Genomic DNA, 144,179 nt, shown 5'->3' with positions numbered 1-144,179 from the left:
GAGGTCCACAGACCACACTTTTGAGAAATTTTGATCTATTAACTTAAAATCATTTACTGTGAGCACAGATTCATTTATTAAATCAGTACTATTCAAATTAAAATTATTTCACATTTATGCTTTCAAATATGAAATATGTTGAATCAATGGTATTTTTCATCATAATTTTAAAAAATGGAAATGATAAATGTTGAATAAATGTACATTATGAACTATAGATGCTAAAAATAGCACAACCAAACATAAAATTATAACAAAATGTTCATAATATTTGCAAACTCTGAATATTCACTAATTATCATAAAAGCTTAAAAAAAGAGGAAAAATAATTTCTAATTTCCTATTACTGCAAGTGTGTTTTCATAAATTTGGAAAATCTCTCTGGGTCATATTTTATAACAATATGCTACAATAGAAAAAGTATAGATTTAGATGACATATACCACGTATATATCAGGTGTGTGTGTGTGTGTGTGTGTGTGTGTGTGTATTTATTTATTTATTTATTTATTTATTTATTTATTTATTTCCCAGTCCTACCCTAGAAGAATTTAATTCCAGGGAAATCAGATTTTTTTAAAGTCTATATTAAAACTTATTGCAAAATAACAGTACTTCAATTGACTTTTACTCCCTCGATTATCCCTTCTAAGCTCTAGGAATTTTTTTTTAATGTGCAAAATTAGTGGAAGTTTGTGTTTCTTAGGTAGCTCTTTTTACTTATGATGTCAAAACTTTTGATATACCTATTTTATCTCTCAAGATCAGAGTCAGATGATATTTTCCTTTGGAAGCTTATCTATCTCATGTCATTTTATGGCTTTTTTAAAAATATATTTTATTTTTTTATTCATGAGAGACAGAGAGAGGTAGAGACATAGGCAGAGAGAGAAGCAGGCTCCTGCAAGGAGCCTGATGAGGGACAATCCCAGGACCCCAGAACCACGACCTGAGCCAAAGGCAGACACACTCAACCACTGAGCCACCCAGGCATCCCATTTTATGGCTTTTTAAATCAAAATATTTTACCTGTTACTGTTGATGAGTGTCTTCATTAATTCTACCAATGGCTGAAAAATTATTGAGAATGTTATATGTGTCAGGCATGATCTAGGAAGAAGTCTTAGAGATCTAATGGCAAATAGTTCATCATGGTCTCTATGCCCACAAAGTTTACAGTCTAGTGTCAGAGATAGTCAAGTAATGGGTAACTCTTTAGGGTACATTTGAAATACTTTCAGGGGCACCAGGGTGGCTCAGTTGGTTAAGCATCTGCCTTTAGCTCAGACCATGATCCCAAGGTCCTGGGATCGAGCCCCAGGTTGGGCTCTATGCTTAGCAGGAAATCTGCTTCTCCCTCTCCCGCTGTCTGCTGCTCCACCTGCTTGTGCTCCTGTCTGTCAAATAAATAAAATCTTTAAAAAAGTAAAATACTTCCAAAAATTCTTTGATCTTCCTCGCTTTAAGAAGTGGAGCCAAATTCACCTCTGCCTTGAGTTTGTACTCCTCTGTACTCATGTTTCAAGAATAGAATAGTGATGGTGTGAGATTGGAGATTAGGTGGTAAAAGGTCGAGCAGCTTCATTCTTGCTCTCTCTCTGGGTTTGCTCACTCTATTGGAAGCTAAAAGTCCTGTCAAGAAAACACTCCAGCAACTCCATTAAGAAATCCATGTAGTCAGGACCTGAGGCTGTCTGCCAATGGCTATGTGAATCAACCATTTTGGAAGTTGATCATCTAGCCCCAGGCAAACTTTCACAAGATGACAGCTACATTTTCTCTAAGTCAGAAGTCAGCTAAACTATTCCCAAATTTCTGACCCATTGAATCTGAGAGAGAATATTTTTTTGTTGTGTTAAGCTACTAACGTTTGATTTTTTTGTTATACAGAAATAGATAACTAGTACACTGTTGTAGAGTGGATAAGTCTGGCTGGAGAGGTCAGCCTAGGATTCAATGAGACCTTGGAGATGCAGCATCTACACCAGTCTGATGATTTTGACTGTAAATAATGTCTAAGCTAGACTTGGTGAAAGAACAGGAGTTAAACAATGTTACTGATTTATTTTTCCCTTTTATCTCAGTTCCTGTGTGGTCTAGTTGATCTTGTCCCTATTCAAAATTCTGATATATATTTCATCATAGATTTTTTCCACTGATTTTGGTTGTTAGAAATATATCATTAGAATGTTATTTGTCTCAGGTTTTTTTGAACTCCCTTGACTTTTGCACCTGGGCAAGTGCCTAACTAGTCTCATTCTTGTCTCAGCCCCTCTGAGAGAAGAGTAACATTTCAGGCATTGGAAAGTGCATGTGCCAAAATTGGGAAACGATTTTATACTATTTTCATGAAATATTTCAAAGGATGCCCTAAGTACTAGCCACCTTCTTTTAGCTCTGTTATAATAGCTGGAATTATTGTGATGTAGTCAAAAGAAAAAACTATATAAATCCTAGGTTTGCTATTCCTGAATTTATGATCTTTGACAAGTCACTTAAGCTCTTTGAGCCCCAGTTTTTTGAAAGGTGAGAACCATAATGCTCGTGTCACAGGTTGTTATCAAGTGAAGTAGGATAATGAACATGACACCACCTCGTTCATTATAGGTAGGTCAGCATTTAATTAACAATAGTTCAGTTAGTGACTGTTGGGTTGACTCTTTGGGCTATTATAATTGAGAGCTGAGTACAGTATCTTTGTGTTTGAAAACATTTTGGTTCTTCTGTTGCCAATTATTTTCCAAACCCTGGCCCATATATTTTTGCCTGTACAGACAATGTGATAAAGCTCTCCTGTGACTTTTTCTATTTTAGTACCTTATATGGTGTTAAAAAACAAAACAAAACAAAATCTTGAATAATATCATGAAAGGTATAAAGGTAGCATTAATGTGTGCTCCTTGCATGCCAAGTACAGTGCGTAGCATATTAAAGACACTTTGTTTCATTCACAAGAAAGATATTGTTATTACCCTATTTCATAGCTGTGAAAACTGAGGTCTTGAGAGTTTGATAGATGACCCAGGATTGTGCAGCGCAGCTAGTTCATGCCAGAACTTGGATTTCCATGCAGGTGTTCCGAGTGGAGAGACTCGACTCCACCATTTTAAGTTCACCGCTTCCCAACATTTACCTGTGCACCCACTTTTTCATTTGATTTAGAAAGCTCTTGATAGACTGATTTTATTTAGGAAGTGCCTGATTTTGTTTACTTTCTAAAGTCAATTCTCTCATCATCTCAGATTTTCCGCTGTGATTAATTCTATGTTAACTCACATTTTAAGAAGTCTTTTGGAAGTAACCTTATCAAAGGATTTAAAGTTTCTAAATATATGAAATTTAGTGGTTCATTTAATTCACTTACCTCAAAGAAATTGATTGGATTTACAAGGTATGTTTGCCGGTTTCAAGGAAGAATAAGTGCCTTTTAGGTACTTGTGAAAATAGACAATACAGGACAGCACACAGTCTGTTGAGGGATTTGTTCAGCTATTCTCTGTGGTGGTGGACTGATCTGTGATATTCTGGCCATTTGTAATAAAAATAAGTTGAGTAAAATTTTATTATAGTATCAAATAGAGTTTAGGTATCTTGTACTTTAAGATAACTCTCTTTGTATCATCTCTGCTTTCCTTTGGTCTACTTCTATTGTTAGGAATATAAATATATGTAGACGTACAAAAATATATAAATACATGGATGTACATAAACATTTATGTAATACACATGTATATACAGATATTTGCATATTTCTGTGGATGTACATAAACATTTATACATACACGTATATATACACAGATATTTACATATTTCTGTAGATATATCTTTTCTTTATTCAAAAATTTTAAATTACAGTCTTATGTTTAGAATTTCTGCTTAAATTAACAAAAATGCATTAATTTTTCTTTATGTATGATGTTGAAACCATATAATGATTTATATATTGTACTGAAATACTGTCAAAGGAATATATCTTTCGTTTACAACATAGTGTAACTATTGACCTGGGCTATATTCAGCTAGGATTGATGTGCTTCACATGTTGTTACCAGAATAATCACAAATATGTGAACATAAAGACATTTTAGAGAAATTGGCATCCTCTTAATGATCAAGGGGACTTGCTGTTATCACTGTTACAAATATTTGCAGGGGGACTTTCCTAACTAAAATTAACATTTACTCTTACATTTTTTAGAAATTGTCTTTCCTTACACTTCGATTTCAGTTATAGTGAATACATTTTAAACCCTTCAAAGGTATCCATAGTAACCATGTTTTCTTTTTCTTTATTTTTTAAAAATTTTCATTTGATATCTACAAGCAATTTTATTAATCAGGCAGTTTCAAAATTTCCTATGTTCCTATAAAAATTTAACTTTGTTATGTCTGTAACTAACTTTCTTAACAGACCTTATCAATTTTTGTTGCAATACATTGCATTTTCCCTAGAGCAGTAATGCGCTTTAGTGGAGTAGTAGCTAGTACTGTACTATGGAGAATGAGGAAAACTGATTAATTGCTTTTAGAATAGTAAATGAAGCCTTTTAATTTAATGAATATTTCAACAGAATCAATTCACTTTGTCTCTCTAAAGGCAAAATCCCATAGGGAGAATTTCTTTGGGGTGACCTAGAGAGCAAATTGGAACCTCTAGTGAGGTTGGCGTACAATAATAAGTTTTCACAAGCACTTAGATTTTCTGAATATCTCTAATATATTACCCCTAACCTAAAATGCATTCAGTTTCAAGAGTTTAGATTTACAAATTATCCTTGACTATTGTGAGTTGTGAGGCCAGGGCATGGGTTCTCTCTATCTGAGATCTGTCTATTCTAAGTAAACCACTGAAGTTGAATCTCTTAAAAGGCTGGAGAGTATAATGGATAGGTTGGTAGACTCAGAGCATGTCTATGTGTGGTAAAGGGAATGAACTGCATCTTAAATCCTGTGAGCATGACACAATACAACTCATTTATATGACATAGCCATTTGGATCTTTGAACTAGCTTGATCTTATAATCATAGTCTAAGATTATAAGCCAAAAATCAAGGCAATTTCTTTCTACTTGCTTAACCATTACATGTTTCTTTTACTTCCTCTGTTGGACCTCACCTCATTTTTCTATTCATTTGAAAATGTAGTAACCACATCAATTATTAAGTAGCTTTCTCTGAACATTCTTTTTCTCTGATGGAAAATTGCAGAATAATTGTTGATAATTTTTTATTTAATTTGAATAAACTATTATCATGTCTTTATTAATGTATATACATAAATATGTATTCAGGAAAATTTAAGACATTAAAATATTACCCTCAGAAGTAGGGTCAGTATTTATTAAAAGCAGATGCACAGTTTGATCTTTATGATGCTCTTGGCAATTTAATTTTGCTGATTTTTACAGAAATTTCAGACACATACTTCATGACTGTTTAATGCAAATGTACCAAGGATAACATAAGACAATTTAAATATACGATAATGTATGCTATCATTGTACCACTCAATAAAAAGCCATTTTATATCCATAGCATGTTAAAATATATTGCAATTTCTTTATTTGCATCTATTTATTTTATTCTTTATGTACTTATGATTATGTCTCTCCTTTGGCTGTCTGGTTTGAATGTAACTGGTACTTTTATTCTTCAGTCCAATAAGAGGTTCTAAATATATTCAGTAAATTCAAATTAATAGAGATTTATAAAATGTAGTGAGGTACAAAAATTTAAAGGTCTAGCCAAGAGGGCATAAATTTGAATGATACAATAAAGTAGAAAAAGAAATTACAAAAGCTGTCTTCAGATGTCTTGTTTTTACATCAAGTCAATCCACAAAGATGTGAAAACTAGAAAGACATCAGAAACATCTGATTAGTTATTTGATTTCTTATATATTAGCATCAACAAAATTGGAAAATAATAAACTTTATTCTTAATTTTTAGATATTTAAAAATTAGGAATTCAGGTAAATATTTGTTTGATGATAAACATAGTATTTTTCAAAAAGTTTTGACCTAGAACTTATATTTAGAAATAACCTTATAATGCATCTCAGAATAGTGCATAAATAGATAAAACTGGATTTCCTGTTTAAACCTGAAGTGGAGTATCTGAGCCTGTCTGCTTCTGTTCCCTTTCTCTTCACTCTTTTTCCTCAACAATCTTCGGGAGGTTTCTGAGGTCATTAGATCAGTTGAGAATACCTGAGAAAATTTTTGAATAGAATCAGAAAAATTGAAAATATCTAGTTAATTGTGTTCCCCACATCAAGTTTATTTTCACAATAAGATCACGTTAGGAAATTTTTATTCACCACTGAGCTGTTTTACGTTTGACTTCATCTCAAAAATCTCTCTATATTCTTTCCAGTCACTTTCAAACACTCATTTTACAACAGTCATTATTATCCATGAACTGTTTGAAGTTGGACAACTCATATTTTCTCTTTGGAAGGTAATTTGAACAGCTTGGAATAGAAGATTTATGGAGGACATGAATATACGAAGATCCTGAAGAAGACTAATGCACCACATTTATGTAGTCTGAAGTTTATAGCTGCCCTCATTAAACAGCTGGCCAGAACTAAGCTGCAAGAGTTTTTGTTACTGCTGTGAAAATGTGTTTGACCCCTTATGGTCGCTCCCAAAACTGGTTAGGAAGCATCATTCTATGTCACTGTTTTTCATATTTAATAATGCACAGGACTCATTTAAAAATGAATAGCTTCGGCAGTGTTGAATATCTTAGGGCTGCTATAACAAAATATCGCAAAGTAGGTAGTTTATAAACAACAGGGCCTTTTCTGTCATTTCTTCGTTTAGTATAATTACAAGTATATTAATTTTGTTGATGTTTTCAAATAAACACCTTTAAGTTTTACTGATTTTATTTCTTACCTTTTCTATTTAATTGAGATTCACTCTATGTTTTCTTTCCCCATACTTATTTTGATCTTAAAGTGTTCTTCTTTTTCTATACTCCTGAGGTGTAAGCGTAGAGTTTTGGTTTTGGACTACTTTTCCTTTCTAATAAGAGCATTTAAAATTGTGACTTACCCCCTAATAATTGCTTCAGTTTTATACCACAAATTTGGATATGTTCAGAGTTTTTATTATCATTCAAGATATTGTTTAATTTTCCTTTTTATTTTTTATTTGACTCATGAGTTGTTTGGAAATATCCTGTTTAATTTCCAACTATTTAGAACTCTTCAAATTCCTAATTTCAAACTTAATCCTGCTTGGAAAAAAAAAAATCCTGTTTGGCTCAGGGAACATACTCCATATGATTTTGATCCTTTTAAATTGATTAAAGCTTATTTATGGACTAAAATATGATATATATTGGTTAATATCTCATATCACCTCAAAAGAGTGTATATCATCCAATTCATGTGGCGATTAGTTGAAGGTGGTTTATATATTACTATAGATTTTTTTTTGGTCTAGTTTTTTTTTTTTAACAGTTACTGAACCAAGTGCATTAAAATTTCTGATTATAATTATGTTTATGTTCTTTTAGTTTTGTTGGTGTTTATTTTGTGTATTTTAAAGCTCAGTTACAATGTATATCTATGTTTATAATTATTATATCTTTAGGAAATATATTAATTTATCATGATGAAGTGTTCTGCATTATTGTCTCTAGTAATATTCCTTGTTTTTAAGTTTTATTTTTCTGATATCAATTTACTCCAATTTTTGTTAGGCTTTCTTTTTTTTAAGGTATGTTTTTCATTTTTACATTCAACTCACTTAAGTTCATATATTTGAACTGTTTATTCTGTAGACAGCTTAGATTGTCCTTGTTTGTTCAGCATAGATTGTCCTTGTTTGTTGTTTGTTGTCATGGTGGTTGTGTTACTTACGGACTAAAATATGATTTATGTTGGTTAATATCCCATATCACCTATAAAAAGTGTATATTTTTCAATTTTGGTGGCAATTATTTGAAGATGGTTTGCACATTACTGCAGATTATTTTTGGTCTAGTTTTTTTTTTTTTTATCTAATTGTGGTTGTCTTTACCTCATCTCAGCCTTTTGATTTTAATCTGAGCATTTTGACTGGAATGTCTGGTGAACTTACATTTAATGTAATCATAATATGGTTGTATTTATTTTAAACTCTGATAGTTTGGTACTTGTTTTCCCTTTTGCCTTCAGTTCGTTTGTTTTTTTGTTTTTTTGTTTTTTTTTTTCGTTTGCTTTTTTGTTTTTGTTTTTGTTTTTGCTTTTGTTTTTGCTTCTCTATCTTTTCTTTCTTAACTTATATTGTGTTAGTCAAAAACTGTAATATTCTTTTTTAATTCCTTGCTGACATTCTACCTGAATCTATTATGTTAGTTTTTATGATTGTTTGGGAATTAAAATATACTTCTTTAACTTATTGCAATCTTTTTACAGTTATTATTGAATTATTTTTGATAAGATATTGGAAGTGTACTTGCAATGACTTTATTTCCTTTTATACCTTTAGTCTATTGATAATGTTTTCATATTCATTATATCCATGGGTGGTGATGATATAATGCTACAATTTTGTTTTTAACAGGTCACAGTTCCAGGGGGAAAAAGATGAAAGTGTGTGTGTGTGTGTGTGTGTGTGTGTATTTTCCCACATACTTACCAGTTCCAGCATTTCAGTACTTTTCATTCATATGCATCTTGCCATCTAGGGTGATTTTCTACAACTTAAAGAACTTCAGCAATTCCTATAGTGCAGGTCTGCTGGTGATTAATTCCTTTAAGTTTTGGTTTATATGAACATGTCTTTGTATAATTTCATTAAAAAATAAATTTGCTGGATAAACAAATTTTGGTTGGCAGGTTATTTTTTTAATATGTAGGATATCATGTTGTGTTATAATTGTAATGAGAATCAGCCATTACTTATATCGTTTTCTCCTATAGTAAAGGGTTTTTTGTTGTTTCTGAAGTGTTTATTTCTACCTGCTTTCAAGATGTTCTCTTTATAACTCCCCTTCAGCTATACTGAAGAGTGATTTTTTCCTGTTTTACTTTTACTTAGAGAAACTTTATGTCATTATTTTTTCAATTTTATTTCTGCCTCCTTTTCTGTCTCCTCTCACTCTGAGATTCAAATTTCACTTATTTTTTACTACCTGATATTTTCCTATGTGTCTCCAAGACTCATTTTTAGTTTTCTTAAATCTATTCCCTCTGTTTTCCAGATTGAATAATTTCTTTTGATCTGTCTGCAGAATACCAATTCTTTCTTCTGCCATTTTTAGTCTCTGTCAAAACAATCTGATAAGTATTTTATTTCAGTTATTGTATTGATCAGCTTTAGCATTTCCATTTTTTATAGTATTCTGTCTCTTTTAAAATCATCTGTCCTCTCTAGGCTTTTCTTTTCCTTTGATTATTTGAATATACTTGTAAAACCTGTTTTGATAGTTTCATTTGCTATGTCCACCATCTGTGCTGACTGATTTGAATCAGTTTCTATAGGCTAATTTTTATTCTATTAGATCTTATTTCAATTTATTTGCATGACTATAAAATATGGGTTAAAAATGATCATTGTAGATAAGATGTAACAGTGACTCCAATTCTGTTATCCTTTTCAAAGGATTCTCAATTTTTGTTTAGTTCTGCTGCTTATTTTAACCTACTCCCTTTTTACTCTATCTTCCAGAGTATTCTTCTGCAGTAGCATAATTTGGTGGTCAGTCAAGTAAGTATTTGGGTATGATTTATACATAGACTTTGTGTTCACACTTTTTGATTCTATGAAATGCCTAATAAATTTCTAGCTATTTGCCTGTCTTGGTGTCTGTCTTCTCAGACCTCAAAGAATTAAGTTTTAGCTTCCTGCTGCCCAAGCTGTGCAGAGATAGGAAATACACTCAGTTGAAAGCAGTAACAATGACAAACAAAAATCTCACCAAGTCAAGCTTTGTCTCTAAAGAGTACATTCTTCTCTGATCTCTGCTATGAAGTAGGGCCTTCATAGTTTATAATGAAAATCTTTCAAACCTACAGTTCCATAGCAAGGTGGTCTATTAAATGTAAGGTTAGCAAAATAACATTTCAGACATGCAAAATCTCAAAAAATGTACATCTCATGCACCCAATAACATGAGAGTTTATCTAGGAAAAAGAGGGTCTATCTAAGAAAATGGGAAAGTAAGCCCCCAGAGCAATAATGAAGGAAGCATCTGTATTTATGTTATGTGTCCAAAATGGTAGAGAAGAAACATTTCTAAGTATTTCTAAGTGATGAAATACTTAATGAATACTTAAGATATGTGAGGGAACTATAAGAAGATTTAGGCTATTAAGAAAAGTTTGCCTATATGCTAGGTGTAAAATCTACACAAATTAAGAATTTAAGAGGAAAATTTCAGAGAAAACAGAAGGTTGTGCAAGAAAGGTTATAATCATCACAGCAAATATAATAGCTTATCTATGACTAGTTTACAGGATCACAGTTATGTCCCCAATGAATGATGCCCTCATCAAATGCTTACATAATAATGTTGAAAGATTGAAGAGGAGTAGGGGTGGCAAATAAAATACAGGATGATCGCTTAAATTTTAATTTCAGGTAAACAATTTTTTGTATAAGTAAACAGGATTTAAAATATTTCATGCTAAAATATGTTCAGCTTTTGTACCTTATTTTACCTTAAATTCAAATTTAGCTGGCTATCCTATATTTTATTTAATATATCTGACAACTCAAAGAATGAGAATTAATGAGGTGGGAGTATACTAAAGAGCTGAATTCTTACCTTATGTAGTAGAAGGTAATAGAGAAAAATTAAAATTTGAAAGAAAAAATAGACAATATACATATATTTTTATAGACATGGAGGAAAATACCAAAAAAATAGCTCTGATAGTTGAAATTAGTTGGCTCTAAGAGGTAGAAAATATGTGGGAGTTGACAAAAAATTATTTTTTCTTTAGAAGTATTATGGAACCATATACATAAAAATGTAATGAAAATAGAAACAAAATAATTTACATGCAATCAAAAGTACAGAATAATACAAATTAGAAAAAAATAAAATTAAGGTAATGAAAAATAAGTATTTGGGGTTCAAGTTAAAACCTCATTCAAACTATGAATATGGTGTGACTTCCATGTTGTCATGCCCATGTTTGGCACGCCCATACTGATGTGTTCCATGTGTTCACTCTAAATGAATCATTTTACCACTTCTATTTTAACTATTACAGAACTTTATTGTAGTGGATCAATAGATCACTTTACTTTCATTTAATAATGAGTTTATATTTTTGTATTAAATATTCCTGTCATTTTCTCATTAACAAACAACATGAAAAATATTGTGATATGGGGCTAATGAGATCATGAACATAAAGACAGGAATGCTAAAATTATTTACTAATGCTTAGATTTCAGTGATTGTGAACAATGTTTTAATGCTAACATTAATTTTTAGTTTAATATTTAAATGGAAACATGAAAGTCAAATATTCATATGGAAATCTCAAGTATCCCTGAGATGACTTTTATGATACCTAAAATTCATATATACCACTTTGGGAAACGGTCGCTACCTTGCTTATTTTCTTCCCTTCATCCCTCCCTTCTTCCCTCCGTCTTTCTCTTCCTCCCTCCCTTCTTTCCTTCCTTCCTTTTCTTTCTTTTTTTCTTTCCTAGATTAAAGGGAGAGAGAGAAATTAAGACATTCAAGTTGTACCCCTAAACGCTCACTGAATTATTAATTGAAATGAAAATATAAATAGTTGCATAATTGAAATTTTCATATATATTAAATATAAGAAATGCCTTTTAGATTCATAGAAATTCTCACGCAAACTCTATTTGTTGGTTTGTTTGTTTGTTTGTTTTTAGAGAGACAGAGAAAGAGAGAGAGTGAACAAGCAGGAAGGGGCAGAGGGAGAGAATCTTAAGCAGGCTCCATACCCAGCACAGAGCCAGACACAGGCCTCGGTCTCACGACCCTGAGATCGTGACCTGAGCTGAAATTAAGAATCAGATGCTTAACCAACTGAGCCATCACATGCCCCAGAAATCCTATTAAATAGATTTCATTTTGCTCCATTTAACAGACAGGAAAACAGAGCCAGAGAATTTAAGTATCATGTAGTTAAATCTACAGAGTTCAAACATCCAGTCAGAGATAGGTAGTTATACCCCAAATGCCTAACTTCATTTTCTTCTCTTATCTGGGCTGCTCCCTCTTATCTATTAAAAGGTGGTTGCCTTCAACTTAACTGCACAACTCTAATCACTTTAGAGCAAAAGCCTATCCTTGCCCATCTTCTTTCGTTCAATGTCAGTATTGTTAATTTCAGTGCATTGGGTATCATTTTTAATAAAATTTCATTCTAGGATATTCATAAAAATAAAATATTATCATAAAATATATATAGTGAACATATGTTTAATGTTCAGTGTCTAGTGACATCATTATTATAAATTCAAGTACCTTGTTAGAGTACAAAGTTTGAGGCCAATCTCTACCAATTATGTTTGTTTTGCATCTATTATGATTCTTAAAACTGTGTCTTAAAGATGACTTTTGCATATTTCCATTTAAATTTCTGAGGCTTGTAGATTGCATAGGAGAGATCGTAGGAAGGTTAAACATTTACCGCATAAGCATTTATCATTTAAAAAAAAATCAAGTACTGAAAAAGACACATAGTGAAGCACCAGCTTCTGCATACCATGAGATTATGCACTTCCAGGATGAGGACCAGCGTTGTATGTTTGGTTTACATCTGCCTTTTATGTATTAGGAAATACTTACTTCTCCCAACCACTCCTATTTACTTCATCTTTTCAGATGGGAAAACACTTTTCTCTGAATTGATGACTACTTATTTTTCAGCTAAAGTAAATACAGGTCTATATCTCTTTTCATTTGTGTGAGAAGCTGACACATTCTGTCACAACATCTCTTGAGTAAATGGAAAAGTGACAGCTTCCTGGCAAAATTTTAAAGAGATAAACATCTATTTTTGTTTAAACAGCCACTAAAAAAATCAGATAGAAGCTTTCCAGGTTGAAAGGATAAAGAATGCATGAGTGGTGCAAATTGGTAAATGAATGCATGTTCGAAAACTTCTGATGTTTGCCTGTGTGATTTTAAACCAGAGCTCAGTGGTTTTTTTGGGATAAAATAATAAGTCTTCGAAGAATAAATTCTATCAGTTTAATCTACATTATCAAAATGTAGATTAACAGGACTTTTAAAAATTACAAAATAATATCCTTAGGAAAAAACATATCCTTAGAAACAATTCTATATTGAAATATCAAATATTTGCTTTTCCCAGCTTTTGAAATTTGTTTGTTTGAAATACTGTATTCCTAGAAATTATATTGCTGGTTTGAAAATGGCTCTAAGAAAATTACTGTTACATAGTCTTTATATATTGTAATATGTAAAGTAATTATATATATATAATATCTAATATTATAATATATTACAATAATATATTTTTGTACTGTTTTCCCTTTGTAGCTATTTTACTGTTATAGAATAAGCATTACTCTTTTTACTCCAGCTTCTCTTGGAATCTACTCACATAAGGAGGTAAAATTTTTATCATCTCAAGTAGCTATGTTACTTACAAAACTTGTGTTTTTTCTTCTTTTTTGCAATTGAGTCTTTAAAACAGAATTTTATAATTCACACTATCAGTTTAAATAATATAGGGTGAGTGAACACTATATTAAATTTAGTATAAAGAATTTATTAAATAAGAGGTATTAATTCTTGAGACATAAGATCACATGAATGGCAGTCAGAGGTAGGTATTAAATACATCGTTGTTGGATTTTATGGCTCTCCCATTTATAATTTCTATTGATAGTAACCCTCTTTATATCACTAAATGATGCTTTTTCAGAATTTCCTGGAGCAAGTAAACTGATGTTTAATCTTGCGGATTCTATGCTGTTCCGTTAACACTCAGTGAGCCTTTCATTGAAACAACCATAGTGTATTTCTGTATTCCTGTCTCATCTCATTCCACACCTCTTCAGCCAAATCACAATTCTTGGAAGATGAGAACAGCAGAAGATTTTAATTTTCTTTTCAGTTACAAAACCGAGGTTGAGAGTACTAAACTTTACTTCTATGTACTGTTACTGATTAAGTAGGATCATATACTGGTAACTGATGAGTTATATGATTAACACAATGATTGGCAAATAAATCAAACAAGAATAGTGCTCAGACTACTTTGACACTTAAGTAAAATGGATTTTTTTGTAGAAGATAATAGAAGAAGAGTCATAGACTATGACTCATAGAGCCCCTCATCTGAGGGTCCCAAACAAACCAAATGCCACCACTTGTTGCTGAAAAATCTAAAAGTAGAGAGACAGTGGTAGTGAAATGAGAAAGGAATATATTTCAGTGAGGTCGACATCAGCAAGACAGTGGACTAATGTCCCAAAGCCTATCTCTAAAGTGCTCAAAATACATCTAGGTTACACAAGGACAATGTAGGACAATGGTCAGTGGGTTCACGTGGGGAACAGTAAAGGTCAGGTCAATCATTGTCTTGGGGTCTAATCATATAAGGTCTTGCTGATACCAGGGCAGTCATTATAGCTTGAGGTGGTAGTTTCGGTTCCCATCACGAGATGCTTTGCCCCCTGGGTCTTTTGGCTGAGTTAAAACAGAAGCTGGAAAGAAGATCTTAATCAGTTACAAAGTACAGATGATCCAGATGAAGGTAGTTAAAGCTCCCTATCATAGTTAACTTTATCTAAAAGTTTTTTACTGCACTATCATGTAAATTTGAAATGCTTTATTCCTGTCTTTATAAAAACTCTAAAATATTCACTAATTTCCTTTAAATATTCTTGTTTTGAAACTTTTGGAACATATACTGTTAAGGTTTATATGTGAGAAAAAATTTACTCATCTACATATTCGTAGAGGCATCTCATCCTGAACTCCATCATGGACTTTATCATTTGCCTCTTCTGACAGTCTTTCTGAGTTACACACATAGGGAGACCTTGAGATTGCAGTCAAGATGTTCAGGAAAAAGCAGAAGTGGGACAGCCAAAATAATGTTGACTCTGTGATGACCAGGATCTCCATTTTTCCGACCTTAGTATCGAACTACTCTGAGGCAAGAAGTAAGATGGGCTGGGATTTAAATAAACAGCACATTCATTTTTACATTGAAGTCTCTTGATTAACAGTAGAAGACATCACTCCTGAAAGCATCTGCAGTGTCAGTAATTCCATTAACAAAGAAGCCACTTTATTATCAACATACTGTAGATTCATTTTAATGTGTCATTTGCACTTCAAAGTCACATAACTTTTATTATGGTAAATCAATTAAAACTATTTCTCATGATAATTTATCTTCTGCAGAGTTTATCATCTCAGAGAATGCAATATTTCCCAATTTAACTTCCAAGACAAAAGTGATGTAATTTGAATGCCTTTTACTGAGCTTATTAAGCATAAAGATCACAGAAATTTCAAACCCTGAAAGATAACTGTTTCATCTATGTGATAAAATGGAAGCCACATTTTTTTGTAGTGTACTATAGGTAGTGGAGACAATATGCTAATTAGTAATATAACCTCATTTACTGATTTTCTATGTCTCCCATTTTAAAAGATAATCTAGTAAAAGCAGATAGTTTCTCTGATATTAATTTTAAAGAGAACGTAAAGATTTATATAAAAACATTTTATTGGAGATTTGCAAATGAACTGCATTTGAGGGTGATAGAGTCACCTGTTTTGTTACTTTTAATGACTTCATAAGAGCATGCTTCAGAGATTTAATCCTTATCTTATCTTTGAAAATACCAGTATTTTTCAGCCATTGTTGAATATTTCTAAAATTGGCAGTTTTAATATCCACTTGCTGCCTAAATAATGTTTGTGTGAAATGAGGAATTATGCCTTTCTAAGTTTAGTAAACTTAAAGGATATATTCAAACATTGATCACATTTTTGCTTTAGGTTTATTGCTCAATGGAATTTAGCTCAAAAATTCTGTTCAATACAGATAGAAGATAAAATCCTCATAATTTTTTATGAGTGCCAATCAGAATATGTTAGGTAAGTACTGTATAAAAAGTCCAGGGTACCTATACTTATTAATGCAATTTTATTCAGGTTCTATTTATTTTATGCTAAAAATAAGCAACTTAAATGGCATTTTTTCTTCTGAGATATTTATATTTCTTGAAAAACCTCATTAGATATGGATGCGTTAATCATTTTCTTATCATTGTCTCTAAGTTCTCATTTTGTTCCTAAATATTAGGAAATTCATGCCTAACACATATCTTTGGACCCATTCATTTAATTTCTGCAAGAAGATTGTAGCATCTATAGAAGTAGCACTTAGAAAAATTAAGCTACTATACACCATCAGAAACAGATAGTGTCCTTAATTTCAGAATTTGTAATGGGAAAATTAGAATCTAATATAGAGGAGGATTTTGCTTGTAAAAATGACTGGAGAGTAAAATTATGTTAATTATAATAAACTTCCTGCCTCCCATCATCATAACAGTGCCTAAAGGATTTCCTGAACACCCTTAAGTCTTTGCAAAATAATTTGGGCGCTACTGACATTGTTGAAAATCATGAGGATTGAAACTGGAGAGACCTAGTCTAAAACCTGATATATGTCATGTGTTTGTTTTACATTAGACATTTTACAGTATCCCATACCTGTTTTGTTGTTATTGATGGTGGTGGTGGTAACAGCGAAAGGATATTAATGTCAATTGTTTTAAGGATACTAGTGTAAAGCATATGGAATCCAGTTGTGTGCAAATCAAAGGAAATACTTTGTTATAATTCTGATCCCCTACCCAGTCTTTGCCTCTAACCTAGAGACTTACAACATCCCTGAACCTCATGGCTATGTATTCCAAATGGTAATTAGGTTTCCACACCTAAGTGATCTTGAATTTAATCAGTTCACCCATCTTTTTCTCTCACTTCTGTACAATGTGACTACAAAAATAGATATATCAACAAGAGGAGGATTTGCAAAGAAACTAAGTTTGAAGATGGTGCAGTTACCTTTCCTTTCTTTCTTTCTTTCTTTCTCTTTCTTTCGTCGTCTTCTTCTTCTTCTTCTTCTTCTTCTTCTTCTTCTTCTTCTTCTTCCTCTTCTTCTTCTTCTTCTTCATCTTCTTCAGTTACCTTTTCTGATAGTTTTAATGACTTTGTAAGAAATTACTTTGAGGACTTACATCCGTTTTCTATCTTTGGAAACTCCCAGGATTTTTTTCCTCTTTCACTATTGAATTTTTCTCAAATAAGTTTTAATATCCATTTGCAGCCTGAAAATGTTTGTGTGGAAATAAGAACTTTTATGCTTTTGTAAATTGAGTCCAAATATTCTGAAGTGGTAGCCACATTTTTATATTACATACTTCTATTACATTATATATATGTATATATATATATTTATTGATGTATAGAGCATATCTATGAACTTTTAAACTAACGTATTATATATTTAGAAAATATTAATTAGTAAGATGCCTTCCTAATAATAGTGGCTTAATATTTTCAATAACTAATGTCCCAAGGGAAAATATATATACTTGAGACAAGGCTATTGATAGCTAAGGGTGTAAATCTACTTTTCAACCCACTTTTCAATTTCAAATCCTGATAACTTTGAGTTATTTTGAACAACTTCTTGTTAGATGTAGTTATGTCAAAAGTGTGTTGCCTCTGAATGAGGTAGATGAAGAGAGCTTTGAGCAATAAACTACCAACCCTCCTATAACCTTGTTGCCCTCCTGTACTTAAACACTGGGACTATCATCAGTGCATATTTTGTAGACATCTGGTTTAACTCACTTGTCCATTTTTGATGGGTTAGTTTAGTTAAAAATGGATGATTAAATAACAAATCTATTTAATTATGGAAATATATATGAACTATTCAGCAGTACACCAAACCCATGAGGATAGCTCCTTCATTGTGGAAATCCTACTCTTCAAACCTTCCCTTATAAATACAATGAAATGAAATGGGACCTGAGAAAGCTCTCCATGTCAATTAATGCATTAAAGACTTAAACACCTTAAAGGATACAATTTTTACAATGAAAATTAAAGATAAATAGAAATTGTAACAATTTCTTCATATAACTACGTGGTTTGTCTTGTACAACTCCTGGAGTGTTTTAATTCTGTTTTATAGCTAATGCATCAGATGCTGCTATTTGAGAGCTGTGATTCACTTTTCTTCCTCCAGATACCAGCACACACATTATAGGAAATCTTTCCCCTGGAGGAATGATCTTACTTCTCGTTGTTAAACCTGGGTCATAGTCAAGATTTCAGCTCTGTGTTTGGCTTCGTCTGTTTCCACTACAAGCATCTTCCAGAGAGGCTCTCAACCAAAGAAGTCCTAAGGTAGAATTGGCTACTATTTGAAACCTTAAAAATTTCCTTTCTGCCTTTGGGAGCCACACCCAAGTATTTGGCAAATTTTACTTTAAAACCAGGGAAAGCAAAGGGTCTTTCATCTTCAGTTCCACACTCATCCAGGACCCTAAAAAGACTCATTAAACCACTAGAGTTAAGCAATCCATGTTCCCCATGAGTTCTCCACTTCCCTCCTCAAGATATGTCATTTTATAAATTCAGTGTTTACTTATTGTTGTCATTATTTTAAGGAAGATCTCGTAAATGATTCCAAGTTGCTAAGTCTATTCTACGTGAAAGTAGAGTGAAGAATCCCTGGTAATGCTAAGGCCTTCTATATTGCTCTCCTGAGGGAGAAATGCCCTCAGTGAGTAAAAAATTACATGCAGCATATCTTTAATAAAGAAGTATAAGTGCAATTTCTAGAGAGAGGATGCCAAGCCAAAACAAATAACAAAAAGCTATTTCAACACTTCTAATCCTTTTAGTTATTATCTCTTCTCCCCATTGTAAAAATTCTTGAAAAAATTGCTTTCTTTCTTATTGACATATTCCTAAATTCTATATTCATATGCATGTAATCATCATGTAAAAACAGTTCTTTGGAATGTCATCACTGGCTTCTCTTCCTTGGAAAATGAAACCAGTCATATCTAATAACATTAAGGACCAGGAGAATGCCTTCATTTACATGACTTTAATATTCAACTGTCTCCATTAATATAATTATTGATATGGTATTGATATGAGTCTGACAGGAAACATGAATAAAAATATAAAGTCACAGATAACTTTATTGTTTCAGGAACTTCCTAAGGACCTATTTATCTGATAATACCACTAGTCCTCTTCAAGGACCCTTCTCATAACAACAGATTATTCAAAGGAGTTCAAAAGACTGTGTACTCTTCAAGAGTTCTCTAAAATACTTCCTCAAAACTCCCTTACTTCAGTCAGTGCATCAGTTCCACCTTATCTAAAAAATATTTCTCAATCTTGATCAAACCCTTACATAAAAAGACCTACCTTAAATCAGACTCCAAACAGCCTGCCTTTGTCTTCCATCAACCAAAGAAACAAAATAGCAAGTTATTTTATAACTAACTTTATAACTGGAATTGCAGTTTGGGATAGGCAAACAATGGCAAAGTTTAAATGAGTCCAAAGAAACAAAGGGAAGGTCCACTTTCCTTCAGTGTCAGGAGGAGATGGAGGAGGATAGCTTTAAGCAAAAAGTTCATTGGAGAAAAACAAGAGTTTGAGGCTGTTGATGTTTCTCACTGGTTGTGAGGGGTGGCTAGTGCCTCATGAGGCAGGGAGTGATCTTCCTTTTCACTGCTAATTAAGCAGGCTGTCATGAGTGGTACGTGTATGTGCATGAGAGCTCCCCCTTCAGGGCTTTCCTTCATTTTAAAAAGTTTGCCTTCATTTTCGTACTTCCAACTTCCAAAAGGCCCTCAGACCCTAAAGTAGCACCTTCCCTTCCTTTATTTTAGGAATCAGTAACCTCAAATTTGCTTTTTTTAACTAGTTATTTGGTGTTTTGGTTTATTTGTTGTTTGTTTTTAGGGACTTAGATATTTCACATGCTCATTTGTTCACTTGTGATATTTTAAAAACAAGTGTGTATATAATGTATATGTACATTCTAAATAATAATGTTAATAATTCCATGTACTTCTGCTTTCTAATTATCTGTAGTACTATTATGGCAGCCCAATGTTCTGCTGCAAACAATTTAAAAGATCATTATGCATTACACAAATTTTAAAACCATCATAGATATGAGACAATGAAAACTAGATGGACTAACATTCCAAAGAGGGGGGAGATTCATTCCAAAGTGAGGTCACAGTTGCCTCTTGTGCTCTGAGAGAAGAATTGATCTCTGCTGGTACAGCCTGAATTTCTGTAGGGGAAAGAGAAACCAACAAAATTTTCAACAATCAGATGGGGGTAGAGGAGAAAATAGAGAACTGAGTGTCCTCAAATATATGATCTTTTGCTCCCCGAGACATTTTATGTATTCTGAGGTTCTGCAGAAGGTTAAAGTACTATGTAGAAAGTTTCTGAAAAACAGAGCAAAATCTTTCTTTTTTTTTTTTTAAGATTATTTATTTATTTATTCATGAGAGACATGGCAGGGGGGTGGGGTGGGCAGAGGGAGAAGCAGGTTCCATGCAGGGAGCCCACTCGATTCCGGGTCTCCAGGATCACACCCTGTGCTGAAGGCAGTGCTAAACTGCTGAGCCACCCAGGCTGCCCAATAGAGCAAAATCTTATAAGGTTCACCAGTCTTTAGAAAACAGAGATCTATGGTGAGGGGTGTGGTAGGGGTGGGTGGAGTCTTTCAACAAAAAAGAAATTAAAGTCCTAGGAGAGTTGAATGGATTTCCTACATTTCCTCTGTAGTCACTTCCTGAATGTGGGCCTAGGTGTCGACCAAGAATCTAGACTTGATCTCTAACAGAAGGTTGTTGTGGAGGGGCAGGCAATCAGCAGAGATTTTGCATTCTCTGAGTGATAAAATTGGTAACTAAATGGGCCCGAAATTCATGGTATTTTTATATATCAAGATGTTTGCTGAGGTCTGAAGCTGTGTAGTGCTGAAAGATAAGGAGCTAAACCAAAAACTTCTGAATGACACAACTGAGTCATCTATTGCCTTTCCAGGCAATGGAAGCAAATGGTCATGTCCTAGAAACAACGATAAATTAATGACTGACTGACCACCAAAACTACAATCTAGTGCCAGCCTAACAAAATTTTTGACTTGATTGAGGATATCAATTAGAATTAAAAAAAATAAAATGTCTTAGCCCCCAAGAGTAAGTGATGGACTGAATACATCTTTGCTGATATTAGCCTACTGCCTGAGCCAGATGAGAGGTTGAATTGGAGACCTGTTCCAAAATAGCTCAATAGCTGAAATAGAAGAGAAAAACCCCAAAACACCTGTATTGATTAGAGGTCATTGGAGATATTTGCCAATTTCACCCTTGGGTATAGGTGGACATTTTTAGAAAAAATCTTTGACTACTAAATAAGTAAGGAGTAGTTAAATAGCTTCACCAAAAATATCCATTTATCACCTCTATTAGAGACTATTTTTTGTTTACATATGTGAAATTTCTTTTTTTTTTTAGATTTTATTTATTTATTCATGATAGACATAGAGAGAGAGAGAGAGGCAGAGACACAGGTAGAGGGAGAAGCAGGCTCCATGCCAGGAGCCTGACGCAGGACTGGATCCCGGGACTCCAGGATCCCGCCCTGGGACAAAGGCAGGCCCTGAACCACTGAGCCACCCAGGGATCCCCCCATATGTGAAATTTCAACATGAGGTTTTTTACTTTCTGCTTAAATTTAGTCTGCTTTGGACTTTCCATATTCCCTTACTATATTTCTTTCTTGGATTCTATTTTTAACTCTCATTCTTAATATTTTTCCTGAGTATAAAATTCCAAGTTTATAATTAATATCTCTAAGTTTTTAGGCTTATTCAATTGGTATCTTTTAAGAATTTTGAAAAATGATCATCCCATTATCTCTAGATACTATTATTTTCCCTATTCTATTGATGATTTGGGGTTTTATATGGACCTAGTGATGTGGTGCCAAATATTTAATATTGACTTTTCAAAATAACAAGATCTGATAATAGCATTTTCAAATTTCTGTGGTGTGAATAGTCCCATCATGGTCAGTTTCAAGCTGCCAAAGGTAATGATGTTCCTAAATAGACTTTGAAAGAGATAGTGTACAAGCAGCTCTTGCAAACCCATCAGAGCTGGTTCTAGCAAATTATTGTATAGACTTAGATTATTCTCTCTGTATATATACTCTGTGTTCCATGTTACATACTTTAGTTGTTCCTCCAGGATTCTCACATTCCTCTTAGGTATGATTAAGCTGCTAATGAGAACCTTGCATTTTGAATTTCAGTTTAATTTTTTTTCATTTGGGGTTATTTGAGTAATTTTTAAATATGGTAGTTTTCTGCTCTTATTTTCAAGACTTCTTAGATTTGTTTCAACAAACACATATTATGCATATAAAATTTTATTTTCTGCTTAATCATTTCAAAATTGTTTTTGGAAATTTTGTCTGTTTTTGTTGGTTTTTGACTCAGAGAGCCTTGTTTTCTCTCATGTGTTGTGATTTTTGACTGTGAACTACTCATTGCCACTGAAAAATTATTTTTGGAAACTTGAGCTAAAGTTGAATTTCGCAAAAAGGGTATGTGTTTTCTTATACCAGTGACTTTTTAAAAATTCTCTCTCAAGCTTTTAGAATCTAAACCATAATTTCCTAAACAAATCTGTATGAAAACAAACCACCCTGTAGTTACAGATTTTCCAGAGATTTGTCCATTTCCACCTCATTCTGGTATTGAAAAATGGCGTGTTGTCTTCCTGTTATTTTCAGCAAAATAGTTTTTATCTCTCATTATTTGTTAATCAGAGGACACAATCCTTTGAGGTTTTGGTTTTATGTGGATTTCTCCTATTTGAGTTTCCATGTTATATGGTCTAGAGATTTATTTCTTATCCTCTGTGATTTTTAAAATAGCCTTCCCCACAGAAGCTCAGGGTCTCCAGCATTTAGTAGATACCCTCAGGGTAAATCTTCAAGATAAAAACTGGATTTGGTTCTCATCTGACTTTGGGGTTCTGGATTTCCCAATTTGGGGGCTGGGAATTGACCTTCCCATTTTCTGTTTTTGTGTGTTTTGGTCGGTGTCAACTTAGCAGTGAATTTTATTTACATTTATCTACCATTTTACTACTTTTTCAGAATGTTACTTCTTTCACTATGGAAAGTAACATGAAATAGCTAATCTCTCAAGTTACGTATCAAAACCTAAGGCCAGGATTTTTATTTTCTTAAACCAGAATTTTAATCTAATGAAAATCCAAAGCACAGAATATAGCAGACTACATCAACACAGAGAGCCCAAAGTTGTGCTTTTAATCTTAATCAATGCATGTTTTATCTTTTCACCTAATCCTTTTTTAAGGAGCATTTTCAATTTCTTATAATAATTTAAATTTAGAACTTTTTCAGATTGTTAAATCAGATTCAATTTGCCTAATTAAATTGACTCACCTCACTTGTTTTACACAAAGGTTTTTCTAAGTATATAATGTAACAAGCTAGTCTAGTTCTCATGAACCACAGACAACTACATTTAACATGCATTAATCACGTCAAAATAACTTCTGAAACTGAATTGTACGCTTTAGTTGGGGTACTTAAGTAGCATCTGTTTTGGAGTTCATTCTCTGGTGTTTAAATTTTCTGTGATTTGTGGGAAATCAAGGTATTTCTCTACTTATTCAAAATTATTGTCTTCACTCTTTTGATAGATATGGTTGTAGTACCCTTAACATTGAAGGATTACATTTTAATATTATACCTTTATTGTGTTTCCAAAAGTATCTAACAACAAACTGGTAATTTTTTTCTTTGAGTACAGATATTAGGAATCAAACCAGGACTGTTAGTTATTAATAACATACAACTGTTGGAGAAGGGCATCAAAAAAACATGACCTCTGGTTGACCTGGGAGCTGGACCCAGGCACTGGGAGGGTTCTCACCCCCTGCCTTGTCCTTGGTATGTACCTTCCACTTGCTTTTCCTACTCACAGACTTAGGGATCAAATTGCATAGCAAACAAATGCTTTCAGCATTTTGGGTTGTGGTAGACGGAATAATAGGTCCCCGAAAATGTCCAGATCCAATTCCCTGGAACTTCTAAAACTTGAAATGGCCAACTAAAACTTGTTAGGTTATATGGCCAGGGGGAATTAAGGTAACATGCAATTAGTTTTGTTAATCCGTTGACTGTAAAATAAACTGGGTTACTCAGGTGGGCCCAATGTAATCACAAGCATTCTTAAAAGCAGAAGAGGGAGGCAAGAGAGAACCAAAGAGAGTCCTGACCAAGGAAGTGTGGTCAGAGAGCTGCAATGCTGGCTTTGAAGATGGAGGAAGAGGTCCTCCTTTCAAGAAATGCAGTTGGTTACTGGAAGCTGGAAAAGGAGAAGAATGGAATCTCCCCTAGAAAGAAAAGCATTCCTGTATAAGTTGAGTTTAGGCTGGTGATACCTGAGATGAACTCTCCCTCTCTCCCTCTCTCCCTCTCCCCCTCCCTCTCCCCCTCCCTGTCCCCTCCCTCTCCCCTCCCTCTCCCCTCCCTCTCCCCTCCCCTCCCTCTCCTCTCCCTCTCCTCTCCTCTCCCCTCCCCCCTTTTTTCTTTTCTTCTTTTTTTAAAAGATTTTCTTATATGAGAGAGAGAGCAAGAGAGAAAGAGCAGTAACACAAGCAGGGAAAGTGGCAGAGAGGGAGAAGCAGGCTCGCTGCTGAGCAGGGAGCCTGATATGGAGCTGGATCCCAGGATTATGACCTGAGCCAAAGGCAGATGCTTAACCCACTGAGCCACCCAAGTGATCCCCTGAGATGAACTTCTGACCTGTAGAAAGGTAAGGTAATACAAATTGGTAATAGTTTAAGCCACTTATTTTGTGGGGATTTGCATATATATATATTATTTCTAGCTTTATTGAGATAAAACTGGCATATAACTCTGTGTAAGTTTAAGATCTATAGCAGAATTGGGACGCCTGGGTGGCTCAAAGGTTGAGCATCCGCCTTTGGCTCAGGGCATGATCCCAGAACCCTCAATCGAGTCCTGAACCGGGCTCCCTGCGAGTAGCCTGCTTCTCCCTCTGCCTATGTCTCTGCCTCTCTCTCTCTATCTCTCATGAATAAATAAATAAAATCTTTAAAAAAATCGATTGCAGAGTGATTTGATACACATAACAGCTACAAAATGGTTAACATTTGTGGTCACTTGTCATAGAGAAAACTAATGCAGAGGTATCTGTTAAATCTGTACTTTCCATACTTAATATATCCCATCCTCATTATCCAGAAATCTATCAATAAACATAGTGCAACTATTTGATACTATTTTCAAAACACTTTGCTATAAATTAAAGTTACAATAGTAAACAAGACAAATTCTACCTGTATTCAGAGAATACATAATAATATAGAATTTCCAGTATATTAACTTTATTATTAACCGTAAAAGCAAGCTCATTGGATATAATATTCTACATAAAAGGATGAAAGCCGTGTCCTCAAAATGTCATTTAATTTTGAAAATTTTGTTGGTGTAGAGGAAGATTTACTGGAGCAAATCTGAGGGTGTTGGGTGGAAAAATCTCTCCGTCATACTAAATTTCAATTGCAAAATTGGCCTATTTGCATATCTTTCACCACATTACTGTGCTCTTGCTGTGCTCTATCCAGGTTCTAGAAATAAAGGATGGTCTTTTGTAACTGTCTGAGTCTTTGCATATACTGTTCCTTTTGTTTAACCTGCTTTTTCTGATGCTTTTCACTTGGCAAACCCATGCATTACTTCTTTTTCATTTCCCCTCAGGTTTTACTTCTAGGAAGCATCCATGATCCTCTTACTAGCCTAGGTTATTTTGTCATGTTTATGTTTCCACAGTTTTTCGTGTTCATCACTATCCTATTTTAAAAGAATATTGAAAGGAAAACTGTTATGTGACTATAATAGAAAACAGGTGCAAAAATAAGTGAGCCTGAAACCAATTCAGAACATACAAAGGAAATATCTGAGAACTAGTTCATAACTAAGCTATAAATAACATAGAAAAACATTTCCTAACATAAAGTATATTGGTATGACAAAAGGTGCCTAATGAGAGAACAGAATTTCCTTGGGAGAACTTTGCCATTTTCTCTGATGCTGAGAGCATGCATGCCTCACACCTGGGCAGAAGGATGGAAGTTACTTACTATCTTCCAAGCTCAAGAATAGTGCAAGGTTGTCTCTCAAGAGACCAATCAGGGAGCTTGACTGGCATCTCCTGAAGTGGAGGCACTCGGCAAACTGGTGCCTGTTTCATGCCTAAGCAAGCCTGCACGCCTGTGTTACGGCTGGATAAGCAAATGGATACTAGTGATACTACACTACATTCCTAACAAATGATGAGGCAAGGGATGTTAATGTTCCCCATGGGTCAAGAGAGTTGCTCGGGAGTCATCAGATTCTTTCCATAGTGACAGAGTATTTGACTCCACATTTTAATGCTCACTTGATTATAGAATCCTATAAATATTACGCATTTATACCTCTAATACATGGCCAGTGCATTGTTAGTATACAGTAAATTGGATGTTGAATGATGAATGATGTATGCTAAGTGGATAGGTGACTTTTTCTGAATCTTTCTGGATATTTTTCTGGATATTAAGCTAATCCAAAATAGATGGCCTTTTAAAAAAAGGCAAAGAGATTTGCAAAACAAGAACACTTTTCCCTCTAATTTTCTTAATATTTATCTCCAGTAGATAAGACCTAGTATTCTTTCAGATTAGGTAACCAGCTCAGGAAGAAGTTAATAAGAACAGACTTTGTTTTTCTAATTCTTTTCCTCTTTCGTTGCATCATGTTGATTTAAAATGTCAATTGAATTAAAATGATGAAAGGGTCCCTATTTTGTGTACATGGAAACATTAGATGAACTATTTGAAAATTGTCACATTATTATTGTCATGACTATCATGATAATACGAAATTTATTGGTTGAAAGTTGAGATGAGTAGAAAACTGAGTAGTTGATGTACCAGTCATACTATCACAGAGGTATACATGGATGCTAAAATATCCCATTGCAAGTAGTTTTACTTTTTTTTTTTATTAATAACGTTGCTAATTTAATAGCCACACCTTGACCATGCAGCTTTTTTATAGAATCCACTTTCATTACTAGTCACAGTTTTGCCAAGTAAGCTTCAGGGGGAAGTAATTAAATTTAATAGAAGCCACCTTCATTTTGAATCTGCCGTCAATTTAAAGCCATGGGGAAAGGTAATTACATTTAATAGACACCACAGTTTCTAGACGAAGATGTACGGTATGTGACGTTAATCATTAGCTCAACAGTCTGAAAAGTAAAATCTCACTTAGAACAAACTCCCTGTAAGTAAACTAGATCTTCCTTTTTCCTTTTCAACTTAATAGAAGTAAAAAATGATGCCTATTTGGCTCTTAAATATGTTATTGAAATTTTACTCAGAAGATTCAGTTCATTGATTTCAAACAGTGAAATGAAGGTAGATGGCATTTATGAATCCCACTGCAGTATTATTAACTCTTAAGGAAATATATATTGATAATATTTTTATTAAATATTCCTTAGACTCAATAACATCTTTCTCTTTCCTAATTGCTGAGGCTGGCACAATAAGCTACTGTTTGTTGTTGTTGTTGTTTTAATCCATTTTTAGTTTTTTATGCTGTGGTTTATGTAAATTAGAGATGTTTACTGAGTTTCAGTATATAAGAGTTTTAAATCGGTGAAAGATCATAATAAATATGAAAGCAGAACATTCCTTATTGGTAAACACATCTACAAGCCTGACTGCATTTCACTAAGCATTTTATAGGTTCATTATGCCATTTGGCTCACATTGAAGTCACCTTAGATTTAATTTTTATTTTTTCTTCAGGGTGTATGAATAATTTTTGGCTTCTGTTTAGACATTTGATTTTAGAAATAGTTTTTAAATCAGATTTAGATAATGAGCTCTTATATAGTTCCATGGAATTTCCCAAGAGCTCATGAAATTAAAAGTGCATCTAGAATTGGTGAAATTCGCAATGCTATTTTTAGGAATCTAGGATTATTACTCTTCAGTGATAATTTTATTCCACACTTTCTTACTTGTACATCTTCAGGCTAGCATAGTCCTATTAGAGACATGGAGAGAAGGATATGAATGAGAATATTTTTCAGGATTGAAGACAATATCTTAATCAAAAATAAATTGATCTAAATAGTATCTTGCCACTTACCTAAAGAATAGGTTATCAATTTATAATTATTACTAAGACACAATAATGTTTTTTAGAACTAAAACACTACAGAAAGAATTTTGAAAGGAAATTTTAAGAAATTATATACATTTACTACTTGTGATAAAAATGCAACCACAATTGTCCTTTTTTTTTTTTTTTTCAAATTTTTATTTATTTATGATAGTCACAGAGAGAGAGAGAGAGAGAGGCAGAGACATAGGCAGAAAGAGAAGCAGGCTCCATGCACCGGGAGCCCGACGTGGGATTCGATCCTGGGTCTCCAGGATCGCGCCCTGGGCCAAAGGCAGGCGCCAAACCGCTGCGCCACCCAGGGATCCCACAATTGTCCTTTTTTTAAAAACATCTATAGTTTTCACTTACTTTTACCCAGCAATCTTTTTAAAAATACCAGTATTGAGTTTGCTCATTTTTTTAAGTATGTATTCGGACTCCATTGGTTCGTTATCTTTAATAATGTCATTCACAGTTCTCAAGGGATATGTTTAAGACTGTAACAAATACTTAGTTATGGGGTCATGTTTCATTGGATTTTTATGAAGACTCATTTAGTGAAGAGGTTAAAACGATTAATTACATCAGGTACCTTGGTTAAGTGTCTAGAGACATCCTCCAAATTTAAGAACTAAATTTGTTCAACATTGTCAAAAATCTTAAATTTTCAGTATTCATTTATAGTTTATCTGAACAATAAAACCTAAACTCTGCGGTTTTCTTTTTGAACTCAACATTGCGTATCTTACATTTTGCAACAGCCCAAAGAGTAGTTAGAAATTCATACTTTTTTTTTGAATATTAGTACAGTTTTTCTATTCAGCAGCCTTATTATAGTCATATAGTTTATGTAAGTATAAAGAAGAGTTTTACATCACTATCTACAAAGTTTGATGGTCTTTAAAACTTTTCAGTATAAAGTTTGGTGTAAAAAATTGGTTTTGAAAGGTTGCAATTTTTTAAAATGAAGTTGACCCATATTAACTACAAAGTGAATGATCTAAGTGCATCTATTTACCAGACTATTCCAATGTTCAAGTATTAGAAAGTAATATGCTTTGGTCAAATGGTATTTCAGAACTACTGTCTAAAATGTAAAGTTTTACATTTATTTTTTCAAATATTGTATATAAAGAAATACCATAAAATCTGCTAAAGCGAATAACCACAAAAAACACCTTTTGTAAATTCAATGACTTTTTGAAATGCTGTGGATATCAAATAAAGATAGCAAAACAGATAAACTCTAAAACTACCCTGTGGTGATTTAGGAATAAAGTAATATTTTCAGAATAGTTGTTAATTATTAGTATTGATGGGTGTTGCTGTAACACCAACCTCCAAATAAGGTACCTAATATTTACACATAATATACATTTTACTTGTAGAACATTGTGTACATCCATGCTACCTAAGCAAGTGCACCTAAGAACATAAGTTTGTAAGTTAGAGTATATTAGAGTTGAATAATAGAAAATTACAAATTTGCTAATCTGTAGGCCAAACCCAGCCATGTTGTTCCTTATTGTTAAACATTTCCTGCTATTGCTTCCCAGTGTCCTTATAGAAACCTCCATGTGAAATAATCTCTCCCTCTCTGAGGTCTGCCTACTATAGCATGAAACTCTAATATGTTACATTAATACTTTGTGTGTATCTCCATTAATATATTTGTCATACTCATCTGAAAAATAAAGACCTATTATGAAAAAGAATGTTGACACTGAAATATAGCAATAAAATCTCTCCTCGTGTGGATCATACAATTAAGTGTATTTTAATACTTTTATGTATCTATTTATCCCATTGTGAACTGAACTATTACCTTATTTATTGAAATGTTACTTATTTTCCATTAGTATGTAGTTTCAACTGGTATAACAACTCCAAGAATGCAGTAATTGAACAAGATAGTCTCTCAGTTAAATAATAGTAAAAAAGAAACAGGAAATTTCTGGCAAGTAGATTTTGTTCCACAAAATTTTTCAGAGATCCAGGTTTTATTCCTATTATTACCACACCATTCTCTAGAGCAGCATTGTGCATCAGAAATATAATGCAAACCAAATCAGAAACTTAAAAATCTCTACTAACCATATTCAAAATAAGATAAAATTAATTTTAATGTATTTTATTCCAATATATTTCAGATCTCCAACAGGAGATCTGGATCAATTATTGAAATATTTAACCTTTTTTTTTTCATTTTTTCCCCCACCCCTTTAACCTTTTCTTCATACTATATCTTCAAAAATAGGTATATATTTTATATTTGCAACTCATGTCAATTTGGGTTAGCCACTCAGTCTGGACTAGTGTCTGCTATATTGGACTGTGTAGCTATAGAGTACTGCTCTTACATGAATGGTGGATGGTGGCTCATGACCACTATATTTAGTACCACCCTTAGAGATGGGCAGTAGGGACTGCTTCCTTGCCTTTCATGCTGCAACAGGGTCCTGCTCATTTACTCTATGCTTCTCAGCATATGGTGGTAAGCCCAAGAACAAGGGTATATGTGTACCTGAAATCTCTTCTCCTATTTTTAGGCTATAGTCAGAATATCTGGGAACTCAGAATTTCCTTCCAAAAATGTCTTGCCTACGGGGCCAAGACTGTCATTCTAAAGGTAAACTTGACACAAGTGTGTGTACCCATTAACCTAAAGGATGACCATTCGGCTGGGATATAGACAGTGTTGGACATGTGGTTTGGGGTATCCATGTATGTCTGCAGCCAATCTCACTTCAGAATAGTACATGAGGCAGGAATAGTATACTGCTCTGTCATGGACCTTGGGCTGGGTGCCATATTTTCAAGTATTCCCAGTTGTGACACAGAACGTAGAGGAGTGGAAATTCTAGAATTCAACCTGGTCTTCCAGGTTGTTGGGAAGATGAAATTATCAGGTTAGAAGGATAATAAAATTATCTTGATACATCTCTTAAATACTTATGCATGTATGCAGATGTCCATTTGAACTCTTACTTCAGTCTCTACAGATGTTAAGGAGGTGTTTGGTTACATCTGTACTCAGCAGGTAGGTAGGAATAAAAGAGGGAAATGTTTTTCCACTCATGTTAAGTGTAATATTCAGGAATTTCAGCCATGATCTCTACTCACAACCCATGATAAAAGCTTAATTACATAGATTCAATTAACTGTGAAAGAAGCAAGGAAATAAAGTACTGAGCTGAGAAGCCGTGTGACCAGTTAAAATATCTGTAAATGTATTAGTATATAAAAAGGAAAATGAATATTGGGGAATAATTAGAGGTATCAGCTGCAACCCGCCATATGCTTAACATTTCCATCAGCTTTCCTGGTGCTAAGTAATCACACAGACTCTCAAAGTTGAGTCTAGTGTGGAACAAGAGAACTAAATAAGCCATCATATTATAGTGTAATGAATCTTCTAATAGTGTTAAACATAATCCAAGCTGCTTTGAAGGGCCAGTAAGAGCAGGAGCCAATATGTTTTTTGGCAAAAGAAAACCTTGTCTAACCTTATTGTTTATCACAAACACATGATTGTATTCAGTGAGTATTTGATGGATGAGTTAGCTTTCATTCGACCCATTAACAAGCATGCCATGATTCTTAGCTTTTACATAGAGTCATTTAGTCATAGATTCTCAGAACATGTAGAAAAAGTTATACCCATTCAACTTCTTAACCAAAAGATAATTCATTATATTTGTTGAATGTCCTCTAGGTTCTGCTTTAACTTCAACTATTTTTCAACAATGTATTAATCTAAGGCCTCAGGGCATTTTGTCTAATAGAGACACATTATATTGTGATACACTTAGCTCTTTGCATCTGTGTTTCCCTTGCTAGAGTGTGGACAACTCAAGACCAAGCTGTAGCCTATTCATCTTTATTTCCTAGCATATGTCCCAGTAGACAACATAGTAAATACTCAGTACCTAAAAGTGCTTAAACAATTTGTAAAAGATTCATCTTTCATAGATGTGAAAGATCTAACAAGTTCTTCTGCTTTCAACTAAACCCTTAGCCCACTGGAGCCCAGACTTCTCTATAAGCAAACAGAGCTCACAAAGCAGTCATATCATCAATTCCTCTAAATATCCATTACCTGCATGTACAGGAGTTAAATCACAGAAGAACCCCAGAGTTGTAAAATTCAGAATTTGCATAGGATGGCTGGGTCATCTATTCCTCTGTATCTTAAGAGAGTGAAAGGGAAACCTTTACTATGGAATATAAAGAAATCATCTCTTCCCTTCTCCAGAGGATTTTTTTTTAATGAAATAGGATCTATTTTTAACTTTCCTCCATTGCCCTGGAATGTAAACCCAGGGCTCCAGGTGCAAGGATATTTTAAATCCTTCCAGATCAGTCTGCCTTCCAAGGTAAGCTTGTCATTCAGTCCACCCTTTAACCCAAGAGCCAATGTTCTGTGCTTGGGGGAATATGAAAAATAGTAATTTCCCAAACTAGTTGATAAAGTTCAAAAATATTAATAACCATTTGTGAAGTGGTTTTAGTTTTAGAAGGCTTCAGAAATGAAATCTAATCAATCCTATAGATGTTGACTCAATTCATTTGAAGCTATGTTCATGTTATTCCTATTGCAGCTTAAAGATCTCTAGTCCCTTCCTTTACTTTCACTTAAAGAGGCATCTAGAGTTCTATTTTTGTAGAACTCATTATGGTCATTGAGGTGCCAACATGCCTTTTAAAAATAAGGAATTGGCCTATAAGTACCTTTAACTTGAACTTGCCAAGAAAAAAACAGATTTATTAAATTCCATGATCTAGACAAGAACTTGGTATTAAAACAGACTGGTTTATCTGCATCAAAGATGTCTAGATAGACTACTTTGAACATATATAATTGTTTTGAGACCAATAGAGCCATAATACATTCTTAATTTAATATTTATTTCCATCACTGCAAGTATGTTGAGTTCATGGTCTTTTAAAAACTATTTTACATACTTTTCTTCCCAACTTTCATTTTTGAGCTTACAGTAGATGGAACATGTAAGTTACTAGTACATTAAAATGAGGTAAATGCTATTCTAACATAGAAATTGGGCTTTCCCATCAGATGGCATGGTCAAGGGTGATTTCCTAGCAGGAGTGATGCTTGAGTAGAAGTTTGAAGGGTAGATTAGGATTTAACTATAGAACGCAAACACAATCCAGCAGAGTTCTCTGCCACTGTCTCATGGGATGGCTTTTACTCCAGTTTGCAATAACACATTCCACATGCCATCAGAAATCTCAGAATAGTCCATTCTGTCCACATTTCCCACAACCTTCTATTTAGGATTACTTAGGCATTGTCTAAGAAGACCAAGGCTTTTTTTCTACTGCGCGCTCTCTCTCTCTCTCTCTCTCTTTTTTTCTTAGCCTTCATTGAAATTCTCCATAATATCCATTCACAGCAATGCAGGCTTTTCGAGCAAGCAGCTGCAAACTCTTCCAGCCTCTGCCCATCACCCAGTTCCAAAACTGTGTCTACATTTTACCTATTCATTATAGCAGCACCCCTACTTCTCAGTTTCTTAGTCCATTCAGGCTGGTGGAACAGAATATCATAGACTAGGTGGTACAAAGGAGAGAAATGTACTTGTCTTCTGGAGACTGAGAAGTAAGACCAAGGTGCCAGGTCATTCAGTCTCTGAGAGTCAATGGACTTTATAGATGGCTGTCTTCTCACCATGTTCTCACATGATGGAAGGAACAAAGGAGCTCCCTGGGATCTCTATTTTTTTATTTTTAAAACTTTAATTCCAGTATAATGAACATACAGTGTTCTATTACTTTCAGGTATACAGTACAAGGTTTCAATAATTATTTACATTGCTCTGTGTGCATTATGGTGAGTGTACTCTTAATACCCATCACCTACTTATCCATCCCCTTACCTATCTACCTTCTGGTAACCATCCATTTGTTTTCTGTAGTTAAGGGTATGTTTTTTGGCTTATCTTTTTTTCCTTTGTTTTTTGTTTCTTTAATTCCACATTGAGTGAAATCATATGGTAATTGTCTTTCTGACTTATTTCACTTTACCTAGAAAGCAGAGTGCTGTTATAACTGGCAAGATTTCATTTTTCTTATGGCTGAATAATCCATTGTGTGTGTGTGTGTGTGTGTGTATAATGTGTATATTATATATATATATATATATATACTTATATACGTACACACACACCACATCTTTATCCATCCACTTCTCCATGAATACTTAGGCTGCTTCCATAGCTTGGCTATCGTGAAAAATGCTGCAGTAAATGGGGATGCATAATATCTCTTTGAATTAGTGTTTTTGCATGCTTTGGGTAAATACCCTGTCGTGGAATTACTGCATCATATAGTAATTCAATTTATATTTTTTGAGGAACCTCCATATTTTTCCACGGTGGTGTACCAGTTGAAATTCTGGTGTCTCATTGTGGTCTTAATTGCATTTCACTGAGTGGTGTTGAGCATCTTTTCAGGTGTCTGTTAGATATCTGTATGTTGTCTTTGGGAAAATGTCTGTTCAATTTTTCTGTCTCTTTTAAATTGGATCATTTGTTTTGTGAGCATTGAGTTGTAAAAGTATTTTATACATTTTGCATCCTAACCCTTTATTGGATAGGTCACCGGCAAATATCTTTTCCCATTCAGTACATTGTCTTTAGTTTTGCTTATCTTACTGTACAGGAGCCTTTTATTCCATAGCCCCAATTGTGTGTGTTCTTTTTTTGTTTGCTTGTTTTTGTTTCCCTTGCCATAGGAAACCTTTCTAGAAAAATGTGCTACAGCCGGTGTCAGGGACATTACTGTTTGTGCTGCTTTCTAGGATTTTATTATTTCAGGTCTCAAATATAGGTCCTTAATTCATTTGCAGTTTATTTTTATGTGTGATGTAAAAAAGTGATGCAGTTTTATTCTTTTGCATGTAGCTGTCCAGTTTTCCCAAACCCTATTTGTTGAAAATAGTGTATTTTTCCCATTGCATATTTTTGTCTCCTTTGTTAATGATTAATTAACCATATTATTGTGGATTTATTTCTGGGATCTCTATTATTTTTCCACTGATCTAATGTGTCTGTGTTTGTGCCAGTATCCCAGTGCTTTGATTGCTACAGATTTGTAATATAGTTTGATATCTGGGAGTGTGATATCTCCAGATCTGCTCTGCTTTTTCGAGAGTGCTTTGGCTATTAAGGGACTGAGTGGTTCCATGTAAACTTTAGGATCATTCTAGTTCTGTGAAAAATGCTGTTGATATTTTGATAGGGGTTGCATTAAATATGTATATTGTTTTGGGAAGTTGAGCCATTTAAAAAATCCTTGTTCTCCCAATCAATGAATATGGAATGTTTGTCATTTGTGTTTGTCCTCTTCAATTTCTTTCATAAGTGTCTTATTTGATTTCTCAGCTGACCCCTTCATTGTTAGTAGTTTGTTATTTAACCTGTAGGTACTTATGTGCTTTCCAGATTTTTGTTTATTTTTAATTATTTTTGTGGTAAATTTCTTGTTTCATAGTATTGTGGTCAGAATAGCTACATGGTATGACTTCAATCTTTCTAACTTTGTTGACAGTTGTTTTGTGGCCTTTTATGTGATTTATTCTGAAAAATGTTCCATGTGCATTTGAATAGAATGTATATTCTGTTTTAGGATAATGTTCTGAGGATAGTTAGATCCATCTAGTCTAGTATGTCATTTAAAGTATCTAGTAGTCTAGTATGTCATTTGTTTTTTTTGTTTGTTTGTTTTGTTTTCTCCTGTTTGAATGATCTATTTAGTGATGTAAGTGGGGTATTAAAGTCCCCAACTTTTATTATATCACTGGTTTCTTTGCTATTAGCTGCTTTATGTATTGGGTGCTCACGTGTTGTGCATAAATACTTATGACAATTATCTTATCGATTGTTCCCTTTATGATTATACATTGTCCTTCTTTGTCTAAGGTCAGATAAAATAGACTTTAAAAAAAAAGTTAAGTATGGTTACCCTTTGATTTTCATTTCAATTTGCATGATAAATACTTTTCCATCCCTTCACTTTCCATCTGCATGTGTCTTTAAAGTTTAAAATTAGTGTCTTTGGCAGCACTCAGATGGATCATTTTTATCCATTCCATCCCTCTATCTCTTGATTGGAACATTTAGTAGATTTAATTCAAAGTAATAATTGATAGATATATATTGCTGTTTTTTTTTTTTCTTATTCTGTGGTTTGCTTTGTAGTTCTTGGTTCCTTTCTTCTTTTGTTCTTCTCCCATGGTTTACTATCATTTATTTAGTGATATACTTGGATTTCTTTTTCTTTTTCTTTTTTTGCATGGCTGTTACTGGTTTTTGATTTGTGGTTACCGGTAGGTCTGCGTATAACATCCTATTCATATAGCAGTCTGCATTAAGTTGATGGTCACTAAAGTGTGAACCCCTTCTTTATTCCTCTCCACTCTCCCACACATTTCTTGTATAAGGTGTCGTACTTCATATCCTATTTTGTAAATCCCTTGGCTGATTAGTAAAGAGCAATTTAATTTTACTGCTTTTTGTGCTTTCTACTTTTCTTATTCCTGCTTATGGTCTTTCACTTCCACTGAAAGAGTCCCCTTTAATATTTCTTGTAGGGCTGGTGTAGTGGTTATAAATTTCTTTAACTTTTGTTTGGGGAAATCTTTATCTTCTATTCTGAATGATAGCCTTTCTGGATAGAGTATTCTTGATTGCAGATTTTTTTTTCTTTCCATGCTTTGGATATATCATACCACTTTCTCCTGGCCTACAACATTCCTGCTGAAAATCAGCTGATAGCCTTATAGGGTTTCCCTTATAGAACTGTTTTGTCTTGCTTTTAAAATTCTTTATCACTGCTTTTGGCTGTTTTAATTATTATGTGTCTTAGTTTTAGTGCTCCTTGGTTTGATGTGTGTGTGTGTATGTATGTGTGTGTATGCCTCCTGAACTTGAATTTCTGTTTCATTGCCCTAATTTGGGAAGTTTTAGGTACTATTCAAACTTTCTGCTCCTTTTTCTTGTACTTCTTTCTGATTCCTATAATATAAATATTATTATGCTTGATGGGGTTGCTGAGTTCCCAAAGTCTGTTTTTTTTTTTTTTTTTTTTATTCTCTCCTGTTCAGCTTGATTGCTTTCCAAGTGCTCATTCATTCTTCTGGTTCTAGTTTGCTATTTATTCCATATAGGGTATTTTAAATTTCACTTATTGAGTATAATTAACTCAGTAAGAGTTCCTTATGATTTTTATTTTGTTTCTGCCTCTTTTAGGGTCTTAACACTCTAAAGTCCAATAATTTTTTTCTTATGATCATTACTTGAAATTCTCTATCAGGCATATTATCTCCATTTTGTTTAGCACTCATGCGTATTTTTTGTACTGTTCTTTCTTTTGGGACATACTCATCTGCCTCCTCATTTTATCTGTGTTTATTTCTGTGTGTTAGGGAAGTCTGCTACATGTCTTGCTCTTGAAAGCAGTGACCATATGAAAGAGAGACCCTGTAGTGCCCTGCAGTGCAATGTTCCCTGTTCACCACAACCTGATGCTTTAGGGATGTCTCCTATGTGGGTTGCATATACTCTACGATAGTGGCTGAGCTGCTCTGTTTTTAGTCCAGTCATCTGCACTGATCAATGCCTGTTGTAGGTATGGTTTGGTCTTGTTTTGTTAGTAGGCCAGTCTGGGGTCACCTTAATGTTGAGTTGAGTCAGACCAGGTGTTTGTCAGAGATGCAGCAGCATGGAACTGCAGAGCATTTCCCCTACATTGTCCCCTGAGAAGCTTTTGTTGTTGGACAGGTCCTGCCATCAGGACCAGACATCTGCTCCAGCCCAGTGCTGAGTCTTCTGTAGGACTGGTGTCTGAAATTATATTTCACACTCCCTGGGTGGGGGGAGGAGCATCACTTTAGAGTAGTGCTGGTCCCTGTCTGAGCTGCTTGCACATTCTCATGCTTGTGGCACTGCTTTGAATGGGCTCCAGCCAAAGATGTATTGAAGGGGTCAGGTTTGTAGGAGAATGTGAGCATGGGGTGTGGTATTCTAGGTCTGTTGTAAGAGGTGAACTGGTGCTAATTTAGAAAACTGAGGCGGGGGTGGGGTGGGGCATGTCTGCAGGATAATGTGAGGGCAGTGTCTTTTGTTAGCCCAATAGGTGGAATGAAGCCCCATGTATCTCCCAGGACCTGTTTGCTGTGCTAAGGGTGGGGATTTAGGTCCTCTTGCCTTCCTGGTTCTCCAAAAGTAGAGCCTGCTGATTTTTAAATTTCCAGGTGTGCAGTCTTACTGATTGTGAGAATTTGCAAAATTATGTGCCTCTGATCTTAATGTGGTTTCTGTGTCTGGGGTGCTTGGTTTGGGGTTTTTTTTCTCCCCTTTTTGCCCTCCTGCTCTCCCTCCCTCCTGTAGATGGTCCCAGTGGTCCACTTAGCCTCAGACCATGTCTCTGCCCTTCCTACTGTTCACTGATTAGCTACCTTTCTAACTGGAGGGTCTGTTCTTCCAGTCTTTGGGTTATTTTCTAAGTTATTTACATGGATGTTGGTGTTACCTAGTTGTATCCATCAAATGAAGTGAGCTGAAAGTGCTCCTACTCTTCTACTTTCACCAAGAGTCCAAGAATGCATTCTGTGAGTCCTTTTTTATAAGGGCATGAATCCCATTCATCAGATCTCTGTCCTTATGACCTAATCACCTCCCAAAGACCCTACTTCAAATCCCATTACACTGGGGATTAGGTTTCAACACATGAATTTTGGAGGAATGCAAACATTCAATCTATAACAATTACAAATCAGTAGTTCTGTATTTGTACAAAGACTTTTGGTGAATTATTACTTGTTCATGTATTAGAAACGTCCTAATGATAGCAGTCATAGTACAACAGGTATAGTAGTACAGTTATATTGGATAGTTGTTGCTATGTATGGAATTAGTAATATATTTTAAAATATGGTTGTATTATTGCATTATAAAATTGCATCTTCAATTGTATGTATAAATCAAAAGGTCATTAAAAGAACCACACTTTAAAAATAGAACTATTATTCAAACTATTATTCAAACTCTAAAATGTATCAAAAGCAGTGGGAGATGGGGGCAGAAAGGGCAAAATAGGTGAAGGAGAATGGGAGACACAGGCTCCCAATAATGGAATGGATAAGTCCTAGGAATAAGTGGCACATCATAGGGAATATAGTCAATAATATTGTAATAATGTTGTATAGTGACAGATGGTAGCTACACACATGGTGAGCATAGCATAACATGTAGAAATGTTAGACTTTTGTATCTGAACCTAATGTAACATTGCGTGTCTACTATACTCAAGTAAAAAACTTTAAAATATGTTTTTCAGACATACTTAATTGCCAGACATGGATATTGTATAATCTGTCACTTTAATAGTGTTCCCAATATATTCTTATTTCTCTTATCAGTGCTATTAAATGGATTGACCACTCTATACAGAGTATCATTTCTCACCTTTCAGTATGCCAGTGTTTAAATTAATTGAACCTCAGGGACAACTTACATTACATTTCCAATTTAAAATAAATATGTTGATATAACTTCTTGCTATTTCATTAATTTAACCATACCAAGTAGATTTATTTAGGTTTTTTTTCAGTAATTTGTAGAAATGTAGTTATTAATGGATCTTCTAAATATTTTAGAAAAAATATGAAGCACATTTTCAATGCAAATGTGACTTTATGTGAAGGTAAACTTTTTATTTAAAATGAAAATATTTGTATTTAAATATCAGTGAAGATTTAGAGTCAATAAACGAACCTTCAGGTAGCCCCAAAGTTAATGTTTAATAAGAAGGACTCTTTTTTTTTTTTTTTTTTTTTTTTTAATAAGAAGGACTCTTAAATCTACCAATGCTATAAGTCTTCTTGGTTAGCTTAAAAAGTCTAGATGTGTTGCCTTTCACTTGATCACCAGTAGTGGATTAGAAAACCTAGCTGTACAAATTCCTGCTAGTTTTATCATTAAGACCTTGGAGTTACTTGCTCTGTCCCCATTTGAGCAAGTGAGAAGACATTAAGCATATTTTCTAAAATCCACTAATAACTCAGAAATATGTACCAGTTTATTGTGGGGGGATCTGTTTGATATACATTTTGTAAATATTTTTCAGCAGAGTAGAAAAGAACCAGAACTCTATACAATCTTACCACTTTTAGAAAATTTCTAAATTCCATTTATAGAGAAGTAAGCAAACACACAATTTATATCTATATGTACTGTCCAAGCATCCCTAGTCTGTCATATATGCAGGATCTCATAAAATGGACTTTCTAAGAGTAAGTGTATTTACATATGTTACATGTTTTTACAAAGTTGAATGTGTTGACTTTATGATTTTTATAAAAATGGTATGCATATTGGAATTCAAAATTGCTCAAATAAGATTACAAATTTTGTAAATTTTCATCAAATAGTTGAATTTTGGGCAATGTCATTTACTTTTGAAGGCCACTAAAAGTTTACTTTTACTAAATAGACTTATTTAGTAAAATAGATTTTACTACTAATGCAGACACACATATTCAGAGATTAAAGCCCAGTTATTTTCAGGGATACAGTTCACTTAGTAATTAGCAATGATTAAAAAAAAAATAGTCTGCCAAACTGTTTCATCTTGAGGGTTCTCTGCTGTGTGTTTCTGCATGTGTCTGGGGATGTGTGTGTGTTTGTAAACATGCATATCTATCTATACCTACATTTGAAACTACATGGTGCATAAGTACAAATGAATAAAACCAACATATGTCTATATTTTAAATTTTTATGGAGGTTAGTTAACATACAATGTTATAGTAGTTTCATGTGTACAACATAGTGATTCTATAATTTGATGCATTATGCAATGCTCACTGTAAATATCAATATCTGTATCGTTAATATCTGTCACGATACATTAAAATATTGACTATGTATGTCATGGTTGTTGTACTTACCTTTGTGACTCATTTTATAACTGGAAATTTGTACTTCTTAGTCTCCTTCACATATTTTTGTCCATTCCCCATTTTGCCTATTCCATTGCTCTTTTCTGGCAACTCCCAGTTTGATCTCTGTATTTGAGTCTGGTTTTGTTTTGTTGTTGTTGTTTTAATTCATGAGAGACACAGAGAGAGAGGCAAAGACATAGGCAGAGGGAGAAGCAGGCTCTCTGCGAGGAGCCCGAGGCAGGACTTGATCCCAGGACCCCGGGATCATGCTCTGAGCCAAAGGCAGATGTTCAACTGCTGAGCCAGTCTTGTGTCTGGTTTTAGTGTTGTTATTGTTCATGTTTTGTTTCTGGTTTTCCTGGGTCCCATTTATAAGCGAAATCATGCAATATTTGTCTTTGATCTGTTTCACTTAGCATAGTACCCTCTAGGTCTGTCCATGTTGTCACATATGGCAAGATTGCATTCTTTTTTATGGCTCAGTAATATTCCATTATGTATGTTTATCACATCTTTATTCATTCTTCTGTTGATGGGTGCTTAAGTTGTCTCTGTATTTTGGCTATTGTGAATAATGCTGCAGTGAACACAGAGGTCCATTATCTTCTTAAGTTGATGTTTTTATTTTTCTGGGTAAATACTCAGCTGAATTTTATGGTATTTTTGTTTTTGAGGAACCACCATATTGTTTTCACAGTATTTGCATCAATTCCTATTTTCCCCAACACTTACATGATAGTTTCCTTTTCTCCACATCCTTGTCAACTATTATTGTTTCTTACCCTTTTGATACTAGCCATTCTGTCAAATGTGATATGAATCATTGTGGTTTTTGTGTTTCCCTGATGATTAGTGATGTTGAGCATCTTTTCTTGTGTTTTGGCCATCTGTATATCTTTAGAAAAACATTTATTTAGGTCCTTTGCACAATTTGTTATTATTATTTTTATTTTTTTAATTTATTTTTTATTGGTGTTCAATTTACCAACATACAGAATGACACCCAGTGCTCATCCTGTCAAGTGCCCCCCCCCCCTAGTGCCCGTCACCCATTCACCCCCACCCCCCGCCCTCCTCCCCTTCCACCACCCCTAGTTCATTTCCCAGAGTTAGGAATCTTTATGTTCTGTCTCCCTTTCTGACATTTTTTTAATGTGTGTATCTGTGTTGAGGTGCATGAGTTCTTTATATATTTGGGACTTTAACCACTTATCAGATCTATCATTTGCAAATGTCTTTTCCCATTCAGGAGGTTGCCTTTTCATTTTGTTGGTTTCTTTTGTTGTGCAAAAGCTTTTTAACATGGTAAAATCCCAATAGCTTATTTTTGTTTTTGTTTTCCTTGCCCAAAGAACTAGATCCATAAATATGTTGCTAAGGGTGATCCAAGAGTTTACTGCCTAAGTTTTCTTTTCGGGATTTTATGGTTTCAGGTCTCACATTTAGGTCTTTATTTGGAGTGTATTTGTGTATGGCATAAGAAAGTAGTCCAGTGTCATTCTTTTGCATATAGCTGTGAAGTTTTCCCAACTGCATTTTTGAAGAGTTGGTCTTTTCACCATCATGTATTCCTGTTCACTTGTCTTGGATTAATTGACTACATGAGTGTAGGTTTATTTCCAGGCATTCTCTTCTGGTCTGTGGATCTGTGTGTCTACTCTTGTGCCAGTACAATACTGCTTGATTACTATAGCTTTTCAACATATCTTGATATCTGGGATTTTGATACCTCCTGCTTTGTTCCTCTCAAGATCACTTTGGCTATTCATGGCCTTTGTGGTTCTGTACAGATTTTAGGATTATTTTAGTTCTGAGAAAATACTATTGACATTTTGATTGGAAATGCATTGAATCTGTAGATTGCTTTGGGTAGAATGGACATTTTAATAATGTTTTTCTAATCTGTGAGTGTGAATGGTATCTATTTATGTCACCTTCAATTTCTTTGATCAATGTCCTATGGTTTTTAGAATATAGGTCTTTCATCTGTTTGGTAAAATTATTCCTAGATATTCTTTTTGATGCAATAGTAAATGGGATTTTTTAAGTGTCTTTCTGCCACTTTATTATATAGAAATATCACAAATTTCTGTGTATTGATTTCCTACAACTGTACTGAATTCATCTATTCTAATATATAGTTCAGGTCCTTTGGTTGGTTGCTTTTTAAATTTTTTTATTTATTTTTTTTTTATGCTGTATCGTGTTATCTACAAATAGTGACAGTTCTTTCTCTTACCAATTTGGAAGCCTTTTATTTCTTATTGCTGCAGCTAGGACTTTCACTAATATGTTGGATAAAAGTAGCAAGTGACTGTCTTGTTACTAATTTAGGGGAATGGCTCTCTGTTGTTCAACGCTGGGTAGGATGTCAGCTGTGAATTTGTCATATGTGGCCTTTATTTTGTTGTTATGTTCTCTCTACACTCACTTTTAGTTGAGAGTTCCGATCATGAGTGGATATTGAATTTTACCAAATCCTTTTTCTGTGTCTATTGAGATGTGGATTTTTATCCTTCATTTTGTTAGTGTGATTTATCACATAAATTTTGTAGATAAAGGACCATCCTTGCATCCCTGGAATAAATCCCTCTTGATTGTGGTGAATCATCTTCTTTATGTGTTGTTGAATTCAGTTTGCTAATATTTTGTTGAGGATTTATGCATTGTTGTTCATCCAGGAATATTGGCCCATAGTTTTCTTCATTTCTAATTTTAAAGTCTTTTTTTTTTCACTAAATAAGTCTGATAAAACTTTATCAGATTTATTAAAAAAGAAAAAATAGCTCTTTTCTATTTTGATCTGTTTTATTTCTGCTCTGATCTTTATTTTTTTTTCCTTCTATTAATTTTGGAATTTGTTTTTATTTTAGTTCCTTCAAGTGTAAGGTTAGAGTGCTTGTTTCTTTATTGAAAGAGACATGTATTACTATAAACTTCCATTTAGTACCGGTTTCTTTGTGACACAAAGATTTTGGACCATTGTCTTTTCATTTTCATTGGTAAGTATGTTTTGACATCCTCATGTCTTCACTGATCCACTGGTTATTCAGTAGCCTCCATGTGATTGTGAGATTTGCGGATTTTTGTTTGTAATTTTTAGTGTTTTATTGTTGGGATCAGAAAAAAATTCTTGATAAGACTTGGGAGACGTTTCATGGCCTACCATTTGATCTATCCTGGAGAATGTTCATGCACTTGAAGAAAAAAAGTCTGTATTCTATCTTTGGATAGAATGCTGATCTGATAAATCTATCTGATAAATAGATCTGGTCTAATGTGTCCTTCAAAACCACTATTTCCTTATTGTTTTTCTGTTTGTATGATCTATCCATTAATGTAACTGGGGTGTACTGTATATTTTATAGATATATCCATATATATATATATATATATGGATATATCTATATCTATATATATCCTCCTGTGTGTGTTCTTATGAAAAAACAAAACACATTAAGAACTATATATGTAACAAGAGAGCAAGACCACGTTAATATGTTTATGAAAAGAAACTTAAAGAAAATATTCCTTGACAATGGCAGGAGAGAGAAATCCAGGTAAAAAGTAGTGTAAGTTACGCAGAGAGAATGTGCGTGGTATGTGCCTTAAAAAAAAAAAAAATGGCTGTAATTAAGCTCTCTAGAAGCAGAATATTAGAAAATAAAGAGAAATTATAAAGCACTAAAGAGTTTAAGATTGAATTTGAAATCAAATATTTTGAAATTGGAACATCTCTATTTTAAGATTTTAATATGCCAACTACGTACGTATCCTTGGACAATTGGCTCACTCTAAGATTGTGTCTATATACATAGAATAAGGTTAATAATGGTACCTCCATCACAGTAACATAGAATCAAAATAGTATCAGCTGCTGACTAATTTTATAAGGTAACTTTTCTTTTTATGAGGATAGCCTTGAAAAAAGAAAGGGATAGGACCATATACATACACATCTGGCAGATGTTGAGATAGTCTCATATGGAGGCTAAGAATTTATCCTCTATACTGTTTACTGTTTTCTAATAGAAAATCAAATGACTTTAAACAAAGTCTTTGCAAAAGATTGTAAATGTTTCTTCTTTGAAACTGTATTTGACACCAGTAGTTAAGATACTTGGGAAATCTAGAGAGAAATGAAGTTGCAAAGGCCACAGAGCAAATGACAAAAGGGTACTTTCAATCCAAACAGGTGAATATGCCAACTGGTGAGGTGAATGTCATGGCTGATAGATTTTTCCCAAGTTTAAGAGAGGAGGAACATAGATATTCAATGTGTGTGTGTATCAATGACATTGACACAAGATATCAATGTGTGTATCAGTTTAATACTAGGAAAAATGAACTGACCCTGAAAGGGTTCTAAAAAGTAATAATTTTTAAGTAACTTAATAACTTCTCCCAAATTAGCTTTTTTGCTGTAGCAGTCTATCCTTTATTTTCAATCATGATTTCTTCAAATTTGAGTCCAGTTTTTAAGCATGATTTTTTCTGCATTTTAGAAATTGAAACTTAGATATAGACATGACAAAATTACTTTGTTTAGCTTGAAACTCATGTTTTTCTTTCTGCTTGAACAATTGAACTATAACTAGCTTTTTTTTTCTATTGACAAAATGTCCTAAATCAGCACCACATATCCACACACAAATTGCATTAAACATTTTTTACTCTTTATCAGTAGAATACATTTCATTCTTGCAGAATTGAAGGATGTTAACTTCTAAACAAGATTGCTGACATTAGTGGGAACGTACTGAACAGGTCCTGTCCCTCTCTACATTCTATTCTGTCAGAATATAATTAAGCAATTAGACATGACAGTGTGTATTGTAATGTAGGAATAACACAGATCCTTGGATATGTTGTGCAGTACAAGACTGAATTCCATTAGTTCTCTCCCCTTCTTCTCTGCACCAGAAAAAATAAAAAAAAAAAAAAAAAAAAACACCACACACACACACACACACATGCACACACACCAACTTATTTACAAGAATAAAACTTACCCTTGACTGAGCACTCCAACAGAACAAGTCCATGTCAGGTCACTTTTGATGGATTATGGTAAAGTTGGAGAAAAGCAAAGGCTACATGTTGGGTGGTTATATTTTTCTTTACAAAGACATGAAATATGTTATTTTGCCTCTAGCTATTAAAGTCAGTTGGTATACTAGAGATGCTATTTTAATTCCATCCTAAAGTATGAATTTTCTACAGTGTCACAGGTTTCCAAGTAACCCTCTAAATATAATAATGTAAATTTTAGTTCTTAAATCTTAAGTCATTTAACCTTTTTCTTTGAAGGCTTGATTCTTGTCCCTGCATAAAATTTATTAAAAGGAATATCATTGAATGTATCTGTTCCAAATATGAATCATAACTTAAAAATAGGTGTTTATTTCCGTATGAATATGTTTGAGAATTTAAATTTATAGAATGAATATACATGTTCTATGACTCTGATAAGATTAGACATATTTTTAAATATATAAATATATGCACGTCCAAATTTTACCATATACTGAAATATAACCATGTGAAGGCTATATGTAATATTAAATAGAAAGATGACAGCTTAAATTTTTAAATCTTTAAAAATGTTAAATTTAATCCTATTTAGTTGCAATAGAAAAGTATGAATATTGATAAAACTTTAAAATAGCATCTGTGAAGGCAAAGACTTTTCTAAAACAAAGAATATTCCTAACTTATTTATAGGAGTAATATTTACAGTTGACTGTGAAACTATGGAACAAGTTAATTACCGAACCATTCTGTAGTGTGTATGTATTTGTTGAAACTTGTGTGTGTACATATAAATATACATATATCTGTAGATTTACAGACTATATAACCTAATTTGTACATAAATTTATTTGAGAAGACCTGTGTATGCACATATAGGCTTATATACATACACATATGTTGGGCATGTGTAATACAAGTAAAGGTAGAAAAACTAGATGAATATATTTATGCTAAATTGGATATAATAATTCAAGTATGTATTTATTCATACAGGACCTGAAAATAATCCTGATGTTAGTAACCACTTGCGAGAACTTGAGCCAGTTACTAAACCTCTTAAAAGAATATATATATAATATATTAAAAGAATATATATGTTAAAGGAATATATAATATAAATATAATAAAAATATAGTAATTTTTTTGGAGGGAAGATTAGTGGGGATAAGAGTATCCAGAATAGTGGCCAAATATAATAAGAACCAAAATCACTTCATGGGCTTGAAACCAGCACAATCCATCAAAAGGGTTTCATGTTGAGTATTTAATCTCTGCAGTTATGTTTTGAAATACTTATCTTTTATCTTTGAATCTGTGCTTTAAGTGAAGTGGGGCAGCAGAATATGAACAGGGTGAGAGCTGAAGCCTGGGCTCAAGTACAACTCCCCTCCCTTTGCCTCTCAGGGGTGAGGGTGGGTTTTTGAGGGTGGGGACAAGCCTCTCCTTACAAATCTCCTGAGTGTGGTTTGTCTATTTGCATAGCTTTGTTGCCCTCCAGCAATGGGCCCAGGAAACCAGAATTGAGTAATGTCAGTAATTCTGCATAGAGAGGAATACTCTATTTCCATTTAAGCCTGTCATTGGACACTGTAAAAATGAAAGGTAAAATCCATGTTAATTTAAATTGTTCTTAGAACCATATTAAATAGCAAATAAAAAGTAAGTTGAAAGAGGGAGGAAATGGGAGAGGAGGGAGTGAGACAACAAGGAAAGGAGAGAAGTTTTATGTGTACCATTAATGGTAATTTTTTTAAAAGGGACCAGCCGTACTCATTTTGTACAGGGGCTGAACCCAAATGTGTTTTTTCATATTATAAAGATTTTTTTTTAACTTAAAGTGCACTCTGTGGCAAATTTGGACAATTCTGTCCTTGGTTTTACTTTAATTTTCCCGCTTTGATTTTCAAAATTAAGGCTTTCTTTTTAAACTTGAATAAATGCATTATATACACAAAATTTGGTCAAAATAACAATTCTCCTTTATATTTCTGATGAACAGTGAACATTTTTGATGAGAAAATAGTAGATAAATATGGAATAAAGCTGTAAGTGTGCTATGCAAATGATGAATAGTAAATTGGACACATTGATTGGATTCTTAGGTGTAATAGAAAAAAAAAGTCTGTCAACTAAGTTTTTGACAGGTGTCAAATACACAACTATTTTAAATGAGATTAAGTAATTGGCAGAAATGCTATGTGCACTTTTTATATTAAGTATAATACCAGGGACTTTTTACTGTTATGAAGACTACTTCCATGATTGATAGATGAGTTCTTCAGGTCACTTGCTTTTCAAAAACGTGTCCAAATTCAGTACTAGATTCAAGGATTCTACAATGTAATCTATATTTTGTAAGACCATGGTAGCACTGCATGCTTCATTCTATAGGAGTAATGCATTACTTGTAGGCTGAACATACAATGCCATGCTGCTGCTGTATCTTAGTGTGACCATTCAAACTTTAATATTACTATGAGAGGAAGAGATCTAGATGTGGGTTAAAGAGTCACAAGTTCAAATCACAACTCAGTCTTACTATCTGTGTGACTTTGAGCAGGAAATTAGCATTACTGAATCCTGGTTTTGTGATCTGTGAAATGGGTATAACATTTTCTGTATTTTATGCATAGAATGTAGATATTTATAGAAGAAATCATAAATGTAAAAACACTCTGTAAGCCTTGATAGACTATAGAATTGAGAGTTTCATTAATAATGGAATGATTTCCACTATGGGCTCAATTTGTACTTATCCAGAAAATAACACTGGTAACCCATTGTGTTATGACTGGTGTGTACAAGTGAATAACCATGTATATATGTTTATATTTACTTTTGGTCTAAGATGAGTTAATTGTAGCAAGAAATACATGAAAATAGTTGTTGAGACCTAAAATTACTGGGGAGAAATGAAAGAGTTTCTAACTCAAAGTGAATTGTCTGACAATACTGTTGCGATGAGGAGGAGGCATTTGAATTGAGTTTTTCTGGTTGAAAAAGTTTGCCAGGGAAAGTAAATTTTAAGGCAGAGATACCGCAAATAAAAAGTAAGGGGCTTTGTATTTGAAATGGCAATGGGAGACCATTTGAAGGGTTTCGAATAGGAAAACATAATGTACTGTATACTTTCAAATGACCACTTTAGCTGAAGTGTGGACAATGATTGGAGAAGGTGCCTAATTGGAGCAGATGCAATAGGAAGCTACTGTGGCAGTCCTAATGAGAGGATATTGACTTGGATGCAGGACTGCTGTGTACAGTTGTATAGTGTGCATACTGCACAGATCCATGTGGTGCCATTCTTGTAGACTGCAAAGTGATTGGATTTCTGTAGAGTTGTACAAGAAAAAAGAAGTCTACAACCGTACATAAAGATCCTGCCTGGAGCGGGTGGTATTGGAAATGGTGACAATTGGCAGAATCAAAGCACAGTTTAGAATAGAAAAATATGCTTTTTAATTGTATGGACGTTGGTAGAGAAAAAAGGAAGAATTCCTATTTTAGAACTTGTCATATTTGTTGTTTAATTCTTAACTGGTTCTATGCTTTCTTTTTCTATTAATTATTCTAAATAATTGAAGAATTCTTTAAATCTGTTAAGATGGCTTGTATATATTTTTGATCCCCTGGACAAATATGTGCCATATGTATATGGTGCAAGTTTGGTTTGTCAACATGGAAACATTTTGAAAAAATTAGCCTAACAAATTAGAAACATTATGATCTTTCAAAAACTCAAATAATACACAGTAAGTGATCAATAACTATTTATTGATGATGATGCTGTCTGCCCTTTGAGGAGCTGTTAATACAATGCAAACCATGTGCTTCTGAAATCACTTGAATGGGATATTTAATAACATGATTAGACTAATTTGCTGCAAGATTGAAATTCTTCTCTGGCATTAATGTCGACTATAGTGTAGGCCTCTAAAAGTCACAGTGGTACACAATGCTGTTTTTTGAAAATAAGCTTTTGTAGATTTATAGAATATGGCATTGAGATATTGATTTAACCTATTAAATTCAAAATGCTGAGATCCCAAGCCTTTTCTACTTTTCGTTCTGCCCAACAAATCACAGCATGTTGATTCTTTATAGGGTTTAACACATTAACTTGGTCTTATAGGATTGGTATTTAAAAGCAACAAAAAACTTCATTGTAAGGAGAATCTTCAAGGTTCCCTTTGAGAGGCCTGGCAATTGATTCAATATTTCAGTGCTGTCACTCTGTAATCTGTTGGTGTTCGTAATTCTTCAGAGATACCGTAAAGATTAACCAAATAGTTTGTAAAGTATTTTATCTCTTCAAATGCAAGTTCTGTGAGCTGAACATTTAGAAGCCTCATTATACAGAGGCTATACTGTGCCAGAGCTCTTAAACGGTTAGTAAAACCACTTAAGTGTTGTACTTTATCACTGCTGTCTTGATAATGCAGGGCTGTGCCTATCATATCAGTTTTTGTCTCTTCAAGACTGTTTAAGCATAGTACTATTTATATTTGACATTTATCAGAGTTATAGTGATCCTTTTAAATTTGGAGAGTATAGAATTTTTACTTCATCTATCACATACTATTACCTAATGTCAGACTCTATATAAGCACAACCCAGAATTACACAAAGAGCAGTTCTGTTTAACGTACAGCCGGTGTGTAACAACAAATCTCCCAAAGTTTTGCTCTATGACCTAATGTGTTCTCCCAAAAGAGCTTCAAAGTATAGGAAACTTAATTAAGCTACTTAAAGTAGTACCTCCTATCAGTACAACTTCCTGGATCATTACCATAAAAGAACATTAATTCCAGAATGTAGTTTCTTCTAGAGAAGTCTTTAATTTTTAGAAGAGAGAAAACAGGCAATTCTAAATTCTGAAGAACTTTAATTCTACCTTTAGGAAGAAAGAGGTGATGAAATAGAGTTGTAAGGGAATTCTGTAGTAACCACACACTGTTCTTTCGAGTGGTAGGGGAGTCACTAGATCTTCATTCACAGCTGCTCACAAGGTTCTAGGGGCAGTCTTGCTCAGGAAGGGACTATCACTGAATTTACCGAAAGGAAAAACTGTCCAATTACTTATAGGCTAGCTTTCTTTCTTTCTTGTTTTTTTTTTTTTTTTTTTTTTTTAAGGAAAGAACTTTAATCTGGTATAACTTAGTTGTAAAACATTTCTTTTTGCCATAGAGGATATTCTGGGGAAGTCCTCTATATATTCTTTGGAAAACAATTCAAATTTTGTCATACAACTCACATTAAATATATAATCTAGCTTCATGACATCAAAGAAGATTACTGAGAATAACTTTTCTTACGGACTATACGTTTGCCAAAGTACTTCATAACGTTAAGAGTTTCTGATGTAAATATATCAAAACAAATATACCACTGAACTAAAAAGGTAGTGGAAGCAGGTGAATTAAATAAGAACAGATACATAAAAATAGGAATACAATGTTAACAAAAAGGTCTAGGTATTGTAATTATGCATTAAGAATATATAGTGCTTTTATTTCACCCAAATACTGGTTTTTAGTCAAGATAGAATATCTTTTTTTATCATGAACATTTTAATCAGGAAGTTATCATTTTACTCAAAATGTTTTAGGCTACTTGTCACTTGGTCATCTTTAAATACTCTTCTGTATTAAAAGGAACACCTTTCATAGACTGTGTTTTTTAATATATCTTCTGAAAAATATTTTTATAAATCTCTCTATTCCAGGGTATAAAAACTATCCTCTACTACTGACAAAGATTTTAGATGGCCTGTAAATCTGAAGTTTAGTTTAAGACTCCATTTATATAAGAATTTGATTTCTTGGGATCCCTGGGTGGCGCAGCGGTTTGGCGCCTGCCTTTGGCCCAGGGCGCGATCCTGGAGACCCGGGATCGAATCCCACGTCCGGCTCCTGGTGCTTGGAGCCTGCTTTTCCCTCTGCCTATGTCTCTGTCTCTGTCTGCCTCTCTCTGTGACTATCATAAATAAATAAAAATAAAAAAAAAGAATTTGATTTCTTTACACTATCTATAGATATCTTTTCAAGTCTCTCTTGCTGAAAGTTTCTGCTTACATTTACTCTTTGCTACATATTTAAGATACATTTTGTAATGTGTTTCCTTTTTGACAAATATGTTAAATTGTAACATTTATCATGAGAATGATATTTTAAGAGGCCCTGTATATCAGGTATACCATAACCATAATGCTACTTTTCAGAGGTTTTCTATTTGGACAAATAGGGAATAATTTAAGCATTAGGGAAACTGAGGGACAGTTTATGAACATCTTAAGAGTGAAAATAAGAGTCCTCTCGTTAGATATAATTATTGGTAGCAAAATTTGATACCTCAAGAGATAATTTTTAAAAGCCTGAAATAATGTGAATCCTTGTAAACTGGTAAAAATTAAAAATTAGTGTTCAACTAGTTGGAGTATTCAGTATTTCATAGGTAGTATTGAAAATTTATAACACTTGATAAAAAGTTACACTTTACCAGAATTCTGTGATCAAGACAATCAAAGGGGAAAAGCGCCACCTATTGATGAGAATATGCAAATTATTTGGTCTTTGAACTTAGCTATGTAAACTGCATTGGAGTAAAAGAACTCACTAGGTTGAGTATTTTTAGCTCTTCGGTATGAAATCCTCTAAGTCCTTTTCATTCTGAGGAATATGATCATTGCACTTAAGTATATGTTCAATGCATCTGTAAATCCTGTATTAATTGGTTTTATTTACTGATTTTTTGCCATCTTGTCTTTATGAGCAGCAAATCACAATGCTTCTGACAGTATGTTTGGATATCTTCTGAAATAATGAAACATAAACACCTCTCCTTTTTATTGAACAATAAACTTTATAAATAGAAAAGTGTTCATAATCCTGGGAATCTGGTGTTTAAAAAAATAATCAAATTTTAATGAAATTGTTAGATGGAGGTCAAATGTGAATTGCCTGACATGACATCATACATGTAGCTTAATGTGTTTAATGTGTATAATTATAAATAGTCATTAGCTACATATTTAACTTTAAAATCTTAAGGCTTGATAATGAACACTTAATTCATTGAGTGACATTTCAACAAATCGTATTAAAATTCATGGACCGTGTAGGCTGTGTGAAAAGGTAACTGTTAGTATTTTAAAATAAGCTTTTATGTCTTCGTAGACTTGAGAAAGATTGACCTTCATGTGGGAGATCTCGTTCTTCTGTTACATCCCCAATATCAATAGAAAAGTGTTCTTCATCTACACTAGTGTCTCATATCCTTTGAGTGCCTGGGAGATTATCGGACCTAAATCCTGAATATATTTACAGACAGAAACTGCCCTCAATCTCCGAAGTTATGGGGAAACAATTTAGAGTGAAACTTTAGTATAGTTCTCGCTCAGCAAAATCACTGAGCCTTTACAAAAGAAACAATACTGTTATGCAGTTGAAAGAACTATAGAACTGTAATTGTGACTAATTAGATTAAAGTGTGCTAAAATTTTCCTTAAATGGGATTTTGAAGATACAATGTTTAGAAAGAAGAAATCTCCATGTGCATTTATTTTTCTAAAGACAATGTATGACGTTTATAATTTGTGTATCTGTTTTACCAAATGTGATTGTAATGCCTCCATTTTACTAGTCTCACTGTGAAACTTTGCAGGTTATCTTTGTTCTTTTCCAGATCAATAAAGTAACAGCAGATAACTATTAATATATTTCTTTGCATCTGCACAGTGAAAACTTTAAATATTAAAACGAAATATTGCAGCCCATATATCATCTACTCTTACAAGACAAGAATGACAGTATTAAGATGCACATTCAGGATAGCACTCTTTCTACTTTGAACGCTGTCAAGAACAAAGTGCTTTACAGACTTAAAATAAATCTAGGTACTAATCCATTGAATTTCTGACAACAGGAGCCCAAGGTTTCCATGCACTTAGCTGAGTACTGCATAAGAGCTTGTGCATTATTTATGTCCACTAATGGTGTTGCAATGCGCTTTGTGTGAAGCAGTGACAGTGCAATCTGCTAAGATAGCTGCTGCTGTGGACAAAGCCATACATTTTCTTGAGCTTGAATTTTTGACAGAATACTCTATTAATGCCAATTCTGCTTAAGTAAATGCTGAACAGGGGTCAGTTGTTCCTTTTTTCCCCCTTCTCTTATTATTTAAGAAAACAGTGCCATAAAATTGAAAATGATGTTCTGAGGTTTGCTGAATTTTTCAGTACAATAGTAGCCGATAAAGGTCACTCTACTTTTTTTGTCTACTTTTATGATTTCGTGTGATGGTCCACAGACTCAATAGGAAAGCTCTTAGCACTAGGAAAGGGAGGTGCTATTAATTCTAGTTTCAGTGCCATTATACTCTTCAGTGGATCAATAGAATTAAATGAGCTGAGATATTAGGAAAATATTGAAAAAAGCAGGAGGGTTGTATTGTTTGACCAGGGTTGGGATGAGTTGAAAATAAAGAACCATCCATGGCAGCTGTCAATAAATCAGGAAAACTATACTCTTACAAAATAGAGTACAGCAGGAGACCTCAAGTCTTAAATGCCTATAATATCTGTTGTGGTTTCTCTAATTAAACAGTTTTTGAAATATCCATTGCAGTTTTCTTTTATCAGGTAGATTTTAAAGTGCTCACAAAGGGAATATTCCTCAAGTTACATGAGTAAAGACAGTTCTGTTCACAAACTTCACAATATTTTGGTGCATGAAGCACATCAAAAAAAGTAGGGAGATATTTCAGATGCTAAAATTCTTTTTTACTTTTTTAAAAATTGTATTTATTCATGAGAGAGAGAGAGAGAGGCGCAGAGATACAGACATAGGGAGAAGCAGGCTTCCAGCAAGGAGCCCAATGTGGGACTCAATCCCAGATCCCAGGATCACACCCTGAGCTGAAGGGAGATGCTCAACCGCTGAGCCAGCCAGGCATCCCCAGATGCTAAAATTTCTTGATTCTGCTCATCTTGGATATCTCTCTAGCATACAACTTTTTACATTAGAAATATATGGCTGATTTTTCTCCCCTATATTATGGTAATGTTTTGCCATTTAAATTATAAGTCAATACATTTTAGCTTTCTTAATGTCAAAACATAAGTGTTTTAGCTAATAAGGGGACATATTAGATTGCACGTTAGTAATTGTCCTTGGAACAGATAAGAGCAGGAAAGACTTCAATCCTTGAAAGAGTGAAGTGTGCAGCACGATATAAAGTGGGTCACAAGCATGTGTTTAATTCTTCTGTCATTAAGCCTTACTAGAATTTGGCCATATTTTAAACTGATCTTGCAGTGATAAATTTAGGATTCTTGTGATACGTTCAAAGCTAACTTCAAAAATTTTGAGAAAAATATTTTTTAATGTGTCTAAGATGGCTGAGTCTGTAAATTGCTTATCCATAGAAATAGTCTCTTTATATTGGGCATAGTTCTAGACGTGTTCCTTCTGCCTTTGTGGTTTGGTGTGGGCATTTCAAGGAACAAAAGAATTGTGAAAGTAAGTAGTATGTGACTTTTCTAGGTTAAGATATTTAAGTAGTGACTCTGCCTCCTCATACCTTTTTCTCCCCCTTCCACCTGAATGGGGGAGAATGATAGTAGGAATAGTAGAGATACAAAAAGGGAGACACAAGGGCACTGGAATCGCTATCAATTGGGACATATGCTTGTTCTGTTATGAAACCAAGGATGATCATCAGTTGGGTCACTGAGTCAGTTGAGTTTGGTTTGTTACCACTGCTTAGGCTTCCCCAAAATAACAGAGACAGTATTATATAAAAAGGTCAGTAGTCATTGTAAAAGTTCAATATGTAGCTCATGTTACTTTTGCACTTCTGAGTTTTTCGGTTTGACATGTAGCAATTTATGCTCTGGTTTTCCCTTTCATGTCTTCGAATTTGTCCTTTTGTGAGAAGTCCTCTCCTATTTGAGATAGCCCAAATGAGTTTAATTTGACGATATTTTCATTTAGGCTATGTATATATATGCATTGCTAGCAGAATGAAATATAATTGGAAGATCACTTCATTTGTTCTGCAAAAAAAGTTATTTTAATCATCTTTCTGAACGAAAAATTACAGTTCTCACTCTTGAGAAGAAAAGCAAAGTGTTGATTTCTCTGAGAGAAACCTTTACAGTTGAGTACAAGTTTGTATTGGGACAAGACTGAATAGGAATTTAGGATTTCATTTGCTCTAACTTCATGTAGATGTATTCTGATCTCTATTGATTTTTGATAAGGTTTCTTAAAGTTGATAAAGAAAAATTGGTTGAGGTAAATGATGTCAGAACTTGGCAATAACCCTTACATCCATCTTAAGTTGAAGACCAAATTTTAAGAGAGCATACTGAACTTCTGAAAGAAGAATTAATTAGAAAACATAAAGTTGTTTTAACAATGATTGTTTTTCTTTCCAGTTTTAAAGAAATGATAATTCCATAGAGGTAAAAAATATAAGTTCCACCATCTATAACCTCTTTTCTCAAGCCCTAGGATTTAGATTTCATAGTATGATGTTCTTCTATGTATGTCCTTGACATCAGTTTATATGTACTTTTTAAAAAATGATAGAAGTAATCTTCATATGTACCTATATACTTATCAGATGTTAGTTTTCCAAAGTTCTAATAATTTAATATGTGTATATATGTGTTTAATATATATAGACACATATTCTTATGTATTGTATATATATATAATCAATATCTGGATTAATAAGTAAAATGTTGGTGTCAACAAGTATACGTGAGATTTTGGTTTCCCAGGAACTATTTTTAACTCTTAAACTTCCATATCCCAAAGCACTGATGCAGCTTAACATCTTATAAAACATGTTAACCAAGAGAAATAAACAGATTTCTAACAATATCTTCTTCAGTTTGAAACTCTAAAATGGAGTATAAAGGCAGTGACGCAAGAATTCCTGTGACCCTCATAACTGCTAATATGGCAAATGTCAGCCCAAAGAATGAGGAATTACTAGTGCCTCTTCCTTTTTTAAAAAAAAAAATTTTCTCTATCTGAGTTTCCAGTATAAATATATTTGGCAGAATCAACAGAAAAATTGAACACTCATGAGCCCTAAGAAGGATTAAGATTGGTTAATATCTAATTTGTAGGCAGGAAAAGTAGACTCTGATTGTCATAAATTTGTTTGAAATATACGGGAATATTTTACAGTTGCAGGAACCACTGAGCCACAGATTCAAGGGGTGAAGGAATGATATGAAAATGAGCAGAGTTTCAGCAACAGGAATGTATGCATCTTTCTTCAAAATAGTGTTGTTGGTCATGTTCCATTAGTGGCTCCTGAATTCCACTTGGTAGACCATCATCAGTACTTAAAATAATAGCTCTTCCTATTTCTATTGTATTCTACCATAATGCCTAGGGTAATTATTTTGTAGGGCATTTTTCCTAATACATACTTGGATATACTGATTCTGTTCTATATTATTGTGGTCCCAGCCAAAAAAATTAAAAGAACTGTATTGACTTAACTCAATTTCACTATATTCAAAATACCACATTGCAAGGGAAAACATGTAATTATTTTATCTTGGGCCATATGTTCACTCAAGTGTCTTCATTCAACTATGTCCACGAATGCAAAGTCCAATAATACAGGCCTGGGGCTAGCCCCTAGGTAACTGCCTAGGAACGGTAGACTTTCTGTGAGCTCTAACTTCCCGTACTTATTAAATTCATGGATCTTTTTCTGAAACCTAGTGGTTTTTAATGAAATCAGAAATCTCATTGGAATACTGAATCTATGACACAAAATGTGCTTTGTTCAAATATCTAATACGTAGAAAAAAAACAGAACCGCAGGTATATGACAAGGGTTAGAATGACTTAAAGTTGCAGAAATCACACCCTTCTTGTATTAAGTGAAATACAGTAAAACATGCAAATGCATAGCCTCTATTTTTGTTTTCTTGAAATGTCTTTTTGTGGAGAACATGCTGTAAAAATATCCTTGCACAAGCTATTTTGGTGTAATGTCAAAATCTGCTTCCTCTTCCATCAATCTGTATGTGGGAAATAACCTGTCCTGCCAAAACAATAGTAATGTTCTCTTTAGTACTTTAGTAATTTCAAAATACAGATTTACAACTTTAACTTCAGATAATTTTGTATGTGGCTACTAAATGTCACCATTACATCTTTTTTTTTTTTTTTCTAAAGTTAAGTTTCTGAAATTCATATGTAAAAAGAAATAATTCAGCCTCTACTTTCCTTCCAAAAGTAAAATCCCGTGTTTTTGTCTTTGGAGACTAGTTATTGGAAGTGGTTATAGTTCAGAAATCTACCAATGGGAAATTTTTTGCTGATTGGAGAATTTTCCATCAATTTCTTAGACGGACATCTTGTGAAAATATGACAATAATCTGGTACTTTGAAGAATTATTTTGAATTCTATTTCTGCTTCTTGGTATTAATACTTATACATTTTGTTTAAAATATCCTATACAATTTTATAAAGTTTGGCTTTAAATTCAACTCCTCCAGCAGCACACATTTCTAACTGGACCAAAATTGTACAACATAGTTTTACTTATTTTTTACATATACACAAAATTATAGATACGTGTAAATGTCTTATTATACACAGATCCTTTTCTCATTCCTCCAATATCCCCTCTCATTCTGATCGAAATAAAAGCACAAGGACAATTCACAATCAAGACCAGGAATACAGCTCTCAGGGTCAATAAAATCATAAACCAGGCCCTTGGGTATCACCAAAAGTCTATGTTCATTCCCTCCATCTTTTCTGTCCCTACAAATTGGTTCAGTACACACTTTTTTTAAACAACAAAAATAGCAGCCACAGCATGGGAGTTTTGCATCTCTCACCTTGAGAGATCTTTTTCTGTGATGCTCAGCTAGTCCTTTCTTTGTCTTGGGTATATTGGTTCTGGACTGAGCTTATTGTCTCTTGTTAGGTCAGATACTCAAGTATGGGCTAAAGAACTGTAGATAGTGTCAAGGTCAGGAAGCTGTTGTGATTATTATAATTACTGTTCTGGTATCTGTGGCAGAAAATTACTTCGTCTGGTATAAACACTATGAAATATTTTATAGGGGCTTAGAATGTGGCCAAGTTTGGGGTTATCTGGAACCTTGTGGTTAAAAAGTAAAATCAAACCAAATAGTATAATCGGAAAAAATAATTCCTACCTATCCATTGGAAGATAATGGGTAGGGAATTGGCTACATAAGAAAGCATGGTATCAGCATTGGTTAAGTCCATGTGATGTAATAAATAAATAATGTTCTGGAAGAATGCATAAAAAAACAGTTTAAATGATTTAGAAATTGAAATGAATGTCAAATGGGAGAATTTCTTAAAAATCTGTTATGCAGAAATCCCACTCATGTATAAGTGAAATCATGATTTCAAGTGAGATAAATTTTAAACTTAATGTTTCTTGCATAAAACTTGGTCAGTATAGACCTAAATATCTATCTTACTATAAAAATGTAATTTCAGTTAAAATACATGAGATGGGAATCCTAAAACTTATATGTATACATGTATGTAGATGTGCATGTGTATACACACACACACATAGCAAAAGCTGGAGCACTTCTTACGAATCAATTAATTCAGAGCTCTAGAGAAAGTATATGACTTTCCCAAGGTCAAGGAGCCCAAAGGTGAGAGATCCAAAAAGTCTTTACATTTAGATTCAAAATCTAGCCTCTTTTCAATTGTACTACATAAATAATGTAAATTTTCATTAATTTTTACCATTCCATATATTTTTCCGACAAAATAAAGTTGTTGAGTACTTGAGGATAAGAACAAAAATTTTTTAATAGTAAGCCAAATGTTGTAATTCTTTAAATTTAGATCTCCTTGCTAATTTCTTTCAAGGCTTGCTGGGTACCCAGTAGCCCTGAGTCTAGTATGTTCACATAGCATTCCTCTTTAGGGTTGGTAAAAATCCCTTAGGATGCTATCAATAAGAGTGATGAGTGGGTGGATTCAAACCCATGACATTATTTCAAAACCACATAATACTGTTGTCTATTCCAAATGTTCAATTCAAGACTCTTAGAATGAGGTCTTAAATGAACCAGATTCCTAGTAAAATCTCCAATGTATTTCTAACTCAGACACTATACCTTCAATGCGATACATAGATCTGAGGAAGAAAAAAGATGGACTTGGAATTATAACTTTAAAGTTGTTCATCTAAACCTGTATCTGTAGTAAATATATAACAGATGTGCTAATGTGTCCTAAGGTAAATGCATAATGGACAAAGATAATATTTTCTCTACAATAACATTTTATTTCTTTCACCTGTTCATCTTTTATGCACCTGCGTCTTGTTGGCAGTTGGCTCAGTTGGAATTTGGAAGACATAAGTATCAACAAAGTATAACTCCTATTTTCTCTTGTGTGTTTTAAATTGTTCATAAAATGTTTATGTAGATTTTTGTATACCCTTATAATTATACTGAGTCAGGCTTTTTGGTATTTGTAGTTTTTATTGTCTTTCTCAATTCTTTTTTTCATGAAAACGATGGAATAAAGTCAGAATACTCTAATTTGGGCTAGTAGGTATTTCAATACTTTTCAAATGCTTTTGGTGATTTTACTTTGTTTCTAAATTTCTGTCATCTTATTTGACCTCAGCAGCTATGATTTTAGGACACTGCCTTATGTTCACAGGATGGAGAAAAGTAAACATTTTTATATAGATTTTTTAAAAGATTTTATTTATTTGAGATAGAGCATGATTGGGGTTGGGAGAGAGGGAGAAGTGGCCTCCCCACTGAGCAGGGAGCCAAAGCAAGCCAATCCCAGGACTCTGGGATCATGAACTGAGCCAAAAGCAGTTGTTTAACCAGCTGAGTCACCTAGGTACCCCAGTTTTTATATTGATTTTAAATCTTATTATTAACTATCACAATTTTTATGCTTATGAGTGAGTAACATTTTTTGGTTCAGCAGCTGGGGTTCAAGTTATCTAACTCTTATAGATTTTTTTCCAAATGGTTTCCTTTGTTTTCTTCTAGTCACTGTAAATCATGTTCACTTAGGGATAGATTAAAAGTTGTCATTGGATATTATGTCTTTCTTACCGTTGTTACTCAAAACTTTAATATTCATACCTAAACTAATGTTAAAACTGCACAGATAAGTTATATTAGCCATTTATTTACAGACATATGCCCTGTTTAATTTGAATCCTAGAAACTAAATAAAACAGAACTACCAAAAAGTAAGGCTACAAGTAAGCTTTTATTTATTTTTTTAAATTATTTTTTTATGATAGTCACAGAGAGAGAGAGAGAGAGAGAGGCAGAGACATAGGCAGAGGGAGAAGCAGACTCCATGCACCAGGAGCCCGATGTGGGATTCAATCCCCTGTCTCCAGGATCGCGCCCTGGGCCAAAGGCAGGTGCTAAACCGCTGCGCCACCCCGGGATCCCTACAAGTAAGCTTTTAAATAGAACAAAGTAAGTTGTTATTTGCCATGGAAAATAATGGAAGAAGATAATTTTATTGTTGTCTATTATAATAGAATATTGTCTTACCACGTGCATGAATTATTTCCACATAGAATATAAAAGGATGGAATTACATGATACTATACATGAAATGGATTCCTTTCTTAAATACAGTAATAACATAGTAAATGAAGTAATAAAGGATAAGGAAGAAAATTTCTTTTTTAGGCAACCTAAATGTAACATAGCCAAAGAATAGGGATAATACTCATATTACCTTGTCTAGTTATATGAGTTTTGAAGTTACTTTTGAAGTTACTCTTCAGATCCAAATGTGGCATCATAAACTACCTTTATGAATGTGTGCACCCCTTGTACTATATAAATAATATAATTCTTAGGAATATTTCTTTCACTTCTTCCTACATTATGAAATTCACATGAAAATTTAAGTTCTCAGTAGCTACATGTGGCTACCATTATCAGGCAGTGCCAAATTTTTCCATTATTTGCAGCAAGTTTTATTGGATAGTGCTGCTCTAGAACTAGTCACATTCATCTCTTCAATATATATACTTTCAAACAATTTCTAAACCCACCATTTCATGCCTCCTGTAGAATAGAAGCAAATACAAAACTCAGGGTGTCAATAGAATTTAACAAGAATTAGTGCAGTAGGTAATAGTTTGGTCTGCTTTTTATAACCTGAATAGCTTTGGAAATTGGCTATGATTCAGTTTCAGTTTCTCTGTGTGCAAAATAAGACTGATAAAAATATGTCCTCCTTGGATAATCAAGGTTATATAATATATAGAGTACATAGTTATAGGGTCAGGTGAGCTACCTAATAGCATTTGGTCAGTATTTGTTCTTAAAGTGTTTATTAAGCAATAGTTCTGTCAGATGATGTAATAACACATGGTTTAATAAATTCATTACAATTTTCTATCCCTTATTCTGTTTTATCGTATCATTACTTCTTTGGGGAATATCAGCAAGTGCTGAGAGGGTGAGAATCTTCCCATCACAGCGCCTTTTGGAATCAGAACATTAGCATTCTTATGTAAACCTGAAGAAGACATTTAAGCTAGATAAGCCAGTTAGAAAATTGAAACTAGTATTATAGTATCATGGAATTATTAGTTGGTCTCCAGATTATTCAACAGAAGTTGTAGAAAGTAGGTGAGGGATTTCTAAACAAACAAGCTGATAGTGAATACAGAGTCATCTTAATCATTTACCTGCTCAACCTTTTACACCAGTGGCCTTTGATATACTGCACTTACTGTGAATATATTGTATATTTCCCTCGTATAATAATTTCTTGCATGCTCACTTAGGCATTAGAGCTTAGCACCAGATGTGTTGCTGTTTTCATGTTGAACCTTTTACTGCTTTTCCACAAGCAGCAGTAGATTGGTTGTCTATAAATGGACTGAGTGTAATTTTCTATTTTGTTCGAAAGCAAAGCACTCTAATCATAGAAACTAGAATGAAGCATTTGCTTTTACTTCATTAAAGCTGTTAAATTCGACTGAATTATTTAGCAATTTAGGACATATCTAGTCTATATAGAAAGGGTAAGTCTAGAAAGATGATCTTATTCAGTTAGAGTAAGTATTAAACACGAGAGTTTGAATCATTCTACCACATTTAACTTCATGCCTAACGGAGGTAGGTCTGAAATTACAGTATGTCTTATATGAAGACTTGGTTTAGGAGCTCTCAACGATGCGTTCTTCACAATACAGTTAGTGAAAGTAATCCAATTTAGTGAGGAGCTGTTAAAACGAAAGGCATTTGCAAAAAGCATATTTAATCTTTGACTTGATGTTATGTATATGTATACATGTTAATATATGTGCACTACTGCTTAACGTGTCTCAGTTCTATTATCTGGATCCAATTAGAAATTTCTCTTGCATTTTTCCCTTTACTTTGCTGAATATTCTCTCAAAATTGTTTGGACTTCTGCGGAAGTAAGCTGAAGATGTTGCTTTCTTTGGCTCCAGTCAGGATCCCACGATAGAGCCTTACAAATAGGGAAAGATGAGTTTGAATCCCAGGTATCCCCAGTTCATTCATGAGTTTGTTCCCTCATCCAAGATTCTTTTCAGAAAAAACAATATATGAAATTGTGATAACTCCTTTGGCTTGCTTGCTATCCTGATATCAGTCTCATGTTAGCATTTCACTAGTGAACAGTTTCTTCATGTGGAGATAGTTTGAAACTGGGGCTTCCAGAGATGGACTTTCTTAAGTAATGAGGTTAGAAATGAAGGAGAATGGAAACTGAAGGACTTTACTTAGGCTAGAAACCATCTGTTTCCTCTAAGTTAAAAAAAAAAAATGTTGACTGAATCCAATGCCTTAGTGAAATCCCAACTTGCATTTTCAAATAAGTTCCAAGTGTAATCAATATATATGTATATATATATAATCAACACATATATAATTTCAAACTTGGGACAATAATTGTATTAAGTGAAGATATTGGTTTTCTCTCTGGATTTAACTTTTTAGGGCATGACAACATTGAGATAGAGTGTAATTCATACCTATCTTGAATAATTTTATTTTTTTCAGTAGTAAATTTGCTAATATTCCACAGTATAGTTAAAATAATAATCCATAATTATATTTTAAAATCCAGTAGGATTTGATCCAGGATTTTGATAATCATATTATGTTACTATTACTCATGACCTTTTCCACTTAAATTTTACAAATAATGCAGATAACATTTTTTGGTGGGAAGGAAAAAATGTAACTATAGCATTAATCAATATGAACCTCTTTTCAAAATATTTTCCTGTTTCTTTTTTGACTATTTGTATGCATTTGCTTTATATTACTTGTTAGCTCCAGATGTTCATAGCTAAAATTGGTTTCTAGTTAAAGGAAAACCAAGTTGCTTGGAGATGATACTTAACCTCAAACCATCAAGTAGGAAATCACCAGTATTTCACTAAAATGGGTAGCATGAGCTCTTTTTCTATTTCTGCTGTGTCTGCACATTTTTACTTTTTAGTCCTTGTCCTGCCTTGGTTTTGTGTTCCCCTATAGCCTGACTCCATGATTTCTGATTTACCTGCTTGTCTGAAATCTCAGTATTTCTGTATCATGAACTCTTCCCCTTCTTTCAGTTCCTTGAGAGCATGAGTTGCATATTGGTATAAAGTGTAACTAAATTTGTTTCCACCAGAGCTGGGATCTGTTGTTTTTAGGATCTACTTCTGAGCAAGTTATCTTGTGATTGGAGAGTCTACTACTCTGGATTTCGGTCCCCGTCTTTTGGGATGCATGGGTTTGAATAGTGCTTTTGGCCTTCTTTCATTAGACTACAAGCTCAATGAAGGCCTACATCATATAATTTTGTCTGCCCACCTCACATTGATCAAGTACCTGGAAGAGGAAAACATGCTTATGTTTCAAGAGAATCTAATCCATCACTATACACTTTAGTTTTCCTAAAATGTCATAATCTCTATGAAAAGTAATATTAATCATTCACTCTATGATTCAACTGAGTGTCATGGCCAGAATTCAAACAATACTCTAATTGCTGACATTCTCAGTATATAACTTTATTCAATCAGGAAGAAGAATAAGAAAATGCTTAGAAATATCTGAAACATAGGAAATGGCCTACATGAGCAAAAGGACTAATTTCCCACTGGAAAAATGCCATTGGTAGCTTTTATTATACTTAAGAGCTTGAAATTTGAGGTCCAATATCTGAATTAAAATCCTGCCTCTTCCTTCTCCTTGGTATACTACCTTAAACCTCAACAATTAACCTCTTTGTGTTTCTGTTTTCTAATTTGTTAAATTACTATTAAGTAGAAAATGAAAACAAAATACTTTATACGCTGTTTGCTATGTTAAATATATGAGAACTCTTATTTTTGAGACTAGATTTCTCCTATCTACCAAGAAACTGACCAATATGAAAATATATTTGCTCTTCTCTCCTTCATTACACATGTTTCTACCAGAAGTCAAGGATACTATTTTTAGAGGCATTGACTAACATTCCAATAAAAAGGATTTATTCCTTCTGAAGCATAGACCATTTTTAATCTAAGATATTATAAATACTTTAAGATATTATAGAATGAATTTCAATGTCTACACCCTCTTTATCTTACTGATAAAACAAAATTGGAGACTTACATAAATCATAATACATATTTTTATCCTTAGGTGTTATAATCCATCCCCTATTCATGTCAGTTTGATATAATTAATTAGAGATGACCAAATAATAGAAGTAGAAAAGCAAGCAAAAATCTCACTTAGCACTTGGTCCTTTTCAGATATACTTCTGGAAACACTCTAGCTTCAATAAAGTAAATACAGAAATCTAATTGTTCCCATAAGTGTAATATTTAATCCCATCACAACATGCTGTCTATAACATTTCATATTCTACCTTGGTGGAGTAAATTTGGCAAACAACTTTGTTAGAAGTGGTTTAGTGTTTATCATGTTCCTTTTTTCATGAGGTTTCCAAGAAAAGAGGGGTTACAAGCTTGACTAACTCGCAACCAGCAGAAATTTTATTGCCATTCTTTTTTAGTAGTTTTAACTGGTACTTATCCCAGAGGGATATATACTAAAAGACAGATGTTGGTTGATTCTTTTTGCTTTTCTTTTCCTTAGGCTAGAAACTTTTCTATTTATTAATCAAGGGTAAAATATATACTGACTAATTACTCAGACTCTAAAACTATACACCTTTGTAAATTTATCTCTTTGAAATCTTTGAAAACAAGAAACAAGGCATGGTTCTTAGTTTAGCATAAATAGTTTGTCAGGTCATTTGAACTGACTACCGGACAAATGACTTTTTTTTTTTCTTTTCAAATAGTTGCTTTTTTATTTTTAAGATAAATGTTTTCTGAATGTATTTAACTTAATTTCAATTTACTGTCCTCTCTTTTATATCCAGGAAAAAGAATCCCTATGTAATTAGAGTATATAGAAGTAAAAATAAAATGTTAATAGCCAAAAAAGTAGAAGTTCCTTCCTAACATTTTCAGATGAACCAGAAAATTTATTTCTTGGAAACAGGGTTTTTTCTTTCGCAGCCAAAGAACAACAAAGGCAACTTATTCCTTCCGTTATAGAATGATTCACATTATAGAGGACTAAACTGTATTATATGAAAGGAGATCTTCCAAATTATTAGACAATTGAAATTTTAGAATGATAAATCAGGAGTTTCTCAATATATCTAAAACTATTCTTACCTGCCAGAACAAAAATTAAATTATGGGAAGCCTAAAAAACAAAACAAAACAAAACAAAAATTCCACTACCACTACCAACACACATACAAATATTTATACTTCACTTTTAAGAGAAGTTCATTTAAAAAGGTATATAAAGCCATAATAACTAGGATAATAAAAAATCACTTTTGTTTGGACAAATATGTTCCTTAAAAGGGTTCACTTTAGAAAGACTTCCTTGATTCTCCCGTCAATGAAATAAAGCAAACAAAACTTCTCGGAATTGGATCTGTTCTTTGTATAAGAGTGTATGTGTGTCTCTCTCTCTGTTTCTTATATAATTCATGTTAAAATCTATTTTTTGCGTGTAATGCACTTGATATTGCTAAGTATGTTACTAAATTTTGCAACCTTTATGAACATCTAAAGAGAAATACAGCTCAAAAATTTCAGTTATCACTCTAGAATATAAATTTGAAAACTTTTTTTCAGGATTTGGACTGTAAAAATCAATGTATACAATAGCTAATACTTATAAAGGGGTGCCATATTTTTAGAAATATGAAGTGTTTGGTAGTGGAAATTATGTAATTATATTCTACATTTGAAATTAAACTGAAGATTAAAAACTGTTTATGAAGAAAATGACAATACAAAAATGACAGTATACAAAAAGCATTTTCATCATGGGCTTAGCATCTTGACTTGAAGCAAGGAAACAGAATTATACAGCAATGCACTTTATAATAAGGAATAAAATTTTATGAAACAAAAGTAATATAGGACATTCAATTGAATATGGAAGGTCTCCATGTAAGTTCATTTACTTCAAGCTAGTTTTCTATGCTTTCTTTTAATGTTTTTACACACCTTTAAGTATAGATTCTTCAGAAACCTTTTACAATCAATCACTGAGAATATGCCATGGACATCTATCTTGTTTTTGTTTTGATTTGTTTTTAAAATCTTTATCTCCTGCAGGCATCAAAAAATATTGTATTCTATTTTTAGGATTAAACTTTATATCCTAAAGCTTCAAATAACAGGATTGGAAATAGGCTTAACTTCAATTAGAAATAATACTAAAGTTTCTAAATGTTGTCTTTTTATAATACTTTAAAAAGAGACACAATTCTGTAACACAGAACCATTTTTGTTAATAAGTCTACTGTAGCATTAAAAAAAGCGGGTCTAGTTGAGGCTTTAATTCTAAGAACAGAAGTATGAGAAGAAGAAAATATTATTTAAGAAATTTCTCTATGGGAAGCAATATTTTGCTGAATAGCCAAAAATCAAAAGCACACACAAAGGAACTAGTCAAAAATCAATCACTAAGGTAGTCATGCAGATCCTTACAGTCATGAGGAAAAACATACAGATGAGGAGTATGTAAAATTTCAATTTGAAATTTCCTGTGATCATTGGGGAAGCTAATGTTTCCCAAACATTTAAGGAAAAGTCAGTGGTCTTCTGAGGCAAAGAGCTACTGGGGAAAAACCCCACCAAAATATGTAATAGGAGACAGAATACTAGCAAAGGCTTATGCTGTCCCCCGACGGCACCCAGGTTAATATCTCAAGCAGCTGTCCTGATCTCTGTGGTCTAAGCTTTTAACTAACTTTAATTAAATGGAACCTTTGGTGTGCAAGAGTACATATGCCTGGGATATGAATAAAAGAAACAAACAGCAGAGCCTGGCATATGGTTGCACACACATGCATCATTTGATTTTTGATTTTTTGTTTTTTTTTTTGCAAGGATATTTTAACATTCATGAGAGGTAAAAAAGAGAGCAGAAATAGAATTGTCTCTCTGGACTTTGACTTTTTGCCTACTATTCTTACCATCACAACTAGCATTAAGAAACACTAGGTCTTAATTGTCAGATGCACAATCTGCAATGTTTAAATGGACCCTGTGGATTTTGGTCCAAAACCAAACCAATTGGTTGCAAGCTATTTTTCTCTTCCGTTAGATGTTCTGCTGCAATATTTGCATAAATGTAACCGTGCTGTCCGTCTTTTAACTTTCACTCAATTAATTATGCTTCCAGCCCCCTGCTGATGGACAAAAATGAGACTTCATCTGCAAATAGCTTCAGCAGTTTACAGCTTATTAAATGCCAAAATCTAGTTAAGACAGTTTGAGAATTCTCATGTCAGGCATTTCAACATGCCATTTTTAACACAAAATTCTTATTAAAAAAAAATGAACCTACTACTTCAAGTCAGGGAGAAAAAAATCACTGGTATAAAGGTAATGAACAGATTAGAATTTTATACAAATTGTGTACTTAGCATATGTAGCTTACTCTGAGCACACTTAATTGGTTTGCCTAATAATGAAACTGCTATGAGAAAGACTACCAAGTTGACAAGAAAATGGCCTCTACAAATTACAAACAGCTTTCATCTATGGAACCGCCTTTTATAATTTATATAAAAGTCTGTGTATAGTCTGAAAAAAGAGATGAATAGGAGTTATATACTCAAATATTCGTTTAAAAATAACTTTTCTCTTACTTCATGTGACAGGTTTTACATATTGCATCAGACATCTGGTGCATTCATGATCTAGTATTCTTTATATAATTTGGGGTTAGCTCTTCATTTAAGCCAGAAAAAGAAAGGAAGAATAATATATCCATTAAATCCAAATGAATAGATAAAACATACAGCATTTTGCATCCTACTATGAAAGGATTGAGATAATTCTTTCCATAATTCAGTGTGATAATTTGACCTCCCTACATCCCCATGAGCATGCTTATGAAATTAGATAAAATCAAGATGTCCTTGAGAAACACCTTTTTTTTTTCTTTCATCCAGTATCTGGCAGAAAATGTTTAGTTTCTGTAGACACTTTTTTCTTGGTCTATTTTATAATATTTCTAATAATAAGATACATGTGATTCAGTTTACTTAGTTTAGGGAGAAGGGGAAAGCATTCTAATTATTTCCACAGAAGGAATTAAAATACTTTATAAAATATGTTTGTATTTGATTCCACTTTAAGAATATTTTAGCTATTGTCACAGAAAAGTCAGGTTAAGTTCCTATGGCAATTGGCCGTCAGCCTCAAATCTGAGGTTGTTGATCTTTTTTCTTCAATCTTATGGCATATCATATGGTACTCTACCGTATTGGATTCTATTGACAAATTGTGTCATGTTTATGTTCTCTTCTTATAAACTACCATGATAGAGCTGAATGTGACATGATGATTTATGACAGAAATGTCAGATTATTTTAAAAGCAATTTATGTCTGATCATATACCAATTAACAGCTTTCATAACAAATCCCCAAATATGTAGTTGGCATTTGATCAAAAGCAACATATTTTATTGCTGGTATTTGGATATTTGAGACATATTAAAGAATTCATGTTATCCAGTCAGTGTCTATGACTTTGGAAACCAGCAGTGGCTACAACTATTGCTTTGACACACAAATTCTACGTTACTCCAAGCACATGCCATATACCAACCTTTCTAGAGCTTCTGGTAACGGGGAATACAAAAAAAAAAAAAAAAAAGTCAAGTGTTTTCTCTGAGTTTTCATGAATCTTGCATGATTGCTTATGTATGTTTGCTATTAACAACCAGGAGAGTAGACTTCTAGAGCTAAATAGAAGCAACCAAGATGATTTGCTGACCCAGAAGAAAGGAAAATATACAGTAGCTGGAGCCTTACCTTAAGTACAATGTTTGCGAAGATCTGTAAATTGTGTTGTGGACGTGGTTAAACAGTTCTGGGATTTCTTAGAATTTCTTCCATGAAGAATTTATATGCAACAAGTGGGAGATAGAACAGAATGCTTGCTTGAATTGTTTGTTTTTTAGTTAAAAATTAAGAATTTCCATCTTTTTCATTTTTCAGAAAGACTTTGAGACTCAGTTGTGTGTGTAGTTGTAATGGGAGTTTTGAGATATCTTATGGGTATTTGTCTATTGGGATATAATAGAATGTAGAGTGCTTCCCTCTCAGCAAGACCATTGCAAGTATGGATTTTTCTTGTATTGGGTTTTTTTGTTTTGGTTTGTTTTGGTTTGGTTTTTGGGTTTGTTTGTTTTTTTTTTTTTTTTTTTTTTTAGCTTTCTTTCTCTGCCTTCTTATGCATTATCCTTCATATCTGGGTTTCTGGTATAGGATTTTCATTGTTCACAAACTTGAGGGAAATTTGAAAATTACTACTCTAACTATGGCAGAAAAATATACATAAAATGGCTAAAAATTCTACAACATATTATAGTGAAAAGTAAAACAAAAATAAAATGTAGAGCAACAGCAGCTGATCTGTAAGGCAGATGATTTGACCACTTCATCTGACACAGAGAAATTCTGAAATACTACTCCAAAAGGGTTACAGATATACAACTTTAGTGGCACAGGTAAAACATAGGATTTCTTAGGGAGAGAAACTTAAAAGCAGAGAAATAACAGCACACATACAGTCCTCTCAATTTTCATTATCGGGTAGTATAGACCAGGCAAAGGTGTTTGACATGTGTCATGATCAAGGTTCCGGCAGATGAGGCCTACCTTAACCAGCTGGAGATGGGACATACAATGGAGTGGGGCTCTTCAAGAAATAACCAGCTTCCGGGATGCCTGGGTGGCTCAATGGTTGAGCATCTGCCTTTAGTCAGGGCCTGGTCTTGGAGTCCAGATAGCAAGTCTCACATTGGGCTCCCTTTGGAAGAGCCTGCTTCTCTCTCTGCCTGTGTCTCTGCCTCTCTCTTTCTCTGTGTCTCTCATGAATAAATCTTGAACCAGCTTCCCTAAACTCACCTGGTTGCTTTACATATTTATACATTAGCCTGAGAGATTGGGCGATACTTGAGTAAAAGAAATATATCTTCAAGGAGTCTCCAAACCTAGAAACACCACTAAAGGGTGTGTATATTCAGGGCCCTTGTCTGCCAGGAATGATGAAGTCAGGCCAAGGCCACTGCTCTCTGCAAACTTGCTTACTGCAACTGAGCCAGCTCTCTAAGAAACCAAAGGCAGAAAGGAACTAGGGCCTAGGGCTATCCAAGCTTCTTGCAAATGAAATAGAAAGTTACTCTCAGACTTCTAATGAACTTTTAAAAGTTCTTTCATCTCCTCCTCCCTGTTTAAAACTTCACATTATCAGTTACCTTTGTGGTGTAAAAATATATATCTTGTACTCTTATTATATTGTTCCAACTTCCTTTTTCCTTCCCTTCATAACCAAACTACTCTGAAGAATTGGCTGCACTCACTGTTGCTTTCATTTACCCAGTCTCTAACAAAACTGGCTTTTTAAAAAAGGTTTTATTTATTCATGACAGAGAGAGAGAGAGAGAGGCAGAGGGAGAAGCAGGCTCCATGCAGGGAGCCTGATGTGGGACTCGATCTCAGGTCTCCAGGATCACACCCTGGGCTGAAGGTGGCACTAAACCGCTGGGCCACCAGGGCTGCCCAAAACTGGCTTCTATATCAACTCCATTGAATCAGTTCTCACTAAGGCCTCTCTAGGTAATTAACTTTCATGACTCCAAATCAATGTCCATTACTCAGACTTCAACACTTTTTTTTTGTAAAACATGCTCTTTTCTTGGTTATTTTGTCACAACACTCTCTAGGTTTCCCTAATTGTTTGTAGTCACTACCTATACATTTCTTTGTGAATTCCTTCTGTCTCTTGACCGATATATAATAGAAATCTGTAAGACTTGATTCTATCCCATATTTTCTTCTAGATTCTCTCGGGGCAACTTCATCCATGCTTATGGCTTCCAAAGCCATAGTCCCATCCAACAGATCACCCCTGAGCTCTAGAAACCTATATTTCCTGTTAATAGATATTTCTACTTGGATTTTTCAAAGAGACCTCAAACCAAACTTCAAAACAAAAATCATGATTTTCATCCCAACACTGTTTTTTGTGTGTGTGTGTGTGTTCTTGAAAACGGCGAGCGATAACACAAAACATCAAGCTGGAATTATTACCTGCCACATACCTCTCCCATTGTTCTATCCAATCTCTCAGCAAGTCTTGTCAATTTTACCATTTAAATATCTCCTAAATTTATACATGTCTATCACCACTTCCTTTACTATATAGTCTTACCTAATATTTGCTTAGATTATCTCTAAACCCTGGGCATTTTCTCTTTTCATATAAGTACCTATGTTGCAGCTGGACTGCAACTTTCAAAATAAAATCTTACCATTAAAGCCCCTCAGTGACTTTTCATTGTTCAGAAAATAAATTCCTTAACACAGGCAAAGATTTTTGGGATCATAACCATGTTTATCTTTTCAGTCTCCTCTTGTACTACTTGTTGCTCCTTGCCCTCTGGCCTCTTTGAGATTCATTCTGATATCTAGAACTATATAGCATGTCTGCTTCTTAGCCCTTCCACCAACACTGGGGCTTTCCCATGTTGTCTGCTCACTTTGCCAGATACAAAACAGCCCGTTTGAGGCCATTCCTTTAGCTTCATAGAAGTCTGAGGATTTTCTTTGACCTAATCCTCATTGCAATGTGAAATCGGGGAGTCTAAGGACAGACATGGATCCCAAATAAATGAGATTCTGAGAATATGATATACAGAGGCAAGTACCTCTCCTTTATTAAGGTAACTTAGTGAGGAGTAACTGATATTAATGAGCTACAACTGCACTGGAGAATGGATTCTAGTCACATATCTCTAAGGGGTACAGAACTGTAAAATATAAAATCCAGAGGGACTCAAAGCATATTGATTTCCTGTCATGAGGTAGTTTGCCCCAACCTACTCCTGGGCACAGTAGGCAGCTTCAATGTAACAGCTATGAGGCTTCTACTATACTTTTGTCATAAACTTAGGTCCCTGTCTACCCTGTCACCTCCCTAAAGCAAAATAAATTTGTGTTGGGTAAAACTTAAACTATCTCATATTTTATCAATCCAAACTCAAGAACTCAGGTGCTGGACAAGCAAAATAGATGTGCCCCAAGGAGGTACATTACTATGTGCACTGTAGCACATTCCTTATGTTCTTCATCCTCTCACCCGCCCCCCATTAATATTTCTTCAGCGAAAACTTTAAATACCAATTTAGTTTACAAGTTTTCACTGGAATTGCCTTCAGATCACTATGTCTCCAAGAATAACATCCTTCAGTTTGATTCTTCTACCCTTACCTTAGCATCCTCCTTGATTTAAGTTCCAGAAGAGTGGATACCCTGTTACATCATATCCCTGAGTATCCCAAACCCCTAATATTATGCCTGATATGTAGAAGAGTTAGTAAGTACTTGTCAAATGAAAGAATGCAGAACAGGTTCTCTGCTCTTACGTCAGAGGAGTCTGCTCCAATCTAATAATGTGGAGCTTGTTGCTATACTGCTAAAAGAAGTAACGTTAAGCAAAGACCTAAAGTTTGAGTAGTGATTGGGAAAATTAAGAGTATTGCATTTCAGGCAGAGAAAATATTTGTTTAGGCTCTGATATGGGGTGGGTGGATGCGGGATCATGCCACATTCAAGAATTGAAAGACAAAATCTGGTAAGGTAAGATTATAGCTAATAATGTAAGACAAGGAGAAACTATAGAATTAATCAGGGATTGGATCAGGAAATCTTTAATGGACATTTTATTTATTGATTCATTTTTAAGATTTTATTTATTCATGGGAGACACAGAGAGGCAGAGAAATAGGCAGAGGGAGATGTAGGCTCCCTATGAGGAGCCTGATGTGGGACTCGATCCCTTGAACCCTGGGATCATGCTCTGAGCTGATAGCAGACACTCAACTGCTGAGCCATTCAGGTATCTCTTTAATGGCTATTTTAAAGATAGTGTTCTACAACTTAGCTAATAGAACTCCCTGAAGGAATGTCAAATATTTTATTTTTCCTTTCATCCAACTTGAACCCAAATTCTTAACCTAATTCCTAACCTACCTTTTGCAACTCCTTAGAGTCTCATTTCCATTTCTGTTATTGGTACACATTACTTTAGGTAAAGTGACAGTTAAAAGTCACAAAACCTAAGTGACTTAACACACTTAATATAGGGTAACTAGGAAATCTATCTCGCTGCATATCCAAGAAGTAGAAATTCTGATCCTGGTAGGTATTTAGAAATCTCTACCATAGTTACCTACAATTATCCGTGCATACTATATTTACCACAGACAGAAAATACTTCTCCTTTCACAAAGTATACAATGTAAAATTGCATTGAGTCTGTGAATTTGGTTCAGTATCTGGCATCACATTTTTCTCCATTAGGTCCAATTATGGTTCCGTTTGAGTTAGTCTAAAAGACTTGTTACCTGCTCCCATCCTTATACCTTCAGCCCCTAGTGTATGCTTTTCTTGAACACTCAATGTACAGCTAGCTGTCAAGCAGGGACCATAAAATGCAGTTAAAACTTGTTGGGGAAAGTGTGCAATCCAAAGAAGTCACTAGCAGAACTTCTAGTCAGGCACTGTAAGGCACTTTCCTTGCCAGGGGGAATTTTCTTGATTACCTTCCTAGGCCTATTAATGAATTTCTGATGGTGCTAGATCCATAGACCCATGAATCACACATGTAGGAAACCTGCTTTCTTATCCTAAGTGCCCTTTTTGAATGGTTAGATGAGGAAAAAAAAAATAAACTTGTGTTTGAGACATATGCTTTGGGGTCTGTTTTGGAGAAGCTATCATTTCTCCATATAATCATACACATTGCAAAAGCAATGTTAGTTTTTGACTAAAGCCATGTTGTAAAACGCAGTTGCTTATATGTGGATGTTGTAGCATCAGGAAGAAACAGGAGTGTGAATGCTATGGCTAATTCTGTTGACTAGTTTGTAGCAGATAAAATGGGAATAGATAAAGTTTGTAATTTAATTTATTTAAAGATCACTGTGTGGTTTTTAAAGAGAAAAACAGTTACTAACAACTAAAATCCTTCTTTCTGTTAAAGAGAATGTGAAGTGAGTTAATAAAAGTGATAAGCATGCATTGATCCATTGGGGGTAAAATGATAAATAAAGGCCCTGAAACATAATGTTCTCAAGTTAAATCTCAAGTTAACTAATCAGTGCATTTCTTGAATTAAGAAATTAGACATTAAGAATGTAATACTATTTGAAGGAAAATTAAATACTGGTGTGAAACAAAATAGCAAAATTTCTTATTAGGAAATCATGTAGTATTACAAAATGTTTTCCTGAATTAGTGCAAATTCTCTTTGTAACGTACCACTGTAGATGACTTTTGTCACAGCTCTGGGAAAACAAAACTACCAACAATGTTCTGGAGACAAGTTACAATCAGGCTCAAATAAAATTTAAAAAATCTTGTATTTGTCTTATTCCATTCTTTATTCCTGGTTTCTAGACATTCAGAGCCCACGGCCAACTACTTCTACAAACCCTATTCTCATGAGCTTTCATTCAATGAATCATTCCTAATGTCTTCCTTTCTCTTCCCAAACTATCTGTTGTGTGTCTCATTTCTACAGAACTCTATTTTCTTCCATAAGACTTAATTTGATAAATGTGCAGTGTTGATTTTGAGGGACTATATTAAGGTGTCATCTAGGGTTTTTTTTTTAGGTTCCCGAAGACATGGCATTAATTCACACGAATAACATTAAAGACTGGGAGAAAAGCTATCTTCAGGACTTCATAATTACCTTCTTTAGTCCACATATTCATTTTTTGAGCACTATGTCATAGGTACATTTCTTTATGTAGTAATGAATTTATTATTACCTGTTATATCCTCCACTCTAGCCAGTATGTGCTTTTGCAAGCTCTAGAGTATACCATGTTCTCCTGCTGTGAGTCCTTGGACATGTTTCCCCTAAACAGAGATTGTCTGCAATGACTCTTGTGCTTTATCTCCAACACATTTTCTTAATACAACTTAAGATCACTTCTTCGTGATGGTATTTTCCATTTCAGCTGGCTACTCATCAAAGCATCCACTAGCTCTATCCTGTAATATATTTGCTTACCAAATTTTATCATAACTGTTTTCTAATTTATCCATCTTTATACTAAACTTCAGAAGTTTGAAGACCATTATCTTTGTGTCCTTGTAGAAAAAAAAAGCTCTTATCTTGGTAATCAGGTACAGAGATGTTTGTGGAATAGGTGAATAAATGAATGATTGAATGAATACAAGAGTGAATCTGCAATGGAAACATTATGGCAAATAAACTATAATAAGATAGAGCCAATTAGAGATGACATGTACAAATAATGTTTGATCAATTAAAGGTACCTGAATTGTGGCAGACCACCTTTTATTTCATTATTATAAAATGAAATATTCCAAAAAACACCTTGTCATCTATATCCTTTTGAAATTCACATTAACATTTTCTTTGATAAAGTCTTTCCAAGCCATCAGAATAACCCTATGTTTTGTTTTATCAATGGCATGAGGAATACATATTGACCTTTAGACTAGTTTCAAGAATTTCCCAGTTCAGTGGAATCACTATTGGATCCACCAGATTATTCCTCCCTTGGGCACTAAACTGAATATCAAAGCTCATCTCTAGATGTAATCATGAGCAACATTGCCCAAACTTTCATTCCTTGTTACCTGTGTCTGGGCCAGACCCAGTATGCTGTCACAAAACATATACCATATGTCATAAGAAAGCACTTCAGCCTCACAAGATACTTCTTTTCTGCCTAGCAGTAGCTAGATTTTTCAATAGGCCTATCTACTATCCTACAAGGCCATTTGGTCCTATGTTAGATAATTGGGTGCATATTAAAGCCAGTGAATTCTAAATGAATTATCTTATTATCCACACTGGGAAGTAAATTTGGATGCTATGGTTTGCAGGGTACCATTCAAGAGTGTTTCTGGAAAGAACAAGGCAAAGGAAGTCTAAATTAAGAACAAGTGTCTCTTACAGTGAGGAACTGCTAAGTATGTCTTTCCTTTGCTGGAAGGGTCCAATTTAACCAGTATGCTAAAAACTGGCAGTGTGGAACTCTATCAGGAACTCTGAACTGTTCAGTATTTTAGAACTCAGCAGGGAGTCTAGTGAACTCATCCTTGGTAAGGGAATATTTGTGCTTTTTGCACCATGAAGATCCTTAGTCACTGGAACAGTTTCCATGAGAATAAGCCGTTTTGCTGTTTTGGTCTGTTTTAGTCCTTTCTTTGTTGCATCAGAGCCTGAAACAGGGTCTGGCACATGATAGGAACTCAAATATTTGAATTAATATATTAATCTCTTTGTCCATGGATGCTTTGTTTTTGAAACTATTTTTTTCCCACATCAGTTAGGCTGACAAAAAAGGTAAATAATATCCTTAGTATGGGTTATCCTGGCCATTTCATTATTTAAAAATACATTATCCCTGGTACATCTTTGAGAATTTGTAACAGAAATAGATCATCTCAGATTCTGGGCTATTCCAAAGTGTACTTCTATGAATCTCTTCCCTATCTTATCACCAATCATTGTACAGCCTTAGCCACTGCCTTAAGATTAGATATAGCTGTACTTCATCCTGCCTTTTTTTTTTTCTTTTAACTATAGGAGAACTATATATACTACTTACAATTATATTTATAAGATTTCCTCATCCACTCATCTGTACAGACTCCAGAATCTAGGTTCTAACTCTAGCGTTTTATTCAAAAGCTTGATTTTTTTCTTAATCAGGCTATTGAACAAAGGTAAATTTCCTATGAGACATAGATTGCAGAGATAACTTCCAGAATAGTTTCTTTGCTCTCTTCTTGCATACCAAAGGAAAATCACCTGATAAGCCGGAATTGACCTGTTTTTTTGTTTTTGTTTTTGTTTTGTAAGATTTTATTTATTTATTCATGAGAGGCACAGAGAGAGGGAGGCAGAGACACAGGCAGAGGGAGAAGCAGATCCCATGCTGGGAACCCGATGTGGGACTCAATCCCAGGTCCCCAGGATCACACCCTGGGCCGAAGGCGGCGCTAAGCCCCTGAGCCACTGGGGCTGCCCGGTTTCTTAATCTTAGTAGAAAAACCTGGTGGTCACAGACCAAATGGAATGAACAATTACATCTCTGGAAATGAATTGACACTGAGGTGTTTGATTGTGGCTAATGAATTAGTGGGATCCCAGGAAAAAATGTGACAGGCAAAGTACTTGAAGTCTCATTTGATTTATATAGCAACCCAAACAAACAAAAGCACCTTCTAGTTTTGGTGAATGAAAGAGTTCAGACACCAGATTAGAGATTCTGGGCTCTTTTCTTAATTTTATATACTTGAGTCAGTTCACAGAATTCTTGAATGAAGGATAGGCAGGTGTCCTTGAGCAAGGACTTCATGTTGGTCTTTTGAACAGACAAGAACAACAGGTGCTTCTCCCTTTCTGCCTCTTACACAACTTCTACCTTTGCCAGTAGTTCAGAAAATTTCAGCTCATCATTTCTGTATGATAAATAACTATAATTTCATTTCACTCTTCTCATATTGAAATCTTCTTCCATTTTAGAATTTATATTACCCCCTTGACACACAATTATGAAGTCTTCGAAAGGTATAATCAAGATTTATTCATTTTTTCCCAACATCATACCTTCTGTATATTTGCTGCACTGAATGAAAAATTTAGTTCCTTTCAAAGATTTTTTTCCCACCTAAAAACAACGAACCATAATAAAGCCTGTTTTAGAATTTTGCTTTCTCTCAATTTCATCATTTGTTAGACTTAACATATTCCTAACAATCATTAAATGAAGGAGGATTATGTGGGGAAATTCCCAAATCCTGACATATGGTAAAATGGCATATTAGTTAAAAATGAAAACAAATACACTTCAAAGTATGGATAAGTGCTCTTCCTTCTGTAATTACCATTGTTGGACCATAGACAGGTACATTGGCCAGCTAACCATTGAGGCCAGCTGTGTCAATGGTAGCTGAGAGGACAAGCAGAAAAGAGGCAATTGCATCATGCTCACGATTAGTCAAAAATAAATTGTAGCATGACAAGAGATGGACATTTGAGAGCATTTTCTCAGTTTTTATATCCCAAAATACATTTTTCTTAATTGTTAAAATACAATTAACTGCACCATTCCATATTAATCATCACCTTCCCAATGAAATCTAAATTCCATTGTATGCAATGAGAAACTGATCATGATTTTGTCTCCATGTCCATTCTGTGGCTTTATATCTCACCATAAGTCATCTCTTTATTTCCAGTTTCTTATCTTTTGCCTCATTTTGGGTTTCCTAGAAGCAGATCCTGAGATGAAGTTTGGGAAAAACTATTAGGGAGTGGTATAGTGGAACAAATAGGAGACAAAATGTGTGCTGTCAAGCAAGTTAATATTGAGGGGAACTGGAGTGGACTCCTGTGGGAGTTCTGGTAACATATAAGACCCCAGCTTTGGAGCTGTCCTGCAAGAGGACAGATTGCACCAGTTTCTGGCAGGCATTGCATGGTCACGGATTCATTTCTAAAAGTTTGGTTACCTGGATTATCTGTTATACCATGAATATTTATTGTCAGATTTCTATTTGGCTCTTTGTGTTATTTTGTCTTGGGAACAAAAGCTCAAATCTCTTAAAGTTAATATTTATGTTGTCAAAAAATAGAACTCTACAGTGCAGATTGAAAATGTGAATGAATACTTCAAATCTTGGTTTTTATGGGAAAAAAACTGAAAGAACATTCATAAGGAGCGTAATGAAACTTACATATTCAACCTTATATTTCTTAGTCTCTTTCAAAGTTACTCTGGAAAATTAGAACAAAGTAAACAATTTTAGCTAAGATGCTATGCAGGTTTATGTTTTGTTTGGATTCTCAATGAGAATGGAGAAAACTCTTCATTATGTTGGTTTTCATTTGCTTTTTACCGTTATAATGTCAAATCATATACAGTATATCACAGTAAAAGCAAACATGTTAACCTTATGGTGCTTTTTTGAGTGTTAATGATGATGTTTTTCATTATTTGTTTTTGTAACAAAGCATTATGGTGCCAATGGAAAAAATAAACCTTGTAAAACATTTTATCACCTATTCATCTTAAACAAAAGTTTCATATATTTCAATATGGTGCAATATTGCAGTACAGAATTATGCAAACTAAAAGGCATTTCCACCTGCAGAAAAACTGATTGTTATTACAGAAGCGGAGGAATGAAAGCAGATGAAGAAAGTCACCTGTGTTGTATTATGGCAATAAGTTTTAAAACACTCATAATCTAGTGATGTCAATAGCTCAATTATGATCAAATATATATTTTCATTTTGTGTCGATGTGCTGGCCCAAGCTGACAACTAAGATACCATCAATCATAAAGGGAGAAAATAACAAAGCTAAACGCAAGTGACACGAACTAAATACTGGGTATTATTCTATGCAAAACAAAGTTTGTAAATCATATTGAGATGTATAAACAATTATTTGATCCCAGAAGAATCTATATAAAATATAAGACCCCAATATTAAATCTAAACCTGTTGGATAATATTTTGCCCATGTGGTCTGTAACACTCCTATTTAGAATTCTGGATTCCCACATGTAAATGGTATAAATCGTACCTTTCTGGACCCACTGCCTAATGTAGAGTGTGAAAAATAAAAGCCCTCTCAAAGGGTTGTTGCTTTTCTTCCAAGCATCACTTCTCAAGGCAGATGCTGTGCGCTTCCCACCTGAGAATCACTCTGGCACATGCTGGGAGACCACGACAGTGTCTAGCTGAGACCTCTTGAGTGGTGATCAGAAGGGGTCTGTAAAAGAGGGAAATACAAGCTCTACCTGACAGTTTTTGAGACCTCATTGCTAATCTAGGGAAGATTTAGGTGGTACTTTATTTATTGTAAATTTATTATATTCAGACATTTTCAAGTATTTCAATGCTGATGTTACAAAAGATGCAATCCAAGTTTTTCTAAGCCAAAATACTGCAGTGATAAACATATTTTCTATAGCACTTCAGCGAAAGAGACAGTGTTTAAAAACTATTGTGAAAAAAAATGGATTTCAAAGTATTTTAAGTTGTCTTTAAGGAATACTCGTTCCGTCTGTGCCTGTATATAGTTATCTTTGTCTAAGATTGCTTTTCCTTAACATTTTGGTTGTAGAGTCTCATAACTATTCCTATTCAGGCATTGTTCTACTACAGCTGCAAAATTTCAGGTTAGAATATAACTCTCCTGACTACTAAAGCCCTATTCTGTCTAATTTCAACAGGTACTTAAAATATTACCTATTCCTTCCAGATGGATGTTTTTAAAATTAGTATGAAAGGTAGATAAGAAAAATATATTATCCAGAAATGTATTCTGTTACTTTGTAGACCTCAAATACAACTTCGACCCAAAGAAAATAATAAAAGGACAAAAGAATAATTTTGGAAGCGCTGTGTTTATGGTAGAGATTGGTGATTTCATGGATGTATACTTATTTCTGAAATTCCCTAGTTGCATACATTAAATATGTACAGTTTTTGTATGTCATTCATACCTCAATAAAGTTGTATTTTTGTTTTGATGATTTTATTTATTTATTTGAGAGAAAGTGTGCAAGCAGGCCATGAGCAGGAGGGAAGGGGTAGAAGGAGAGAGAAGCATTTTTTTTAAAGATTTTATTTGAGAGAATAAAGTATTTTTAGGAGGCAATTAATGAATAAATTTGTAATGGACTAGGAAAAAGTATGAGGTAATAAATTTTCCTTTGCCTCTGCTCCAAGTTGATCATGTGACAGTTCATATACCTTAACATACAAAAAATAACAGTTTAGAGTTCACAGGAAGAAAGCCAGCTTCCATGATCTGTGGTCCTTGGACTCTCACTAATGGTTTGGATGCCACGCCTGCTGACTCCCATAATAACCTGTGAATAACTCTGCTGTATACACCCTCTCCATACAACATTTTAAATTTCTATGAATATTATCCCTGGAATATAAACTCTCAGAGGGCAAGAGATGTTTTTCTTGGCATCTCCAATATCAACCTGAGTACTCAATAAGTATTAATTGAATGTTATGAATAAAGGAGCACTCCCCATACCAAAGTGGGAGCTACCTTCATTTCATCTCTTCTTTGAAAGAAATAATTCCAGTGTTCCAAGTTCCACTCATTAGTGATAAGCTCCTGTTTTGCAAAGAGATCCATTTTATCCTTATGCAAGTTGAACTCTTGGTTCCTGATAAAAGCTCACAATTTACATACATAGATTACCTTCTCCCAGGAACTGTCCTTAAATTCACAACATGTAATAGATATACAGTGGACATAATTTAACTCCTCTAAAATAAATTATACTGTGGCGAAAGCAAAGTTCAACTTCTCTTGCCAAATTACAAAGTTAAGCCACTGCATGAACTTTTACAAATTTCATAGCCTGGATTAATATACAAAAATCATTATATAAATAGGATGTACTTTGGCCAAGAATATTTTTAGTTTGATTACGTATATTCTTTAGTAGTACTAAAGTAAAACTTGAGAAAATTGCTAGAAAATTAAAGCTGGCAAAGTTGGTTGCAAAGAGGGGAGGTGACAGTAAGGTTCATGTCACCATATTCTATGAATCTTAGAATATCTGAGGACATTTAGACATAGAGTTCTTGTACCATGAAACTTTTGTTTTTGTTTTTAGGTGTTTTGTTTGGTTTTTTTGTATTGTTTTAGACTTGAATTTTCTTAGATCAATGAAGTTGGCTTTTGTTTTGTTTTAGGCATTTTTTTTAATCCAGTGGGTTTTTTTTTAAAAGATTTTATTTATTTATTTGTGAAAGACAGAGAGAGAGAGAGAGGCAGAGGCAGAGGGAGAAGCAAGCCCCATGCAGGGAGCCCAACATGGAACTCGATCCCAGGTCTCTAGGATCAGGCCCTGGGCTGAAGGCAACGCTAAACCACTGAGCCACTGGGGCTGCCCTAATCTAGTGATTTATAGATATTTCTTCCCTATTAGAATTCCTTACTTTCTTAGTAGTTTCTAAATGGGAATCACTTTAATTAATTTTGCTACAGTTATTGGGGCCTTTTTGTCTGAGCACCACTTGGGACCCTATTCAGCTCAAAAATGTTCCATTATAGACTTCTTTTTTTCCCCCCTTATTTTTTTCAAAGGAATATTACTTTACCTGCATAGGATCTTATGCAGATCCTGAGTGCAGATCTCACTTTTTTTCATTATTTTCTCATTTTTATATCTATTTTTACCATGGAGTTATTTGAATTCTGTTGGTATTTCTCAAGTGTGAGCTGTATATCCATGGTTTTCTACTCTATCAAGTTTGGCATTTCAAATATGTCTTTTATACAGGATTAATCCTCTCACACTCCATTCCCAGTATTTTGGGGGTTTTTTTTTTGTAATATTTTATTTTAGAGAGAGAGACAGAAACATGATGAGAGGGAGAGAGAGAATCCCAAGCAGACTCTGCACTGAGCACTGAGCCTGAAATAGGCTCCATCCCACATCCCTGAGATCAGGACCTGAGCCGAAATCAAGAGTCAGATGCTTAACTGACTGAGCTACCCAGGTGACCCAGTATCTGCCCTTGTGACTTATTTCCCTCTTAGGCTTTTGCTGTTGAGGTTTTGCTTTAATTTTGATTTTGGTTTTGTTCTGTTCTGTTCACCCATTTCCTCTAATTTTGCTCTTCTTTAAGGGAGATTATGAGTTCTAATCTATTGGGATCAGTGGATAATTTTTTAAGAAATATATTCTGATCTCTTACAGCAACATTCCTTTGTTGTGCTATGAAAATTTCACATAGGACAGTTTTTTCCCCTCCATTTGCTTGATTCGATAATGCATTTTCTATGCAACTCGACAAGAGGAGAGGATTTGTGTGTTGCCTTTAGCCCATTCCCTGTTCTTGTGATCCCTGCAGGGTGAAGCGGAGAGCCTGTGAATGAGGCAGGCAGTCTTCCATCTTCACTGCACATTCTCTGACTGTGAGAAGGATGCTGACTGTGATGAAGAACCAGAGGAGGTATGTAACTTTAAAAAGTAATAATTCCACTAATTACATCAACCAGTACAATTTATGAGTACCCTCTGTATACCAGATGCAATACTCCTACTGACTCTCATTCCATTATTGATCCTAAAATTTAGAGATTTTTATTGCTGAATGTTATAGATGAGAGGAATGGAGATAAACTCAAATTGTTCTCTTCACATATTGATTTTTGATAGGAGAAAAATTTTGGATAGTCAAGTAATAATGGAAAGAACAAAGCTTTGAGAAACAAAGATGGGGTCAGATTCTGTAGTTTTCGGTATTCATTCCAAAATATTTATGCAAGAGTAAATGTCAATTAAAATGTGTTATGAGAACTAAACATTAGTGATTTGGCGATGTGTCTGTAAAACTTAATCAGAAGTGGTATTTACATAAAAGGATCTTCAAGACTTGATCAGCTTGTGTGGTTTTATTTCTCCAACGTTGTTTGAGGTAAGTGAACACTAATGCGATAAAACTACTTTTAAACTATTGTTATTAGGAAAAATTTATTGAACATTTTTTTAGCCAATTTACCTGGTAAGATTTTCATTTTAGTCTCACATACACATATGTCTTTGGCGTTTCAGTTTATCTTGCATAGTATGGGGGAAATGTGCTATATAGTTCTGTTTAATAATGCTTGCTGTTTCTATTTAAGCTTCTTGAAAATAGGTTAAGGGCAGTTAAATGGATCAGGATTATGTTGTAATTAGTAAAATCTAATATTTCTTTGCCTAAATCACAGTATGCTTTTCCTCAATTTACTTTCATCAAAGTAAGTCATTATTCAAGAACATATAATTAGCTTGTTTTAATCTTATCATTTTCAGATACCTGCTAAAGTAATTAGCTTTCTCTTCTTTTTAGTTAAAAGATTGCTAAAGGATCAATGCACAATACATCATTTTTTATTCCACAACACCAATTACTTTGACCCTCAGTGTAAATTTATTGATTTTTCTTAATAGAACATTATCACCAGTTACTCACAGCATGGTGTTTATTAATTAGTAAGAGAAATATAGATTCATTTATGAATAGCTATCCTTTTAAGTTTCTTGTCTAGAATGTGTGGTAGTATGGTTGGTACCTGCTAATAGCATGTAGAATTTAAGAATCAAGTTTATTTCTCATTCCCAAGGTTTCCATATTTTTCCTCTTGAGATACATCATAAACTCAAAGTTAGTAAAAAGTAAATTGAATTTCTTATGTCAGTTACCAAGTTAATAAAAGTTTGGTTTTTCTGGCCTTTTTTTTCACAGACTGATTTCATTTCTTTTTCTTATGACCAAGAAATACAGGGGTGCCTGGGTGGCCCAGCTGATTTGGCATCTGCTTTTAGCTCAGGTCGTGATGCTGGGAATCAAGCCCTATGTTGAGCTCCCTTCTCAGCAAAGAGTTTATTTCATGCTCTCCCTCCGCTCTGCTCATGCTTGCATGTGCATTCTCTCTCCCTCTCAAATAAATAATAAAATCTTTAAATAAAAAAAGAAATACAAAGCAGGTATATTGAATACCTCTTTATAATATTGGTTATTGCAATATTGTGTCAAATTGAAATAATAAAGATGAAGTACATATAACGTGGTTTAATGAAGGAATATACTTTTTGACTATTTTTGTGCATTTCCCTACTAGACTGAAACTTTCTAGACACAAAGAAAAACTGAAAGATAATATTGAATTTTCTCATCCACAATCAGGTCTTGTTGTACCATTTATTCAATTTTATTCACTTGTCTGGCATTAAAGATGCATAGTTTGTGCCATATAAGCCTTAGACAGTTCTTACTTATTCTTTGGTACCTTAATGATTCAATCAATGTCTTTTATGGAATATGTTTGTGTAATTGGGTATTTATGTGTTATGTAATTCCTCTTAGTAGGTTTCAAGGGAGGAGGAGAAAGAAAATGTCTTTATTTCTTTCATTTTTATCTAAATATGAATTTTAAAACCTGAAACTTAGCAGCATCACTACACCCTTATATGATAAATTAAAATTCATATTTCTTCAATGACCTGCAAAAACTGTAATTCAGTATTGAAAATAATGTATGGATTTTAGCAGACTGCCTTAAAGGAATTAAGTTTACATTTTCAAAAAGTTAACATTAGGATTGCCAGTGTCTATATATCATCTACGTTATGTTTTACTAAGTTTACTAAGAAGAGTAAGTTCCTTGTAAATAGCTTGGAGGGCCAACACGCTCTATGTTTTCTTACATACATCATTACTTATGCTATTGATCTTAAATAGTATTTTTATTTCCCCTCCTGTTTAAATCCATTATTATTGATGATTATGTAAAATGCAATTGGAAGGACCATTGAATGAGTAAATACAGATGTGCTCAGGCATTACTGAAGATAGGATGAATTTTGTTTTAGTTTTTGATGACTAGAAAAGTATAACGTGTGTGTGTGTGTGTGAGTGTGTGTGTGTGTGTGTGTGTGTGTGTGTGTGTGTGTGTGTGTGACATACATAATTTTCATGGGCTTAGTACCCTGAATATTTCTTTAGGGCTGTTATTACCAGTTAATAGTTTTGACGAGGTCACAGTGTTAACTCTTAGTTTCTGGTTTATATAAAGTAATTTGAAAGAAAAATAGAAAAATAATCTAAATCCTACCATGTACACAACAGGATACAAACAATATGTTGATTCAGTGATGACTATTTACCTCTCTGTTTTATATGATCACTATTGCCTTCTTCAAAACCCTAACTTCTATGAAGGGAGCTTCTACTGTATCTCCATCATTCTCTGAGCACTCCTTTTTCCTATTATGACAGCCTTGATACTCCAGCCCATAAATGTAATTATTTCTCAGTACTTTTCTTGGTATTGTTTCAGAGTTTAGGCTCTAGAGCCAGATTTTACATTTCAGCCTAGATCCTAACACTTTACAACTGTGTGAACATTGGCAAATTGGCATTAATACTCTGCCCATTTCTTCATCTTTATATAACAAAATAATAATTACTTCGTTATTGTTTCCGCCAGTAAATATATTATTTTAGAAATATTGACTAGTGTGATGTCTGATGTTCTTAGCAAGTATATTGCGAATTTATCTCCTCTCCATTGGGGCTTCCACCTTCTGTATTGGTTCAACATTTACTATTACAAGTATTTTCATCAAATGTCATAATGATTTTATAAGTTTTATAACTTTCAGATTTAATAATTCAGTGAAATTAATTGGATTCATTTGGTGTTGAGTTGTTTGTGTGAGTTAGTTGCAATTTATTAAACTTTAAACAAAACTGAAATAAAGAAGAAGATTCTATCACTGAATGTCCACATAGTGGACATTAAAATTTGAATATTAAAATAGTGAATATTAAAATTTCTAATAACCTTGGGACACTGATTTGCTCACTTGGTTAAAAGCATCTGAACTTGGCTCAGGTCATGGAGTTGAGGTCCTAGGATCAAGCCCTGGCTTCAAGCCATCCGCTCAGTGAGGAGTCTGTTTCTCTCTCTTCCTCTGTCCCAACCCCAGCTCATGCTCTCTTTCTCTCTCTCAAATACATACAATCTTTATTTTTTTTTCTAGTAACCAATGTTTGGGCACTCACCTTTTGAATTGAAAGGAATTCATATAATTGTTTAAGATGTATAAAAATTCAGTTTAAAACAAGAATTTGAGTATTTTTTTCTTAATTAAATATAGTTATTGGTATAAAATACTTTCATAATATCTCATCATATTATACATTGGAAATTTTGTGTGCATCATCAGTAGAAAGTGTTTTTTTTTCTTTTTTTAAAATTATTTATATATTCATGAGTGACAGAGAGAGAGAGAGACAGAGACATAGGCCAAGGGAGAAGCAGGCTCCATGCAGGGAGCTCTATGTGGGACTGGATCACAGGTCTCCAGGATCACGCCCTGGGCTGAAGGCGGCGCTAAACCGCTGAGCCACCTGGGCTGCCCTAGAAAGTGTTTTCTTAAAGCATATATTCTATATAATTTAAGTGACTACAATTTATCTGAGTTATTTAAACTTAGTATAGACCACTTAGTTTTTAACCAAAAAATATGAAAGTTGTAGAAATAACCAGGCTAAAAATTAGTGTATAAATCAAGGAAGGAGGCACTATATGAATAGGGAATGTGCTTAGTCTCCCATCAGCTCCTCCATGTAAAGTGTTTCTGTGTTTCTGTTTCTTAAGTGGCTCATTCTGTTTATGATAAGACTGTGTAACTTTTTTCTTTTTTTGGATATGACTTTATCTTACTGTGTTGGGTACTTTTGTCCCACCCTTTCCCTTCAACAAATCTTTTTTGTGCTGGACAATTAAGTCCATTTTCTAATAAGGCTGATAGGGCCCTGGTCTGTGAGGTTGCTTCTTTGTCTTTGGCTGTGTCAGTCCAGACAATTAAGATGAAAAGCACATTTATATGAAAGTAGAAAATTGAGATTACAAAAAGCAGTGTTAGCTTTCGTTATCTTAGTAATATTCTAAATTTTATTTGCTCTGGTTGTCAAGAATAGACTGAGTGCAAGGGATTTTTTTTTTTTTCACAAAAGTTAGTTCACCTGAAAGTGAGGTCCGATTTATTTGAGACAGGAAGAGCATAATTGGTGGTGCCTGAGGTCCTGCTATCTGTTTTGCATGTTTGCATGATTTTGTAGGGTTTTTTCCTCTATGAGTGACTTTATTTTTCATGTATTTGAAAGGGCTGGAGTAGGGAAAGCAATAGGGGAAGTGGGAAAGGAGAAAATTATTGAAGAAATACATAATCCCAATGGAATGATAACTCTTGGATTGTTGCCAAACTAATTTCCATCCATCTTGTTGTACAGTATCTGTGACTTCATGATGAAGTGTTTCTGCACTAGAGTATTCTAAGCATGTATATTGTTTCTAGAGATATTTTGGTATATGATTATTATATGTATTATGTACATATATTACACATATATTAGATATGTTATATGTTTATATAACAAATTTTCCATTTCTGTGTGTACATGTGTGGGATATACAAAGATACACAAGGATACACAAATGATTTAGATATGAATCCAATCTCCCTCCCTTTCCTAAATGATTGCTAATAGTTTCCTAAAACCTTGGATTAAGAGATCCTGAATTCTTACTCTGGGAAAATGGGACAGAACTGTGACCAATGCTCCATGTCTGAGAGATGTATAGCACTGGGCTATGTGCTTTCCACCTCTGTCTAGAGAATCGGACATTAAGGAATGTTTATCTTCATATTTTAATAGTTACTTTAATCTTATAGCACTTAGCCTAAGTTTACTTGCGTATTCAATTCTTCCCAGAATATTTTTGCTTTCACACATATTTATCACTGTGTTTAATGTCTGTGACCTCCAAATTTGGAATTATCATTCTTTTATTCTTTCATTATATACACTATTCAATTCAAATGGTAGAACCACTATGCATCTGGGTGTACAACTCCTATACCTAGGTCATCATGTTTGACTCCAACTCTGTGCCTCTCCAATCATGCTCATTCATGAGGCACATTGATATGGCCTCTAAATTGAGATCCACAAATGTATAGATACCACCTTACCAATGACTCAGATTAGTAATCAACATTGGGGCCCCATCAATGACAGTTTGCATTTGGACTAAAATTTGTCATTTGGATTCCAAATATTTATCAACTATTCCTTCCTTCCTTCCTTCCTTCCTTCCTTCCTTCCTTCCTTCCTTCCTTCCTTTCTATTTAGACTTATTTATTTTGGAGAGAGAGAACAGGGGAATGGGCAGAAGGAGAGGGAGAGAGAGAATCCCAAGAGGATGTCAAGCTAAGCCTAGAGCCTGACACAGGGCTTGATCTTATGACCTGAGATCAGGACCTGACCTGAAACCAAGTGTCAGTCGCTTAACTAACTGAGCCACTTGGGTACCGCTATCCACTCAATTCCAAATCAACTTCTATCTTTTTCATTCAGGCTATTGTGAATCAGGATTGTGGTAGTGACTTCCTCATTGCCATCCTGAATTCAGTCCCATTGTCCCTTTCTGTTAATCTCCAGAAGGCTACCAGATTGACCTATATAAAGCAAAATCCTAAAAAGATACTCCCTCCCTGATTCAACTTTATTGTCTCTCCATTGCCTCAAAATATAGAGAAACTCATTAAGATCCTCACAAAAAACATCATGATCTGATCCTTGCTTTCCTCTCCATTTTCATCTCCACTTCTTGCCCCACTTGTATTCCTTTTCATACTTCATGATATTTGTCATCTCAGTTTTGGTTGTTACCTACTTATCTAAAATTAGTAATTCACTCATTTAAAAATATATATCAAAGTACTTCTATGTGTTGGACACTGTATAAGACCCTGGGAATGCCTATTCTTTCACCTTCTAAAATTTCACTTAGCAAATTCTTAATTTTCCAGCATCACTTCACCAAGAGAGATTCTTCTCACTATCTCCCTCTGCAGACTGTATAATATAACTATTCCCTGTTTCCTTTATATTATTAAAATCTTTTTCTTTGTATAGGTTGCATTTTATTATATAACTGAGTATTTTACTAATAGAATATTTATGTTTAAAGTTTTTTTGAAATATATGATTTCTAATATTGTATATAAGTATAAAATCATGATTTGCAAATATTACTTATAGAAAAGCATAATCTTTCTGTAATAATTGGATGCAAACCTTAGTTCTACTTATTACTTATATAGCTTTATTTGAATTCACAGTGCCTCAATTTTTCCATCCTTAAAAATTGAAGATACCACTGTGCCAAACATAGTAGACATCAGTAATACCAACATAGGATTCCTATTTCAAATTTAGTGTTCTATGAACTGAGTTTGTGTGTATGTATATATATGTGTATATATATATATACACATATTATACTGTTTCTATTAATATATATATATAGTGTTTCTATTTTTAATATAATGAACACAAAATTATTTTGTGTATTATAAAGCATTATAGAAACATAATATGACCAGATATTTTGAGTTACTATTTTGCTGGTAGTTGTTGCATTGTTGGTGTCTTCTTCAGATCCCTAGGGTACCAGATGGCCAATGTACCAGGACCCAGCTGCTATGAGCTTTGGCTGTTAATGGCAACCTTGACCTGGCCCTGTCTCTGCAAATTTTCCCTCAGGCTGAACAAGAGCAGCTCCTGATGGGAGCTTGGATACCACCACTCCCAGTCTGTAAACAATAATTGACAGACAAAGGGGTGTAAGATGCAGGGTCTCCTTCAAAGTATGCATTACTATGAGCTGCACTTCCTATGTGGACATCCTGCCTTTGCTCAGCTCCATCACCTGTCCTGTCAAACTTTTTTCACTCATTTTCTCTTTAAGAGCAAGATCTGAATATATCCCAAGTTCCTTAACCCTTATCTCCAAGTTTACTTCAAGGAAACCCAAGCTAAGACAGTGCTTTATGTGAATTAGCACCCCTCATTCTCTATATTCTCCTAAGTCTCTCAGCCTACTTGTTACATATTGAATCCATTTTGGAGAGAGCAGAACATTTTAGAACAGAATTAAAAACGATTTGGAAAAGAAAATATGTCAAAGCTCTTACCTAGGATGTTCAACATTTCAAAGTACATTAAAAAATGATGAGAAAGTGAAAGTATATGTGGATCAAGGGAGATATACATAGAACTGACATGTTTGTTTTTGGGGAAAAACCCATCTTTAGTATATTTTTTAATGATTACATGAAAAAGAAAAATTCTTCTCATGGAGAAGACTGACTCCTAGTTTCTGTTTCTTTAATCTACTTATATTGCTTTCACCAACTTTTCATTTTTAGTTAAGGATTAAAACACAATTTTTGCCTACTTATTTATCTTAAATAATTCTTTAGTGGATTTTTTAATGATTATGTGAAAAAGAAAAATTCTTCTCATGGAGAAGACTGACTCCTAGATTCTGTTTCTTTAATCTACCTATATTGCTTTCTCCAACTTTTCATTTTTAGTTAAGGATTAAAACACAATTTCTGCCTACTTATTTATCTTAAATAATTCGAAGTATCTAAAGAACTCTATGAACACTCAGGAAAAATTCTTCCTCCCCCTCAAATAGACAAAGAAAATATAAATACATGAAAAAATTATTCTCTTTATAAGTTCCAAAATATTTAAATGTGCCTTTCAACATTAGCAAATGACTAATCCCATTATCATAATTTATTAACCAGATCTTTTGTTCTATGTAGTAATACACTGTGTTTCCATGCTGTGTGTTTTTTATCCAGTGACCTAATTTGCTTAAAAGGAAACTCTTAAAACTCCCTTGTTGTAATGAATAAAATGTTAATGAAGAACTACAGAGAAATCCCCTCTGCATTAGTTCCATATTCCCAGGAACATCATCATAAATTTGTTTGCCTGGTTCTGACAATGGTAGTGATGTTCCAGCTGCGCAGAAGCATAGTAATGCTAAATGGTTCTGATGGAAAAGTTAAAGATGTTCAAGGCACTGTCATCTGGGATGGACTCTGGGAAGTTATCTTTTGGAGGGAGTATTTGATGGATTTGGCTCTCATCCAGTTTTTTTAACATTTATTTTTTGCATTGATACCTACATTACTAGAAGCTTTTTCAAAAATTACGAATGGAAACTATTCGAACAGACATGTTTTTAGCAAGAAAATAAAATACTTTAAATTGGTGTTTTTTTTTGCCCCTTCCAAATTAGCCCTCACAAATTTCTCAATTGTGTTGATATAAATATAAAATTTAGTGACCAACCCATTAAAATGTTTAAAAATTATTCTTGATCATACTATTTAGCTTAATATTCATACTTTTGTGCCTAGACCTCTGCTGTGCATGATGAATATACAATTAATTTAAAAAGTAATTTCCTTAATATTGATAGTTCAGATCAACTCCTGTGGTATTTCTCATTTTAAGCTTTGACATGTTTAAGTGTTGCTGATAAAACTTTCTATGAGCAGGTAGGAAAATTGATACTCAGTTTGAAACTTGAGTGTCTAAAGTGTTGAATCTTCTGTATCAAAATCTAAAATATATTGTTTCTACTCACAGTACAAAAATACTTCAGAAATATTAAGATCATAATGTGTTAGTATCAATTTTAATTCCTCTAAAACATGATAAGCCGAAAGACCAGTAAGTGGGTACACTTTTATACCCACAAAAGAACTGAACGTTATGTTTCTACATTTGAAAGTTGAAAAAACTCAACATCAAACTAAAATAGCAATTAAGGAAATAGAAGCTGTAAATCAGAATGAAGACTAGATATAGTTAATCTCTTTATCATATCCCTGGGGTTATCGTGTGTAAAGGGAAATATTTTTCAATACTTTTGCTTTGGGGTATAAAACTCTACCATCCTTTCATTTTGTTGTCTACATTTTTATCAACTTTTCTAACAATCAAAAACCTCTTTCTCTTGTTTTATACTCAGAGGATCTGTGTAGTCACTGAGTTTTTCTAACTTCAAAGAGAATGCCTTGTTTATATTCACTTTGAAACAGATGCAAGATAAATAACCAAGAGGTCTATAGTGTAAGCAACATATTTACCTTTGTGAAATATTCAGAAAAACAAAGGAAGAACCCCAAAATATATGAAAAACAATCATATTAATTAGTCCTCAGTGCTTCATTTGAGTTAAGAGCTCAGGGGAATAGGATGTAATAGAATGTCTCTAATATGGAACTATAATCTTTCATGTTGTGAAAAATCTCCACATTTTCACAGACATTTTGTTAGAAATAGCTATCTTTTTACTTCTAATAGAACATTTTGTTGAATTATAAAGAGTTTAAAGTGAAAAAAATAAATCTGATAACTACTATGTTATGAGATTTACATATGTTTTAAGTAACTTTCAAAGATCCTATTGTATAGTATTACTATACCCATGTTATAATGGAAGGGAACAGGATTTGAGAGTTAGAGCTTCATACAGTTTGCAAGTGTGGGGACTACAATTTGTATTTCAAGAGTATCTGACTCCAAATCCCATATATTTCCCACTATATCATAATGCCACGACGTTAATAAATAGAAAGCTTTAACACACTGCAAGGCTGATTAGTGATAAAGTTGCAAAGTTTTATCAATAATCTTCAATTGCCTGGGCCTCCAACAATGTTATGGGCCCTCTGTTCACATAGTAATATCTTTCCAAATTTGCAAAATTACAATATGTTGATATAATTAGTTTTCATTTAAATTTTGTGGGTGGGAATCACCCAAAATAAAATATATCCCAATCTCTGTGTTTCTAGGACAAATTCATAACAATGCTACAAAAAGTGTATGCATCAGCATGAAGTTGCTTGGTTTCTTCACATATATTAAGACATTTCAGGTTTATCTCCAATGACTGAAATTTTGCATAATTAATATGTTTCAATTCAGATATCTTGTTATTACAACGCACACTAAAGATATTACATTTAGAAGAAGAAATTATATATGGGAAAACCTAGGAGATATTGAAAGATTCAACTTTTTGTCTTATATGCACACATATTTATGCACATATGTATACATACCCACAAGCATATGGCATGCACATTGACAGGCAGAGCAGAAAGAGCATGGATCTTGCTGACAAAGCCATGAAGTCTATACAATGACTTTGATATCAGATGGAGAAACAAAATCCAAGTTGAACCAAATATAATGGAAGGCCACAGGTATTACTAAATAATGTAAGAGAAGAGATGCACAAAAATGCTCATGGCTGTATATGGCCAGAATCCAAGGCAAGAACATGAATATTAACCTAAGTGAATTAGAAACTTTTCATTAAGCTATTCCTTTGGCCTAGAGGTGGCACAAGAAATTGAGGGGATGATGCTCAGCACCAAAATATGGCAGTGGAAAAATATGTTTTACTTAACATATGTCTAATGTTTATTACATATGCTTATCATATATGACTAGAATTTATTCATGAATGTAAATCTATGGAAAGTACTTGGACATCATTGTCCTCTCCTGACTTAAGAGAAAAGCTCTGTTTTTTTTTTTTTTCCCATTGAGTCTGATGCTTGCTGTGAGCTTTTCATATATGGCCTTTATTATGTAGAGGCATGTTTCCTCTAAGCCTATATTGTTGAGAGTTTTTATCATGAATGGGATGTTGTACATTGTTAAATGCTTTTTCTGCATTATTAAAATGATTATATGGTTTTTATACTTCCTTTTGTTGATCTGATATACCATGATATACCATGTTGATTGGTTTGTGAATATTAAATGAATCCCAGAAATGACACCCACTTCATTGCGGTGAATGATTTTTTTTAATGTGTTGTTGGACTTGGTTTGCTAATATTTCTTGAGGATTTTTGCATCTATGTTCATCAGAGATTTTTCTTTCTTCTTTTCCTCTGTTTCTCTGTCTCTTGTAGTATCTATACCTGGTTTTGGTGTCAGGGCAATGTTGGCCTTGTAGAACAGATTTGGAAACTAACTTTCCTCTTGTATTATGGAATAGTTTAAGAAGAATAGATATTATCTCTTCTTTAAATGTTTGGTAGAATTCCCCTGTGAATTCTCTGGTCTTGGGCTTTTATTTCCTGGGAGTTTTTTGATTACTTATTCAACTTCATAACTAATAATAGGTCTGTTGTAATTTTCCATCTCTTTCTGAATCAGTTTTGGAAGGTTATATATCTATGAATATATCCAGTTCTTCTAGGTTGTCCAATTTTTTGGCAGGTAATTTTTCATAAACTCTTGTAATCCTTTGTATTTCTGTGGTGTGTTGGTTGTTACACAGCAGTTTTTACATAATAAGTAACTAATACACTAGAGATTAGACTAAATAAAATTTTCATTTGTCTTTAAATCTCCATGTGTCTCTAAAAATATTTGTTCTGAAATGTATATTATCCTGAGGTTGTTCTTCTATCTTAGTTTACATAATCTATGGTTTGCTCCCATGCCCAAATTACTGTAGGGAGATGAAGCAAGAGGAGGGTGTACCTCTGGCAATCTTTATCAAGCAAAAGGACTCCTAAGATCTAAGCCAAAAGGAAATGATTGTCCATATTAGGTTTTTTTTTTCCAGTCTATATAGTGTTTAATGAATTTTTCTTCTAACAGCTATAAAAACTGCACATTCATCCATTGCTTCAACAAATTAAAGCACTTTTCATATTGAACACATACTATGTGCCAGCCTTATTCTAAGCATATGTAAACACATACGTGTATATGTATGTCAAAATATGTGTATATATGAGACAATGACATATGCATACATCTGTACATCTATCTATACCTCATAGTCCCTATCCTCATAGAACTTGTATTTAGTGAGATATTGAAAGTGTTCTGAAAAGAAGTACAGTGTTATGGTAATCCATAGAAAGGACATCTAATTCTAATTTTGAAACTCAAAGGGTCTTCACAAATTTCTGAGAAATAGTGAATTTTCTTCAGGAAACTTCAACAGCTGAGGCTGGCAAACTGGACATTAAATCTCCTGTATGTGTAGACAACCAACAAAATGTCATTGCCTTCTGTACATAATATAGATGGTTTTTGATAAAAAGACAACTTTTTAAAGATAATGCAGTTTTTGCTTTTAGCATCTGAGGTCTAGTTGGATAGAAATATCTAAACACATGGTATGTATGGTATAATGAGGATAGTGATAGGGATATGATAATGATGTAAAACTGAAGCTATTACATAGATATTATAAAGTATTTTCACATATATAAAATATTTGTTAGATATCAATATGAACCTTGATTTTAGCTTTAATTTTAAAATACTTTTCTATTAAAATTTGCATGATAGACCAATATCATTTGATTATCTCAAAACTCATGCTGGACAAATATATTGATCCAAATTTTATAATTGATAGAGTACACGACTTGTTCAAATCATATGGGCGGTAGGTTAATGTTTCTGCATATAAACTTAGATCTGATGAATTAAAAGCTATTTTCTTATAAAATGCGAAACATATTAACATACAGAGAGTATAGAAATAACTATTATGAGAGATGGCAGTTTTGTATGGATTAAATAAATTCTGACACTTGTCTTAGAAGAGAGGAAGATACCATCATGTTAGGTTACAAAATGTTCCTTTAGGTATCAATATACAGGGAGCTCATAATTAATATCTTTTTATATAAAGGAAATATAAAATAAATTAGAAGTCCTTAGATATTTTTAAGTATAATTATATCCAATCAGAAGTTATTTGCAACTGCTTCTTGTTTTTAACTAAATTGTAAGATGAAGACCCTTAAAATGTGCCCACTTCTAGGCAAAAATTTGTAATTTTATAAATAAATATTTCAAGTCATTCCATTATAAAAAAAAACATTGTTGGTTAGACCAGTTTTGCTCAAATTGAAATAAGTGTCCTTTTACCTAATTAAAATAGTTGATTTTCATATAAAAATAAATGAAAAGAGCTTTTCACCAAGAGGCACTCACTTAAAATAGTTTTGTGGAGTTAAGTGTGTCCATTTAAAGAAACACTGAAATAAAAGTATAACCTTAATTCTAAGGCATAGCCAAAGGCTAAGAAAAGAAAAGTTTAGTAAATGACTCTTATTAATCTAGCTTTAAAATGGATGAATAATATGTTACAACCTCTCTGACATATGGTGAGGTTTGCAGCAAGTTTGGCATAATGGTTTCACTTAATAAACACCTGATTAGCATTGTTTAACAGGTTTGGAGTGCATGAAAACAGTCAAATAGCAACATTCCGTCTAGTTAATTCCTCATTAGCAGACTCACAGTCAGTGCATTTGACAGATTGTATACCAGTCTTGACACAAGGTGACCTCTTGCTTGGACCTGTTCATCACCTTCAGTCTGTCATAAATGAAGTCAGTATAAATGTCAGAGTGAATGTGACATCACCAGAGACTTCATCTGATGCCTTGAAGGTTATTATTTTCCCAATATTATTATTGTAGACACAGTGAAAATAGATGTAGCTACAAACATAAATGAGAATGATAAACCAGAAAAAAGTATATATATGAAAGCTTTTGATAAATATATTATTATAAGTTATGTGACCCGTATATAAAATTCAGCAGTATTATTTCAGTTTCTTGACATCAATGTTATTTTGTAAATAATGTTTGAACTACAACCTAAATTGACAGTGGGTTTGGGGTTTAGAAGATGAATAGTAAGCTCAACTAATTATTAATAATGTTCTTTCTATTTAATATACCATAGCAATATCTTTTCTTCATAGTCTTCTTTTTCTTAATGAAAGAAAACCAAACATTGAAATAAGGTTGAAGAATTGATCTGGATTAAAAACTGTAAATATGAAGAAAGCTTTTGAGGAACATGTTTTACAAGAAAAATCTTTGATTGTTAGATCATTGAACATTTGTAAATTCAACATTTCAATGAGAAAATTCTCCAAATTCCGAGGAAATACTCATTTACCATTTTTGTCATCTTTGATAAATTATCTCTACTAAAGAGCCCCTTTTGAATCACAAAATCAATTATACAATTGTACAACATTTATATTCTTCTCCTTGACAAGAAGAAATTGAACCAGTTTCAATTTATCTGAACGAAGCCTTGATTAATGCAATGTTATTATAAACAAAACAAAATAGGTATAATGCATTCTTGCTTTTTCCATCCCTTTGTAAATATTTATATTACTCTAAAACTTAAAACCTAAAATGTCTTAAAATCAGAGGGTACATATTGCAAAGAAAGAAAATAATCATTTGATAAAGGCCAATTTTAGTGCATAGAAAGAATTATGTTCTCTATTGATTTGGAACTTTTTTAAGTATCAAAAAAAATTAAAAATCTTGTTTTCTTTGTAAGAAACAACTTTTAAGGCATGGTCATAAACAAGACAAATTTTAAAAACCTTATATTTTATAGAGATTATTTTAAATTATATTTTACATGAAGGCTTTTTCTAGCCTTATGTTTACAATTTTAAATAAAACGGTTATAATTATAATTGATTATAATAATTGGGATAAACAGTTGCTGAGTATTGTTTATATCCTCTTTTATTGTGTGTGTCTTATTTAATTGGATATATTTTCTGATGCACTAATTTTGAGGAATTTAGCAAAGAAATCACAGTAACCAAGGAAGATAATTCCAAGAATGTATGAAGAAATTGAGTTAGTCTAACTCACTTTAGGTTTGAATTGATTCCATACATCAGTTTCTCCTTGTAAGCTAGGCCTTTAATACCTTACCATATCAACTCTTGGTATAGATCTTGAGGTCTTCAACAGGGGAGGAAAGTGAAGATCAAAAATATTAAGCAGCTTGCCCAAAGTCCTGCAGCTAGTAAATAAGAAGCTGAGATTTTAAATTGAGCTCTGTTATTTCAAGTCATAGCTAGAGTACACCTAGTCATTGGTACCATCCTGTTACAACTCCATGACACATTGCTTCCACATCTCCTTCATAGCTCATTCTGTGCTACAAATTTTTTTGTCTGTTTACTGTATATTTTTCTTTCAATAGTAGTCTTTCTATAATTGCTTCTTTGCTAGGTTTACATGCATAAAATATATACATATATAGTTATAAATGTAGATTTATTTTCTAAATTTTATATGTATAAAATATATATAAAACATAAATGTAGATTTATTTTCTAAATTTAATTTCTAAATTTTATGTTTTTATCTTATTTATAATTTATAAATGTCTTCCATTGAATCAACATCTTTCATTGTCATAATTAATTAGGTGTAGTCCATTTTCCTTTTATCCCCAAACTAATTGCAAGTGATTCAATATACTGGTATACAATTTTCTTAATAATCTATGATTTATCACTTCAGGGGCAGCTGATCTATAAATGCTCATTTTTTCAAGTACAATATTCCCTTATCTGCCTTTGTCAAATGTCATTCTTGAATGCTTTTCATTATTTTCTAATTGTCCAAATGTATTTTGTACATTTTTATTGTCAAGGTTTACCTGAAGCAGGGAGTTCAGAATATGAAGCAATGCAGATCCATTAATAATTTTATACACCCTTTATTAATTGTCTTTATTGTCATGTTAGTAGTTATTTCCTAAAAATCAAGAGAAATTTATACTTAAAAATCTCTTAAAACTCACCTTTTAAATGCTTCCCCAAATTCTTGTGAAATTGAATGAAAATAGGCAAATCCCCTTTTGTATTTGTTATAAGAAATGAACATTTTAAAAATAGAACTTCAAGAATTGGCTTCATTGTGCTGATACTAGCGAGAAGCTTAAGGGAAAGAGAGCAAACTGTCTTGTTGATATTAAGTAAATTTTCTTAGAGATAATCTACTGTATTGGTTTCCATCATTATAGTCCTTGTCATAGCTTCATTTACTTTGGAACTTTGGATGACAATATTTAAGAATTAAGCACAAACCAAAATAAACAGACATCTCCCCTAAAATAAAACCACACAAACCTTTTTGGTAAAATTACTCTCTGCTTTCCCTTATTTTTCAGGAAAACTTGAGAGGCCACCCCTGACCTAGAGAAGATAGCCACTCCTGTCCCCTAACTTTGTATAAACTCAGAGTTATTTTACAATTTTGTTATTTATTCCAGAATAACAATAAAATCTCAAGCTTGTTTTAGACTATAGGCTTGTTCCTTATTTCTTCCAGTCATTATTCTGGTATTTTTGGTGTATCTGATCCATGTTTCTTGTGCTGATCAGATCTGGGCAGAATTAATCAAATATCTTGGTCCATTCTTAGTCTCCCTCTCCATTCTCTTTCCTTCTTACTTTTTTTCTTTGTGTTTTTTATCTTCCTTGTAAAATTAGAGGCTATGGTATAGAATTACTTTGATTTTTTTCCCCCTTGGGTTCAGTATTAGGACCTGTATATAAACTAGAATGCATATTGTTGCTTTAATCACTAAACTAAATTTTATTTAAAATGCTCACTTTGCTTATTTTCTTAGGTATCATTTGGTTAAATTAGGGCCCCAGAACGTTTTTATGAAGGTTGTATCTCCTCAATTTATGGGCTGACTAAATACAAACCATTGGATTTCCGTTTGCCAAGAAATTACATAGGACTTCAGTAGTTGCTTTAGGAAAATTGCACAAAACATTTGCGAAATTTGGATGATTCACATGTTTGAAAAATACTAAGTTCAAAAAATTTTGGCAGAGACGTATGTGGAAAGGCCTTTGAAATGAGGTGAACCATTTCTGAATCTTATGATTGTACAGACTGAGCCATTTATGGCAGGATGTGTATAATGCATCATGAGTATTATGAAATATTACTCATTTCTAATTCATTACAAAAATACTTTCCTAAACTTGCATATGTGATGGATGGCAAGAAACCAGGTATTCACATCTAATTATAAAGGTTTTTCTTTGTGCTAAAATGGACTCTATTTATCTATCAGTGCAATCAATCCATGCATTTTTCTTTATGTCTGTCACCGTACTACCTAAGCACTTAGCAAAGAGATTAAATTAGCCAAAAAGTGTGGAGTGGGATGTTTTCCTTGTCTTTACTACATTTATCTAAGCCAACCTAAAGCTAAGCAGACTGTGACTAATATTGGAAGCCTTATTCTTATCGCAGACAGAGTTGTTTTCATTCTTGTTATTATTAATTGGTTGAATGCCAACAATATATTCAGCACAGGATATAATTGCACAATATGTTCTTTTTCCTCCAACCTAGAAAGGAATCAACTGCTTTCATCTACTAACACTGATGCCAGAGTGACGAATGCCTCTTGATAACCCCAGTTTCCTATTTTGCCTCTCTTCGTGGACCTACTTCCCTCACAATTTTCTTTACAAAAGAAACCCATTAGTTGTTTCTTAATTTTATTAGCAAAAGATTTTAGGGGGAAAACGCATAACTATTCTCTTTTTCTAATTATATTTTACTTTTTCAGGGCTTTTAAAAATTATTTTTAATTTCATAATTCAACATAGACTGTTATTAGTATTAGGTGTAGAATATAGTGATTCAACAATTCTGTACATTACTCAGTGTCAAATGTTGAGGCATAAAGAGCATATATATTTGTCTGAAGGTAATATGCACTTGCAGTTTCTAGTGATACATGTCTGAAAAAACATTAATATACGTATTTAACTCAAAATGTATCTATGATATATGTTAAAAAGGTATAGATTATGGATATAAATTTTGTTTCTGATACCCCATACATACCATAAGATCTTCAGAGATCAATGTTCATATATCCCTTTTTCTCAAAGAAGTTATTATTATTAATATTTTATATATTTCACTCTGATTCTGTGTTCATACTCTAAGAAAGAAAAGGCTATTTTTATTTCTTTTGGTTTAGTTTCAGAGCTGCTTTCCTGGAAGGACTCATGGGTTTTTGTTTTTTGTCTTTATTTAAGCTATGTAACTTCTTGAGAATTGTACTTATTACATGTAAAACAGATTTGTTAAAAGTAGGAAAAATGTATTACATTTGTTTCATTTATATACACAAATATTACTTTAAACAATTTCATATTGACTGTACATGGTCCTGGCCCTTAGTAAATTGAAATTTTACTTTCCTTCTACATATTAAATTTAGTCAAGTGGAAATTCAAGCTGGGTGGATTCACAGGGAGTCAGTGGCTACCAAATTTAGGAGATGGGAACTATGAATAGGATCAGAAAGGCAAACTTTACATTAGATAGAAATTCATGAGTCAGGAAGATACTCCTGAAGATTTGGCTCCAGTGATACCCTGGTATAGTACAGGACCTGGAAGAGGCCCCATAAAGGAATTGGTGCAATAGCATATATTATTGAGCAAAACACAATTTCTAATTTTAATATATTGTAGTGACTTGAAGATGAAGCACAAAGGAACTGAGTGAAAACATTCAATGAGAGTTTTATAATAGGAAATCTTTAAAAGAAACTATAATATATGACAGAAAATATAAAGTAATATAAAATTACTAATTGCCATAGAAGTTCAAGAAGAACATAAATCACTTAGCTGGCATAATCATAGAACTCATCTACTTAAACTGGGCTGATAGGAAGAAATGAGTTTTAGCAAGTAATAATGTTTGTTACTTTCTATGACTGCAATAAAATTGATTTTTAGGTGAAGTTTTCCTAAGATTGCAAAGATAATTCTCCAGCTTAAATTAGGAATAACAAAATCATGTAAAAAACTTAATTTGGGGAAGAAAATCTACTCAGTGTTTTATGCAGGTAAACAGGAATTAGAATCTAAAGGATGCCAAAATATAAATCTTTCGTATCTCCATATTTTATATAAATTTCAGCATTTCACACAAATTCTGAACCATTGAGACATCAAAACATAAAAAATAGCATTTCTTATCTATTTCAGTACTTAGATCAGTTTTATTTTTTATAAGTTCTTTAATTGAAGTAGAAGTTTAATCATCAGAAGTTTTATGCTTGGAGTCCTAGTATCCTTCTTCAGAATTTGTTTTATTATACTTCTATTTTATAGTATTTTTCAGTAGAGGGGAAACCAAGGAACATGAGCATTAGATTAATATTAAGTGCTTAGAAATTCTGGTCTATAAATCTTTAATTTTTAAAAACATTAGAAGTTTATCATGATCGTTAAAATCTTGGGCAGATGCAGAAGTCATAAGAGAGAGACTCTTTCCCACAAAACTATGAAGAAACCCAGACGGGAGATGATCTGTCATCTTTGACTTCTAAAAAATGATGGTCATCTACCAATTTGCCAATTACCAGATTGGAAAAAAAAAAAAAAAAGAGGATTTTAGGGTAGTTTTATGGGCCAGGCCCTGCAGTGGTACACATCACTTTCGTTCCTGCTCCTTAAGGCTAAGAGGTCAGTCACAGGTCTATACCTGCACATTTGGCTTAGAAATAGGGCTAGCTGGGTATTCAAGTTGAAGGGGAAAAAATGTAGATTTTGTGACAACAAGCATTCTCTTTATCTGGCCACTTTCATGATAACTAAAATATATGCCTAGTTTCCCACACAGAAAAATCAATCACCTAGTCTCTGAGGAAGTTAATACAAAGTGAATAACTGCATACAGCTCAAAATCCAGAATCTCCATAATTCCTCATGGCTGAAGATCCATAAACTAGACCAGTTACCTGCCTCCATTTCCCTCCTAACACACAACTGAGGAACAAATATGGAAAAGTGCATACACAGTAAACTATATGTGTTCCATTTTGAAACAAGGAATAATAAGAGTCATAAAATTGTGCTGGACACATAGCCTCCTGGCATTGTGAAGACCTTTTCTTTCCCAGAGAACATTCCTTTGTTGTACTCAGATTCTGCTGTAGTATAAACTCTCTTACCAGTTTTTCTCTTTTGTTCCCTAGTTCCTGCCTACTTGGAGGTCCTATCTCATCCATTGCCTCCTAACAGCCACATCTGACGTAGGTACTGGGCATGTGTTCTCCTTGAGGGCCTCACAGCTTACATGATCTGCTTTCTTCTGATGAGAGTTTGCAAATCAAAACTTGATTTGGTTTGCCCACACAGGCTTTCTCAGCACACAGTCAAGGAAATACACTCCCCCCCCCCCCCCCCCCCCCCGTATCTGGAATGCTTTTGACCAATTTGCTTCAAGGCAGTTCCTGGACCTATGAACAGACCCAAAGCATTTTACTTGGCCTCGTTCTTAAATACGACTTCTTTGCTTATCTCTCTCTCCTCATCCTGGTGAAACATGGGTAAGAGATTTTAATGGGAAGGTACCAATTTCCACTAAGCATCTGATCTTTGCTCAAGGGGTGGATTCCTGTTTACTTTTTAAGTTGAGAGGTCTTTATGGAATTTGTCACAAATCTTCTTTAGACTTATATCCTACTATTTAGAATCCAGAGCTGCTGATTCTTCTAACCCTGAGAGTTTCCAGTTTTGTGACTATTCTTTGTTCCCTTTCATTTTTGTTTGCAATCTGGTCAATTCTTTTTTTAAATCATTTCTTTCTTGCAATATTTTGCTAAAAACAAGAAAGAATGATAGATAATACCATTTTGACTCTTACGAACATTTTCCTCTAGAGCCACAGATTTGGTAAGTACTTGTCCTTCTTTCAAATTGTTAGTAGCAATAGTTACACCAGGTGTTATGCAAAAGTACAGCAAACCTCTCAAGCTTTCCAGTCTACTATGTGATCTTGTTGTCTGCTGCCTGCCTTTCAAAGCACGACATAATTCAACATTGATTGTTTTTACAACAATATATTCTATTTAAGGTACAAACTTCTGTATCAGTCAAAATAATGATAGCAATTCTTACACATAATAGGTAAAAATAATAGCTCAAATATTGTGAGTTTATTTCTTGCTGATATAATAGTTCTAAGTGAGCAAAAAAGACAGCAGGGCCAGGCAATTCTCCTCCACACTATCAATCAGGAACTTACAAAGGTAGATGTTAGGCCATTTCCAACATTTGTCTTCATATTTTATTTTGGTAATCTTTACGGCAGCCAGCTGGAAAGGAAACAGAGCATGGATAAGAACATAGGGAAATCTGTGGTAGCCCTGAAATTGGTATACATCACTTTTCACAGTCTATTGGCTAGATCTCAGGCACATGGTCATACTTTACCATCAGTGACTTTGGAAAATGTAGTCTAGCTCTGTCCCCTGGCAAAATTTGTGATCAGTCTTAGATATATGGTGAATTAAGTGAAACTTGGACTCTAGCCTGTCTGCCAACAACTTATTTCATAATAAATCTGTGAATTATAAAACTCAAAAGCAAAATAAATACCTTGTAGTAGACCATATCAAGTAGTTATACTCACTAGTTTGTGGAACTATACAAAAATTATCAGTCTTATTTCCAAGTTATTGTATAAATGTGGTAGCACGCTCTGTCATTTCCATCAGCACATTATAAAACATCAATAAACAGTGATTTAGTGGTAGATTGCAGTAACTTCCAGGCCTCTAGCACTTTAGGTTTTACTACTCCCTGAAATAATTAAAACTTACTGAAGTAAAGTGTATTGGCTTTCTATTCAAGCCATCATCAACTTTTGAACATATCCATATTTCCTTAGGAAGAAACCTCTTCCTTCTCAAGCTCCTTAGGTGTATAGGCTGAAAAAATTATTCTTTAATATGTGGTCCTTTTATTGCAGGGAGAGCATTGCCTATAATTTTAAGATAGTTGAATAGATTGCAATTTCAATTTAGATATTAGAGGAAAACCTTCATTATAGCAATGAACTCTCATTCTGTTGGTATAAAGGATGTCCCTGGCAAATTATACTTTTTCCTCCATTAAAATGATTCTGAAAACTTCCAGACTGGTGGAAAGCACTATTCTGTTGCAGTTGATATGAAATGGGCTTTTTAAAGTGCCATTTTTCTGCTTAACAAAATCAATAGTCTTTATTATATACAATAAGCATAACCTGCTGCCATTTCCCAGATCAATAAAATCTCCTCTTCCTTTTTGATATTCAAGTGCCTTAGAGACAATGTAGCCATTTGAATATTAATTCTGCTAGTGGAGCCTATGTCTTTATTAACTCTTAAGTCAGCAACCTGTATCTAAATTTCTATTGAAAGTAAAATGGTAAGCCTATTTGGAAAAAAAAAAGTCATAGATATTAAATATTTACCATGTTCACTTGATCCAAAGCTGTGTGTGTGTGTGTGTTGAGATCATTATAGAGGTTCCACTTGTTGATAATCAGAAGTGGTATTCCTGGTTGCTTGCTTTGGACATGATAATCAACCACCCCTTCATTTAGATCGACTAAACAAAATGCATTCTGGATTCATTACTTTTTCCTCTTAAAGATCATTTCTTAATTACAGCTTCTATGTCACTGTTACAGAGTAGGGTACAGTATGGACAATACTAATATGTGAATTCAAACACTTGCTAGCTTCATTCAGGTCAGAGAAAAACTCCATCGCTTTGTTTTTCTCTTATTTACAGAGCTCACCAGCTTATTTATATTGTTTGCATTTCAAAAAAACAGGATGTGTGTTAAGTTAAAGGAATTAGCTAAATATATTCTATTAAAATACTACACAGGATTTCTCACTCATGTTTCCTCAAAGAAAACATTTGGTCTTTGCAGCATATATGTATTCTTGAATTCTTTTATGCTGGAATACTTTCTTTCTTAGCAAGATTCCAAATTCACTCATTTGAAATGTATCTGATGTGTAAGTATATGACATTTAAAATTAAATGTGTTGTTTTTTAGGTCTGATAAATAATGTAAAAAAGCAGTCTAGTAAATTCAATGTGTAGATGAATAAAGTGAGATGTATAGGGACTAGGTGACTTATTGATGATCAGTTACTTTAGAAGACAAGGACTAGAAAATATCTCCTCTGTATCTCAAGCTGATACATTTTATATCATCAGATATATTTTTTATGGAAAACATATTCACCATATAGAAAATAACCCTTCTCTAGAAATGTATTGTTGAACATTCCTGTTCAAGTTTAGAGCCACCTGACAGATGGACACAGGAAATAGATTGCTGGATGTAGAATTACTAGCATTACAATAAATTCGAGTTGGATGTATGTTTTTAATACGGATTTAAATGAGTTAATAATTTCTATGGCTCCTAAATAATATTTTCGTACCAAATATGGCATTAGTGTCTACATTTTAACATCATAATTTTCATTTTATAAAGAATCAAAGTATGGTAATGAAGCTTTCAACTAAAGAACCTTTTGAAATGTGGGGAAGGAATATTTGACATTGTCTCAGTTATTCGGGGATGCTATTGTTACTTAATATCTGAGTGCTGAGTGATAATGTCCTCCAGTGCTTGAGTCATTCCCATATATAAATAAGATACTAGTTGAGAACCAGATGTGAAAGGAAGCAGCTTTTTTTTTTTTTTTTTTTTTTTTGAAATGCTCACTTAAGGCCAGAGTGAGGAAGTCATATGTTAGGCCTATCCACTCAGGGCAGAGTACAAAGGTAGGTGCTCCCTATCTCATGGCAGGGAGATCCAAAATGATGAGAAAGACATGAGTGGAAATGAGAGTATCTGCCCATGCCCCCAAATTCACCAGTCAGGTCATGAATATATGACTGGAAGCTCTGTTGTTCGTCCTCTGGAGAACAGTGGAAAGAAGTAGCTTTTTATATTTGTCTTTTCTTCATTCTTTTTGCACCCTTTTTCTTTTTTTCCTAGCCCCTCCCTGTCTTGCCCTATCTCTGCATTTTAGTGATCATAAAAGATTTGTTCTTATGAGGAATTGCAAAATAAATAAGCTATCATAGATTGTTAACCTTAACCATGATTGATATTTCTGGGGGCCTATATTGGTGATGCCTTAGCCATTTGCTAATCTTCAGTGCCATAGCATTGGAGAATAAAGATTTAAACTATATCATTAACAAACATAAGGAGAAATGGACAATATAAGAAGGGAAAGGGACAATTATTGAAAATCTTTAAATGCCTTTATATTTTGTAACATGAAAATAGAAATCTGAACTTGTGTATCGCATTTAGGTGAGCCACAAAAAAGCATTAGAGGCAATGTATCAAATATTCATTGAATGTAGGGTATCACTGCCATGCAAAAAGCATGTATGATAAATTGGCAAAAGAAAGCGCATGCTTAGCAATATGATTGAGAGAAACTAAGTTTATTAGATTTTGTACTATTGTAATAGGTTAGATTGTGCCTCTAGTCTTTATTTGGTTCTATCATTTGCTTTACCATTACCATTAAATATGAAAACCCCACCAGAACAAATGTTCCTGAGTACATAATCAAAAAGTTTTATTTCATTTTAGTCTCTGAACAGAAGCCACCATGATTTTACCGAAACAAGTATTAGCACCCTTTTAAGCATGTTAAGGAGAACAAGAAAAAAAAAATCCTGAACTTCCACCTAAGTGTTCCATTATTGTCCAATTGTGGAAGTCTAAAAAGTAAAAGTACTTCTTTAGAAACCTGAATGAACCTTGTTCTAAAGAATCAGTAAAGGAGGAAGTTGCAAAAGAATTTTCTTCAGAGTATTGCAAAAATTTGAATCTCCTTAATATTTTAAGCTTTATAAATTAGATAGTGATAAACAGTGTGTGTGTGTGTGTGTGTGTGTGTGTGTGTGTGTGTGTGGTATGTGGCCTCATTTAATCCACAGAATAGTTGGAGGCAGAGGTTGTTATCTCCACTTACAGAGAAGAATCTAAGAGTCATAGAGTTTAAATAATTTTCTTAGTGTCATTAAAAATAGTCCATATTGAAGAGAGAAATCTAATCCAAGTTTACCTGATTCCAAAGTCAGAATTCCTAGCTGTTTTCCACTGACCTCTGTAGCCTAAAACTGAAGAAGCCTTGAATAATAGTCATTAGGCAGATATGAACACAAAAAATAAAGCTAATTTTCAGAATAGCATTTCTTTTTTTTTTTTTTTTACAGGGAACAAAACAAAGGAAACATGTAGTTGATATCTGGGGTGGGGGAGAGACAAACAGTTACTCCTATTGATATGGTATGTAAGTTCCTTATTCTACCTTCTTATAGGAAAAACAACATTACCTTTAAAATATAACCTATAAATTTTCATTGGAAATTAGGGTCAAGACAATATATTTTTTATTAATTTCAGTACCTATGATTATTCATTATTAAAGCTAAAGATCATTCTTGTTAATTCATAATACATCTAATGCTATGAATGAGTTATACTAATTCATCTACAATGAAATTAATGATTGGTATTTTTTTGCATTTTAATAACTACTTTTAGTTTGATAAAAAAATAAAATTGCCTTTCATTAAAACCCCTCTGCCATATCTCTATTTCAATAATAAATCTATTTTGCAATCACAATTTTTCAAGTTTGGAACATTGATTTATTCAGCTAACAACGTATTCAGGTGATTGTGAAAAGAAGAGAAACACACTAATATAAGTTTTGTAAAAACAGATATGATTAACAATGTGGACTTATTTTGCTAACAATATGCTATGCTCTACTGTTAAATATGATATAATTTACTAATATGTGCTCTTGAGCTGTAGAGAGAGGAATAAAGAACCAATACATGTACCTTTTCTGATCTGAAAACTGCATGTATACTATTTTAACTCTTACAATACTCCTAGGGAAATAATTATTAGTGTTTTCTTAGACGTAGAAAGTGAATTAATATTTAACTTACCTAAAAGGCAATGATGGAAAGTATTGGCAGTAGAATTGGAACAGTTAGGCTAAGCCTTTCGAACTTGTTCACTATATTACATCAATTGTGCCCTTCTTCCCAACTTCCCTGTCCTATCACCTCCATAATTGGGCCTTTCTTAAAATCCGTATATCAAATAAGTTAAAGTGTGGCCTTAGGAATCAAATAGACCTGGGGATGAATTTCAGATGCAACTAGCTGTGCAACTTTGGGAGAAACTATTTAACGGTTCTTAGTCTTAGCTTTCATACTAGTAAAATAATGACAGTAATAACTACTAAAGAGGATCATTCTGTGTATTAAGGATAATAAATATAAACCACTTAGAATTTTTCCCTACATTTTTGGTATTTAATAAATTATGTTGAATATGTTAATGTAGGGTAAAACAAGATAATTGATTTTTATTTTTATTTTTTTTTAATTTTTTATTTATTTATGATAGTCACAGAGAGAGAAAGAGAGAGAGAGAAGCAGAGACACAGGCAGAGAGAGAAGCAGGCTCCATGCACCTGGAGCCTGATGTGGGATTCCATCCTGGGTCTTTAGGATCGCACCCTGGGCCAAAGGCAGGCGCTAAACCGCTGCGCCACCCAGGGATCCCAGATAATTGATTTTTTTAAAAAAGGACAACTGTTGTATCACAGTTCATTGCAGTAATTGAAACAACAATGAAACAACTCTAGATATTTTGGGTGGAATGGAAGTTAAAATGGGGTATTTGGTTGTTTACAAAATTTTTGGAAGGGTTAGAAAAGAAATACATTTAAGCATACCCTGCAGTCAAGGGGCTGAGCTACCAGAATTGATGTTGCAGTTGTCACTAATCCTATCGTTTAATCAACTGCCTGTTGACACTGAGAGTCCAAACTCATAATTTGGAACACAGAATATGGCCCCTCCTCACCCATTCCTCCATGATCTCATTTGCTAGAATAGCTGTTGGAAGACGCCTGGCCTCAGCTTTACTACTGTCTTCAATTCTGTCTTACTTGGAAAAACCTAACAACAGGAGAATACAAGGAAAAAAGGACATGTTAGTGAAGTAGCAATGACCAAAAGATAGGTGGTAGACCTGAGGATACTATTAAGTTAGGTTTACAATTTGATCAAACCTAATCTTAAAGCTCTCAGTAGTATTGTCTCACTTCTTATTTCTAATTGTTACTTCCCCAAACTCCAACTATATGTTTATACATTGACTGCAATGGAAGTCTTTAACAGGTTGTTGATAAGCGTGTCACATTCAAATTTTCTAATACTGGGAGCTGAATTTTCGATGGCTCACACCTCTGTGTATTTTAACTTAAAAAATAATTTGTCTATTGTCATATATTGCCAAATCACAAATCAGATTAGAGCAAAGCATGACTACTTCAAACAAACAAAAATTGTACTTGCTATTCTTTAAGTTAATTTGTTTCTTTTCCAGAATCGGAAATGTATGTCTGGGTAGCCCGGATGGCTGGCTCAGTGGTTTAGCTCTGCCTTCAGCCCAGGGCCTGATCCTGGAGTCACGGGATCGAGTCCTACACCGGGCTTCCTGCATGGAGCCTGCTTCTCCCTCTGCCTTTGTCTCTGTCTCTGTCTCTTTCTCTCTCTCTGTGTCTCATGAATAAATAAATAAACTCTAAAAAAAAAAAAAAAGAAAGAAATGTATGTCTTTTTGTGATTCTTTTTTAAGGCAGGTCTTTTAGTAGGGACAAACTCTGACAATATTCATTTCATCATGATTACATTTTTTGTTCAGAATCTTAGCAGCTTACAGGAACACCAAACATTTAGTCTTTGCAATTTAGTTTGCAGATATCACTATGTATTAATGATTGCCTTTTTTTTATATTTTGTTCTTTTTCAAGGTATTAAAGCAGTCAGAAGTACATTCTGTTTAGGTTTTCATTTCTAAGACCTAAGAGAGGTATAATCAACGGAGATATTTTTGTTCTATCTGAAAAAATGCATGTTGTTAAGCCTAAACATAGGTGATTGTGCTTTGATGCCATGGAAATATAAAAGAAAGTGAGATATCAATATTTATAAAGCAAACACCTTGAGAAACATAGTCCTGAAAAATGTTGAGGTTATTTGACTAATTTTGACAATTTGTCCTTTGAATTGTCTTTTCTTCTTGTTGATGGTCAGCACTTTTTCTGGACTGCTAACCCAAGGGATTCTTTTAAATATCTTTTGCAGCCACTTTACACAACTTAAGTCAATTACACTTAACCATTTAGTTTTTAGTAAAGAGAGATATAAGCCTTAAATACCTTTACTCGAGGATTGGTGATGCTAATTTCCTTTTTTTTTTTTTTTTTTTTTCTTCTCTCCTTCCTCCTCCTCCATCACCATCTTAATAGGTACTGTTTGAATACTCATTATTAGGTCAGGAACTAAACACAAATTTTGTTCAATTCTCACAACAAACCATGATTTTATTTTCCCCCTTTTAATGATGAAGAAACTGAGTCATGACTTTCCTTCACTAGATTTATTTCCTCATTTTCATACATACACAGCTTAAGATAAATAATCTCAAAAAAAAAAAAAAAAAGGATAACTCCCTTGAACCATATTTCCCACTGTTTCCTCTGCTGATAGATTTTACCAGAGAGAACTGTCAGGAATATTCCTCAAAGACCGCTCTTTTTCCCATTTCAGTTTGAATAAAAATGAAATGTGTTACCTTGAGGATAAGGCCCATTGGAATCCACATGTTAAACACTACAACCATGTGTGCTGACACATATTAAATGTTTACTGCAAGTCAGAATTGTCCTCTTCACTGCTGTTTGATCACAGCATGTTTTTTTTACCTCCTCTTTCCCATGCCCTCTTCTGGCCACATTGGCCTTCCTCTGTCTCAAATACCCAGCTCCTTTCTCTGAGCACTTTTATATCTCAATTCCCTGCACCTGGGATGTCATTCAGCGATTTTCACATTTTTGCTCATGACTGCTTTCTGTCTTGGCTTAATGGTAACTTCCGCAGAGGCCATCTCTGTTTGCTCTCTGCATCCAAACTCTACCTTGTTACAATGTTTTGTTTTCACAGTATCCTTTCCCACTACTGAAGTTATCTTATTATTTTATGTTACCCTTCTCCCTTGGTTATTATGGAAGCTCCATAGGAGAAGAGACTATATAGTACAATATTGAACAATACACAGAATTTTTTTTAATCTAATGGCATATTTCACCATTAAGTATATAATTATCCAAAAATATTTCTTTTGATATTTATAGAATTCAAAGGAAATAATTCTGTTTAATATCAAATAAATTCAATGTTATTTTGTTTTGTGTATTGTGCTCATATACATATACATGGAAGAAACCATGCCAAGACTCTTTATCTTCATTTTTTTTTTTTTTAAGAGAAAGAGTACATACAAGCAGGGGTGGGGGTTGGGAGAAGTAAGCAGGCTCCACACCCAACACAGAGCATGATATGGGGCTCAGTCTCGCACTCTTCTATCATGACCTTGAGCTGAAATCAAGAGTCAGATGCTTAACCTACTGAGCCACCCAGGCGTCCCTTATCCTCAAATTGTACCTTCCAATTTCTATTGCAACATTCACCATAAGGCATTATATCTTTTTTTTCCCCCAAAGTGTGAGGTTCATCTTCTGCTACAGATTTTGCCCAAACACACTTTTATCTATGAAGCTGATGCATGTGACTATACAAATTGATTAGAGTACAAAATTAGAAAATTATAAACATAAAGAGCTATAAACTAGTATAATATTTAAGTGATATAATCATTACAATTATACTCTCTGGAAACTGGGTTATAGGGTTAATGTTATGACTATTGAAATAGAAACTGGCACAATATTCATTTGTTCATTAATTAGAAGTAGAAACTTAACATGCAACTGCAGTTTACAATCATTTTAATAGATTGCATGTTAAGGCAGAAGCTTTAGGGTTCTTTTGTAACTATTTTGCCTGAAATTTTGAAAAGCAATTACTATGAACATTGTAATTGTAATCCATATCAACTTTCCTGTAGGTAATTGTTTTTGCCTTTGTATTTATAAAGCATCTTTAAGAGTTGTAAAAATTTATATACATGCCACTCTATTCATCCTTTTGGAACTCTATAGATAGTCTTCTATTTATTTCCTTTGAATACACAAGTGAACTTTTCAAAGCATTCTTTTGTAACATGCTAAAATTTGTTTTAATTTTTTGTTGATAAAGAACTAAATGTTTCATGAGCATGAAGTATATAGCATTTTATATCTACTTTTATGGTGTCAATAGCATTTATTTTACAAGACAAAATTTTGCAGCCACCATTTTTATTACAAAAGTGGGAATGAAAATTTTACCATTATTTTGTTTTATTGTCTTACCTTGAAGATAGTATTAGGCTTAACTCCTTGAAGGTCTTCAATAAGGACTTGCAAAAGGAGGTGGTTATTTACCTTTCAAGCAAACCAACACAACAAGTTTTAAGTGTTCGCCAAGGTGTAAATAAATATCCACAGGAGAAGTAAAGTTCTTAGTTATAACTGCAGGTACTCAAAAGTTCTCGTAAACAGCCAAATTCCTCAGGGACTGTCCTTGTAAATATTAGGCTCTGCAAACAGCACCTTAAGAAATTGATGTATAAGTTTCGTTCTCTGGAAAACTATTCAGTATAAATCTTATACCGCCAGTCTAAACAGACTACATTTTTGTCGGACTTAATAATCTCTAAATTGATACCTGTATTGAAGGTCACCATAATTGTACAAAGTTGGACATTTATTTATAAAATTCCTTAGACTAATTAATTTTAAACAAGCAACCATAAAATAAGTGCATTTATATAATATAGTAGTATTAATTTAGTCTAGGTCTTAAAAGTATATAAATGTTTCAAGAAAAAAATGCCTACCATGTACTTTTTCTCACCCTAGATTACCTAGATAATTAATAGTTTATAAACTTTCATGGTAGGGGGGACAAAATTTTCCTCCAAATGGAAATAAATCAATGTTATTTTAGTAAATGTTATTCTAATTTTCAGTCTCAGTATGAATGGTTTTGGCATTATATTAAAATTAAATTTAAGTTTTAAGCTAGAAACTTTTTCTGGAAGTCCATGGTCATCCATCTTGAACTCCAAGCATGTAGGAAGACATAGGTAGAAGTATATTAAATCTGACAAATGACCTCCCATGTGCAAAGGAGGAAATAAAGATTCATTCTCCGTGTTTGTGAGATCATTTTGATGAAGGAAAGGCTAATTGAGGATGACATACATTCTAAATCTAATTCAAATCAGCATTTTTACATGAAGACTCATCACATTTCCAATGGTACACGCTACCATAAAACAGCTTAGTAAAGACATTTTGAATTTGATTCTTAGAATTTTTTTAAATGCTTCATCAGAACTGACATTTTTAGGGGTAATGAGTTTCCAATCTTAGTATTAGCTCAAACTGGATACCAGTGGTATTTTACACCTTTTATTAAAAAAAGAAGCATTTTTCCTTAGCATAATTAAGTCTTATGTTGCAGAGAAAATTGCAACTAATATGCGATTATGCCTAGGAAACATGTGGGGAAAGTGCCAACACAGGGTTTCTCACAGTAAAAGCAAATCACCTTGAAATGATTAAAATGTTAAATTATGAAGGACTCCTCCTTTGGCATTCAAAGAATAATCATATTCCAAGACCAAGTAGCACTACTGTTGTTTTTAAAATGAAAAGGTGATTGCTAACTCTTTCCTCTTGAAATGCTCCAAAATTAGCTTTAATATTATCTTATTAACACACAGTTAACAGCTTACTCTTTAAAAAGACCACCACATCTTTTATCTAATAGGTAGCTCTGTTAATCCTGCAAATTTCATACTATGGATGTCATTTGCTAAAAGTCAGGGTCATTTATATTTTATACTTAGATAAAATTGTATCTTGACTATATTTACACAGTGACAACTCAAAACACAGAGGACAGAGGTTAGACAGGAGGTTAGACAGAAACAGTATTCAGGAATTGCTGCTTTTAAGATGATATACTATATGCCAGTCATTCTAATTAAATTGGAGACAAATATTAGTATACAAGTTAGTAGTTGTAAACATGTCCTATACTAAGATCATCAGCATGGCCTGTTTATGCTACTGTATTCCCACCCATATCATGGCCGTTTGGCTTTCTTCCAAGAGTAAAACAACGCAGAATGTCTAGATATCCAGTTTTGGATTCAAGAAAAAAGTACATTTTTTCATAGTAGAATTTACTTGTAAAAATATGTCAAGTACCTTTTCAAGATTGAGAATTTGGAAAGGTTTGATTTTACCTAAAGATTGAACAGTGGGCCTCTTTCTATCTTGAATATCCATGAAGTCTCCTGTATCTTGATGGGCAAGTACAAGATGTAGCTATGTACTCTTCCTCATCTTAATTTCTGAAGTTGTGTATTTACCTTTCAAAGCAACTGAGTATCTAACTCATCTGCATTTTGCTGAAGGAATCCCCAAGCAATTATGCTATTTATTTCTAAAAATAACAGGGAGAATATAATGGGTATCACTTATGGTCATTTACATTGATGGAACAATGTACAATCAAATCATTTGCTCTTATAAGCTCAAAAAAATTTTTTAAATGACTATGAATCTAGATTATTTTTCTGTAAACTTCACCTCATATGTAGACATAACAATCTACCTATAACACTACCAGAGATTTCCAGAATAAGTTTTAATTACATTTATTCAGAAATATATTCATTAGATTATTTTGCTGGCGTGTTGTCACTGAAGAAATTGAGAGAGAACAGGAAACACTGACTTTTTATGTCAGAAAATTCTTTGACTGAATTCTGTAGCACTTGATGTATTTTAATCATCTGAACCATACCACATGAAACTAGATAATAGCTCTAGATATTCATATAAATCCTTTGTTTTCTGGATACAAATTTATCAAATAGATTTTAAATTTAGGTGAAAAATGGATCTTGGAGACAGCATTACTTTCAGCAACTTCTTTATTAACAGTATGAAAGACAAGTAATCAGTATTTACTGTTTTAAACCCTTTTCTCAAAAAAATTAAAAAATGTACATAATGCACCTATGAGCTTATTAATAGTCTATACATAAGGAGATTGAGACATTTAAAAGCTAATAACTTGACAAAGGTCTCACATCTAGTCTATGACAGAGCTAGCTATTCAGTCATCACTACCATTAATTACTCTTAATTGGCAAAAATAAATTAATGAAATGAAGAAATAATTTGGAATTATGAGAAAATACAATTGCAGAAAATGTAGTGTTTTTTTGTTTGTTTGTTTTGTTTTGTTTTGTTTTGTTTTTAGAAAAGTTAATACAACATACATTCACTAGTTCATTAAAAACATGTTCTTGATACCCGGTATGTTCCTAGAACAATAAAGTGACTCACAATTGAAACATTAAGGGCAATACAGCAAATGAGAGAAAGCAAAACAACGTGTAAGCAAATATTGGCAGTGAGAATAATATTGTTAAGGAGATGGAGTGGGTTGGACCTTTAACCAAGATGGGGGTAAGTCAAGGAAAGGTGACATTTGTGTCATAAATAGGTAGTAGTACAGTGAATGTGAAGGAGTGAATGTTCTAGGCAGTAAGAACAGAGCCTTAAAAACCTACTCTCTGATGTGGAAATTGCACATATTTCAGTAGGGCTGGAGTTAACATTAATGTTCAGGGCGCTAACATGGCAAAGTTAGGCAAAAATTAAGACTTCAAAGGACCTGGCTTAGAATTTTAAGAAGGGACAAACTTTTCAGCAAAGTAGTTCATAGCAAATCTATGATTTTGGCAGTACCAAATAAGGTAGACTGGAGGGGAATATACTGGAAGAAACAAACCACCCAGAAGACTGATTAGGAAGGCTAGCTGATGAATGTTTTGAAGATGCAAAAACATCAAGACAATGGAATTGACTGGAAATATATATGGGCAGTGGCTTCCTAAGACAAGATGACTGATTAGACTTGGGTGTGATTGATTAAATAAATTTTAGCTTTCAGGTTTCTGATTTGGGCAACTTGAAAGGGATTTGGGAGATAAGGATATTAGTAGGCAGGGCAAAAATCCAGAAATAGCGGTTAGTTTGAGGAAAGCTTGTGAGTGAGGATTATTCTGTCCACCCAGATGAGATGTCAAAATGCAACTGGATATGCAGATATGAAATCCATTAGAGCTCTGGGTTGAAGAGTTAGATTTAGTAATATAGAGAAATCCTTTGTCGACTGCCAACTGGATATATTTTGGGTTCTCATAACATCCATGAAAGGACAATACTATATAGAGTATGATATATATTTTTTTTGAGGAAATTGATGCTCAGAGACACCAAGAAAAAAACAAAGAAAAAGAAAAAGCCTTTCTGCAGTTAGTGAGTAGAAGTGCTCAAATTTGCGCCACATGTGCTACTAAATCCATGTGCCTTCCCCTCACCTACATGTTCATTCAGACCCAGGCAACACATGAAGCTGACTGTTCATAACTGACTGAGATTACAGAAGGGGAAGGTATTAAGGAAAGAGAAGTCTGCAAATTACTGAAAATTTATAATTTTTAAGAAGGCAGAAGAAGAGAGTCCAGCAAAAGAATACATAAGAAACAGAGAAAAGAGAAAATGGTGTGACAAAAGCTAAAACAGAATAGAACTTTTTAAAGCTAGAAGGATCCACAGCAACAAATAATGAAAAGAAATTAGAAAAACAAATTTTTCAGTTAGAAAGGGTTGCTTGCTACCTTTGATACTTTCTAGAAGTTAAAATTTCACACTTTATGCATCATTTAAAACCACTGGTTTTGAGAAGATAAATAAAAACGATAGGTAATACATGACATTTCTGATTGATTATACTTGTATGGGTGTAAGAAAAGGTGTACACAGGATAAGAGATCAAGGTCTTCAGCTCAGATTCCTTTTATGAGGGTGGGATGTGAGGAGTGGGATTGATCCTGTTCTGAACGTAATATAACATTTTTAGATTAGATGGAGGTTTTTCCTGGAAGGTGCAGTGAGATGAACAGTTGGCTATGAGATAAAGAGACTTCAAGGTGCTCACTTCTAGCTCCGTGGCCTGATATAGATTACAACCATCAATTACCAAGTTTTTAAACAAACATTTATCAGTGGTAGCCTTTGAACTATTAAGAAATGACTTCTACTTTTCCACTTTCCTGCTTCCCAAGAAGTTGCATATTTCGGCATGCCCCGTGAGTGAGGTCTATCTGGAAGACCTCAAGAGCCCTAGTGTAGGTAATTTTCTTTCTCACTCTGTGGTCTTTGCTTAGGAAGGCACATCAATGCCCCTGCTTTTAATTATCACCTCTCTTTCAAAGACTTTACACAGTATTTCAGCTCCAAAATCTCTGAGCACCACAACATACCTGTACAACCACTTTTTCAGTTCTTTTATGTGAATGTAGCAAAGCAACTTGCCTCTGTTGCATCTAAAGGTCATCATGGTCCTTCCATGAAATCTTCATCTCTTCATTCTCTGAGTTGGATTATTCACTAAGTTGCACAAAATGAATCCTGGAAGTGTCTTTGGTTCATCATTCTATTTTACCCTCTCCATGTCTAATCTATCATCAGGTCCTCCTTCTTTCCTTCTAAATTTATATAGAGCATGTTTGCTTTTCTCTATCCCCACTATCCATACCTCTGTTGTCCAAGTTCCTGTTATCTTGGGTTGGAATTAGTGCAATAGCTCTTAGCTGCTTTCTTTCTTTTCTTTCTTTCTTTTCTTTCTTTCTTTTTTCTTTCTTTCTTTCTTTCTTTCTTTCTTTCTTTCTTTCTTTCTTTCTTCCTTCCTTTCTTTCTTTCTTTCTTTCTTTCTTTCCTTTCTTTTTTCTTTCTTTCTTTCTTTCTTTCATTCATTCATTCATTCATTCAAGATTTTATTTATTTATTCATGAGACACTCAGAGAGAGGCAGAGACATAGGCAGAGGGAGAAGCAGGCTCCCCTCAGGGAGCCTGATGTGGGACTCAATCCCAGGACCCCAGAATCATGACCTGAGTCAAAGGCAAATGCTCAATCACTGAGCCATCCACCTGCCCTCTTTATGTTGCTACAATTAGAGCACCCTATATATATTTTATTCCATGACACTAAAAGTTACACTTAACAAACTTTTAATACTTAGGAGATTTCCAATAACCTGAAATTATATTGAAAAAGATGAGGTCAGTGTTGCCTGTAATTTTTTATTGAATATGTTAATGAGAGACAATTCAGATTCTTCTGGAGAAAATTTATATAATTATATGACTATATATAATTTAAAATATGTAATATTATGTATATAAATCCATGGCATAGAGATGTCTTAGAGACCCAGAAATTACTGAATAACTGTCTCAGCTTTATATAGGCATGGAAGCCACCTTATGACTTATTTCATTATATATGTATAAATCTGGAAGTATGATATGTAAATATACGTTGCAAACCAGGAATTCTAAAATAAAGGTCAGAGACTTGATGAAATCACTTCCTTTATCAATGCATACTCTGTGTTATTTGGTATTAAAAATATGGAGGTTGACTCCACATTCTGTTCTTCCTCTGTCTTTAACACATTTTCGCTTGGGCTGAATAAATTAACTACAAACAAATAACTGCTTTTACTAGGTTTACATTGAGCAAGAAGAGTGTATTAAAATTAGCTATGAATGGCTCAGGCATTCAGATACCTGTTTTTGGTGCCTGAAGATGCATGCTTTAAGAATCTTTAGTCATTAATATCAACTCAGAAAACACTAAGGGTAAAAGGCCCAGTATAATATATATCTTAAGATGCTCCACTTGTAATGATTGCATTGTTCTTTTAAGGCTTCATTTATTCTTGACAGAAACAATTATGTGAAGTAATTATATCTAAAGTCAGGCATTGTGCAGTGTTCAATTTGGAAGGTAAAGAGCATTGTTTGACTGTTGTTACCAGGCACATTCCTGATAGAGAACAAATGCTTACATCAATAGGAATCATGCACTTCGTAATTTATTCTTTTATTCGCATATGCTGTTATCATAATAAGTGCCAGGTTAACCATCTTAAACACAAGGACAAAATTACTAGAATAACATCAATGGGGGAAAGCAATATAGAAGCAACTCATCAGTATTTCACTTGCATGGCTTGTTATTTTATATGGCTCTTTTTCCTTGCATGACCAAATGTTGCATAATTGACTGGACAGGATTATTCCACAAGACATCTAAACAAGATTGAAGGGCCAATGTCCTTGGTGAATAAACTGGATAATACTCAGAATTTAAAACATTTAATTTTACCAGATCCTGAAAATTAAATAAGGTTTTCTTTAGACATAAGTATTTTCTCACAAATTATTTCATTTTTAAATATAGATGATTAGATGTAAATTATCTACATGAATACTAATTCCCTTATGGTTTTAAAGAGTTCTCAAATTCTCTGAAGTTGTCTAAATTGTAGCCAGCCAAACTGACATATTGGTCCTTTGCTTACATCTAAATAACTGCACATTATATGAATGTATTACACAATCAATTTACAGTAAAAGAGAAAATATAAATATTGAAGCATTCTCCCTTGAATCTATAAGTCATATTTCTTTTCATTGTTTTACCTTACAGGTGTATATATATTCCAAGGTGTCTTATATTTATTTAAAGCATTCTGTTACAACACATCGACAATTCTGCATAATAATGATCTTCAGACTAGCAAGCATCTCCAGACATTGTCTTGAATATACCACTTTGCCTTGTCAAAAAAGATTTGTTTTTCCTATTAAATACATTAAGTATGACTATTACAGCATTTGCTTCATTCCATGAAAGTATCCTATTACATGCAATAAGGCTACTTCGTACTAAAAGGAACTGGCCAAAATAACCAGGTTGAAATGATTAGCAACTCTGAATACACATTTCATCTTTACTCCAAGAGAAAGTGAACAGTAATTAGCTTTACCATTATATGTAATATAATGAAATCTTTTCAAGGCTATCCTTCTTCCTATTGTTCTAGTATCTTCAACAGTGAAGGAATGAGACCTTAGTATAGTCTCCAAACTGAAGGTTAATGCCAAAGAGTCTAGATCCTACATGTGCATCAAGCTCTCACATGTGAGAGTTCTTAGTTTGAGTTATGTAAATTTCCAGAAACTAGAGATAACCTTTAGGGATCCATTAATTCCTGATATGGTGTAAAAGTTATTGATTGTGCATTTTCTAGGATCAGGGTAAGCAATTTTAGGCATCATGATTCCTATAACTAGTTATAGTGGCTAATCATTACTTTGATTCCATAGGACCTTATCCATCTATCCATCTGGAACTACCATTCTTTACCCAAATTCCACGCACATAGTTACTGTTGGAATTTACACATTGAGTTTAGTGTTGGTCTAATGACCTACACTTAGCTAGTCCTTACGGAAATGTACAGATAAAGTTGTGAGACATAACAGTGTCTCTACCTGAACTAAGGTATGGTACATAAAAATCCAAAGCTATAAGAGGTTACATTTGTTTAACATACTACAGAAAGAAGAGAAGAAGTCAGCTTGTTGGGAGATAAACACTGAAAGAGTCACAAGACAGCCTAAGAAGAAAAGAAAGTCCTAATGATATTTGAAACAATGGGGTCCAGTTTATGAGTTCCTGTAGAATACTTTACCTCAAATGTTATAAACCCCTCAATATTTTGGCTGAAATTGTTTCTTGTAACCAACAAAGCAATAAGTAATCTGTTATATATATGATTTTTTAAACCCAGTGATCTTAAGAAAAGATGATGTAGAAATAAAACCACAAAACTAAACGTCTATTTAAAAAAATACAGTAACAAGGTGTATACACGAGAAAAATTTCAGAAACTATCAAACTAAGAGAAACTAAGGTATAAGTACAAAAAATATAAGATTATAGAAACCAATTCATTTCCTGTACCACTCCTCAGATGTGGTAGTGGGAGGAAAGAAGAGGGGAACTGAAAAGAAAGTAAATACAAACAAAATTCTTAAAAATCTCATTTGGATCCGTCTGTTTAGAGTAAAGTAAATAGAGGAAATTAGGAGGAAGTAATGCCAATAGACACGGTATGTATGGTAGTCTGCAGTGGGAAAAATTTCCCACTGCCATGGAAAAAATACTGACTCACACCAGAAATGGAAAAGGCCAGGAGTCACCACTTTTTTCCTCCCTAGTTTGGAGGAATTCATATTAGAGACACAAACAATGGTTTTTCATGTTTGTAGTTCTACAACAGCATGATGGAACAGAAGATGTTTAAAAATGAGAAAGTAGAAGACTGCTGGGAAAGATAGAAATAACAAGGTGAAAGTAGCTGTGCGGTCAGGACTATGATGAGTGAGCAAGGAATTGTGTGATTAGGGAACACTGCACTAAGAAATTACATGTAAGGGACACCTGGGTGGCTCAGTGGTTGAGTGTCTGTCTGCCTTTGGCTCAGGGCTTGGTCCTGGAATCCCAGATGGAGTACCACATTGGCTTCCCTGCCAGGGGCCTGCTTCTCCCTCTGCCTATATCCCTGCCTCATATCTCTCATGAATAAATAAATAAAATCTTGAAAAAATAAATTCCATGTAAGATCCAAATAAATTCCCATTCTTCACTAAAAGCTGTTAACATAGTGGTCAAGGACAGTATCTTTGAAATACTCATTTTTCTAATTTAGAAGTATTACTACCTTAAAAAGGAAATTATATTCAGTTTTAATGGGGAATAGGGCTAATCAAAGAAATAAAGAAAATGGAGAAAATATAAAACCAAAACACATTAGAAAACAATAATAGATAAGAGGACAGATAACATTTCAAAAATCATACTTCCAAGTTACAAAAATAAGCATATCCAAAATTTAGCAGAACATTTTCCCCATCTCTGGAATTAAAAAACAAAAATGCCAAACACTGTAGGTCAAAGAGGTACATTATGTGGCACCAACATTGTTACATCATGATTATTTCTCAGATATATCTTAGTGAATTCTATGATCTTCAAGAATCCTTATAAGTATCCAGGCAGAAAAAGAAAGTGAAATGCAAAGGAGGAGGATGGGGACAAACAAAACAAGAAGATAGAAACAAAACAAAACAAAAACAAGTGACCCAGGCATTGTGAGAAAATTTCAATGAGAGGGTATTTAATGTAATTCTGACACTAGTTGCCTGGAGTTAGTGGAGACCCCGCAGTTTGTTTGTTTGTTTGTTTGTTTATAGATTTTATTTACCCTGAGAGACAGAGAGAGAGAGAGAGAGAGAGAGAGGCAGAGACACAGGCAGAGGGAGAAGCAGGCTCCATGCAGGGAGCCCAATGTGGGACTCAACCCTGGGACTCCGAAATCACACCCTAAGCCAAAGGCAGACACTCAACTGCTGAGCCACCCAGGTGTCCCCAGACCCCACAGTTTAAAGGCTCAATCATACAAGACTGACTCCAACTACAAGTGGTGGGTCCCCAGGTTATCCACAACTTTTGTCTGAATTCCCTACAAACCAGAGGTGACTGGTTTGACTATAAGTCACCCCCACAGTTTTGATCACTTGCTAGAGCTGCTCACAGAACTCAAGAACACAATTCATTTACCATTACTGATTTATTACAAAGGTTATTGAAGGATACAAGAGAACAGGTGAAGAGATGGAGGACAGAATCTGAAAAGATCTTGAACATAGGAGCTTCTGTCCCTGTGGAGTTTGGGGTGACCACCCTCTCACAACATAGATATGTTCTTGTTCATCAACCTGAACAACCTGTTCTTGTTCATTCCTGAACAAGATTCTTGTTCAGGAATCTCTCTGAACCCCATACTTCTGGGATTTTTATGGAGGCTTTATTGCACAGCTAGAGTTGATTAAATCATGGGTCTTTGGGGATTAGTTCAATTTCCAGCCCCTCATCCATCCTGAGAGGTCAGGGGTTGGGGTGGAAAGCTCCAACTCTCTAATCCCAAAATTGGTTTCCCTGACAACCAGCCTCCACTCTGTGGTTATCTAGGGACTTTCCAAAAATCACCTCTTTAGCATAAAATTCAGGTGGGGTTTGAAAGGGGCTTGCTATGAATAACAAAAGACACTCACCTTTATTGTTCTCAAACTATTTCAGGAATTGAGTACCAAAGATCAAACATTGAATTAAAAGATGCTCCCATAGCTCTTATCACTTAGGAAATTACAAGTGTTTTTTAGGAACTCTATGCCAGGAATGAGATGAAGACCAAATACTATTTCTAAGTATAAACCACAGTATCACATATAAAAATTAAGAGTCAACAAAAAAATAGAAAAGCCCAGAAAATGAAATGCAAACCTTTTAAGTAAAATAACAAGAAAAAATATTTAGAAGTACTTTAAAAAATAATATGCCACAACTTCACTGTAGTAGATCCTGGAGGTGTATGAATGATGCAAAATTGGCAAGTGTTCATTGGTTTAAAAAAAATTAAAATTTAAAAATAAAAAGCATTTGACAAACTTCAAAATATATGCCTGATTTCAAAATAGGGAAATTCAAAATAGGGATTATTGTTATTTTCATTGATCATAGAATAATTGTCTTTCACATTGTTGAGGAGGAAACATTTTTATCAACACTTCCAAGATTCTTCTGGCTGACAAGACAGATTAATAGGAGAAATTTAAGTTTAATTCATACTTAGGAAGATCTCGTAGATATGGGACCTAAGAAATCACCAGGGCAGGAAGCTATTATACTTTTTTAGGCAAAAACATAAATCTGTGAGTAATTCATAGGACAAAGAAAACTTATCTTTGGGAGCTTCAGCTAGTATGGAATTCTGAATAGAAATTGGCCTGGGATAGTAAAATCAAAAGTAGAAGCTTTGTTTACATTGGCTTCTCTGACACTGAACTGCCTGTCTCTGATAAGGATGCCTCTCTCTCTCCTAGTGCAAGGGGAGGTACCTTTCACACTGGAGATTTATTTCCTGCTTTCTGAAGACAAAGAAGAGTCAAATTGTTCTTGCACTGGATGTTTCTTAAGTAGCTTTAATTCAAAATCATCAATATGACACCATGGCATATCTTGGGGACAGGATGCATGTTACAGTGCAAGAGCACAGAACATATATATCCTGAACAGATTTTCGATTTGCAAATACTTGTAGAGTTTCATAAAAATAAAGTCATGCAGCTTATAATTTTGTCTTTATTTTTCACTCAGCACAATTATTTTGAGATTTATCCATTTTATTTAATTATATACCAGTAGTTTGTTCTATATTCTTGCCAACTAATACTCCACTGTGTGGATGTTTCACAGTTTGTTCATTTTTCACCAATTGATGGATGTTTGGGTTGTTTCTGATTTTTATCTTTAGTATGTTAACATTGTGAAATACATCAATGTGCTTTTATACTGAAAAAAGTCAGACAAAATAATTTATACGATATCTGTACCATATGGCATGCTTTAAGAAACTCTAGGCAATGAAAATTTACAATAATAGAAAGTTTAGTGGGTATGAGGGACTATGGGTCTTTGTGGGGGAAAGAAGAAAGAAGAGTTAAAAGAGACAAAAAGAAACTTTAGGGGAAAAAGGAAATGTTCACTATCTTTATTGTGCCAGTGGTTTCACAAATGCATACATTTGTCAAAACATAAAATTATACACTTTATATACAGGGAGTTTATTGTACACACTTAATAATACTGTTAAAAAAGACAGGTTTTGTCTTTTGATCTTAGCTTATAGATGGTGTCTGAAATGCTCCTAATGTATATTTGCATTGATGGGGACAAGTAGGATCATCTTTATTTTATATCTTCCCCATCAATAAGCACACCAAAGTCCATGGTGACATCTGCCAAAGTCTCTGAGTTCTGTAATCTATCAGGGCTAATGCCTGGGTTCTCTAAATCCTGAAAGTAATGGTTATATAAATTATAGTCCATGGTTTGGCAATAAATGGATTTTACTTTAATTCGTTTTAAGAGGAAGGCAATTTTACCTCATTGATTTTCAATCTTTTTGTACTCACCTGTTTATTAAACATTGCTTTATCTCCCTTTGGCTCATTTTTATCTGCAGTAAATATTAATTGTTGTTAATGAAGACAATTTTATATATATATCATATTCTCTATTTAGAAGGATAGACTTCTTAATGCATACCTTCACTTAATAAACATTATCTATAATATGTAAACATTAAATGTTCATTTTACAGATGAAGAAAAGTGGATGCTAAGCAATTTTTTTATCATAGTTACAGTAAAACCAGGATAACATGATAAATTATAAGGGTTCTGGGATATTAGTCTCTTGTTATATAGCCCTCTGCAAACATAATCTATCATCAGTAGTCTTCACAAATGCCGAGCGGGTTAAACCAGTGGTATTTCCTCAGTTATATCATAGTTGTCTAAAAATGTATACCATTTTAAAGGATTTTTGTAATATGAATATGTTTTCAGTCAGTTTGTTGGAAAAGAGAGACTATTTCTTATTGAAAAAGTTTGAATACGTAGTTAAATGAAATAGTGTATAAAAGAAGATTAAGATACAGATGGGAAGAAATGATTAATACAGTAAGGAGAGAGGTAGGGGTACTGGGAAGAGCTGATGTCTAGAAAGTACTGGTGACTGGCTGATAGTCTTTGTACAACCCTAGCATCTTCTAAAGTGAAGTTAAGAGCTGTGGATGAATAACCATTCTACACCTAGCTTTAAATCTGTTTGACCATAGTATCTTCATGGTTCTTCTAGTTATGACCAAACTGGAACCTAGTCATCCACCAGAGTAGTTTATCTCAGAAATGCATTTAGACATTCAGTATCTGATCACTTCCTCTTAATCTTCTAGCTTTTCTGTTTACACCTTCACAAGAGACCTCTATTCTATCTGTAACTTGTATTCAACTCTCCTGTGAGTATAGGCAACAATATGTCCCATTACCTTTTAGTCTAATTTTCTCACAACTCCTCAACTTCTAAGGAATGAAATTTTTCTTATTTTAGCCTATAATGGAGTGTGGGGGTCAGGGGAGGGTTCAGTGTTTCTAGAAAAAATTTAACAACTCCATATACCAGCATCTTTTCCAATGCATGCTCAACTGTCCTACAGGCCCAACTATTTTATTTTCAGTTTGCTCTCCCATATGCAATAGATATTTAAGACATTGTCTGAATTCCTTGAATACCACTGCCTTACCTTCCTACCTTTTCCTCTTGTTCTCAGTAGCTGGTTTCAACACTGAGCACAGCAATAATAGTGACAGTCAGAGAATCACACACAGATCCCTAATGAATTCCATAAATTTGAAGTTATCTGCACTGGCATTTTCCCTTTGCTCTTCTTTTCTTGGTGCAGTGGAAAAATACATGCTTTCCCCTTAGCCTGGTACTGCTATTTTCACTTCAGATGTTGTCTTCTTCCTCCTTCTCAAGTAAGAAAATGCCTCTATTTTGTCTCTCTTGTCTCTCTCTCTATCTCTCTCTCACTTTCTCTCTCCCACTGTGCCTTCAACTTCTCTTTCAATAAAGTCTTGTTACCTGTATTACTTAAAGCATACATTTCATTAGAAACTGATCCTTTCCTTCCCTGTCTTCACTCTGCGTGCACTTGTTTTCACTTTTTTTTAACTTAACTATTATAATTTCCCTTCTACTCCCATTTCTCAAAAAAAAAAAAAAAAAACTGTCTTCATCTAAATTCTCAAGCACCATATATCATCAATCAAATTATAATATCTTAGTGCTTATCACATGTAAACTGTAACAGCACTAAATATTGTTCACCTGTTTATCATTTTTGAAACTCTTTACATCCAAGACTTGCCTAGAATTTTCTCCTACTGCTTAGCTGCTCCTTGGTCACCTTTTTGCAGAGTTCTCCACCTCTTCTATTGTCACATGTGTTGAGATTCCTCTGGATTGTAATGCAGGAGTATGTCCTTCTCACTCTACAAACTCCCCCAGATGAATGCCATCCAACTTCTAGCACCCACTACCATCTATATGCTGACTAGCTTCTAACTCAGAGGACTCTCCTCTCTCTCCGGAACCACACTGTGTAGCTACTGAACTTCTCCATAATCACAAAACTGGAAGTGTCATCTGCTTTAACCATTTACCATTTCCACCACTATTATGTTCAACAGTAATGAAAAATAAACAGCAGTAACACCTATTATCACAGCCGGAAACCAGTTCAGTTATGATCTTTTCCTCTTTCCCTCATCTTCACATTCTGTTCTTAAGTCCTGACAACTGCAAGTTTGCCACTCAGATCCATCTAATAATTCTCTCTCCAGAGCTATCCCTTAGATTCATGTTTCCAATGCCTCCCAGTCTACCCCAGCCCTAAGTGGTATACAGAATTGCTATCCTGTCTTGACTATCTTTCTTTTACAGAACTGCTCTTCTGTGGTGGGAGGAGCTAAATCTGGAATCAGACTAGACTTGGGATACAGTACTGCCTGTCCTACTTGTGAGCTCATGTGATCCTGGGAGATGAATTTAACCACTTTATTAACATTTACTGGTGAGGAAACAATCTTCATTTTATCATGGACCTATTGGAGAATATATGAGTTAAAAATGCTTTATAAAAATACCCAAATCCTAAACTTGAAATATGATCCATAGATGGTACCATGGAGAAACATTATTACTATATTAAAACAAACTTCTTCATGCTGTTCTCATGCTTACTTGCTTCCATTGTCCTTAGGTAAAATCCTCAGCTCCTTCACATACCTAATAATGCCCTGAATTCTGTAGGGCTTCCTTAGATCTGTTTCATATCTGAGCTCTGACCCATTCATGTCGTTTGTGTTTTCACACCATGGTCCACTCTTCTCCATCTGAAATGGGACTTAGAGAAACTGTTTCAGGCAGCAGTAATAACCAAGGCTCTTGAGGTAGGAAAAAGCTTGACAGTAAAGAACCAAAAAGGAGGAGTCTGCATGGCTCAAATGTGAGTGAGTGAGTGAGTGAGTGAGTGAGTGAGTAGATTAGTAAGAGTTCTGTTGGACTGATAGGCTCCAAATCACTGAAGACTTAGGCCAAGTATTTTCAACTTTAGCACTACTGACATACTGGACCAGATAATTATTTGTTGTGAGGTGTTACTCTGTGTATTTTAAGATGGTTAGCAGCATTCCTGGTCTCTACCCACTGGATGTCAGAAGCACCTTTCCAATTGTGACAATCAAAAATGTCTTCAGGTATTCATGAATATTCCCCAGGGAACATTTTGCCTAGGGGCAAAATTGTCCTTGGTTGAGAACTGTTAACAGGCTAAGGAGTATGCATTTTTTTAATCTAGGAGAGCAAAAGAGAGGAAAAAAAAAAAAGCTGTGAAAGATTCTACGGAGTAGTGTGACATGTTCTGATTTACATTTGATAAAGATCACATTGACAATGAGGTTGGAGAGAATATACACATAAACATCAGACCCTTCTAGACTGGTAATAAGATTTGATGATTTACTATGAAACAGGTGCTACATCCTTAATTAATAAGGAAGATATCAAGGAAGTTGCCTTGGAGCTAATAAATAGCAGCACGGAGATAAAATAGGAGCACTGTCGTTGTTTTCAGGAGGCTTAAAGGAAAATCAAAATTTTTAACAGGGAGTAGCAAGGAGGTTGCAGAATATCATGCCTGCTCCCTATGGAGGTACCAAAGGACAGAAAAGTCTTACTAAAGAAGACAAATTGAGGAAACTCTGTCTCAGGGAATGAACTGATGTCTAATCCCGAACTTATCATGGGAAGGTTGGCCGTACGAAGTTTGTTTTCATTAAATTGGAGTTGCTGTGGGTACTGTGGGGGAAAAAATGGAGTTCAAAAGTAGGAGGAATACCAGAAAAGGTGTTTATAGCAATATACACACAAATCTGGTCATGTTACTGTCCCAAAAGAACTCTTTTCCGGCTTCTATTATCCATCAGGAAAAAAATGGAACTCTCTCACAGGGTTTATGAAACCTGAATATGTTTAGCCAGCCTTTCCCGTCTAACTTCTAATCATTCCACATGTGCCCTGGAACCATTGTATTTTTTCCAATTTCCTCTGGGTTTATTCATCGATTTCTTGCATGTTCTCTTCATTTTTGATGGCCATCTTCTACTTTACTCTGAATATTTAGCAGGGAAAGGGTAAAAATTAAAGTGGGTAAGGGGGTACCTGATTGGCTTAGTCAGAGGAGCATGTGACTCTTGATCTTGGGAGTCATGAGTTTGAGCCCCATACCGGGTATAGAGATAACTTAAATAAACAAAACTGGGGAAAAAAATAAAAGGGGATAGGAAATAAGGAAGGAAGAAATTGATGAAAAGGGAGGAGGAAAACATGCAGGCTAAAAATCTTTTTTATTGTTCTGGAGTCTATTACTGTTTCCAGTTTTGGTTTACAACCATATCTCTAGTCTTCATTGATTGATGAAGAAATATTAAACACTTAACTATGCTCTAATACTCGTTTAGTATGCTTTAGTGCTTAGAAGAGCACAATGGTTTAGAAGCTTTATAGAGCTTGCATTTTAGTTGGCTGTGCATACATATTAAAGATTAAATTATGTTAGATGATAAAAAGAGGGAAAAAGGGAAGATTGTGAGTTAGTGAGTTCTGGGTTTCTGGTTTACCTAAGGGCATTAGAGAAAACCTCAATCCCAAGTGATACTTGAGAGCAGGAACCTGGGCCATCTATCCCTGAAGGCACCATTGTCTCAGCCTTGTTTGAAACAAGATTGTGGGGGAGATGGAGGACAGCCTAGCATGATGCTGAATTACCCTATAAAGATTAAAGATCCAGAATCTGTAGGAAAGCAATTGATAAGGAAAAGAGATCATTGGTTTAAAAACTGGACTCATACAGATTTTCAGTAACCAAAGCTCAGATAAGCATCTAAACTTTTCAGAACTTTTATTGTAGTTTGACATTATATATACACACACATCTGTATTTCTGTTGTTTTGAGTTATCCCTTTTTGTGTTTATGTTAGCTCATCTACTAGCCCAAATCCCTGTTACATGAGGATTTGATCTCTTTACCAAACAATTGCATTTTTACTGCTGGGCAGAGTACATGGAATTAAGGAGATTCTTCACGAAAATTTGTTACTGAATAACAGGACTTAAGGTCATGGGAATGTCTACAATGAACTGAAACAACCTTTAGAAAATACCAATGATTTGGTGTTTATCATAATTTAGACATTGTATGTCTAATGCTCATGCAAAGTAAGAGAATGTAGTTTATCCACTTTTATGTGGATGACACACTGTACATAATAAAGATGAAGCAGATTGCACATGGTTATGTATTTAGAATGTGAGAAGGGGCAAAATTTAACCAAGATCTCTTAGCTCCAATATCTACACTCATGCCATTAAATCTCAATGCCCCTCAGTGTAGACTGGAGATTGCTTTCAGAAACCCGGAGTGAAATGTAATATTGTATTACGTATATCCTTTTCATGCATTTTCTCTCAAGAGCTTTCTTGCTTGCTAGAATCCTTAAAGTTCAATGGAGGATTACAGGTAAGAGTATAAACAAAAAATTCTGGCTAGTATAAGAATAGGTATACTTGAATATGACTTTGAGAATACTTAATAAAATCCTAGGTCTTTTTAGACGTCATTTATTAACTGAGGATTGGATGCACTGTTTTTCTTCTACTTGCTATTTTTTAATTCTATTGGGAATTAATATTGATAACCTGTCATAATTTTCACCTGAAAAATCATCTTTTTTATTGTTCTTGATTTTTATTGCCTCTGGACTTAACATTTCCTCCCTGAATATCTGGTCCATTATTTTATTAAGTATTGATGTCATTCTTTCAAGTTATTGGAGATCATTCTTTTTAACTCTTAAAAGTAATCAATACAGCATTTGTTTCCCTCCAATCTTCCTTGTCTCCCCAGATCCCAAGAATTTTTAAAAATATTTTTAAGTGGTTTAGTAAGTAGGTTAGCTAATACATTTAAAAACCTAGTACATAATCCATCCATCACTTGTATTTGCTATTCATGACACCCTTCATGCAAACATCTCAGAATGCTTTCCTGTTATTACTATATAACAGAATATACAATTAAATGGCAAGTTGCAATCAATAAGTCTAGACTTGATTTAAACTTAGCCAACTTTTTGTATCAATAAATATGAAAGGGGAAGGATAAAAAAATAAAAGCAAAGGTAAGCACATGATTATCATCCAAAACCAGAGAAGCCAAAGATTTGGATCCAGCAAAAGTTTGATATGAGAGTGATTTATTTCTTGGAGGACCCATTAGGAAAAATAAATATTGTTTTATCCAGTCTCTTTAACCAGATCACTGAAATTCTGAAACCTCTAAAATGTTACAGATCCTATATATTCTGTCTCATTCAAAGACCTAAAGGTCTTGTCTCCTTTGGTGGGGAAAAATAATAATAATTCATATCTCCTAGACATTATTTTTGGGAATGAATTGGAAAATTTCTATAGCCCTTCCATGTATATTCATGCAATTATATTATCCTCAAATATCTTATAAATGAAGGCTTGTCGAGAAGCATTGAAGGCGTGCAAAAGACTGTCACCAGCTTCAAGCTTGTGAACTTTTACCCAAATTCTTTAAAAGGTAGAAAAGGAGAAACTTCAAAAGAGGCAGTCTGTGTTGGTTTTTTTCCTCCTTCAAATTGTTAACCATTCCTTCTTACCTGTCAATAGGGAATAGATCCAATATAAAGCATGACTTGCTAAAAGAACCATAAGAGATTTTTAACTTTTCATATGTTTTTCCTTCTTGAAAGGTAATAATGCTGACTTATTTTGATCCCTTAAAATATACTTTTAAAATAGGATTCATTATTTGTAGTAGCTCAGGCATCAAGAACAACAACTTTAAAACAATTTGTTTCTGACCACAAATGCAAGTGGACTAGGGGACAGAACTTGAAAAACCAGACTTTGACTTGGTATCTAGCTTAGGACTGTGCATATATTGAAAAAAATTATAGTTTAATTTTACTGTGCTGAGTGATACATGATGATACTGTAACAGGGAGTATAAAAATTCCTTATTCTGGGCCGCCTAAATAGCTCCGTCGGTTAAGTGCATCTTTGGCTTGGATCCTCATCCCAGAGTTCTGAGTTCGAGCCCCACATTGGACACCCTGCTCAGTAGGGGGCCTGCTTCTCCCTCTCTCTCTGCTGTTCCACCTGTTTGTGCTGTCTCACTCTCAAATACAAAAATAAATAAAACCTTTAAAAAAATTCTTTATTCTAAGATCCTCTCCTCAAGTCATTCATTTTCTATGTTCTAGGCCAGTTATTTCACCTGTTTAAATAAAGCTCTGCTTGTTTTGTTTTAAATCAGATGCTTTCTATATCTTTACTCATGTAAAAAGATATATAAGATTGCTGCTACTATAGCCCTGTAGAATAGAGCACATCTTCAATCTGTGTAGCGAAGTTGCAGAATAGAGAATAACTGATGGAATGAGCTTCAGGCTAATATTTCGACTGGCTGGATACTTAGAACAGACTTCATTAAGAATGGGTATATGTAAATAAAAATTTAAAAAAAAAAAAAGGATCCCTGGGTGGCGCAGCGGTTTGGCCCCCGCCTTTGGCCCAGGGCGCGATCCTGGAGACCCGGGATCGAATCCCACATCGGGCTCCCGGTGCATGGAGCCTGCTTCTCCCTCTGCCTATGTCTCTGCCTCTCTCTCTCTCTCTCTCTCTCTCTCTCTCTCTCTCTGTGTGACTATCATGAATAAATAAAAATTAAAAAAAAAAAGAATGGGTATATGTTCAAGTATCTAATTCACAAAAATGTATGTCTTGTTTTTTTTTTTAATTTTTTTTTATTTATGATAGGCACAGAGTGAGAGAGAGAGAAGCAGAGACATAGGCAGAGGGAGAAGCAGGCTCCATGCACCGGGAGCCCGACGTGGGATTCGATCCCGGATCTCCAGGATCGCGCCCCGGGCCAAAGGCAGGCGCCAAACCGCTGCGCCACCCAGGGATCCCTATGTCTTGTTTTTCCCCTGAAAACATGCTGAGATTTGAAAGCATTTAGTTGTGTGCATATTGTATTTTCAAATTATGGTTTTAATCATATGAAAAGACATTTCTCTTTTGTACATACTATGCACATCTTGTTTAATTCTTCTACCTTTTCATATTTTTTGTCATTACCAAATTTTATTCCTTCTAATTACTCTTCCTTGTCCTTCCTTTAAATTTTACTTGTGCATGTGCAACTTTCATATAGGGCTATCCTAATTAAATTTGAACCTAATCTCAGTATCCAACACAAAACAAGAAATTAGTTTCAAACTTTACAGGTGAAAATTTATTATTTTCATGATTTAGTTATGCTTGTATGCATTATTTAATTGTAACAAAGGAGAATAACTAAAAGGAATTGGGTAAGGCGCCAGTGAATGTATGTATTGTTATTAGATAAGAGCTTTGAAGAATAAAAAATAATTGATCTTCTCCCTTGAATGATATTGCCTCAGTAATTTACTGATATGATAAATAATATGAGTTCTTAGATCTAATTGCTATGGCATTATGACTTATACAACTTAGTTGCTTTTGCTGGAGTATATTTTCCCATTTTTAAATGATACAATTGGCTGAGATTACTTCAAAGGTCACATCTGCGATTAAGGAAGTTTCTTTCATCCCTCTATTTTTTTCTCCTTTTTCTACTGTAACACAATCTTTTTTTTTTTTTAACACAATCTTTTTTAATCATTTGTTCTGGTCATTTGGATTATGCTTTGTCTACATAATTTTAAAGATATATAAATCGCACTTAAAATACAAACAGGATTTACACATATAATTTGGTAATGCAGTTAAATAGTGTGGATTTCATTTTACTACCATTTTATTTCTGGTACTCCATTACTTGGTGTGAGATTTTGCTTTATTACTTGATGATATGCTTTCTATCACAAAGCTGAACTAATTATTTTTGAAATAGTACTATTGAAAGAATAAAACCAGAATCAAAACATATTCTCTTTTTTTCTTAAGTATGTTGTACTATACATGATTCAGAAAGAACTATATGAAGTTGAATATTGTTTTTCCTATTAGTCTATTCCCTTATGTCCATTTGCCTATGTCTCTGAAATTCATTACCGTGGTAATGAGGAATCACTGAAGTTGAAAACTAAATAAAGGGTAAAAGTATACGTAACATTATGCTTTGAATTAATTTTATATAATAGGTCATTGTGACATTTGTATAAAAGTTCAAAGAGAAATGGAGGCTATGACTTCATTGAGAATTTATTTTTAAGACTCTTAGATAGTTCAGCAGAGAATTCAGACCTGGAACTCAAAGGGCAGAACAAGACCTATTAAGTAATTCAGTCCATTCTATAAAGCCGGAGAGAAAGGGTATGAAGGTGTAATCACTCATTTTCTGAAAGCTAAGATGTAAGAATCAGCTTAAGGATGGCAAGGATATTAGTAGGAGATAGAAAGATTCAATGGCTGCGTTAAGTTGACAGCAATTGTCTGGCTGCTTCTATGAACTGAGGTTACTAAACAAAATTATGCTTACTCAGGGAAATCATAACCAGCATCATTGAAACTGAAAACTACAATGCAATTTATTTTTTGCATTAAGGAAACACCACACAAAGAACTCTATGATACATTATTTTTCTGTCATTAACTTCCATCTATAAGTTGATTTAGGCTGATAATGAACTCCATTATATCATCATGTTTCAACATTAAAAAAGGGACAAGACAAAGAAGATAAAACTTACTTAAGTAAATGGATATTCTAGGTTTGGTTTTATTTCTGCATATGAAGTCATACAGTCCTGCAAACAGTTTATTTTAAGAGTAGCTAATTATTTAAGAAATAAAGCTTCAGGGCAGCCCTGGTGGCTCAGCGGTTTAGCGCTGCCTTTGGCCCGGGGCATGATCCTGGAGACTTGGGATCCAGTCCCACGTCGGACTCCCTGCGTGGAGCCTGCTTCTCCCTCTGCCTGTGTCTCTGCCTCTCTCTCTGTCTCATGAATAAATAAATTTAAATAAATTTAAAAAGAAATAAAGCTTCATTGATAGAGGACAAAATTGGGAAAATGTCCTAGATCATAGACCCTAAAATGCAGAAATTTTTTTAATTTTAGAAAATCTTTTTGAAAGAGAAGCTTTTCAAAGCTTCTCATTGATTTATATTCCACCAGTTGTTCATATTGTAAGTAAATGTAATATTTGGGGACTATGACTTCTCTTCTGAGTAAACTTTTTAGCTGTTCTTTGATTATTAAGTTATGGAAGTATGAACTATTCAAAGAATATTCTAATCCTTTTAAAACTATTATTGGTTAAGACTCATTTTTATATCGTATCATATGACTTGTGTGTATAACAAAGTATTTATAAGATGAATAAAGAGTGAAAAAACAAGACAAAACTTGAAATGTGGTAAATTATAGTAGGGAAAACCAATAAGCAATTTCAACAGGGTACACTTTTATCAGGAATTTTAAAGTGAAAAAAAAAATTTAAAAAAAATTTAAAAAAATAAAAAAAAAGGAATTTTAAAGTGATATGTATTTTACTAAGTAGTATTTCCTTTATTTAAGATCTTGGTATATATCAAAAAATGTTAGTACATGTTAATTTTTACACATGTACTTAATTTTTTTTCTTGGGTGTGGGACAATATGATTTAAAATATACTGTAACACCTTTGAGGAAGGGAATTGATAATATACTCTATTGGTCTGTGAGAGTAACTGACCTTGTTAGGTTGAATTTAAAATATTCTCTTAAAAAGAATTTTATTCCTTTTTCATTTTTATGGTTAGACTTGAATTCTGATTCTATAACTTTGAATAATCCCAAACAAATCAATCTTTATCATGCTTGTCTTACATAAGCTAATTTAAACTCATTTTACTTTACTGTATTCAGGCATTAAGAAACACTCAACTTCCCCTGCATCCAAAATTAGAAATCAAAACTCACACAAGCACATTTTTAATTAGTTTTGCTACATAGCAATTTAGATCAAGTGAAGATAGTAAGGAAATATTTCTAATATTTCAGTTTAAATTCATAAATATATCTGAACCTTTTTGGAAAATATAAATTAAATTCCTACCTACCACCATGAAAAAGTAAATTTCAGATACCACCATGAAAAAAGTAAATTTCAGATACCTTGAAGTTTATAACTATAAAATATTATAAGATGAATTATACAGAATATTTTTGTAATCTTGGCTTTAGCATAATGCTATATAGAAAAAAACAGATTTTCTAATAGCAAGAGGTAACTGTATAAAAACTAGTAATTTGGAAAGTGTATAACCCTGACCTATGAATTCTTCTCATCATTTTTCATACAGAAAAATAATCCCACAACTTGACAAATACATATTTGCAAGAATATTAAGTGAAACATTATTTGTAATAACAAAATCCTAAAAGTGAGTTAGGTTGCCATTAAAACTTCTGTTGTATAAATTATGGTCTATCCATATTATGAAATACAATGATGAGTTTACATGAAAGGATGCAGAGAGATATTAAGTAATAAAATACGTACATCAGTATATATAATAATTTCCCATTTTATGTTAATGTAAAAACTTGAATATATGTAGAAAAATCCAGTCTGAAAATAGACTGAGAAAAATGATAACTGCATATATTTTGTTTGGGTGAACTATAGATTTTACATTTGTTTATATATGATTTGAACAGTGAAATTATGCTTTCCTTCAAAAATTTTAAAAGCAAGTTGGCTATACAGTATTAGAGAATACTATATGATAGAACGTTTAAACACTCAATTTGTTTTTTTAATTAAAAATATAATATTATTCTAAAAATGTTTTCATTTCATTAGCTTACTGGTAATAAATCTTAGCCATTAAAGCAAAAAAAAAAAAAAATGACAATTTTTTAACAATTTGAATGAAAAACAGTATAATTGTTCCTCCAAAAGTTAAATATAATTCAGCAATTACATTTCTAGATATGTTTTCAAATAATTGGAAAGAAGAAAATTAAATAGATATTTGTATACCAATGTTTGTAGCAGTTCATTCATAATAGTTGTAAGGTGAAAACAACCCAAATGCCCATCAGTAGATTCACAGATAAACAAAATGTGGTATATATGCAATGTTAAGTTACTCAGCCCTTGAAAGGAATGAAATTCTGATATGGACAACATTGGTGACCTTTTAAACCATTATGCTAAATGAAATAAGCCAGACACAAAAGAATAAATATTGTCTGGAACCACTTGTATAAAATACATAGAATAGGCAAATTTATAGAGACAGAAAGTAGAATGGTGGTTACCAGGAATGGGGAGACAGAATAATGGAGAATTATTTTTCACTGGGTACTGAGTTTCAATTTGGGATGATAAAAAAGTTCTGGAGTTAATGTTGATGGTTCCACAGCACTGTGCATGTATTTAATGCCTCTTAATTGTACTCTTAAAATTATTTAAATGATATATTTTATATTATGTGTATTTTACCACAATAAAAAAAAGAATAGATAGGGTTTTTTTTTTTTTTACTCTTACAGTTTTATTTACTAAAACAAGAGTGATGGTATGTTAAAATTACATGCGATCTAATTTCTAAAAGGTACTGAGTTTTAAAATTTTTTTTTTACTAAGAGTCATTTACAGATTCATGGCAAATTAACTATATATATATATATATATATATATATATATATTAACATTTGCTGGCTAGATTTATTGCTGGTTGGATAAATGATTCTGGCAGTGCTTTACCTGAGGCAGTTGTATGGGCTATGTACCTTTAACATTTGTTTAGCCTATAATAAATGTTGTGCAAATCAATCTTCTTGATCTGGTATTATGAACAGTAATGCTTTTATTTTTAATGAATTTCCTTGCCAATTTGGCTGGAATCCAAGGCAAAATTAGGTCTAAGTTACTGATTTTTGGGGAAAAAAGGAATATAGTATTAATTCATATGGGAATTGAATTTTCATTTCTCTAACTTTGTTAACTCTGAAGTGAAGGAACTTTTCTAAATGTAACTTTCATTTCAAATGACCCACTGGTTTCAATATAAAAGGCTTTCTTGTATCTCACACTTTTATGAATACAGAATTTGTTGGAATTAGGAATTATGTGCTTTTTTATAGGTGTGTTTACTGTGCCTCTTTAAATTTGGCTTTTTGTAAAATGTGTGTGTGTGTTTGTGTTAAAATATTTTATACTTTAAAATGAATATATTCTATAACTCTTTTGAGACAACTTTATACTCTTAATATTTAAAATATCATGCCTAGGCAATTACTGTATGTAATTACCTTTTACAACAATGAATGCAATTATCTTACAGTTTACTAGCAACAGTAGAGAAGGAAGGAGAGTATTATAATCTACTTAGGTGGGATCCCTGGGTGGCGCAGCGGTTTGGTGCCTGCCTTTGGCCCAGGGCGCGATCCTGGAGACCCGGGATCGAATCCCACGTCAGGCTCCCGGCGCATGGAGCCTGCTTCTCCCTCTGCCTGTGTCTCTGCCTCTCCCTCTTTCTCTCTGTATGACTATCATAAATAAATAAAATTAAAAAAAAAAAAATTAAAAAAAAAAAAATCTACTTAGGTGGTCATGCTACAGGATGAACTGAAGCCAAAGATGTACTGCTAACATAAAAGCATTACAGTTAACCCTGAGAGTGACTTCTGAGGATGTGCTGATAATAGTCCCTTTAAAGTAACTCTTCATATTATGATCACAGACCCAGTTGAAGACACAGAATACATATTTACCTATGCCTAGTCTAATGAAGACTGTAGATTAAGTCATAGTAATATATATCCTCATAGGGATTTTTAAAATTTAATTTAAAATTTCTTAGGGCTTTTTTAAACATTTAATTGTCACATTAAAAAGTTAGAAAGTTTGTATAATCTTGTTTATTCTGCCACAGAACAAGTCATGTTTTTTTTTTCTTGCAAAATTAGAAAGTAAATTCTTACTCTTGTCAATTCCAAGTATTCAGTTGGCAAATTGTGGATAAGTAGAAGAAACCATTGTTATTCACTAAACAGCTGTAGGAAAATCAGGCCTAAAATTTTGATGGTTAATTCATTTCCTACTTACAACTTCCTTTCAAGAGAAGAGAGACAAACTTAATAAAAACTGCTGGACATAGTGTCCAAATAATGTAAGGCAGCAACACTGAACTTCATGTATAAAAATATTTGGATAATGAAGGGGTGTTCTTAGGAGGCAGATTTTAACTGTGCCATATTTCCAAACTTTAAATAATTAGCAATACATTACAAAGGGAGCATTTGAAGAGTTAAACTGGGAAGATTACAGTTGACCAAACCAAAAGCTAGGAGAAGTATTCTTTTAAGAGTACAGAACAATTCATCTCCTTTCAACATAAGCAACAAAAAATATTATGGTTAAACTCCATGCAATGGTATTTTAAGGAAAAATGTGTAAGAGAACTGAGTTCAAAGTCAACATATACATTAGAGAAAAATATAAGTACATGAATTCAAAGTAAGATAAAATAAATTAAAATTATTGAAGCTAGTAGAGAATTTTGATTAAAGTATAAAAAAATGAAAAAAAGTAAAGCTCAAAAAATAAGAAGGATAAACAAAGGTAGGCTGTACAGAGGACAGATTTAAAACAAAATGAATAAAATTATTTTGTAAAGATTGAACTAGGCGGTATACAAAAGTGAATAGACATAATGGCAAATATCATCAAGGAAAGAGACACAGAACAACAAAACAATCAACTAAGTAAATGAGTAAATTGGGAAAAAACAAACTCAAAAGAGAAAGGAATAGAATTCATGTAAAGAAAAAACAAAGCAATTAAAAAGAAAAATATGTGTGCATATGTTTGTCGGTTTCTTTGTGTTAGCATATTTATGTGGAGAAGGAATAAGAGAAAGAACTGAACATTCATACTGATAGGACATATTGTCTACACAGGAAGATGATTTTAGAACCAAATATATTCTACTTAAACTGCTGAGTTTTATATACATTGTTGGGGAGAAAAAATTTTCCTTCACTCTTCAAACTTCAGCCACCTGATCTAAGAATTAAAATGACATAAAGCAGACTAACAGGAAAAAATTTTACTTCATATACTTGAAAATCTCATAGATCTGGGACCTAAGAAGTGACCAAGGTAGGCAGCTATTATACTTTTTTAGGCAAAGAAACATATGTGCAAGGAATTGACAGGACAAAGAAAACTTATGTTTGAGAACTTCAACTAGTTCAGAATTCTAAATAAAAATTAGGCTGGGGTATTAAATCAGTAAAAGTAATAAGCTTTTTTTATATAGGCCCTGAATTCTCTGTCTCTGATAAATATGTCTCCCTACTTCCTGGTACAGGGAGGGTACATTTGACATGGGAGATTTATTTCCTGCTTTCTGGAGATAAAGGAAGGTCAGTGTTCTTCTTGCACTGGTTGTTTCTTAAGTAATTTTAATTCAAGGTAATCAGTATGCCACTATGACATATTTTGAGGCAGCCTGTCCTGGACTCTCACAGTATCAACCAAGACAAACATGAAAGTCTCATAAAGGAAAGAAAATCCCTGTGACACTTCATCCCAAAACACAATGGATGAACACATTTCAGGTAGTCAAGGAATTAAAATATGAACTAAGATTTTTTTTATTTCAGCCAAGCTGACTTTAAGTATAGAGGCCAGAGACCAATAGTTATTAAGTTATTAATATGTCAGAACTAAAGGATTGCTCTCTTGAGAGCTTGTTGAGCAATCTCCTAGGAATGAACTTCAGACAACCAAGAAAAAAAAAAACAAACTAGAACAAACTTCAGCAAAATGTCTGGTGAGATTGTTGACGTATATGTAAACAAAATTACATAGATGAAAATGAAAGGATATTTTCTAACACAGTATATATAATACTAATTTTACAAGGAGTCTATAATTTTTAAATACAATTTTTGTGAATAATACTTGAA

At 33.6% G+C, this 144,179-nt stretch overlaps 2 long non-coding RNA genes across 2 annotated transcripts; one reads left to right on the top strand and one right to left on the bottom strand.

Moving 5' to 3' along the window:
* The first annotated feature begins 24,676 nt into the window (after window positions 1-24,676).
* Window positions 24,677-112,783, top strand: LOC140596645 (uncharacterized). Its single transcript, XR_011998540.1, has 4 exons — window positions 24,677-24,908; window positions 84,903-85,004; window positions 110,401-110,473; window positions 112,601-112,783. It is a non-coding gene; the product is annotated as an uncharacterized lncRNA (long non-coding RNA).
* LOC140596646 (uncharacterized) lies at window positions 79,547-115,614 on the bottom strand. The gene is made up of 3 exons (XR_011998541.1): window positions 115,530-115,614; window positions 106,394-106,463; window positions 79,547-81,783 (listed from the first exon to the last, which is right to left on the bottom strand). It is a non-coding gene; the product is annotated as an uncharacterized lncRNA (long non-coding RNA).
* Window positions 115,615-144,179: the final 28,565 nt, after the last annotated feature.

The sequence above is a fragment of the Vulpes vulpes genome, unplaced genomic scaffold, assembly GCF_048418805.1.
Source record: "Vulpes vulpes isolate BD-2025 unplaced genomic scaffold, VulVul3 Bu000000755, whole genome shotgun sequence".
In the NCBI taxonomy this organism is placed as follows: domain Eukaryota; kingdom Metazoa; phylum Chordata; class Mammalia; order Carnivora; family Canidae; genus Vulpes; species Vulpes vulpes.
Note: the sequence above shows the minus strand (reverse complement) of the source record. Positions and strands in the feature narration are given on the sequence as shown.